The sequence below is a fragment of the Carassius auratus genome, chromosome 48, assembly GCF_003368295.1.
Source record: "Carassius auratus strain Wakin chromosome 48, ASM336829v1, whole genome shotgun sequence".
Lineage (NCBI taxonomy): Eukaryota > Metazoa > Chordata > Actinopteri > Cypriniformes > Cyprinidae > Carassius > Carassius auratus.
Window position 1 is genome coordinate 783,104 of NC_039290.1, and position 144,179 is coordinate 927,282.

The following is a 144,179-nucleotide window of genomic DNA, read 5'->3' on the forward strand; positions in this document are numbered from 1 at the left end:
ATAACCGCGACGTTTCCAGACAGGGCCATAACTCCGCACTACATGATAACTGTAGCCGCTGTCAGTAAAAATATTCACATAAATGGAGCTATTTTCGCTTGCAGTTAATTTAAGTGTAAAATTTAAAGCAGCTTTCAAAGCATGCAGTTCAGCGATCTGGGCACTTCCTCCCCGTAGCGACCCTTCAGCCAAGACTTCGCCCATCCTCCCCTCTACTACCGCCCAACCTGTGTAGCGTGTTTCCCCCTCATAAAAGCTGCTGCCATCCACGAACATGTCCATGACATTTGCAAATGTCTAATTTCTGACGAAATGTCCTCTGTCACAAATAACCACCACAGCACAGTCATGTGCACTCCCTTCGTTCTCCATCAGGGAGGCAGGGTTCGTCCGGTTATCTGCAACAACAGTAAGCTGAGGACTCATTAGAGCAATTTCCCACTTAACATGTCGCTGATTTGAGACCGATTTCTCCTTTGTTTCTGGTAAAATAGTCTGGTTGTAGCCAACGATGTGCTCAGTGAACTTCAGTGCTCACTCTGCACAGTCCAACGCCATCAAGCATGGCATCTGTCCTTTCATAGAAGAAGGAATCACAATTGAATAATATCCAACAGTTCCAAAACTTTTGTCACCTTTATGCTGTCCCAGCACGCAGTTGTAAGCATTCGGGCCTACATGTGTCCAAATGTGGAGCGGTTTTGTTCATGTAACGCAGGAGAAGAGGCTAGTGCGGATTTGAGAAGAGTGAAAGGCTCAGCCATGTCTGCTGTCCACTCTAGAGGGGAAGCACCCGGAAGGCCTCCCTTAAGAGCCTCGGTTAGAGGTTCTGCCAAATCAGAAAAATCAGGAATATAAACCCGATTAAAATTAAATAGCCCCATTAATGATCTTAAACCAGTGACTGTGGTTGGCTTCTTTAATTTAGTAATTGTTATGACCCGATCTGGAAGAGGTCTTTCTCCCTCACGACCAACACTCTGACCTAAAAATGTAATAATGGTTGAAACAGCTGTACTTCCCGTTTGTTCAGAAGGAAGCCAGCCTCTTGAAGTGCTCTCAACAAGAGAGTGAGTACACTCAGATGCTGCACCTTATTTGGAGATGCAAAAAGAATGTCATAATTATAACGGACGGCGCGCACAATTCTTTTAAAATGGTTGAATGATTGGCAACAATGGGGTTGCTTTGGTGGTCACAGCATTCAATGCGGTGTAATTTATAGTAAGCCTATAGCTCTCGTCTGGCTTTCTTACAGGCCACATGTGAATCACATTGAGAGGCACATCTTACCACAATCCCTGTCTCGAGCTGGGTCACAATTGCCTGTGCCGCTCTCTCTTTCTCTCCGAAGAGGATACTGGAATACTGGAGGAGGTGCAGGACCTGAAACATTTAGAGGTTTAATTCTGCAAAGACCAACATCAAGTTTAGAAGTTGACCACAAATCTGAAAATTTCTCAGAAAAGTATTGTATCATTGGAGAGTCAGTAGACTCTTTCTCATTTGCTGTAACAGCTCCAATGTTACATTTAGGAGTTCAATTTTTCTGACGACTGGAATGGGAACTGGCAAAAATTGACTAACTATTTGATTTAGTTAATAAAATATCTGCTTCCAATTTCTCCAATATATCCATTCCCACTACAGTGCCAACTTGACTTTCTCCAACCCAGAATTGCACCCGAAAGGGTTTGCTTAAGTGGATAAATTATTAAGGGAATTAATTGAGACTGTGAAAAGACTGCCATCAGATAATCCTCGAAGAGTCATGTGTTTATTTGTAAAATGTAAATTAGAGTAGCTAAATAAATATGTAGCTATCCTGATCTCAAGTGCTTTGGTCAGCCTGTGGCATCAGCAGCTTAAGCTGTGCCTGCATGTCGACTTCCTTTTCTCTGCATCACCTCTATTTTCAGAGCGAAGCCGAAGGGGGGGGGGCTACTTTGGTAGCCGTCGCTGTTGCTGAAAAGAGGAACCTTTTTAAACATTTTTAAAACCCTCGCTCTCCATCTCGCTCAGGGCACCTATTTACGTAGTGGCCTGTTTCCTGACAATTATAACAGGTAATTACAGAGACAGAGGGCGATCCAATCGCATCATCTGCTCTTTTCGTTTGGTCAACAATATCTTGAGCTCTGGTTCCCCACGTGTGCAGTGTGTAACAGTATATGAGATTTCAAATCAACAGCTTCTTTCGTAGCAACAAACTCTTTCAAAGCTCATGTGAAATGCTCAGTATATTTAACAAAGAGCTTGTTAGTGCCCTGTCTGATCAATGTTACATTAGTGAAAATTTGGATTCCCGATCCAATCACATGCTGTACTTCAATACGCAATTCGTTAAATTAAGTAGCAAAATCATTTGCGGTTGTAATTAGTACAGTTAGATTTCATAATTGGCAGCGTGTTTACAATGCTAGGTAAATCACGCACACCAATAGTTCGATAGACCCCCACTTGGCCACCTGCTTATAGCATGGTAACCTTGAATATAATTTCACATATTTGCCCCACTCAGCCTCAGCTCTTCCAAACTGCCAGGAGAAATAACAAACTATATTCACAATTCTCAGAAATCTGTTACATTTCTGCCAGTTATAAATGTCATCAATCTTAGGAGCTTTGCCTACATCGGCTCTCGGCTCCTGTGTTACAAGATTTTTAATAAATCCCACATATCTTATAGCCTCTCTAGCTGCTTGCGCTAAATTATAAACCTGTACAATTCTACCATTTCTGTCTGTCAAAAGCCCTTTGACTTTCCTTATCCATAAACAACATAAAACACGTGCCTATTCCTTCTGTTCTTTGTGATCAGTAATTTCCTTCAACCTGTTAACTGTCACCCCGTCCCGAATACGGGACGCCTGCGCCGACTACACCACACCACAATCAAATCAAATCCAATCCTGACAAACTATATACCATTGGAAAAGTCCAAGACTCTCAAACATATATTTTACCAATATTCTTGTTAAAAGACTATGTAGGAAAAGTAATAAAATTAATTTATGACAAGAGTACACCCTCAGAAGTCTACATTACAAAAGAAGACTTCCTCATTGCCTTTTCTCTATCACATTTTATAAATCATCAGAAGTCATATATCACTCGAAAACATAAAATAATCAAAATTCATCCTTTAAATCCCATTTTAAAATCAGACATTGCATTACCATGTAAATTCAAGTCTATCTTCAGAAACCTGAGTGACAGTTGAGGGGTCAAAACCCATTCACTCGTGGACCCGAAATCTCTCTAAATCCAACTTTAACCATTTTCTGTCTTATTTCTTCTACATTACACATTCATTTGGAGTTTCTTTTATTTGAACAAGTGCCATTATCTCATGTGCTGACAAATCCAACAAGGAAAAGGTTTATTCAATTCAGATACACTTAATTAAAATTAATTCTTTATTTATCTTACCTTATTTTTACTTATCTTTACTTATTTTATTTATCTTTACTTATTTTACTTAATTCCTTTACTTATTTTACTTAATTTCTACTTATTTTTACTTAATTCCTACTTATTTTTACTTAATGCACCGTCTGACAATTTATTGATCTAAATTTAGTCGCAAGGTGGGGTTCTGTTTGTGTCGTAAACTGCCAAGTCTAATCCCAGAGACTATATCCATAAACAAGAGACGGCATTCAGACCCGACCAGCACGCTGTAAGTAAACCCTCACAGCGCGTGTCTCAAAATACTGTTGCCCTTTCGGTTTAACCCAAAAGTGCTCGCAATACACCCCCGGTAACCCCGCAGGATGTAAAGCGCAGATATTTATCCACACTACCAGTAACCCTCAATAGTGAACAACACATTTAATGCCGCGGATCGCCGTCTCGTCCCCCAGCGCGCGCTGATTTTTCAAATACGGTTAAACCACCGTCTACGGTTAAACCACCGGCTATGACCCAGGCTCGTTCTCTTGCTGCAGTCAAGAATATGAACGAGGTGGGTCTGCGGATATATCTCCTAGACCCGGCAGGCAACACCACAGAAGCCCATAAAGAGAAAAAGATGAGCTACTCACCTATCTTTATTTTGTCTTGCGTTGCATCAAAACTTAATGAAATGAAAACTTCAACGATCTCCAGCGGGTGCCTCCAAAAACTGATGCAAAAAATTAGAGACTTCAATCCTGGTCAGACGGTGGGGTGGTATTTTAGTATGCAAATTTATTCAAAGAATATAGGAAATGAGAATACAACTCATAACTGGCAAACAGATTAGTAAGTATTAAAATCAGCTCCAAATATAGAAAATACAAATCCCAAAATTAATATAGTTTTAAAAGCAATCCATGTATGATGGATGTTGCCCAATTAAAAGTAATACAAAATGCATTATAATATTCAAAAGTAATCAAGATGTTAAAAATAATAATAATACAAAGTATACAACAAGCATATAAAATACCTGCATTTCAAAATAGCAACAATAAAGACAATGTATCTGATATGAATAAAAACCTGTAAGATGATCAAAGAGTTCAAGTGAGCCCCGGAATATAGGAAGAAAAAAGGTGAGAAAAGACTAAGTCCAGCTAGAAGGGTCTAGGCTGAACTCAGTCTGAGTGAAAGAGAGATGGAGGAGGAGAAGAAGAAGAAGAATAGAGAGGAGAGGTGAGTTCTCCTCTTATAGCCTGCAAGTCTGTACCAAACTAATGGCACATCTATGCAGTCACGTCTCAGACAGCTATTAAAACATTCGTCATCTTCTCCGAAAATACATTAAGCTCTTGCAAGGTAATTTCGGTTCCCTATTTCCGCAGATCAGCAGCTTGATTGTCCAAAGTCTAACTACCTTACCCAAAAGGTCAACCGTCTCGTTCTTCTCTGATTAGAAACCCACAAAAGGAGTTAATAGCTTCAAATAGCAGGCGAGATAAGATATAATCACCTCTGCGTCATGCAGTTTTGAAAATACAATCCCTTCATAGAAATCGCTAATTCTAGCTTCTCTTGTTTCCATATATGTATAACAGTCTTCTAAGTCTAAAGTTCAGCTGAGGTCTTCAGCACAGGTTGTCCTGTACTTTTAAGCACGTAGCAAATGTAAGTCAAAATTTGGGTTACATCACATCTTGATGGATTTGTTCCTTACAAAAATTATCTTCTGGCTTCACAAGACATTAACTGATGGACTGGAGTTCTGTATATTATTGTGATGTTTTTATCAGCTTTTTGGGCTCTCATTCTGACGGCACCCATTCACTGCAGAGCATCCGTTTATGAGACACTGATGCAATGCTAAATTTTTTCCAAATCTGATGAAGAAACAAACTCGAATCACCTGAGAGTGAGGACATTTTCAGCAAATATTTGGAGCTCGTAGCATGAATCATTTGAATCAGTTCGGGAGTTCGGAGCGGGATCGCGAATCATTTGAGTCAGTTTGTGGATCGCGAATCATTTGATTCAGATCGGGAGTTCGGAGCGAGTTCGTGAATCGTTTGAGTCAGTTTGGGGATCGCGAATCATTTGAATCAGTTCGCTGATCGCGAATCATTTGAGTCAGATCGGGAGTTCGGAGCGAGTTCGTGAATCGTTTGAGTCAGTTTGTGGATCGCGAATCATTTGAATCAGTTCGCTGATCGCGAATCATTTGAGTCAGATCGGGAGTTCGGAGCGGGTTCGCGAATCGTTTGAGTCAGTTTGTGGATCGCGAATCATTTGAATCAGTTCGCTGATCGCGAATCATTTGAGTCAGATCGGGAGTTCGGAGCGAGTTCGTGAATCGTTTGAGTCAGTTTGGGGATCGCAAATCATTTGAGTCAGATCTGGAGTTTGGAGTGGGTTCGCGAATCATTTGAGTAAGTTTGGGGATCGCAAATCATTTGAGTCAGTTCGGGAGTTCGGAGCTGGTTCGCGAATCGTTTGAGTAAGTTTGGGGATCGCGAATCATTTGAGTCAGTTCGGGAGTTCGGAGCTGGTTCGCGAATCATTTGAGTAAGTTTGGGGATCGCAAATCATTTGAGTCAGTTCGGGAGTTCCGAGCGGGTTCGCGAATCGCAAATGGACTTGTTCACCTAGGAGATTGAAAATGTTTCTTTTTTGATACCCCGGAAGCCCAAATTCAGTCCCAGAACAATAAAGCCCACATAAGAGGTTGGAGTTTAAAGGCGGAATCTATATATTACCAAACTGCAGGGAGAGGAAGAGTAGATATAAGTCATGATTTGCAAGATTAAACAATCTGATGTGATCCGGCCACCTCAGAGAAAACCAGTGTTGAGCTGCTGCAAGAGCATTTGAAGTGAGAGAGTGATCTGTTCTTTTACTGCATGAGACTGTAAACTGTACTGATCAAAAGAGTCAAAGCTTGTAACAGATCTACAATAAATCTAAATGTTGACCATCAACAGCATTTAAATGAACACTAAACCAACCATTTGAGTCAGTTTGCGGATCGAGAATCATTTGAATCAGTTCGGGAGTTCGGAGTGGGTTCGTGAATCGCAAATATAGACTCGTTCACCTAGGAGATTGAAAATGTTTATGTTTTTATACCCCAGCATCAGTTTGAGGATCGCGAATGATTCGAGTCAGTTCGAGAGTTCGCAGCATGAATCATTTGAATCAGTTTGGGAGTTCGGAGCGTGAATCATTTGAGTCTTTGCTTACTGAAAACTGCATTGTGTATACTGTACGTTTCCTACTATTTTGTAGAAATACTGTTCAGTAAGTTTTAGTTTAGTTTAGTAAGCAAACTAAACTGAAAATGATCCTAAAACTAAAATTATTAATTACAAACGCACAAAGTTACTAAACACAGAATATATATATATATATATATATATATATATATATATATATATATATATGATTTAAACTAATAAACCTTATAACTCAATCAATAACAGCATCTTATCAGAAGTCAATACAATCAATCACAAGCGGTGAATTTGAGTCAGTTCGGGAGTTCGGAGCGGGTTTCGCGGATCTTTTGAGTCAGTTCGGGAGTTCGGAGCGGATGCGCGAATCATTTGAGTCAGTTTGGGGATCGCGAATCATTTGAGTCAGTTCGGGAGTTCGGAGCGGGTTTCGCGGACCTTTTGAGTCAGTTCGGGAGTTCGGAGCGGGTGCGCGAATCATTTGAGTCAGTTTGGGGATCGCGAATCATTTGAGTCAGTTCGGGAGTTCGGAGCGGGTTTCGCGGATCTTTTGAGTCAGTTCGGGAGTTCGGAGCGGGTGCGCGAATCATTTGAGTCAGTTTGGGGATCGCGAATCATTTGAGTCAGTTCGGGAGTTCGGAGCGGGTGCGCGAATCATTTGAGTCAGTTTGGGGATCGCGAATCATTTCAATCAGTTCGAAAGTTCGGAGCTGGTTCGCGAATCGCACATATAGACCCGTTCAACTAGGAGATTGAAAAGGTTTCTTTTATGAGACCCCAGAATCAGTTTGAGGATCGCGAATGATTCGAGTCAGTTCGAGAGTTCGCAGCATGAATAATTTGAATCAGTTTGGGAGTTCGGAGCGTGAACCATTTGAGTCTTTGCTTACTGAAAACTGCATTGTGTATACTGTATGTTTCCTTAGATTTTGTAGAAATACTGTTCAGTAAGTTTTAGTTTAGTAAGCAAACTAAACTGAAAATTATCCTAAAACTAAAATGATTACAAACACACAAAGTTACTAAACACAGAAAAAAAAAAAATATATATATATATATATATATAGGCATTATATATATATAACTATAATAGTACATCAATGATATCAAAATAACACCTGTTCCAAAAACGTCAGGTAGGTTTATCCACTGCAAATGCAAGGAATGATTTAAACTAATAAACCTTATAACTCAATCAATAACAGCATCTTGTCAGAAGTCAATACAATCAATCACAAGCAGTTTTATGAAGTCAAAAGGTTTATTTATGCTGACAGAACAATCTCTGACTGACAGGTGATAATCTAAAAATATTGAAATATCAAATCACAAATATCATCCCTTCCTCTGAAACAATGAATCAGTGCTCGTAAACAATCTTCAACTTCAAACCTTTAACTAAAAGCCATAATTCGAGTCGATTTAAACTGACTTTAGATCAAAATCTGATTTTATTTGCACTTAATTTTAAAAGTAAAGTACACACACGTCCACCGTGCCTTTGGCCACTTTTTAAAGTGGTTTATAAAGTAAACAGGAAAACCAATAATGCAAAAAAAGAAGCCCTATTAAAATATTGCTATTGTACAACCAGATAAACATGAATAAACACTCACCACAGCTCTTGATCCTGTCAGAAGAATTGTCCCAGACAACCCTCACATACACAATAAAACATAAACTACCTAACAATTATCATACAAACATCACACACACATGCACATTTACAATAAACGCATCTGTCTCGGACCAAAAAGACAAAAACACACATCCAACTAAAGACAAAACCCTGTCAATTCTACACACAGAAGGGCAATTTGCATTAAATTATACATTTTATATTATAAAGAGCTTTTCAAACAGTGTCCTTAAACTTCAGAGCCCTTCATAATCAAACGTCCCTTATCAAATGCATTTAAAAATCCCACTACAATGGCATTACATCATTACAATCCTTTCATGAGACTATATATACTCTGTCCTGTAGCTAATCACACAGTTTAAACACACAGAAGCTAGAAATACATCACGATTCAAACTCCAGGAAAAGAAATATAGAAATACAAGACATTATTTCTATCCCTGGACTCATTGAAGAGAATCCTAGAAAGGGCTGAAGGAATAAACGAATCAAAAATACATAGTGCTTTTTTTAAATATCAAGATTAATATTTAAGATGAGGCTGGAAATTATATGAATATTTACAAACATGCACAGAAAGAAAACAAAGACAAGTGAATTTATTGGGGATATTATATATATATATATATATATATATATATGATAACTGGGCATTTACTGTACCAGGATCAGATATTAATTATAATAAATACAGAACATCTCCTGTAACAGTGATTAAAAAAAGCACAAACCTACACACACACACACACACACACAGCTTTAAAAAACGCAGAGCTTCGTGAATGCGAGAGAATCGGTGACATGATGAACATTTGCATGGACCGTGTGAATATAACATTGATTCGAAAATAATTATGACTGCAAGTTCATTTTCTGTAAATCCTCTCCTTCACCATACGAGCGACGATGGATTGATTATCGTGCAGCATGCATAACCAACTTATGCAACATAACCAGAGCCTAAACACATACGTTATCACTCACCTGAAATACTCTACGATTCTCCTGAGAAATATAATCCAGAAAACCTGTCAGTTTATATTCAAACGATTACGACATCCTAAAACCTTCACGGTGACATTAGATTTACAATAAATTCGAATAAAAACAAAAAAAATTGATTTAAGAAACTTCACCAAAAATAAACATTTGGTGAAAATGTGCTCACCCTCAGGTCACCAGAGTTTGTTTCTTTATCAGATTTGGAGAAATGTTGCATTGCATCAGTGTCTCATAAACGGATGCTCTGCAGTGAATGGGTGCCGTCAGAATGAGAGTCCAAACAGCTGATAAATACATCACAATAATCCACAACACTCCAGTCCATCGGTAAATGTCTTGTGAAGCATTAAGATGTTTTTAACTTCAGACTGTTGCTTCCAGCTGAAATAGGAGTTCATAATCCATAAAAACACTTCCTCCATTGAAAAATTGTTCTGGTCTGAATCAGGAGAGAAATCTGCACAGATTTAAAAGAGTTAAACAAATATGTGGCTGGATTTTAAAGTGAGAGGCAACAGGAGATGCACTTTTATCACTAGAGAAAGCCAATTATAGAGAATTACGGAATATTTTTAGCTGGATGCAAAGATTTGATATTAAAAACATGTTAATGATGGATTCGTATATTACAAACACAGCTTCTCAACATTAACTGATGGACTGGAGTGCTGTGGATTATTGTGATGTATTTATCAGCTGTTTGGGCTCTCATTCTGACGGCACCCATTCACTGCAGAGCATCCGTTTATGAGACACTGATGCAATGCTGCATTTCTCCAAATCTGATGAAGAAACAAACACGAATCACCTGAGGGTGAGGACATTTTCAGCAAACACTCATTTCTAGTAAACGATTCCTTTAAAGGTGACTTGTTTCTATTAATAAATTAAATGGCGGTGCTCAGAGACCTCCGAGCGAATCTGAATTCAAAAGCGAAGTGGAATCAGTTTCCTGTTCAGACTGAGAAACCGATGCTGGGATCCGTCTGTCAGAACTCCAGAGGGCCGAGGTCGCTGAAGTCACAGTCGAACAGCTCGCTGACGCCCTCGTGATCCTCCAGACCGAAGTGATAATCCTGGTTGTGTGGCGGAGACAGACAGATGAAACCGTCCAGCGGGAGACCGATGGCGTCCCCCGCCCCGCTGCGCTCCAGGAGGAAGTCCGACGAGTCCAAAGGAGACAAATCGAAATCTGGCATCGCACAAATGCCAGAAAATGGGTCCGAGTCCAAAAATGACTCTGAAACACAGAAGATTTGATTCATTTGTTCTACTTCAGAAATGGGAAATTCAAATTATGCGGGAAAGGTGAAAAGACGATTACAAAGTGAAAGCACATTTTTATATTTTAATAAAAATTGCACGGCTGGTTTATTTATAATGTTATAATAATAAAAACAGTAAATGTTATTAAAGATACAAGTAAATCTTAGGCACAAATAAAGCGTTTGTGATTTACATTAAGATTTAATATCTTGATAGCTGTAATATTTGCAGTTCGCAGATAATAATAATTTTGCGTAAATGTTCTAAACGTTAAATCCGAATGTACATGACAGATCTTGTCTTTTGGATTTAACATTTATGCCCAAGACTAACGTTTAAGATTAAATCACATTTATTATTATTTTTTAATTATATTAAATTATAATTTTTTTATCAAAATACCTGTAATATTTGTATTTTCAATTTTATTTTATTTCACAAAATGCAAATCAATATTTGGATTACAATTTTTGGCTAAAGATTTAATTTTATCACATTTATATTTAATAATTCAAGATAAAATGTATATTTGGAAATTACATTAAAAAATATTAAAATTAAATATAAATGTTAAATCAATATTTGGACTTAATATTTATGCCCACAATTTACTTTTAATATTGAATCATATTTGAAAATTACATTTAAAGTAATTTCCAATAAAATTATGTAAAACAAATATTGTATTAGGAAATAGCATAACTATTTAAAACTTGTGTTTAATATTTTTATACTTATAGTTTTCAAATTATTTAATTTGTATCTCTTTTTACATGTACAACTAACTTTTATATTTATAAACGTGCATTATATTTAATGTAACAATTTCTTTATAAGATTTACATTAAACACCGTTCCCTTAATATTCATAAATGGTTTGAAAAATTACATTTGGAAATTGTAATACTTACTGAAATACGGTTAAACAGACCTAAAGTGAGTTTTAATTGAGATAAATTAAAATGCAATCACGTGCTAACCTGAGTCAGCACCCAGAGGCAAAGGGGAGGAGCTAGGGAGAGTAGACGGTGTTGATGATGTCACTTCCTGCGAGACGAGATCGGACGATTTCTCCGGACTACAATCAGTGACGGGACTACAGACCCCAGAACTGTCCTCTGGACACAGAAACACGTCGATCGGGCCTCTGGAGCTCTTTAGTGAGATCTGGTAACCCTAAAACACAGACAACTCCACCTTCATAAATATACAAATACAGATGAATAACAATAAGTGTGTGTTTTCTCACCTCAGTGGGTTCAGACACCTGCATCTGCGTCTCCGGCGGAGCACGAATCACCATGATGATCTGATCCGCCGGGTTCACCGTGTTACGCAGGTCCTGACATCTGACGTACCCCAGCGTTACTTTCCGTTAAAGATCACAATAGCCACTAATTGAACTTGTCAGTCATTCTCAGATCCTACTCTTCTGGTTTTAGAAATAATATCAGCTCCAACCCACTCAAATCTACACCAAAACCGTAAAGAAAGAGTAAATAAAACGGCTAAAGGACATTGAGAAGAATACACTCTCTTCTATTCACATGTACACATTGAGATATATCGTAAGACATTTTGAGAAGCTCAGGCTCACACACACACACACACACTGAGATGAAGGATATTTCTTGTTGTGCGTGTCTTCTGTGAGGAGTCGTAGCTGTAAGCTGCATTTGTTAATGAGCTCGTCGAGTTTCTCCTCGGCCTCCGTCAGTTCGGAAACCTCCCTCTGTAGCGTCTGAAACCTGGCCACGGACGCCCCGTCGATACGGTTCCCCCTGAACACACCACAGATCAACATCTACACACTCCCAGTCATTTCTGAGTAAAGCTGACACATGTGAGGAACGCACAGCCACTGAATGTTGTTCTTGGACTTCTTGGAGATCAGGTGGATGCCCTCCAGGACGTTGGTGATGTCGTAGATGCGCCGTTTCTGGACGTCCAGCACCTGAGACGCCCAGTTCAGGTCGACCACGCCGTCTGGAGACTGAGCCAGGAGATCCAGGAAGCGTTTGGTGGTCAGATTCAGAGACGTGTCGTAGCGGGACTTCTCCGTAGCCACCTTCAGCACTAAAATGAGTGTGGAATTAATGCTTAAATTCAAACAAGCACGCATTAAACTGATCAAACGTGACGCTAAAGGCATTTAGAATGTTACAAAAGCATTCCAAATAAATGCTGTTCTTTTGAATTTTAAATGTATCAACTGAAATAATCCAGAAGTATTTCCAAACAATTACTGATGATAATTGGAAATGTTTCTTGAGCAGCAAATCAGCACATTAGAATGGTTTCTGAAGAGCATGTGACTCTGCTGAAAAAAATACAGCTTTGCATCACAGAAATAAATTACACCGTAACACATATTTATGTAGACAAGAGTAATTTTACATTTTAATAATATTTCACAATTTTACAGTATTTTTGATCGAATAAAAAAAGACTTGGTGAGCTTTAAAAATAAAATAAAAAATCTTACCGACACCGAACTTTTGAACACTATTCATATTCGCCATTTGATGGATATTTCCATTTCTATTTTCCATACTATTTTAACAAATGTTTTACCTCTGGGAGGCGCGGGTGTGGCTGGAGGTTCTGGTCCATGTGAAGCAGGTCGGGATGTGCAAATGTACTGATGATCGCTGTCCAAATCCAACTTCCTCTTCACCTGAAATCAAAAAGCAAACGGAAAGCAGAGGTTATGACCTTGTATAGCGATGATTTCAGTTTAACACACCAATGCATGCATCATAAAACATTTACAATAACATAAAACATTTAATCGCAGTGTAATTAAAATAATGCACGCATCATAAAGCAATAATGCGGCTTCGACAAACATCTAATTGCATGCTGATAATCTATCGGTTATTGAGAAATCTGAATGGTGACCTTAAGCATAAGTTACTCAAGTACTGTGGTGATCATAAACCACTCCTTAAGGATTTTGAACCTACAGGATTTGGGTTACAAGCTCACATCCACTAAGAGCTATTAAGCCACACTGTGGAAAGGTGAATGGGTAAAGTTCACATGCATGGGATAAAACACATGCACTGGTGTCCGAAGAGGTTGAAGTCGTACCGGAGGCCGTCCCAAAGTGGGTCTCCGGTGGTCCGGCAGGGTCGTAGTGGAAGTGGTGGTGTGATGAGGGGTGGCAAACAGCAAGATATCGCCGTTTGCATTGCTGGCCGAGGCGGTGCCAGGTGTGGAGATGATGACAATTTGATGATCTTCACTGAGATCGATGCTGCCACTGTTCAGGAGAGACTCAAAATCCACCAGCAGGTCCTCCGAGGTCTGGCCCGATATAAAACTCTCAGACATATCGGGCTAAAACAGCAGGGGTCACTCAGTCTCTGGGTTTATTTGCAATCCTAATGGCTTTCAATGCATGGAAACCGACTGCCTTTCAATAAGCCATGGGTGGGACAGAGGAGAGCTGGATAAGCCACGTTCTGACATTCAACAACATGTTAAAAACAGGCCTAGACTGAATACAAGGGTGAGACTCCCAAACCACAACAAGGCCTGAATGTAGGTCAACTTCAGTTTACAGAACAAAAAAACAAATTTAAATTAATAAAGCTTAAGAATGAGAACTTGCATGCTGTTTAGAAACATAGCTATAGTTTACATGCATTTTCAGTTTATAGTTATTTTAAGGAAGTGCTTTGAAAACGGCTAAAAAGCATAACACACACAGTGCATAATAAATAAAGATAATCATATACAAATAGCAATGCAATTTCAATCTCTAAAGTGCATGGAACATGAAACAATTCAATATTAATCCTCAAATTACTGACGATGTAAGTAAAATAGTTTGTTTTTACATAAGCACTGGTAAACAAATTAGAAGCGTTTAAATATACTGGTAAACAAAGTAAATATAATGATATTACCCGAGCTGGATGCGGAACAAAGACCAAGTACAGTTTCTGTTCGAATCTGACACTTTAATCCAAAATATCCTCCGCTTTTGTCCTTTTTGATGACTCCATCCAGGAAGTATAGTCATTCACTCCGAATAACATCCAGATTCTCGCTCATTTAACGCATAAATCCATCGAAGCAGGAGAAAGGCGCGGTCCGCTCCCGGAATCGCTTCTGTTGTTGTTGTGTTGTTGTTTTTTTTAGTTCCAGCTGATCGGAACCTACTCAGAAGTTTACGCGCCAAATCTTTTTTGCCGCGAAACTGGCACGTGTCAGCGTGCCGCGCGCTGATTGGCTGATCACCCGCGTCGTCGCGCTATGCGTCAGAGTTCCCAGGCCGCTGGTTGGCTGAAGCATCTGTCACTCAAAGACGACACGTTTACTTTCTTTTGTGTTTTTTTTTTGAAGATAAGAGTTGTTTGAACGTCGCACGTCTTTGGATTTATTTAAGATTTTTTTATTGAATAATGGATGTAGACTTTGTAGTGAAAATAACGTAGATCAGTTGGACATGACATTATTTGATATAAATAATTAATAAAAAAAAAAGCTGTAAGCTTGTGTTTAATCGTCTAGAAAAGTTGTTTCTAATAACATCTTAATTATTTTGTTGACCTTTGGTGTCCATCATCTTTAATTTAATATAAAAATTTAATTATCGCTTCTATGCAAAAATTATATCTCTACATCCTATTATTATGACACAATTTAGACGTATTACATCTATATTAATATTAATTATTCTGTATTTTATTTCATTAAAGGATTATTACAACTTTAATTTAACAGAAAATGCAAAATTGCTTTATGCATAAAAATATCCATTCACATGTTATGTTTCATATCAATGCAAAAAAAATAAAATATATTTACATAAAAAATACAAATTAGTGCACGGATTTGAATGCATATATAAAACCATATGTGAAATGCTAGTGAAATAACTAGTTATATAGACTAATAATGACAAACTTTGTTCAATGTAATGATTGTAATAAGCCCCACCCACAGCTGGCGTTATGCACAGGAGCTACAAGATGGCGCAGGCAATATTTGAGGTTCTGGAAGGTAATAATGCACTTTATTTAAAACCCTCCAGCATAATTACAAGCTGTAATACAGTATTTTATGTTTACAGTGAGAATGCACGCGCGCTCGAGACGAACAAGCCAAAGAAACACATTTCACACAGTTGTTTCGGTTCGTGTAAATGTCAGTGTGTCTCAATAGTAAAATAAATACATTTTTAAAAACATGTAAATAATAATAGCGCATGATCGCGGTCAATATGATTCATTACTTGAATGTACCTGAGAAGAGATTGCTGTAGAGGAGGGAGGAAGAGCGATTGGAATAACAGCCTCGTGCCGCGGATCATGGCGGAGGGAGAGAGACACATCACTGGAAAAGCCACGAAACGGCATCCATCTAATAAATACATGTTTTATTATTATTATTTTATTGTGCTACTTTACACTATACACAATCCAGTGTCCAATATGAAGAAATAGTAATTGTTATTTTAAATATAAAATAATTGGTATATTTATGTGACACGCTTCCTTCCCTAAACTAATAGCGCTTGGATTTATGATCGAAAGAGATGGTGTGTGTGTGTATAAATCGCAATATTTGAATTACCTTACATTATATAACTTAAATATAATGCTACTTGAATATGGAAATCATATCTATTTGACAATCGTATATATATATATATATATATATATATATATATATATATATATATATATATATATGTATGTATATATATATATATATATGTGTGTGTGTGTGTGTGTGTGTGTGTGTGTGTGTGTGTGTGTGTGTGTGTGTGTGTGTTCTTAAATAAATAAATATATTGGTGTTACCTTTTAAAAAAAAATAATAATTATACGTAATATGTGCAAAGAAAGGGAGTGAGAAACTAGCACAGATATTTAGGAGACCAGTTTAAAATATAGTTTTAGTCGATGCTTATAGTTTTTAAGTTTAACTAAATATTTGCATAATGCTGTGTTTGACCAATCCTAATCAAATATTGATGAGAATAATAATAATTAACAATACTACTGTGTGTTTATACATATATACACACACACACACACACACACTTACACTCCATATTTGTCCCGTTGAAGGCATGGACAATCAGACGGTGCTCAATGTCCAGTCACTGTTGGACGGTCAGGGGGGTGTTCTGGATCCGGGAACACAGAACGTCTCAGGAACAAACATCCAGCCGATGGGTGAGACTCCTTCACACATTTATCTGATTAAATACACAGAATGCATGATCTGCCAGTTAAAGGTAAAGTGTGCGTTTGTCTATTTTGTGTACTATTATAATATTCATGCATATTTTGAAAGAGATTTTTTACTTTCATTTTTAATTTATTTTAGTTTTAAGTTTGTCATGTGCTTTTGTCTTTTTTTTCTTCTTTTTTTTTTAGATTTAATTTATTTAGATTTCAGATTTAGCTTCTTTTTTTTTTTTTTTAGTATTGCAACAATTCTAATTTTCGCTTAAGTGAGTTTTTTTATCCAAATTTTTTTTTCATTTCAGCTTTATTTCAATTATCTAAAATCATTATTAATAGTTGTATTTATTTTTTGTTATATACATAGTATTATTTTTAGATTTTCAGTTTTCGTTTTAATTTTAGTTTAAGTTTGAGTAAATTTGTTATGTGCTTATGTCATTTTTATTAGTGTTTGTTTTTTATTTTAGCTGTAATTCATTTTATTTCAATTTTAGTTTAAGTCATTTTAGCACTTCAAACTTTATTTTTCAGTCAGCTGCCATTTAAAAAATATATCTCTTATATTTTCAGCTTTCATTTTAATTTTAGTTTTTTACATTTTAATAAAAAACATTTTTTTTTTTTTTTTTTACTATTTTTATTTATCTGTAATTTAGTTTTACTTAATTTATATGGTAATTTGAATACTTATATTTTTTTAACTTTAATTTTATTTTATTTCAGCTTCATTCCAGTTACTTTACTAAAATGATCAATAATTTTATAATTAATAACAACACTGTATCAATAACAATATCAATAACTGATTTGATACATCTGTTAAACCGGTTTCATTCCGTTTTTAGTCTTAACCCTTTGATGTCACATGATCTCTGCAGACGATGATGATGTGTTTCTGTGTGGGAAATGTAAGAAGCAGTTCAACTCTTTGCCGGCGTTCATGACTCACAAGCGTGAACAGTGTCAGTCCAACACGCCGTCACTGGCCACCGTCTCTCTGGCCTCTAACAACGCTTACACCTCCGTCCCGTCCATCAGCGCCGGACCCCAGCTGACCGCTAACAGACAGGTACAGCACACCTGCTAAAACACCCCATGAGACGCCATATCACTGAGATTCACTCTGTGTATGTAATCCTCCAGGTATCAACGTACATCACTGTGCCGCAGTCACCGCTCACACACACGCTCGTCCAGGGAAATGTGTTGGTCAGCGACGAGGTTCTGATGTCGGCCATATCAGCGTTCAGCTCTCTGGATCAGCCGATGGCAGCCATGCAGGGACTGGCACAGGTGAACACTAGATAATACTTAAAGGAATAGAAGAAAATTTGCTGAAAATGTGCTCACCCTCATGATATCGGAGATTATGATGAGTTTGTTTCTTCATCGTTTTGGAGAAATGTAGCATTGCATCAGTGTCTCATAAACGGATGCTCTGCAGTGAATGGGTGCCGTCAGAATGAGAGTCCAAACAGCTGATAAATACATCACAATAGGACTCCAGTCCATCAGTTAATGTCTAGAGAACCCAGAAGATGCGTGTTTGTAAGAAACAAATCCATTGTTAAAGCGTTTTAACTTCAAAAATGTTGCTTCCAGCTAAAATATGAGTCTATAATCCATAATAAATGCTTCCTCCAGTGATAAAAGTGCATCTCCTGTTGTCTCTGACATTAAAATCCAGCCACACATTTGTTTAGAGCTGTTTAAACAGTGCTTGATCTGTGCAGATTTCTCTCCTGATTCAGACCAGAACACTTTTATCACTGAAGGAAGTGTTATTATGGATTATGAACTCATATTTTAGCTGGAAGCAACAGTTTGAAGTTAAAACACTTTAACGATGGATTTGTTGTGTATTACTGTGATGTTTTTATCAGATGTTTGGACTCTCATTCTGACGGCACCCATTCACTGCAGTGCATCCGTTTATAAGACACTGATGCAATGCTAAATTTCTCCAAATCTGTTGAAGAAACAAACTCATCCTTATCTTGTATGACCTGAGGGTGAACACATTTTCAGCTAATTTTAATTTCTGGGTGAAATACTCCTTTAAGGATCACAAATAAGCTTGTAACCTCTGACATTGCTTGTGTTTTTCAGAGTAATCTCAGCATGCACGCGGGAACCTCGTACCTCCAGCACCATCAGCAACCTCCACAGCCCCTCCCCCAGACACAGGCCACGCCCCTGTCCTCACAGGTGCCCTCCAGCAACAGTAATTCAGTGGTGCAGGTGTACAGCACACTGCCCCCTATGGCCGGAGGCGGCACTGCAGAAGTGTCTGCTCTGGGGCTTCAGTCCTTTCAGTCCATTCAGGTACAGCACTGTTTTTAATTCACATGATCACAAACATAACGCTCATATTTCACCAGAATTAAACTCTGCAATACACTCAAAATTAAACTAGATTGTACATATAGACAGAGATGGTAAATACTGTTATTTAAAAGACTTCAAAATAGACCTACATTTTATAACATATATATTATTATAGTAATTATTAATATTTTGAATATGCTATTTTTTTTTAGTAAGCAATGCTATTTAGTATTATTTGAATACTATTATAGTATTTATTAATATTTTGAATGATTTTTCTTTTTTGTTTGTGTAAGGTTTAGTAATTTTATGTGCTTTTGTTATTTTTATTAGTGTTTTTTTTAATGTAATTTATTTTATTTTAGTTTTAGTAATTTAAGTATTTAAACATGCACGTTTTTTATTTAAATTTGTTGCCAAGGAAATATTTATAGTTTTCATTTTATGTTTTTTATCTAATATTTATATTTTATTATATTTCAGCTCTGTTTTAAATAATATATATATTTTTTTTTATTATTTTTTTTTCTATTAAGCTTTATTTTTATTTTACTTTTAGTCTTGGTAATTTTAGTTCTTTAAAATTAATCTTTTTTTCTTTTAAGTTTTCCAGGTTTTTCTTCTAATATTTGTTTTATTTTATTCCAGTTATATATGAGTTACACCCGAAAATGTATTCATAGTTTTAGTAAACAATAACAACATTGGCTGAAAATAAAGATAAGCATTTATAAGTCAATTTTAAGTATATATATATATATATATATATATATATATATATATATATATATATATATATATATATATATATTTTACCTCTAAAGGACTTCGTAAACGGTTTTTAGAAGGTCCCACTGATAAATAATATTGAACTATTATTAAATCAAGGCCATTTCTGATTAAATTAAGTGTGTGTGTGTGTGCAGGTTCCCAGTCAGTGTGTGGAGGGCCAGGTGTTCAGCGCTGCTCCGGTTTACAGTCCAGGAAACAGAGCAACAAAACCAAGACCTGCACCATCAGCACAAACCTCTCCGAGCTCGGCGAATATGACAAGGTTATCATCCCTAAGAGAGCCAGAACCTCCAAGAAAACACAGGATGGTACCTCACAGCGTCAAAACATGATCTACACCAACCAGTCTGCTCATATATTTGAATAAACAAGTGCTACTTTTTAAAGTTTGGGGTCTGTAAGATTTTTTTGGGAAAGAAATGAATACTTTTATTCAGCAAGGAAGCATTAAATTGATCCGATGTGACAGGAAAGACATTTACAATGTGACAAAATAATTATGTTTCAAATAAATGTTGGTATTTTTATTCATCAAGGATCATGAAAATAATTTTAGTTTAACATTGATAATAATCAGAAATGTTTCTTGAGGCAGCAGATTAGAATGATTTCTGAAGATCATGTGACTCTGAAGACTGGAGTAATGATGCTGAAAATACAACTTTGATCACAGAAATAAATTATATTTTAACATATATCCACAGAGAAAACAGCTGTTTTAAATTGCAAAAATAATTCAAAATTTAACTGTATTTTTATTAAATGAATGCAGCCTTTCAAAAACGTGAAAAAATCTTACAAGCCCCAAACATATAAACAATATTACATATTAAGTAACTGACGATTGCAAGTATATCCAGTCTCTTATTTTGTTCCAGCAGGGCAAGCTAAAGGAAAGGCCCAGAAGCTCAAGTGCAATTACTGTGACAAAGTGTTTACCAAGAACTTTGACCTCCAGCAGCATATTCGAAGGTAAAAGAGAAGATTCATACGAGATGTTTTTTGTGCAGGGGTCACAAAATCATGCACGGAATTCAAACTGTAATTTGCATTGCATCTGCAGTCACACGGGTGAAAAGCCCTTTCAGTGCATCGTGTGCGGCCGTGCCTTCGCTCAGAAGTCCAACGTGAAGAAACACATGCAGACGCACAAGGTCTGGCCCGCTGGAGTTCACAGCACTGCATCCAGGATGCCCATCACCGTACGCGTGCTTCCTCTAAACAGTGACGAAAACTCACAGCAGATGGAGGAAGAAGAGCGAGAGCAAGGTGAGACCAAAAAATGTAAACTTGCTGAAAATGTGCTCACTCTCAGCTCATCCGAGAGTTTGTTTTCTTCGTCAGATTTGGAGAAATGTAGGATTGCATCACTTGCTCAGCAATGAATGTGAATGGGTGCCGTCAGAATGAGAGTCCAAACAGCTGATAAATACATCACAAGTACCCAAACCACTCAGTTAACATCTGGAGAAGACAAAAGCTGAAACAAATCCATCCTTAACCCCCTAACTGTCACCGTCCCACCTGTGGGACGCTTGGCACTCTTTTTTGTTGTTGTCTTTTTCTCTATAAAATCTTTTAGTAATAATCATAAATCAAATATCATTTGAAACCTTAGAAGCCCAAGATTCATCCTGTGAAAACCATTTTGAAATTGGACATTGCTTTACCATGGAAATGGTACTTTTAAAATCTAATGGCGGTCACCTCCCTCTTAGTGGGCGGGGCCAAGTGTCATAAAACATAATGCATTACGGTCTTCTAGAACCAAAACTTTTTATAATTTTGGCAACAAACCTATCATCGGAAAGGTCTGAGTCTCAGGATTTCATATTTGGTGGTTATTTTGAGATAAAATTCACAGAGAAATCCAGAGAAAAATTCATTATGCAAAATTCTAAATATTTTTGATGACTCCCAGTGGCTGTGTGTGGTATGACGCCCTAAATAAAATCTCACAGGAACCTCAATTTTTTTCATATCAACTTCAAATTTAAAACATAACTTATTTAGACACAAGGCTTTAATTTATACCAATTTTAGAGTAAAACCTATTGTGTAAAATATTTAAAATATATAAAATAAAATAAAATGAATATAGCGCATATTATTTATAGTACATTTAAACTTCTATAACTTTTTGATACTTAATTATTTTTGTAAATATTCCACTTTTGACAAAATCTGCTAATTGTCTTCTTTAAAAAGAGACCAACCTTATGTTTATATTCCAAAGTGTTCATAAATTCCAGCAATTTTAGTTTGGATAGTGCACTTTAATGCCTATTTAAAAAATGGGGGGTGACAGTTTTAAGAGGTTTTAAACTTCATTCTACGATTAAAATACGAGTCCTCTATCCATATTGACGCTTCCTCCAGTGAAAAAGTGTTTTGGTCTGAATCAGGAGAGAAATTTGCACGGATCAAGTTCAGTTTAAACCGCTCTAAACAAATGTGTTTCTGGATTTTGGTGTGAGGCACAACAGGAGATGCACTTTTATCACTAAAGGAAGCGTTATTATGGATTATGAACTCATGTTTGAGCAACAATCAGTGATTTGAAGTTAAAAACATCTTAATGATTGATTTGTTTCTTACAAACATGCAGCTTTTCTCTTCTCAAGACATTAACTGCTGGACTGGAGTGTTGTGGATTATTGTGATGTTTTTATCAGCTGTTTGGACTCTCATTCTGACGGCACCCATTCACTAAAGAGGATCCGTTTATGAGACACTGATGCAATGCAACATTTCTCCAAACCTGATGAAGAAACAAACTCCTCCTGATCACGGATGACCTGAAGGTGAACCATTCCTTTAATCCTGATGATGTTTCATACCAACCTAAAGATCATTTGTGTGGCTTGGTCTCCAGCCGTCGAGGAGCAGGACGCTGAGGTCCAGGAGACACAGGGTTCGGCCGAGGGCAAACAGAACAAGCAGATCATCCTCATCGACAGCTCGTATCAGTGCCAGTTCTGCTCGGCCAAATTCAGCACCTACTTCCAGCTGAAGTCTCACATGACACAGCACAAGAACGAACAGGTACTGCACACACATGAACAGAGCCAGGATACAGTCAAATGAAGTGTGGTCAGTAATTTTACCTCCTCTGTCAGTGTGCGATGTTTAAACGAGACTGACTCTATGAGTTCCTGTCAGGTGTACCGCTGTGTGGTGAAGAGCTGCTCTCAGACGTTTCAGAAGCTGGATCAGTTTCTGGAGCACATTCCACACACACCAGGAGCAGCTGACGTACCGCTGTCACCAGTGCAGTAAAGTCTTCCCGTCACTCTTCGACCTCGGCCTTCACCAGTATTCACACAGCTTCTGTCCACAGCCGAGCCAGCGCAAAGAGACCAGCTACTACAGGTCACACACACACACACACACACACACACACACACACACAATAACTGACTAGCTACTACAGGTCACACACAGTCACTGACCAGCTACTACAGGTCACACACACACACACACAATAACTGACTAGCTACTACAGGTCACACACACACACACACCACAATAACTGACTAGCTACTACAGGTCACACACACACACACAATAACTGACTAGCTACTACAGGTCACACACACACACACACACACACAATAACTGACTAGCTACTACAGGTCACACACACACACACAATAACTGACTAGCTACTACAGGTCACACACACACACACACACACAATAACTGACTAGCTACTACAGGTTACACACACACACACAATAACTGACTAGCTACTACAGGTCACACACAACACACACACAATAACTGACTAGCTACTACAGGTCACACACAGTCACTGACCAGCTACTACAGGTCACACACACACACACACACACACACACAATAACTGACTAGCTACTACAGGTCACACACACACACACACAATAACTGACTAGCTACTACAGGTCACACACACACACACACACACACACACACAATAACTGACTAGCTACTACAGGTCACACACAGTCACTGACCAGCTACTACAGGTCACACAAACACACACACACACACACACATAACTGACTAGCTACTACAGGTCACACACACACACAATAACTGACTAGCTACTACAGGTCACACACACACACACATAACTGACTAGCTACTACAGGTCACACACACACACAATAACTGACTAGCTACTACAGGTCACACACACACACACACACACACAATAACTGACTAGCCTACTACAGGTTACACACACACACACAATAACTGACTAGCTACTACAGGTCACACACACACACACACACACACACACACACACACAATAACTGACTAGCTACTACAGGTCACACCACAGTCACTGACCAGCTACTACAGGTCACACACACACACACACACACACAATAACTGACTAGCTACTACAGGTCACACACACACACACAATAACTGACTAGCTACTACAGGTCACACACACACACACACACACACACACAATAACTGACTAGCTACTACAGGTCACACACACACACACACAATAACTGACTAGCTACTACAGGTCACACACACACACACACACAATAACTGACTAGCTACTACAGGTCACACACACACACACAATAACTGACTAGCTACTACAGGTCACACACACACACACACACACACAATAACTGACTAGCTACTACAGGTCACACACACACACACACACACACAATAACTGACTAGCTACTACAGGTTACACACACACACACAATAACTGACTAGCTACTACAGGTCACACACACACACACACACAATAACTGACTAGCTACTACAGGTCACACACAGTCACTGACCAGCTACTACAGGTCACACACACACACACAATAACTGACTAGCTACTACAGGTCACACACACACACACAATAACTGACTAGCTACTACAGGTCACACACACACACACACACACACACACACACACACAATAACTGACTAGCTACTACAGGTCACACACAGTCACTGACCAGCTACTACAGGTCACACAAACACACACACACACACACACACACACAATAACTGACTAGCTACTACAGGTCACACACACACACAATAACTGACTAGCTACTACAGGTCACACACACACACACAATAACTGACTAGCTACTACAGGTCACACACACACACAATAACTGACTAGCTACTACAGGTCACACACACACACACAAACACACAATAACTGACTAGCTACTACAGGTTACACACACACACACAATAACTGACTAGCTACTACAGGTCACACACACACACACACACACACACACACAATAACTGACTAGCTACTACAGGTCACACACAGTCACTGACCAGCTACTACAGGTCACACACACACACACACACACACACAATAACTGACTAGCTACTACAGGTCACACACACACACACAATAACTGACTAGCTACTACAGGTCACACACACACACACACACACACACACAATAACTGACTAGCTACTACAGGTCACACACACACAGACACACACACACACACAATAACTGACTAGCTACTACAGGTCACACACACAGACACACACACACACACAATAACTGACTAGCTACTACAGGTCACACACGCACACACACACACACACACACACACACACAGTCACTGACCAGCTACTACAGGTCACACACACACACACACACACACACACAAACACACACACACACACAGTCACTGACCACCTACTACAGGTCACACACACACACAAACACACACACACACACACAGTCACTGTCCAGCTACTACAGGTCACACACACACACAGTCATTGACCAGCTACTACAGGTCACAGTGATGAGACTAAGAGGTTTAAATCTACTCAGATGTGAATGTGTGGTTGTTGTTGTTTCTGTGTTCAGATGTATGAAGTGTCAGAGTAAATATTCCACACAGGAAGCTCTAGAACAACATCTGCTGAACGCCACTCACAACTACCCCTGTCCACACTGCCAGAAGGTCAGCAATATTTCACTATTATTTACATAATATTATAGTATTTCTTAATAATTTGAATAGCTTTTATATTTTCATATTCATTTTAGTTTAAGTTTCAGTGATTTTGTTTGCCATTTTATCAGTTTTTTTAATATATATATATATATTTATGTATTTTTTATTTATACCTCAGTTTTAGTAATTGTATTACTTCAGTTTGCTGCCAAGGAAAATACAATTACATTTTATTACAGCTTTATTTCAAATAAATATTTTTCTATATTTCTATTGAACATATTATAACATATTATTTAAAAAAATTTTAATACTTTAAGTTTTAGTATTATTCATATACTATTATTGTATCTAATACTTTAAATGAACTTTTATTTCTATTCTATTTTTAATGTTTAGTAATTATATGTGCTTTTGTAATTTTTTGTGTTTTTTTAGTAAGTCAGCTTTAATTTTGTTAAATTCTTTACATTTTTTATTTCAGTTAGTTGTCAAGAAAACATTAAGTTTAACTTTTAATATTACTTACATAACATTTAATATTCATATTTTTTTTAACTTAATTTCAATTGATGAAAACGATTTTTAATGTTTCTCATTTTCATTTGAGTTTAAGCTTTTTGTTGTGCTTTAATCATTTTTATTAGTTTTTGTTTTTTATTATTTAACTTTGTTTAAATTTGACTATAGGTCTAGTTTCAGCTTAAAATTTCAATCTACTATTAAAATTATTTTTTTAGATTTAGTTTAAATAGATTTAGGAGGAGTAAGCGCCTGAACATTTCTTTTCAAAGAATCAGCGGTGAATGTGTTTGTATTCCTCAGGTGTTTCCGTGTGAGAGGTATTTCCGCAGGCATCTCTCCACTCACGGCGTTGGCGGCAAATTCAAATGTCAGATCTGTAAAAAGTTCTTCAAAACAGAGCACTACCTCAAACTACACACAAAGATCCACTCAGGTAATGCACACTTTATGTCCTTTCCTCTCAAATACAGTTTTAGCCTTATATAATTGAGTTTATGAAGGCTCTAGAACAGTGTTGTTTTTGGCGCCCTGTTTTAATTTTAGTTTTAGTTTAGTCTTTGTGTGAATTGTCATTTTAGTTTTTAATTAGCTTTAGTCACGTTCATACTCTTTTTAGTCTAGTCGAGTGTCATTCAACTAAAAGTCTGAGCATTTTAGTCAGAATTATCCATGACTATTTTCGTTTAGTTTTAGTCTACGAAAACTGATGACATTTAGTCTAGTTCTAGTCAAAGAAAGTTGTATTTTAGTCTATTTTTAGTAATGCAATTCTATTTAATCCAGCCAATATAGTATAAGTACCTAGTTGTATAGATTAAACCAAAATGTTCTTCTAGCCAAACCCATTTCAAACCAGGTTATCTTATTATATTATTGTTACCTTTTAGACTCAAGAATGCATCTATTCCACACACGGAAGACGCTCTGATTTGAATTTACAACATTTATTTTACCAACCAAACACGTTAGAAGTAGTGGTCGACCGATATATCGCCAAGGCCGATATATCGGCAATGGCGATATATCGGCCGATATTTGACATTTTTCAAATATCGGCATTAGCCGATAAGTTTTTCTGGAGGTCGATGTGTTTGAAGCAGGACTTTTATTTTGACAGCACTGAGTGCTCAAATACTCTCTCTTGTTTACTGTAGTCATCAGTAATAGTTCTGTCTAATGCGGATAGAAGTTTGTCTAATAATCAGATAGAACGGTTAAACAAAGGAATTCATGTATGCAGAAAGTATTATAAGGATTTATTTTATATTAGGCCTATTAGTAATAGAAAGGTAAACATTATAATACTTTCTTGTTTGCCGTCAGCAAATACGCATTTTTGTTAATTAAACAAATCTTTGAACATTTAATTTCACAAACCTTGCAAACTTTTTTTTTTTTTTTTGTCCCTGTGAATTGAATGCTTTAAACTTTATTAAACTCGTGATTTCAAATTTTTCTGCACTTTATGCATTCGCCCACTTTATTAGAAAAATATGATTCCCAGTGCACACAAAAACTTCTGAGTGCCATGTTGGTTACAGTGTTTACTTATTTTTATATTATAATTGTATTTAATATTTATTTATTAGTGAAAAATACTGTCATCTAAAGTCAAGTATGTTTCTTTTACACATTTATTTTTCAATCCATTGTCAAATGATTTCAAATTTCGTAAATATTAATAATAATAAAAAAATATCGGCTTTATATCGGCTATCGGCCCCCATGCTTTCCAAGATATCGGCACCACTAGTTAGAAGTACACAAATCGTTCCCTTTCTCTGTGTCTGTTAACTTTCTTTGTTGACGTCTTCTAAATAATACAGAAACAGAAATACTGCAAAATAAAAATAATATCGCGACTATACGAGACGAAATAACGTTATGACATTTTGTTACCGTCAAGGAAAATGAAGAGACATTTTAGCTTACTTTTTACTTTGTAAACCACATATTGTCTTGTTTTTATTAGTCAACAATATTTCATTATACGTTTAATTATAGTCATCATCACATGACCAGCATTTACGTTGCGCCTCATCTCGTTTTCGTCAAGGTTCGTTGACGACGATATTTAGTCATCATTTTCATTGCCGAAAGCAACACTACTCTAGAAAGTCCCAAAAAACAGACGAGTTAATGTACGAAGTAGTTTTGATTGAGTAATAAACTGAATTATAAAATGAGTCGGATGTGTTACAGGGACGTAAAGTCAGATTTTGTTGTTTCGCAGGAGAGAAGCCGTATAAATGCTCCGTCTGTGAGGCCACGTTCAACAGGAAGGACAAAGTAAAGAGACACATGCTGATTCACGAACCCTTCAAGAAGTACAAGTGTCCCTTCAGGTGAGTGACGACGTCGAGGCGGCAGAGAGACATCCGTGTGATCTGAATGTGTTTGATGATTTGATTTCTGTGGCAGGACTCATGTGGGCTGCACCAAAGAGTTCAACAGACCCGACAAACTCAAAGCTCATATTCTCTCACATTCAGGTGAGGATGATGAAGTCTGAACTTTAGTACTTCAGTTTTTCATATAATATTCAGCCTCATTTTAAAAAACGTAACTGATTTTAATAGTTTGTTTTAGTATTATTCATATACAATTATAGTCTTAATTAATAATGCTAGTATTATTAAAATACTATTAGTATACTATATTATAGTTTTAGTCATTTTAGTTTACATTTTAGAAATTTTGTTATGTGCTTTTGCCATTTTTATTATTTATTATTTTATTTGAAGTCATTTTAGTTCTAAAACTATTGTCTAATTATTAATAAAAAATTTCAAGCATTTTTCATGTAGTTTTATTTTATTTTAACTTTTGTAATAAAAGACTTTTTTTTAATAGATTTAGTTTACAATATATTGTAGTATACTATACTATCTTGCCTTTTTTATATAGTAATATTCATATTTTATTTTCATTTCAATTAACTAAAATAGTTTTTAATAGTTTTAGTGAATGTTATTTCACAATCATTGAGACACTAATTGTTTTTATTAATATTTTGAATTGGATTTCATTTTTATATTTTCCATTTTCTTTTTCATTTTAGGAATTTTGTTGCGTTTCTGTCATTTCTATTAGTTTTAATAATTTTAATAGCTCTTTTATTTCAATTAAAATTTGTTTTTGTGGTTAATTCAGTACATCAAGTTAAATTCATAAAAAACGTATCATTTAGAAAAGTTTACAAATCCCTTTTGATAAAAATCTGCCGATATTATATATAAATATAAATCTATATTGTCTGTCTAATCTATTGTGTACTTTTTTTTATTAAAAACTATATGTAATGTAATATAATAAACACATATAAATGACACATTTATTTTTAAGCATATACTGTATATATTCTAAATTATTATTCTATTCTATTATTCTACATTTGAGCATTTACCTTAAAAAATACTTCAATTATAATCAGAAAACATTTTATAAGCAAAAGACCTTAATATCTTAGTAATAGTTTTGCTTGTCAGGTGAATTCATCTTTTTTTTTATGCACATTTCAATACTGTTACTGCAAAACAAGGCAAAGATGCTCTAATAAATGTTTCTGTTGTTGTTGTTGAGTAATGTGGAACTGTATAATAACGTATGTAGTGAATGTCTTTCTCTTTCCTGCAGGTATAAAGCCGTATAAGTGTCAGTTCTGTCAGAAATCGTTCAGTCGTCGCGCTCACATGCTGGAGCATCAGCGCTCACACACCAATAACTATCGCTTCCGCTGCGCCGCTTGCAACAAGGGCTTCACCCGCCAGAAATACTACAGCGATCACAAGTGTCCACTCGGGGGGGCCACACAGGGTGCAGACGGGACGCCGGGACGGGACAACAGCGGCCAGGGTAAACATACACACACACGTTAAACGGAGAGTTCACCCAAAATTTAAAATGTTCTGTTTATTTACTCATCCTCTGGTCATCCAAGATGACTTTTGTTCTTCAGTAGAACAGTTAAAAAGATTTTTGGATGAACCCTTGGTCCTTGGTGGTTTATAAATTTCAAATAAACAGCTACTGGCACTTTGAGAGTTAAAATAGCATATACAGGCAACACAAAATGAATCCCTGTTGCTCCTCATTAGTGGTCGACCGATGTTGTTTCTTTTGTTTTGTTTTTTGCCGATACCGATATCTTGGATAACCGATATAAAGCTGATTTTTTTTTTTTTTTTTTTTACTTTTTTTTTAATTTATATTTTAAGAAATTTGAAATCAAAAAAATAAATGTATACACAATTTAGATGACAAAGTATTTTTCACAAATAAATAAATATTTAATAAAAGGTAAACACTGTAACCAACAGGGCACTCCGTATTCTGGGAAGTTTATGTGCACTGGGAATCATAGTTTGTAAATAAAGCCAGGCTACCACTCATTTTACATACAGCACACATGAATATGACAGTGGGCACTCAGGCACTGCGTCAAAATAAAAGTCCCGCCTCCAACACATCGGTCAAGCAGAAAAACGTATAGGCTGATGCCGATATTTGCAAAATGCCAAATATCGGCCGATATATCGGTCGAGAACTAATCCTGATGATAAATTAAGGTCTTATGAAACAAAATGATCAATCTGTGCAAGAAACTGAATATTTTTTACAACGCAATCCAGAGTCTCCAAACTAGGAAAATTTGATTTAAAACAGTTCATTTTAATGAACTGGTGCAATTCACTAGTTCATAATCATGCAAGGATGTAAAGTATATGCAATTATATTATTAAAGCACCATATATGTTAATTTTTTTCTTTCCGCAGACACAGGAGACGGATCTCCTGCAGCTGAGAATGATGAACGTGGAGAAACCGAAGAGGAGGGCGAAGATAATGACGGCGAGACGCAGCAGGATGAAGAACGTGAGCAGATGAGACGAGACGAGGAAGAGAGGAACGAGACGAGACTGGATCACATGCAGGAGGACGACAGCGCCGTGAGATTGCTGTCTGAACCCATGTGCTTCCAAACGGGCGACTGATGAACAGCTTACAAACATGCATCACTATGTTTACAAACAGTGTCAGCTTCTGGTCATTTTTAAAAAATATAAATGATGGGCTCAGATCCCTGTTGCTTATCTTTAATATTTTATTTGTTTTATATTAAAACATTATTACAAGCTGATTTTCTTTTTTTCTTGCATTTGTTGAGATTAACTTAATTGATTCGGTTTCAAATAAATATGAATCAGCTCAGAATATGATTTCTGCACAGTTGCAGAACAATTACATATTGTCCATAAATATGTATGTTATATATTTATAATGCTTGTCCATAAATCATGCAGTTTGTGAACACTTTAAAACAATGTTGTAATTGTTAACAAAAAGTAAAACTAAGAATAATTTTATGTAAAAATAAAAAATATTAAAGTATTAGATGAAAAACTTCAAGATATTATATTTCATTTATTTGCCAAGGCAACATTTCTAATGTAATATTTACTAAAATTACTACAAAACAAAAACTGAAATTAAAATAAAGCTAAAAAGAAAAAAAAATTACAGATAAATTAAAAAGATTACGAAATATTATTAGATTAAATATTATTAGATGCAAAACTTTAGACATTTTATTGCCCTTAGATGGCAAAGCATTAAAATTTTTTATAAGTACTTAAATTACTAACTTAAACTTAAATAATTAAGCTTAAAAAAAAATTAATAATTATTTTCAGTAAAAAAAAATTATATATATAAATATTAGATGAAAACATTCACTTTAAGCTTATTTCAGTTGCCAAAGCAACATTTCTAATTTTATATATTTTTTAATATTTTTAATTACAAAATCTAAAATAAAAAGAAATATGAAAGTTATTATATATATATATATATATATATATATATATATATATATATATATATATATATATATATATTTATATATATATATATATATATATATATATATAGACACACACACACACACACACACACACACACACACACACATATACAAATTAAAACAAACATTAAACATTTTAGTTTTTTTTTTGTCCATTAAAATGCAACTGTTTGAGAGGATTTATGCCAGGATTTAGGATTTTTTTTAAGATGTCATATCAAGTTAAAAGCAGTTTAACTTTTGCAATAAAATGTCTGGAAACATTAGTTTGTTCAGTTGCTTTATCCCATATGGATTTAATGTTAATGCTAAATATTTTGCATTACAAACAGCATCCAGGTCTCAAAAACAAAACGCAATACATTTTCCCACAGAGTTATTTATTCAGCTGCTGAACATCTTTTCACATTTGACTTTACATACAAATCAATGCTAGTAAATAAACTCAGAGACGACCCTGAAAGAGGCCGGTTCTACTCAATGCTAGTTTATGCTAAAATCATCAGATTAATCTGAAGAGAGAGGAGAGTATTCACACCATGTACAGGATTCAGTTCATATTCAGAGTCAGAATGGTTTGGTTTACATGGATCAGTCAGAGAAAAACTAAAAATTAAGTCAAAATCAAAGCAGGATCACATTCCGAAGGTTAAAATCTCATTCAAACAGGGTAAATTGAATAAAAAAATAGCTGGTTAAATAAATATTTGATGTAGATTTATTTTCTGAAAATCAAAATGATCCTCCCTGAAACCCTAAAACAGTCATCCATATGAGTTTTCATATTATTACCCATAATGCAATGCACTGAACCACAGCTATATGCTTTATAGCAGAGGTTTTGGGCTCCTCCAGTGGTTTAGACTAGAATCACTTCAGATAATTGATGAAACATGAAACACCTACGATCTGATCAGAAAAACAGCTTCCAGAACACTTAAAAAGGTGCAGTTAAAGCAGGCGCTCTATAGAACTAGAGCGGTACCTGTGATAAATACTGTACTCTCCCAAATTTAGGCCCAACTAAACTCACATTATCGCTTCAGGCCAGCGCCACGTCTGAAAGCGACACACAATTTCAGTTCATCTCAGAGAAATCACTTAGTAATGTGAATCTGTGCTCGAGAACCAGAGCGTGAAATCACACACACTGAGGACAAGAGCAAGAATCTCCTGAAATTTTTTAGCATTTTAGAAATGTCAAAGCCATGTTTCACCTCAAAATATACACACACACACACTATACATACATATACACACCCACACACACTATACACATACACTATACATGCATACATACACACACTATACATACATACATACACACACACACACTATACACATACACACAAACTCGCACACACACACACACACACACACTATACATACATACATACATACACACACACACACTATACATACATATACACTCCCACACACACACACACTATACACATACACTATACATGCATACATACACACACTATACATACATACATACACACACACACACTATACACATACACACAAACTCGCACACACACACACACACACACTATACATACATACATACATACATACACACACACACACACACACACACACACACTATACATTCATACATACACACACACACACACACACACACAATACATTCATACATACACATACATACACACACACACACACACTATACATACACACACACACACACACACACACACACACACACACACTATACATTCATACAAACATACACACACACACACACACACTATACATTCATACAAACATACACACACACACACACACACACACACTATACATTTTAGGAATATATTACTTTTTAAATTATGTGTGTGTGTGTGTGTGTGTATATATATATATATTTGTAAAATGTTAATAAACTTTATTTTTAATATATATATATTCAATAGTTGTTTTATATGTAACTCATATCTACAGTTTATATGCATAGATATGAATGTATGAAAATAAAAATGTACTGTGCATAAAGACCATTACGTAAAAATATTTTGCATTGCAACAGTATTTTCATGAAAATCAATCAGATTACAAATTTACACAAGCATAATGTGGAAAAACTTTGAAAAAAATTGATGTAGTTGAATTAATAAATGTATTAGTTTGATTTAAGTTTTCTTTTTCTTTAGAACAGCAGAAATTCACTACAAGACAATTAAAAGTATATATACACACACACACTGTATTTTTCACTGAACAGTTACAAGATCAAGTAGAAAACACATTTTTTAAATGACAATTTGAAAAAAATGTGTTTAATCGTCATGAATATGATTTAATTTTAAAGTCACAATGCTAATTGCCTCAATTGTCTTTATATTTTAGCAAAATATAATTTCTAAATGATTTTGGGGTGAAACTGGCCAGTTCTTGACAGTTTGACTGAATATTTTAGGCTAGTTGTGCAATAAGCCATCAGAGATGTCACCTGAAGATCCTGCTGTTGTCGAGCGCTACACTTTAATAACTGCGTTTGTTTGGATGACAGTGAGGAAAAAAGGCACAAGGAGACCCATCGTAGGGTTTGTGAACATAAAAACACACATTCACAGCGCTCCGGTGAATCAATCCGATCGTCCTGGGACTCTTCAGAGAGTCTGCTCTTTCCTCTGGAGTCGTAGAGAACATTAATCACATGTAGAAACGTCAGGGTTACGTATCTGACACGCTTGCATAAAGCCTCCTCAACTCAGAGGGATACAGAACTGAATACCAAGTGACAGGTGAGCGCAGAAACCCCGTGTGTCAGATCATCATCTGTCTTCTCAGTAAAACTAGTGTGCATAAGATCTGGATGTCCTCTGTTTGTGTGTGTGTGTGTGTGTGTGTGTGTGTGAGTGTGTGTGTGAGTGTGTGTGTGTGAGTGAGAGAGAGCGTCTCACTCCTGTCCGAAACCTTCCGTCTCCTCAATCGCAAACATCAGCTTCTCCTTCATCTGCTCGTAACTGCGGTACGGCGGAAGATCCAGACGATTAAAACTGGAACAGGAAGAAAAACAAGAGCAGTTACAGGTCTAATATCCACATTCGTACTCAACGACTACTATATATGCACTGACTGCTGCATTACAGAAGAATATTAATGATTTTAAGATGATTATTATAGGCCGTGTAAAAAAAAAAAAAAATTTGAAAGGTATATAAAGAGTCACATAAAAACAATGAAGGAATTATTTGTCAAATTATGACTTTTGAAACTAAATATTTAAATAAATGAGTTAAATTATTAAATATTTAATTATTTATTAATATTGAAAATATAAAAAATATACTATAAAACTAAAAATATATATTATAGATGGTTATTATATGGTGTACAAAGTATAAATACATAGTGCAAATGTGAAAAAAAATTACAGTAGTAGGAAGCACTACGAGTGTCACTTAAAAACAATGTAAATAAATAGCTTTTAACATTATATATATATATATATATATATATATATATATATATATATATATATATATATATATATATATATAAGAATTCTAGATTTAAAAAAATCATCAAATGATTCAATTTATTAAAAAAAGTTAATAATATTAACAATAATAAAGTAGTAATTAATAATAATAACAACAACAATTATTATAATATATTGTTAATTATTGTTGGTATTAAATAAATATACATACTAATTATTATTTATATTATTATCATCATCAAAAAAAATATTATTATTATATATTTTTTTAAGTAATTGCCTATTAACTTATTTGCCAAATCATTAAAATATATGTTTTTAGAGAGATGACAAAGATGCAACGATTGTTTTACTATTTTAAGATATGCCTCAAATGACACAAGTCAGTTCAAGCTTAAATAAACAGAAATAAATACCAAAAAAAGTTTCATAACAGATAATCTCAAGAGAAATGTGACCAGATCTTTAGAGATGAATATAATTTCTGTATTAAGTGAGATATGTACCATGTGTGGCTGCGAGGAAGCCAGTTCTCCTTCCCAACCTTCTCGATGCAAAACTTCTGCGGTCCATTACTCCCTGAAACAAACACATGGCAAACGTCACCCTCTTCCAACATGATTTCTGCACTGAAATATATCTGTAAAGAGATCTTGTTTAGAGTAAACGATCTGGACCAAGAGGAGCATTCTGTGTCTACGGCAAAATCTCGTAAAGACACAGAACTGTACCTAGAGACAACATGAGACTGATGTGATTTACATTCTCCATAAAGGTTTTTCATCATAATCAAGCCTTTGAAACAACTTTTTTTCTCTACTGACATAACCATGTTAGTAGTATAAGATATCCTTGATCCATATATAACTTGATACATATATAAAGGCGCTCCAGATTATAGTGCGGAAAATACGGTATCTTTTACTGTTACTTTCATACGTTCTGCCCAATTTCACAGGTATTTGGCGAAAACAATCTTTTTACAGACTCGTTAAAAGAAAACATCTAAAATACACTTTTAAGTGTTTATTTTATAACACTTTATCTATTTGGGTCTGTAAATTTCAATTACAATTCATTACTTTAAAAGTTTTTTCCTCACTTCAGCAACACTTACAAACACCAAACTTAGCAGTTTTATTCCCAAATATATTCTGAAGGTTTTTACTGTTCAGTTTGTTGATATATCATTCACACTGATTTCTATAACATGGTAATTTTTTCCTTTACTATCTTTTACTGTTACCTTCATACGTTCTGCCAAATTTCATAGGTATTTTGTGAAAACAGAATCTTTTTTACAGACTAGTGAAAAGAAAAAATCTAAAAATACACTTTAAAGTGTTTATTAAAATTATTTATATAACTATTTATTAATACTATTTATATAACACTTTTTGCGTCTCTAAATTTCAATTACAATTCATATCTTTAAGAGTTTTATCTCCACTTCAGTAGCACTTACAGACACCAAACTTTGCAGTTTTATTCCTCTCTATATTCTGAAGATTTTTACTGTTCAGTTTGTTGATATATCATTCACACTGATTTCTTTAACATTTTAGTCCTAAAATATGATGGAAATTTATTTTTTTCTGGCTGTTGGTAAATGGTAACTTGTTTCTCTATTATCTTTTACTGTTACTTTCCTACTGTCTGCAAAATTTATGTGAAAAGAAACTAGTGAAAAGAAAACATTTAAAGTATATTTACTTTATAACGCTTTATCTATTGTGGTCTGTACATTTCAGTTACATTCATTTCTTTAAGAGTTTTATTTCCACTCCAACAGCACTTACAAACACCAAACTTAGCAGTTTTATTCCTCTCTATATTCTGAAGGTTTTTACTGTTCAGTTTGTTGATATATCATTCACACTGATTTCTATATTTCCAAAAAACAAAAAATAGGTAACTTGTTTCTCTATTTTCTTTTACTGTTAATTTCCTACTTTCTGCAAAACTCATAGGTATTTTGGGAAAAACAATCTTTTTACAGACTTTTTACAAATATATTTTATAACATTTTATCTATTTTTGTCTGTACATTTCAATTACAGTTCATTTCTTTAAGACTTTCATCTCCATTTCAGAAACACTTACAAACACCAAACTTGGCAGTTTTATTCCTCTCTATATTCTGAAGGTTTTTACTGTTCAGTTTGTTGATATATCATTCACACTGATTTATATAACATTTCATTCCTAAAAAAATATGAAAATGTTTTTTTTTCTGCATGTTGACAGTATTTTCTGATTTGTGGACTGATATAAAGAGATATCAAAAATCCCCTCTATAAAAACCTTTAACTCTAATATGTCAACAAAATCAGACAAGCATTTTGAATCCGACTTTATCCAGTGTTCAGATTTATCTTCTGAAACGGTTTAATTAGATAACACTTCGTTTGCACATTTAAACAAAACACCTCAGAAAACTTGTTATAAACAACAACTGTCTTAATGTACTGTGACTAATCAACTGGGAAAGTATGGTGATATTTATTAGTTAAATATTTTTACCCTATTCACTTGTAGTGTCTTGTCTTAATGCCATAATATGTCACACTATGGTAGTTAAATGCATAGTGCATGCTGTTTCATGTTATGCAAATAAAAAACAATCTGAACCCAAAATAAATTTCACGTGACCTTCACATTAACTCACCCATCAGGTCTGCAAATCCTCCTACAGGTAGACGGCAGGTACCACTGACGAACTGCAACAGCCTCATGCGCTTCTCATTGTCCATCTCTTTAATAAACTACAGAGAAAAGTGAAAGTGTCTTATAACTTTGTGCAATTGGAACCATTATTAATTTAAAATGGTTTAGTGCTGAGATTAATGCGTTGTTACCTGCCAGAACCACAGGATCTGTTTACTGGTGGAGGTGTAATGTCTGTAAATGGTGTTTCTCTGCCAGTCATTCAGATCGATTTCTTGCATTCCACACAACATCACCTAGAACACACAAAAACATGGTTAATTACAGAATAGATGCAACAGTATTTAAATAAGATCAAGTTTAATTCTGGAAGCTTAGTAATTTACAAAGAGCGTTTGTTAAAGCATTTGCAAATATATCTGGATATCAGTGCATTTTTTATGCAATGCAATGCCATTCAGATATGCTTAAGTGGGATTCAAACGCACACATTTATTTTGAGGCAGCTCTGTACGTGGGACTTAAGGGATTTTATATCAGCGTCTCTCACCTCCAGCTCTTTGGCATCGAAATACTGCAGGTACTGCTGTGGAAGAACCTCATTAAATCCTTCAAAAAAGGCTTGAGTCTGTTCCTCGACACCACGAGACAGACGCCACTCAGCCACCAGCCTGAACACACACACACACACAAAAGGATATTTACAACCAAAGCTCCCTGAACACCTGAGGAGGCATTTTAAGGCATAATCTCTAAGTGCCTCACTGTCTACCTTCTGAGACGTCACCTTACCAATACAGAACTTGGTTTGAAATGCATTTTATGGGCAGATAACATTTCAGTCTTGATTTACAAGTATTTTGTTAACCTTTTACTTCAATTTAGCATATAATCTTGTTACAACATTTTTAACAATGAAATAACATATTTCAAAAAATAAAAACCAAGTTGTTTCAAGACTGAAAAAATTAATAATTTTTAGTAAAATGTATTAAAATAATTACATAACATAAGTTAATTCAACTTTTTTCTATACATTATATATAAATATATATAAAATTAAACGTATTAATATTTATAATTTTATATGTGACCCTGGACCACAAAACCAGTCATAAGGGTAAATACTTTCCAACTGAGATATGAAAGCTGAATAAATAAGCTTTCTATTGATGGGACGATATTTGGCTGAGATACAACTATTTTAAAATCTTGAATCTGAAGGTGCAAAAAAAAAAAAAAATCGTATTACTGAGAAAATCGCCTAAAGTTGTCTAAATGAAGTTCTTAGCAATGCATATTACTAAACAAAAATTAGGTTTTGATATACTTACAGTTAGAAATGTACTAAATATCTTAATGAAACGTGAACTTTACTCAATATCCTAATGATTTTTGGCATTAGAAAAAAAAAAAAAAGAGATAATTTTGACCCATAAAATGTTTTTTTGGCTATTGCTGAAAATATACCCCAGAGACCTACAACTGGTTTTCTGGTCCAGGGTCACATATACGAGGGAAATGGAAAACCTGACTGAACCCCATCTTCATAATACATCACTGGACTTTAACATGTAAAATGAATATAATCCGATGTGATAATAACATCACCAGTGCTAAAGGATCTAGAGGGCTTTATGTTTGTCAGCGTGGGGTCTGGCTTTATTTAGCATCAAGAATATTTCATAATGAGACTGTGAGATGCTGAGAGCGGCACCTGATGTACTCCTCCTTGTTCTCCTCTGTAACCTGGATGTTCCCGCCGTCCGGCTTCAGCTCGTGAGTTGACACCTCACCCAGGATCTCCTTATCCACCGAGAAAAACATCTCCAGCCCGCACTCCTCGATGTTATTATCCCTGACACAACACACACAGACGGTTAGAGAGTCATTCACGACTGAAATCAATCAAACATGATGTATATAATATTTTTTTAAATGACTAAAATGAAAAAAATATATATTCTGTGAGGCAGAATATATATGTTTTTAGAGATTAAGATGCTCAAGTTCACAATGAACTACAAGACAGAAAGCACACCCTGTTTGCTTTCTTTATTTTACAAAAGCACAATTTTTTTGTTTTGAGTGCACAGAAATAAAATGAAACCTATTACAGATGCTAAAGATGTATTACTCTGTATGAGCAAAAATGAGGGAGTATTTTATGTTAATATTATGCTATATGCTATATTATGCTATATTCAGCTTCAAGCGGCCATCTAATGTTGCTGCTACTTAAATGTTTCAGAAGATAGGTCATATTTGAGGTTGATAAATGAAATCGTTTGGATGTCTGATGTACTGTATAGACCAGCTGTTAATGATCTGTCCACTACGTGAATTTGCCACTTCCTGTGGACTTTTATTTTTCTATGACTAATAAAACTGATCGACTAAGCCTCTTCTCATCAACAAACAGTTAGTCGATTATTAGGGGGCAGCCCTACGCCCCACACACACACACACACACACACACTCAAAACACACTGAGTAATTCACAGTAGCTTAAAACACTTACAGAAAGTATTGTTATAAAATAATTGGTGATCATATACAAAAAAAAGTTTTTTTTCATATTTTACATTTTAAAAAATAATACTGAATTCTTACCTCCATTTAAAGCATATCTGAATCACTATTATTTCTTATAATAATTGTAATTAATAATTAACTAATAGTTTTACACAACAGTGATTTCATATAATACTAATAATTTATATAATAATTTGTATTTTAATTTATATATATATATATATATATATATATATATATATATATATACACATAATATACACTGCAATAAATAATTAATAAAATAATTGCATAAAGAAATTTAAAGTGGACTTTATTTACATCTTTATTAATAATAATAATAATAATAATAAATTTGTATTTCTTTATTTTTGTAAAGACAAACATATTAAATAGTAAATACAAATTATAAAAAAACTAATTATTAAAAGTATTTTTTTTTGGTTCTGTTTTGTTGTTTGTTTTTTATTGTTAAAACAAGTACCCAAATGGTATATATTGTGGTACCATGGCATGTACTGCTTAACACTTAATCGTAATGAATATTCATGAGCTCAGTAAAGCAGGTAAACTGACTTGATCCAGATGAGCGAGTTGTAAAACTCTGGGTCGATGGACTCCAGGTCTTTCAGAGTCAAGGGCTTGTTCAGGATGCGCTTGTAGAACGGCAGTGAGAAGCCCGTATCGATGAATTTCGAATGAAACAAGGCCTGCAAAAAGCACAAAGAATAAATGCTAGATTTTTGCCACTTTAATGTTCATCAATGTCCAAATCCAGTTAAGAAACAGGGGCAGCTGTTTAATATCACAACATCTGGAATGCAATCTGACATTGACCAAATATGGCAAGACAGCATTACCATGGCGATGAAGCGTCCAATGAACCGGAAGTATTTGAGGTGGTCGGGGTTGATGTAGGAGGCGGGGTTTATCTGGAGGCAGTAGTTGTCTTTGCCAGCGTATTCAAACAGACAGTACATGGGGTTCAACACCTCGTGAGACAACAGGAAGAACCACTCCCTGCACAAAACACACAACACACTTCATTTCACAGCATCACATGAGGTTTACTGTACACTGGATGCAAGCCATGCAATGTGATGCATCAAAACTGAATCTCTCCTAAATAACTTGAAAACACTGCATCAGAGCGCGAGAGGCATGAATAATTTGGGAAAACCTTTTTCTTCCCTTTGCATGTTCACATTTGTGTTTACTCTTTATAGGAACGGACTCGCTTTTATTCATATTGTAAATCAGTTTTTATGTTGCTTTCAATTAAAATTTGCTTTCAATTTTAAATTATTTTGTTGCATTTTTGTAATTTATATTATATTTGTTTATATATATATATATGTGTGTGTGTGTGTGTAGTTTTTATTTTATTTATTTTCAAGTTAAACTAAATTAAAATGAGACATGATTACTTGGCAACTAGCTGAAAAAAAAACAATTTGATGTTTTTATTTTGCATGCTTATGTTTTTGTTTTATTTTATTTTAGTTAACGTGCATTTCAAGTAATGAAAATGTTTTAATTTATGGTTTTAATTTTAGTTTCAGTTATCAATAATAATAATAATAATAATAATAATAGGGCCCATTCCTGCTGTTTCTGACCAATTCTATTAAAATCTCACTACAATATAATAAATACAGTTATAATTGAGATTTGATTGTGATATTATTAAATAATATATCATACTAAAACAATAAATATATTATAACTGTAGAAATATAAAAAAAGTATCAAGTATTTAATAACAAAATATTTTATAGTACAATGAAAAATGACTTATTACTAATACTATGTCTTTTATAAATTTTTTTCAACGTTAAACAAATTATCTTGTATGTGTACGGGTTTGCATGTGTTGATGGTATCACAACACACATATTTAATTAATTAAATTCCTGTCTGTGCAATTTGATAATCGCAGATTTTGATATATCATGCAGCCGTCCTCTAGAAAGCTTTGATCTGATCTTTATTCTCCAGAAAGAGTGAAATCTGAAGCTTGCCTGGCCACGCCTCCATAGTCAAGCCCCTCCTCCCCGGGGAAGATGATCCACAGCCTGCGCCGGAGATCCTGAGCGTTGAAACTCATGATCTGCAGGGAGACACCAGAACAACGTCATTTCACATCTCAGAGACTCCAGACCGTGAGGATGTCTGACGTGTTTAAAGACATTCACAGGCTCCATGCGAAGTCTCTGATCTGTTTTTAAACGCTGGAGCTGCTAGCAGAAAAACACCATGGTGAAACAATAATCATGGGTTATTTTGAAGTTAGTACCTGCTGGAAGGAGTCTTCAAACAGCGTTTTGCGGGTGACGGTGATTTTTATGTGCTGTGGCATCGATAATTGCTATAATGAAAAATTAAAACCAAATATTAATTGTTAAGGAAATCATTTTAATACAACTTAAGAAGTTACAACATCCATATTGAGAATTTACTTCACCCTCAGGTCATCAGAGATGTAGATGAGTTTGTTTCTTCATCAAATCTGGAGAAATGTAGCATTGCATCAGTGTCTCAGCTGTGGATGCTCTTCAGTGAATGGGTGCCGTCAGAATGAGAGCCCAAACAGCTGATAAATACATCACAATAATCCACAACACTCCAGTCCATCAGTTAACATCTGGAGAAGTCAAACACGGTGTGTTTGTAAGAAACAAATCCATCAAAGATGTATTTAACTGTAATAACACGCTTCCTCCAGTGATAAAGTCTATCTCCTGTTATCGCTCTAAATCCAGCCACATATTTGTCTACAGGTGTTTTGGACTGTAAACCTTGTTTTATCCGTGCAGATTTCACTGGAAAAACAATATTATGGATAAAGGGCTTGTATTTTAGCCAGAAGTGATGGTTTGAAGTTAAAAATGATTGATTTGTTTCTTACAAACATGCAGCTTTTCTCTTCTCAAGACATTAACTGATGGACTGAAGTGCTACTGTGATGTTTTTATCAGCTGTTTGGACTCTCATTCTGACGGCACCCATTCACTGCACAGCATCCGTTTATGAGACACTGATGCAATGCTACATTTCTCTAAATCTGATGAAGAAGAAAAACTCTTCGATGACACGAGTGTGAGGACATTTTCAGCAAATGTTAATTTTTTGTATGAGCTATTCCTTCATAACTCATCTGCCCAACTTCAGATATTTGCTCATGAATATTTCCGGATTTAGCGATCCATAAAAACACAACTGGACCCTGAACACACAACTGAAGGAGATCCTCACCTGACACCAGAATCTGAAGTACTGAACTTTGGCTTTGAAGTCTCGTACGTATGTGATCTGAGGGCCGTTCTCACTGAAGGGAGGAGAAGAGCGAAAAGTCATTATACAAGCTGATCAAAATCTAAAAGCACCACAGCAAAACATCATCTTGATTTAATGTCTAAACATGAAAATCACTCAAGTTAAATTGCTTTGCATGCAAACCCTGTCTGGTTACTTCATAAACATGCTCAAACTGAACACTCATGTGATGTGAAACATCTTTATTAAAGACTTATCTAGATGCCCTAAACTTTTAATCTGACGCTTGTGACGGTGTTTGTTTGATAGGAATATTGTGACATCAGCAGCTCGTCTGACGTAGAGGATAGCTTTGTGCCTTCATGTGGATCAATACACACATTCAGAGAGAGGTGTGTTTGCGTTCTCTGAGCGGAGTCATAACAGAAGATTATCATCGAATGTGTTTCACACAAACCCGATTTTCCTGTTATACATGTAATGTCTGATAAACAAACACCGTCACCCGAAAGAGCTTGGAGGCCAGTCTCAAGGACGTAAATTACATTTAAAATCCGATTTATACCTAATGATTACAAAAGCATGTTCTCAGTAAAAAGATCGTTGCAGATCGTAATGCAACAGTGAACGCTGCACTCCTGCTGACATCATCACGCGACCGTGAACAGTTCTGCACTGTTTGCACTCACAGAGAGGATTTCCCAGTCCGAGGGTCGATGTAAGTGGTGGTTCTCCGGGTGTGATCTACGAAGTAAGGGATCCCATCGACCGTAAACCTCATCTCCCAACCTTCAGGCAGTGGCTTATCGTTTAGCAAACTGCACAACACAGAAACAGAGCCATGAGCACACTTTAATAAGCATCACGTAAGACCTAGTGACTCAATGATCGGGGCAGTAATTACTTATTTAAATTCAAAATGCATTGCTCTTCACTTTTGAATTTAAAACATTTTGTAATTTTAAACAGCTGAAAGACGGGTGCATTGAAGGACATAAATGTCCAAAGTGCGTTATTGTTTCTCCATGTAGACATTTTAGAGGAAATAGAGAGCGGATCTGACCCTTGTGTGCGCGGATCCTCCCACTGCGTCGTTCTGGTGGAGTGATGAACGAAGTAAACTCTGCCATTAGAGTCCGTTCTCTTCTCTGAGAGAGACACAGATGGAGACACAAGGAGAAAAGTTAGAAAGAATGGAGACGAGATGTGCTTAAGACTTTCAAAACTTTTACTCAGAGTCAGTTGGGACACTGAAAGCTGCTTCAAAGGTGCAGATAATAAGATTACAAGAACAATAAAAAGTGCAAGCTAGTCCAGCATATTACAGAAGAGCGTGCAGTTTTAGTATGTCGCTCTCTCTCTCTCACCCCATCCGTGTGGAAGAGGTCCCAGTGGGTCAAACTCTTTATTCTGGGTGGCTGAAACCTGATCCTGAAGTTACAGAAAAGCACAAAGGAGAACATTATGGCTCACTGTGTATATATGTTAAAATCTGAGCAGAAATGCATGCATTTAGTTTCCTCACCCCGATGATGAATCTTTGGTTGAACTGCTGCATGGCTCCCTGCAGCTGACTGCGCTGGTGCTGCCACTGCTCGTAGTTTCTCACCGTCTCCATCGTGGGCCGCTGCCACGTGGTGGTTCTGCTAATGTGGTCCACAAAATACACCCGGCCCATCGGGTCCACACGCCGCTCCCAGCTGCAAGAGAGAAGTGAATGTGAGGCAAAAATATTCATGCATTAAGATTTTCATCAACGTTTCTAACAATATTGTGTTGTATTTAAGAACTGTCAGAATAAAAAAAAATAAAAATGTAATTGCAACTTTTTCTGAAAATCTGTTGAACTGCTAGATATAAACTCACGATTGCAAGAAAAACGTCAGAATTGTGATATAATCAAACTTGCATTTGCACAAAAATTTAAATACAAGGTACAAGACATAAACTCAGAATTAAGAAATCGAAACTTGTGATTACAAGAAAAATAAATAAATAAAATCAGAACTGCGAGATAAAATGTTGCAACTACCGGTTTTATCTTTTATTCAATAGCAGAAATATGCTTCGACAGAAACTAGATTAATTACAAATCTGAAGTATTTCAGTATTAGTAAACATCCCTAATCACAGCGCAGAAAAGAAGATCCTTAAAAAATAACATGCATTTCTTAAACAAAATATAGTTTTTCTTGTTCTTGGTTTTGTAAAAGACCACTTGGCAGTTATTTTATATAATATAATGACCAGAAAAGTGAATATGAAACAGCGTCTCCCTGATAAATGAGATGCGTTTAAACATCAAACCTTCATTATCAGTCCAGACCATGAACTATTAAGCTGAAATATCCAAACTCCACCATACATGCACTGCACTGACTCGGAGTTACAGTTGTAATCTGGTTAAAGTATGTGTCCACTTTGTGTATGGCGTAATTCAGTGAACGAGGACGGTTTCTTACCTAGGGGTGTAAGAAAATATCCATACACGTGAGTATCGCGATATTTTATTTGGCGATACTGTAACGTTTCTAAAAAACTGAAAATAGATTCATGGCACTTGTTTTGCTTTGTGTTTATTTCCCGACCGCTAGATGGCAGTCTTCATCTCTGAACAAATCCTGAGTAACAGGAAATACTAGCATTAGAACGCGCCACTAATGTTAGCGTTAATATAGTTCGCTGCTAGTAATGGAGGGTTAAAAGGAAATTGTCCCGGTTCATGTTTCGGTGTACAAAGCTGAAGGGATTACGTCATTTGGGCTTTTGTGGTAACGTGCTCGCGTCGCGGTTTCGGCGATTCCACACACAACAAAAATACAAACGACAAAATACGAAAAACCTGTGAAATCCAAGTGGAAATGTTCAACATCTGTATTTAATTTATTGTTTTATAACAAGTTTCGTTTTCTTTAGGAATCCTCTAAGCACTTTATTTTTTGTCGATATTAAGCCGCTGCAATTACTTTATTCAGATCAAAATATTGTACGTTACAATTGTATCTTTTTATAAAACACATTTTTTATATATTATACATTTAACTAAAGGATCCTGCAAGCACTTTAATTTCCCCCCTTTTGTCTCGTACTGCACAAAACGTTTTTCAATAACATTTAATGTTACAGGTACTGATTATTGCAAATGCATATCCGACTGTGTTCTGGTTAAACAATTTTTATCTATTTATTTATTGCTAACGTTTGCATATTTGCCTTTGGTGGTGTGTTCTTAATGACAGCTATTCCTAAAATAAGAAATATCCCAATATATCGGATTGCTTACAGTATCGCAATATATCGTATCACAACCCCAGTATCGTGATATGTATCGTATCGCCAGATTCTTAGCGACACACAGCCTTATTCTTACCCCACCGGCAGAGTCTCTGGTCTCTCCCACGTCGTCTTCTTTGCTACATGGTCAACATAATATAAACGGCCGTTCTGATCGACACGCTGCTCCCAGCTACACACACACACACAACAACGATATGGGCACTGGTATCAACAGATGGCTGATAACATTAGCCTAATATTTACTCAAAATTAACCAACACATTTTCAAAAATAGAAAGGTGATTTGTAAACTCGGGAAGTGACGTACTGGGGAGGCAGAGGTCCAGTGTTGGCTACGCTGGGAATCCTGCTGGGGGCGGGGACTATACTGAGGGACGTCCTTCCAGGCTGCTCCACTGTGGGGGCGGGGTTTGACTCCGAGGCTCCGCCTCCAGTGGGATTCCGAACCGGAGTGTCTGATCTGGACGAATCGCTGCTGTCAGGAAATGAGCCGGTAGAGGAAGCTGCAAAGAGAGGGAAAAACACCACCACCACTTCTTCATTGCAGTACGATTTTTTTCAACAACTAATAAAAATGCATACCTTTTTTGTTTCAGAAATTAGTTTAGGCTGCATTAAATTGATCAAAACCGATACTTATAATGTTAATAAAAATTATATTTCACATAAAAACACTGTCTATTCTTCTGTGAATCCTGAAAAATAAAATGTATCACTGTTTTGACAAAACTATGAAGCAGCACAACTGTTTTCAACATTGATAATAATCAGAAATGTTTCTTGATTAGCAAATCAGTATATTAGAATGATTTCTGAAAGATCATGTGAGTAATGCTGCTGAAAATTCAGCTGTGCATCACAGAAATAAATTACATTTTAACATATATTCACATATAACAGTTATTTTGATTTGGGAAAAAAAAAGTCTTTACTGTATTTTTGATCAAATAAATGCATCCCTGGTGAGAATTCTTTTAGAAACAGAAGTGTGTTTACACGATACACTGTAATACAACTTCAACAAAAATCTACCAAAAAAAAACTTATTTTTGACTTCATCTGACATATTTAATCATAAAACAGCAGAGCATGAAACATCTAAATTCTATAACCGAATATGTCCGTGTGTCTGGTCTCACCTGGGGAAGACGTGGGTCTGTGTGGGGTCGGCGGGGGAGGTCGTGAGGGTCGCGGGGGTCTCAGGGGTCGCGACCCTCTGGATGACACCGAAGGAGAGTCCATTCCGTTCACACGGCCGTTCGGAGCCAACGACTGATCCTGAGCGTCTGAGACTGATGGAGATGGATCTCTGCTTCTCCAGAAAAACACAAGACATCAGATTCAGATGCTTAGTTGGAAATCACGCATGTAAAATGATTAGAGACATGTGACATTCCTCAACCAATCACAGATTCGCTTCATCTTTCAGCCAAATTACAACTAAAAGGGGTCATATGATGCAATTTACATTTTTCATTTCTCTTTGGAGTGTTACAAGTTCTTGGTGCACAAATAAGATCTGTGAAGTTTCAAAGATTAAAGTCTCAAATCCAAAGAGATATTCTTTATCAAAGTTAAGATCTGCCACGCCCCCCTAAAACGCCTCGTTTGAACACGCCCCCACACGTCTACATCACTATGTGGAAAGAAGGCGTGGTTTCAGTAACACAGTTAGTGTTGAAGCAGTCATGTCAGGGAGATGTGTGTATCTAGGAGAAAACAAAAGCATTTTATTTGCTCTTCTGAAAGTAGATGCATTTAGGAATCTTTAAGATTAATTAAAACAGAACAGCAATGCATTTTATGGACAACCGTTTGGCAATCTGGCGCTTCTGAATCAGCTACTTTAAGCATGTTTTGTTATTAGCTATTAAATGTTTAAATGCAGAGTTTTGCGTGTCAAAAAAAAACTCATATGACCCCTTTAAGAAACTGTGTGTGCTAAAATATCTTCATTTACACTTGCACTTTCTGGAGATACCTTCTGCTTAAGTCTTCATGAATGTCAGATTCCCCGTTTAAAGTATCTGTAAAACAATAACATCAGTTATTTGTGGTCTTTTTGTGTCAAATATCAAGTGTTCTTCTAACAAACAGAGAGACTGACTCTTGTTGTTGGCCTCGGCCGACTGGAACGCTTCGGGATCCACCGTCAGACCGTCCAAACACACGGACAGATCCCCGATGTGGTCCGACTGATCTCTGTCTGTGTACAGCTTCAGCATCTGCACCACCTCACAGACTGAAAGAGACACAACCGAAGAGAGACGCGGATGAAGTCCCTCCATTGAAACTGTGTGTACGGTATACTGGTATACTCAATAGTTTGTTTGTTATCTGGCTCGGCTCGGTGTTCATCTACAGTTCTCTCTTCACAGCAGTTCAGTCAGTGTACTGTTTGAGTAAATGAATTACTCCGGGATATTGGTTTGTTTGAACTCAGAGGGACTGTCGCCACATTAAACAAGTTAACAGCTTAAGTCATTTGTGGATTAATGCGTATTGGAGACGCGAACCGTTTAAAAAGATTCAGTTCAATTTGGTGAACTGGTTTAAAAAGATCCGGTTACATCGAATGATTCGTTCGCGAACCGGATATCACAAACTGCTTTGTTTTGAACTCTCTCACAACAGACAAGGAAGAGAAGACAATGCTGAATAAAGTTGTAGTTTTTGCTATTTTTGGACCAAAATTTTATTTTCGATGCTTCAAAATATTCTAACTCACCCTCTGATGTCACATGGACTACTTTTATGATGTTTTTCTTACCTTTCTGGACATGGACAGTATACCCTACACACAGCTTCAATGGAGGGACTGAGAGCTCTCGGACTAAATCTAAAATATCTTAAACTGTGTTCTGAAAATAAACGGAGGTCTCACGGGTTTGGAACGACTTGAGGGAAAGTTATTAATGACATAATTTTCATTTTTTGATGAACTAACCCTTTAATGTGGTTGCTGTGGTTAAAGCAGCAGAGCAGAAACACAGAAACACAGAAACACTCACTCTTCATGTCGTGTGTTTTGAGCGTCTGGCTGATGTCGAGGGTGGCCACACCCAGGAGAATATCAGACTTCAGCGTCTGGTGACTCCAAACACGGAAGATCAGCTTGCTGAACGGAGTCACGATCCTGATGGACAAACACACACACACACACTCAGCAAACACACCCGAAATACAGTCTATAATCAGTTCTGATGTCATCCCCGCTGATTGTTTAACAATCACTTCACGTCAGGAAGATGAAAGCACTTTAGTAGAGAAACAAGCTGCATGACAATGAGCAACAGGAACTGGTCGAGCCTGTGCAAAATCACACAAATACAGGCCTGAAATCAAGGCAAACTCACACAGTGAGCGGCTGCTTCCATTTGGGCGAGTGTGTGTTGCTGCATTTCTCTGTCTTTTTGGACTGGCCGTCCACACACACCTCCACGTACGGACTCGGGCCAAACCAATTCTTCTTGTTGTCCTTGAGTTTGGCCGAGATCACTGGAAACAGGAAGAAATGGTCAAAACAATGCGGTGCATCCATGCTGACTTCTGATCTTTCACTAAACATTACCACAGAAAAGAGTTGTGTTGAAAAGGAAGTTAAGGTTCATTTTAAAAAGTTTGTTTTTGTTTATAATGTGCATTAAATATGCAAAAATTTGCATATTTAAAAAAATGTGATGTAGATTGTACAGAACATTTTTTTTTTTATTGCTTTAATGTGTTACTAATTATCAAGCTTTTTATCAAAAGTTTTTTTTAAATTACAAATTCCTTTAAAAATGTGTAAAAGTATCTTAAATAATTTTTTTTATTAAAATAGCGCTGAGATAAAATAAAATTAGATAAAAAAACTTTGCAATTAACTGAAATAAGTTTAAGAACTAAATAAAATAAAATTAAACCAGTGAAATAAATTAATCCTAAAACAAAAATGTATTAAATAAATTTAAAAGCACATAACTTACCAAAAACATTCAACTAAAATTGAAAAGAAAATGGAAAATATTAAACTAAAGCTAATTTAAGATATTAATAAAAATGTTAATATTATATAAATAATTAAATAAAATAACACAGGTCTTTAGCTATTGAGAAACATGAAATATTACGTTCATCATATGAGTAAAATATAACTTCAAGACAAATTCTGTTAATGCTAACCGAAACTATTAAGATTAAATAAAATATTTATATTTACTTTGCATGACTTCTGCTCCACACTGCACAATATTGTTGTTCAGTAGTTTAGTGTTTCCTATGTCTGTGATATTCTTTTAGATTTTTTTTACCTTTAATTCTATTTTATTTGCAATAATAGAGAAAAATATTAGTGTTTATTAATGTGACAGAACATCAAAGTCCAGCGATCAGATGCTCGTGGATGAGGAAGAAAGTCCCATCAGATAAGATCCCAGGTGGAAACATATGCAAACATACCCACGATCTGCAGCTGCGCTTTCATAGGGAAGCCATTAGCAGAGCCTGCTTTAGCAACACTGCAGGCCATGACAGGACAACACTCAGACCTGCGGCACAAAAAACACACAACACATTAACATCCAGCTGCTATTAATGATGCACACTGTCATTCTCACAACATTAGAGCTGCATGCCACAAGCAACATGCAGCTCTGCTTACTGACATCCAAAATAAATCTGAAGATATAGATCTGATGACACGAATCTCACAACAAAGATAATAATAATAATAATAGCAACTACTTCAGTAGACTTCCTGCTTCCTGACTAAGTTTATAGCAGCGTGGGAACTTGTAAACCTACTTTTTCTACAGTAGACCTATATATATAAACATTTTATTACGCAAAATCAGAATTTGCATTTTTTTTTTCATCACATGTATTTTTCTAAGCAATGTGCATAGATTAACAGCCCTGAAAAGTAACTTCAAAGACATCTTTATATCTCTTAATTTCCAGGAAAATATACATTGCCAATTAACGGTTTGATGTCTGTAAGACTTTTAATGTGTTTGAAAGAAGTCTCTTGTGCTCACCATTTATTTGATTAAAATTACAGTAAAATTATTAATATTGTGAAATATTTTTACAATTTCAAAAGAACTGTTCTCTGTGTGAAACTATGTTAAATTATCATTTATTTCTGTGATGCTCCGCTGTATTTTCAGCATCATTCCTCCAGTCTTCAGTGTCACATGATCTTCAGAAATCATGAAAATATGATGATTTACTGCTCAAGAAACATTTCTGATTATTATTAATGTTGAAAACAGTTGTCCTCCACAATATTTTTGTGGAAACTGTGATGCATGGTGTTTTAGGGTATTTTGATGAATAAAAAATGTTCAGAAGAACAACATTTATTTGAAATAGAAATCTTTTGTAACATTATAAATGTCTTTACTGATCAATTTTAAGTTGTTTTTGCTGGAATTATTTATTTATTTATTTATTATAATATTTAAAAGTATTAAATATTGGCCAGCCGCCATTTTTTATATATAATATTAAATATATTTTTAGATTTATAAAAAAATTTAAAATACTGTTGCCAAGCATTCAAAATATTTAATGCACAAAGTTAAAAAACAACAGTAAAAATCTAGTTGAAAGGTTTCCAGTTAAACTAGGTCAGATTGGATGACAATGACAAGACATTAAAATATTACGCAATTTTTCCAAGAAATGCATGAGTTATTCAGCATGACAGAGGAACCGAAACTCAGGGAAACAAACCAAGCTCACCATACTCCAAAGCTGCAAACCACAGTTAATGATGAAACTAGACAATCCACACAGTGTTCGATATCTTTTAAACAGGAGAACAAAATGAGATTGTCTTTCTCTGTTTCCTGTTGTAAAGAGATCCCGGGCTCGGTAACTTCTCCTCCAGTTACATCACAATCAAACCGAGATCTGAATAAACTTTCACTCGAGCTGATCTTTGGGTTAATTATTCATCATCGCTGATCGTGTGTCGCTCCACAATAACAGCTCAGAAGAACGAGAAAAAACAGCAGCTAAAGCTATTTAAATGCCACTGTTACGCTTCCAGGTTAGAGATGATAACAGATGTGTTCTCTCATTATCTAAATATCACTCATCCAGCCAGAGAATTGGCACAGGAAAACCAAAGACTTCTGCTATTTCCTCCCGATCAGCTCTTTCTGCTGTCAGTTTAATGAGCAGTGACTTCCAGTTAACCACTGAAGAGTCAAACACCCTTTCCAAACGTCAGTCTGTTTGTTTGAGATGTGTAACATAACAACAACTCACTCGACCAATGGCGTGAGTTTGGGGGCGGGGCTATATGTCAGAGGGAGGGCGTGCCTGTGGTGATAAAATAAACAAAAGATCCTGCATTAAAACCAAAACAAAACATTTAGTGACTGGTACAGTGGAATGAGAAAGTTTGGGCACCACTCAGAACACCCTAGCAATGCTTATAATCTAATAACTTTTAAAAACAAAAGAGTACTGCTGAAGTACAGTGATTGGTAATATCACGTCGCTGTCTGGAATATTTGATTGTGATGGCATTTTATAACCAAAACTATTAACGATTATGTTCTAATCGATTAATCTGTTGGTTATTTACTTGACTAATCAGGTAAGATTGGTAAACATTACTTCTATTTATAAAGTCTCTGTCTTCAAATACACCTAACTTGTGTTTTGTCCATAGAAATGTATTCTTCACTATTACAATATTGCATTGCGCCATAAATAGTAAACAATTGGGTTACTTAGTTGTGGAAAGTAATGCATTACGTTACTTTTTAACACATAATATGACTTATATCTTCAACGCAAAACAGTTCCAGAGGGGATCAACACAAAACAGATTTAGAAAATTAGCATAGTAATAGTTTCCTCCAAAATACTGGTTACTAAAGCCATTGCTAGTATTGTAAACTCATGCAATGTACCTCCTTAAAACACTGAAGCTGCTTCCAGGCTTTAATGAAATAATAACATAGTGAAACCACTGTATAGTGAAGTAAAAAGTGGTTTTGTAATGACTGGGTATTTTTTTCAACACCGCCGTATTTGCATGATATTACAATATAATTTAAATAATACCACAAGGTAACCATGATAGGCCTTTACTATGGTACTTTTGTCTCCCTACACTTATAAAAATGAATTTTATATCAGTGCTAATCACATGCAAAATACTAAAAGTTTGTGTTTATATAATATATGCATTTGTACTTTGCAGCATACATGTATATATTTTACAAGTGCATTTATATTCATATAGAATTTATATTATATATAAATATACATATTTTATCTATATACAAAACATTTGTCTTGATTATATACATGCATGTGCGTGTATTTAAATATATACATAATAAATATTAAAAGTACAAACACATTATGTAAACAAAAACGTATTTACAGTACTTAATCTAGATGCGATTAATCGTTTGATTGTGCTATTTAATATGTACCATAGGTGTTCAATACCATAGTATTCTTGGAAATACCATGTCCATTTTAATACCATGGTATAATAGCAATATATCATAGTATTAATATTCTGTTTTCGATGATAGTTTACCAGGCTAAATGTTGATGGAGATCATTCGAGCAGTTTCAGGACAAACCTGTTTAGCTAGGAAATATTTAAATCATCAAATCAGCTGAAAACAAAACCAACAACAAACTCAATACGAATATGACAGTTTTAACACGCCACATGTGTTCGTAAGTCAAAAAGTAGACGATAAACGCTCAGAAACATCTTTAAACACATGTTGATCGATTCCCACTGACAAAACTGTTATATTTATATAAGATTGAAATAATCAAAGTGATTGGTCGAGCTGTCAACACGCCTCAGTGTCGCTATAACGCAATGCACAGAAATAAGCGTTAAACTACAGCGCGCGGTCTCGAACAGCCGTTCATCTCTTACCCGAATCTATCGGTGGGTCAGATGTGAGACTTGAAGCCAAACCGAATCCGTCTTCAGGTAGTTTATTAGACAATCCTCACCGAGCGACTCCGGCTCAGATCAGGAGTGAACTTCCGCCATCTTCAACGGCAACACGTCATCAAAGACGCCGGTCTGAAACTAGCGCGTGCACTAGAGCCGAAGAGCGTTTGGCGCGCGTCGCGTTCAGTTGTTACTCCAGCAGAGGGCGCTTTGTGGCCCAGAGATTTAAATCTTAGGAAAACATATAGATTTTTTTATTTGGTTTAAAAATATTAAACTTATTTGATTGAAGTGTCCTCTATGAATAATATTTTAAATGGCTCATTCACTAATAATAATCGACTGTGATTGGTCCATCTTGACCTGAGGAAAAACCACGTGATCAACATTGTAGCTCTGCTAGAAGGAGTACCGCAAAAAACGGAACTGACAATAAAATAATTTTCTACCTATTAAATTTTGTTTTACTGACGTTTACACCTACCCCAATTCTAAACCTACCCCTTACAACAGTGCAAAAATAGTAATTGTTGTTATAGGGTATGAGAAAATGTTGTTTAGTGACAAGTTTTTGTTTTATGCCATCTGAATAGCTATTGCATTTAAAGCACACAGTGAATAATTTTAAAGGCAAACACGGTAGGGTGCATAGACATATAAATACCTAGACGCCTCATTGGCCACTCGACCGCACGTCAACGTCGCCGCCATATTGGAGCGGCCAACTCTCATAACTCTAACGTACATCAGGACAGAAGAAAACATACCTGACTCATCGACAGATTGGACATCTACAAACCGTCACACGATAATAAAAACAGGCTCCGAAGTCCCGCTCTGAATCAACCGAGTCGCGAACAGACTCCGAAGTGCCGATCTGAATAAACCGAGTAGCGAACATGCTCCGAAGTCCCGCTCTGAATCAACAGAGTCGCGAACAGGCTCCGAAGTGCCGATCTGAATCAACCGAGTCGCGAACAGGCTCCGAAGTGCCGATCTGAATCAACCGAGTCGCGAACAGGCTCCGAAGTGCCGATCTGAATCAACCGAGTCGCGAACAGACTCCGAAGTGCCGATCTGAATCAACCGAGTCGCGAACAGGCTCCGAAGTGCCGATCTGAATCAACCGAGTCGCGAACAGACTCCGAAGTGCCGATCTGAATCAACCGAGTCGCGAACAGACTCCGAAGTGCCGATCTGAATCAACCGAGTCGCGAACAGGCTCCGAAGTGCCGATCTGAATCAACCGAGTCGCGAACAGACTCCGAAGTGCCGATCTGAATCAACAGAGTCGCGAACAGGCTCCGAAGTGCCGATCTGAATCAACCGAGTCGCGAACAGGCTCCGAAGTGCCGATCTGAATCAACCGAGTCGCGAACAGACTCCGAAGTGCCGATCTGAATCAACCGAGTCGCGAACAGGCTCCGAAGTGCCGATCTGAATCAACCGAGTCGCGAACAGGCTCCGAAGTGCCGATCTGAATCAACAGAGTCGCGAACAGGCTCCGAAGTCCCGATCTGAATAAACCGAGTCACAAACAGGCTCCAAAGTGCCGCCCAACATACATGGAAAAACAAAGCACTGTTTCAAAATGTGTGTTTTCTGCATGAGTGTGTTTAATGTGCATTATAGAACAAAATGGCAAGCATCGTCAAGTATTTTACATTATTTGACTCATTAATTGAATAAAATATAAAATCTTGAGGGAAGCGGCGGGGAATTCATGTTTATTAGTCAGGTTTTGTGTTCACAAATAAACCACTCTATTCCCAGAGAAAGGCAGAACTGAAAACTTAAATAAAATGTGTTTCTTGAGCTGAGATTGATTCAGAGGATTTTCTATTATATATATATGTGTGTGTGTGTGTGTGTGTGTGTGTGAGTACATGTATATACTATTATACATAGAATTTAATAAATCTATTATATCTCATATGTTATTGTACCGTTGTACTCACTTTTCATATTATTCACTTTACTTTAAGTTGTACTACATATACTTTTTAATATAACATATCACTTTTACTATATTTCTACTGTGCACTGTATCAGTGGATATTTTCATTTTCACTGGATCCATAGCCTCATCAGTTACATGTGTTATTATTTGTTGTATTCTTAGGCTAAAGTGCTATCAAAATGAAAAGCAGACTTCAAGTGTGTGATTTGTATTTACTTGTTTTATTAAATTTTCTCAACGATAGTAAATTATTAGTGTTTAAAGATGTATTATTTAGGTTTCATCCCAGTGCTTCAAAGGGAATGGGTTGTGTTCCGACCACTGATCTATATATATAACAGATCAGTGATTCTGACCTGAGACACAAGAAAGAGAGATAAAAAGAAAGAAAAATGTTGCAATTGAACACAGAGAAAGCAATAAAACAACTACATATCATGTAATTTACATTCAAATTACATTACATGAATATGTCACAGACAGTTATACTAAATTAGCAGATTTGTAAACCGAAAAAATCAACGAAATCATCAAGTGAGACAAATGTGAGCTTTCAATTAATAATTTTCCAAACCTTACTAAACAACTGGAGGCAAAGTTTTTTTAACTGTTTTTTAACCTCTGAAATTGGTTGGTAAGTGAGAACGTTAATATGGTGTTTTTATTCAGTAAAAACCGCAGCTCCCCCGTTTCCTTTCATTTGTTTTAAGGCAGTCTTGCCCTCACTAACATGGCGGACGCACTGACGTATCGCGGCAATGGCTCAAAGCGGCCAATGAGGCGTCTAGGTATTTATATGTCTATGGTAGGGTGCGTCACAAATCACGTACTTACCGTATGCACTTTTCTATAACGTTTTGTAATGTAAAGAATGCAAGAGTTGTGCGTTCACACTGAAAATTCCAAAAAGAGAAGAGCACTTCCATACCCGGATGATGCACTTAAATAACCGTGATAAAAAATTGTGAGTGTGAAAGGTTTTTTTTTATGCAGTCATATGCACTGAACTGTTGCAACTTTTATTATGTATCGAAGGGGGGTTGAGGCTATTATAAATGACAAAATATGCATATATATAATTCATAGACTCAATTGTTGAGTCAGCCTATAAGCGCATGCGTCATTTGGGACGCAGCTGGTGATACGTTAATGCTACCAGCTAATGCATTTACAGTATATTAAAGTTTAGCCAAAACGAAAACTTTAATACATTATCAACAATAATAATAACAGTCAAACAAACGAAAAATCAATACATTCATAGATATTGTTGCATGCACTTGCAAAGGAATATACACATTTACTCTAGTTAACTTACATTATTTTACTTTTATCTCCACAGCAATAAATAAAGAATTCTGCAACCAAAAGGTGCTTCAGTCACAGTGTGAACGCACTTCACAAACCAATGTCATAGATAACACCCTGCAAACTCTTGTGTACGTCACAATCACACAGAAGAAACAGCTCTTCTCTGAGATGAGCAGAACCTCAGATGTTCAACCAGAAATAATACAGCGGCGATTCCCACCAGACCAGACAGAACCAGACGAACCAGAGCCTCAGAGATGCCACAGTGATCCACACAATCTGAAAGAGACGAGACGTGTTCAGAAACATCTTCTGTGCCATTTAATGTCTTTGTGAAAACGCTGTACAGAGGTTATTGTGGCAGGAAGAGAGATCTAAAGGTAGTATTTCTCATACCTTCCTGTGGTGAGCAGATCTCTTTCTTGTGAAGACGGACGCTCTTATTGCTCACTGGATTCACAGCCGTGCATCTGTAGGTCTCTGGATCATTATAATGAAGATCTAATGATAAACTGAGGTTGATGCTGAGATCAGGATTGCTGTTCTGATTCACTATTTCACCTCCTTTATACCACGAGATAGACACGTCTCGATCATTCTTCACCGAGCAGAACACAGAGCAGAAATCCTCCGTTTCTTCTGGCTGCTTTAAACAACCTGATAGAGATTTGTTTAGTATGTTACATTTCAGTGTTAAAGTTCAGACAACCTTTATTTTTTTGCTTTACTGACTCAAAAACAAGCTTCAAGTTTAGAAGAACTCTACAGGACAAGACAGCAACGAGTGAAGGGACTCAAAAGACTCACCTGTGGACCGGTGCACAATCACAGGTACAGACACAGGTGCTTTAGGACAAGACAAATAGTTTGTTTAATAGCCACATTTTGCAGAAACCACCCAATCATACATCTCATCTACATCATTATGCTATTTGAATATTAATTATGAATATAAGAGAAAATCCACAACTATTCTCAGAAAACAAAATCTGTACAAAATCTGTCCTGTACCTTTTCAAAAGGCATACTTTTGTATCTTTTAGGTACTAATATGTACATTTAGATACTAGTATGTATCTTTAAGGTACTAACAAGGACTCGGAGAAAGCTTTTTACCTTTTTTTTTTATGAGACACTGATGCAATGCTACATTTCTCCAAATCTGAAGAATCAAACTCGAATCACCTGAGGGTGAGGACATTTCCAGCAAATATTCGGAGCGGATTTGCGAATCATTTGAGTCAGTTTGGGAGCTCGGAGCAGGAATCATTTGAATCATTTGAGTCAGTTTGGGGATCACGAATCATTTGAGTCAGTTCGGGAGTTCGGAGCGGGTCCGCGAATCATTTGAGTCAGTTCGGGAGTTCGGAGCGGGTCCGCGAATCATTTGAGTAAGTTTGGGGATCGCGAATCATTTGAGTCAGTTCGGGAGTTCGGAGCAGGTCCGCGAATCATTTGAGTCAGTATGGGGATCGCGAATCATTTGAGTCAGTTCGGGAGTTCGGAGCCGGTTTGCGAATCATTTGAGTCAGTTTGGGTGTCCGAAGCCGGTTCGCGAATCATTTGAGTCAGTTTGGGGATCGCGAATCATTTGAGTCACTTCCAGGGTTCGGAGCGGGTTCGCGGATCATTTGAGTCAGTTTGTGGATCGCGAATCATTTGAGTCACTTCCAGGGTTCGGAGCGGGTTCGCGGATCATTTGAGTCAGTTTGGGAGTTCGGAGCGGGTTCGCGAATCATTTGAGTCAGTTTGTGGATCGCGAATCATTTGAGTCACTTCCAGGGTTCGGAGTGGGTTCGCGGACCATTTGAGTCAGTTTGTGGATCGCGAATCATTTGAGTCACTTCCAGGGTTCGGAGCGGGTTCGCGAATTATTTGAGAATGATAATCTCTCTTATACCTTGATCTTTTGCCATTCAGCGGACAATATTAATGCATTATTTATTGTTTGTATGGGCAGCAGATGTAACTTACCATACACATCAACTCTGATCTTCCTCTCAGAGATGTCTAACCCGTTGGTGAGAGATACTTCATAAACTCCAGAATCACTTCTAGTGATATTCCTGATGGTCAATGATCCGCTCTCTTGATCCAGATGCAATCTTCCAGCAAGTTTATTTTCATAATCTGTAAAACCGTTCTCCTTATTCATCTGTGCTATACGTGTAGCAAGACTGTCACTTTTGTAAAACCATAAAGTCTCAGTGTTTTTATGTAGTTGAGTAGCTCCTGTGTGTAGAGTGAGAACATCTCCTTCCATCACGGTCTTCACCTCATCCCATCCAGCGCTCACTAGAGCTGAAACAATATTAAATGCATTAAATATGTTTGTGTGTGTGTTTGTAATGCTTGCCTTCTTTTCTTCTGAGCTCCAGAATGAAGCATACAGTAATCGTTTGAGCTGAAGGTTAAGTGAAACCTCTCACACTTCTGTTTATTTAATGCCTTCATTTCATTTGTACGTATTTCCTCTTCCTATTCTAAAGACTTCATCCTCAACACAAGTTGTTACTCAAAGTCAGAACAATCCTTAAGTCTCATGTTTCGGTCAGAGTCCAGATGTGAGTCCTAGAGCTGGGACACAGTTTTCTTCTTCTAATAAACTGACTGAATCATCAGTATTGAGTACAACATTGACTCTTCTTCCTGTAAAGAGATGTATTCAAGTTCACTCACCTTAAACACTTCAAGAGAGCGAAGTGAAAGGCTCATTTCCTGATCACTGATTTGTGGTTAAAATAATAAAGTGTGCATCATTAATATCTGTTTAGTTCTTTGTGTTCATGAGTTTATCACAGAATTGAACATTTAATTGTGTTCGACTTGTCTTAGTTTGATTGTTTGGATGCAGGTTTGAAACCTAAAGGACTTGCAGATGTGTGACTTCCTCCAGCTCTGAACCACAAAGAAAATGTCCATAACTCTTACCAGTTATTATCAGATCATAACCTTTCTGTTAAAGTGACGCATGCATAGATTTTTTGTTTGTTTTATGATATGTGTATAATACATCAACCAGAGATGATCTTACATCTTTTTCAGAGACAAAGACTTGACCAATTACTTTCAATTACTTACTAATTACTTCAAACTACATTTGTATAAAATGATTAGAAACATAGTAACATACTCACAACATCCGTCTACTCTTATGATATTTATTGCATCAAAGATACTGAACAAAGTATGTAAACCTGCCTTTTCACACTAAAACTCAAGGTTAAGTGAGAGAGCATTTCTAGATTGACTCTACGAGACCGTCGAACGGTGATGGTTCATTATTAAAGTTTTATTAAACACGTTTACTTTAACATTACTAGTGGCATATTTTAAGAAAAGTTCACTGACTAGTATCTACTGAACCAGTTTCATTAGGTTAACCAACAAGAGAAAAATGAATTAACATCGATATTAAAAAAAATATATGTATGAAATTATATCTTACCTTTAAGATTGATGAAAATCAGAATGAAAAGCCACATGCTGATGAATATTTACAGGTATCTTGAGGTTTACTGTCTGTGTTTCATGTCCACTGTCTCTTTACATCTTTGTTTCACCTAGTTTCCTGCTTCCTGTCTCTTCTGTGCTCTTTCTGTAGTTATTCTGCCTCCGCTCATTACTCAGATTGTGTAGGTGTGTCTCGTTATTACTCTGTTCATTTTAATCAAGTCTTGTATTTTGTGGATGTCGTCGGTGTCCTCAGTTCTGCTCTTGTGATTCCTAGTTCCAGTTATGTTCTTGAGATTGCTTGGTTCCTCTTTCTTGTTTTTTTTTTAATTATTGCGAGTTACGCTCGCTTGCAGCTAAATAATCTTTCAGTTTATTAATTTGTTCACATTCTCTTTAAACTATGTTTGAAATCATGACATTATGCTTTTAATTTACTAAAGTCACATTTAAGAGAGTTTCCACTCATGTGAGAAATATATTTTCACTTTCCCAAATATTAGTGTTTATTGCTAAGAACTAATATTTTAGAATTGATTGATTAATGAAGAGTGATTAATTCACTCTTGCTGTAGGTTCTATATTTCACCACTAGATGGAGATCAGTGACTGTCTGTAGTGTGTTGAGAGACCTGAGCCCTGTCTGTAAACCTAAAACGTCAAAGAGTACAGATACTGGAAGGACAGGGGCTGCATTCAATGTTCCAGAGTTTGAGGCGAGGAAGGCTGGAACGATAACAGATGGTGAATCACTATATACACCTGATATAATAGCTATTTTAATGGCACTAGAGTAGGAGTATGAAGTTAGACCTGATAAAGTAATGATATATTCTGATTCATTCATTTCAATCATTGGAAACAAATATAACTAACATTTGAACTGAAATCAAGATTAGGTTACAGTTTACAACAGATGAGAATAATAATTCAATGTATGTGGGTACCAGCACACGTGGGAATTCAAGGTAACGAGGAAGTAGACAAAATTGCCAAAGAAATCAATTAAAATGAAAGAAACCAAATATAAACATTGCACTCAGGAAATCAGAAGGAGAACATTTTAGAAGCATGCAGACAGTTTGGGACTCATGTCATACAGGTTGACACTATTACAAGGTTCAAAAAACCATAAAGAAAAGCCAAATATTGCACAAGTTAAGTAAGACAGAACAAGATATTTTCACACATTTACAAACAGGACATTCAAATCAAAATCATACGTTACACATGCTAAACATGGCCAAAGTAAAAAAAATAAATAATTGGGACTGTGCTGTGGATTTAATGATGTAGATGATGGTGGAACTCCTTATATGAGCATGTCTCTTGAAAAAGTGCGCCCACGCACACGCCGACCAGAGTAGTTTGTTCATTTTTACTCCAATTTTGAGTTTTCTGCTATAATAATAATTTTCCTAGGGAGATTTGACATATTAGTGTAATATATGTATAAGAAGATTGCTCAAAAAAGGACATAATGACATAAATTAAAAGCAAATAACATTTTGAATTTGAATTATTAATGTTAGTTTAAAATATTAAGGTTATGATAACTTCAGCCTTAACAGTTTTAACCCAAACTGAAATAAAACTCGAGAGTTAAAGTGATTTACTTAAAAATATAGTGTGCTTGGGTCACACAAAGGTTTAACCAATGGTTCAACTGAAGAACAACTGTCACTCAAGACTGTCACTAAGGGAACGGTGACCATTCCACACCCATCCCCCTTTGTTTTGCACAAGGTGAGGGCAGACAGATTTTAACACCTCAGGACAATGAGCACTAGAAAAAGGAGTGATGTTTGGTCTCATTTTGTGGCAACTACAGCCACTGAAGCAAAATGCAACATTATGCAAAAAAGGTTTTTCAACTAAAGGAGGAAGCACTTCTAATTTGAGAAGGCACCTTAAATCTGCACATCCTACGGTTCTGTTATCACAAGTTAGAACAGAGACTGAAGATGATAGCCCTGCTGCAGCTGGAGCGGTTTCTACCACCAGCACTTTTTCTGCTGGACCTTTGACGGCTTATGCTGGCACGCTGACCACATCTACAGCATCCAGTACACCAGCAGCAGCCACCATCATCCAAGGAGGCCACAACAACAAACTTCAATGAGCAGTTTTGTAACAAGAACAATGGATCCATTAAAACAAAGCAAACTTGATGAGGCTCTGGTGAGAATGATTGCTAGTGACTTTCAGCCATTTTCTATAGTGGAGGACAAGGGCTTTAAGGATTATTCACATCTTCTGGACCCGTCATACAGTCTACCTAGCAGAAAAACATTATGTAACTGTAATGCCTAGGCTTTATGACAAATTAAGAAGTGATATAATGGACAAAATCAAGACTGCCTCTGCTGTTTGTCTCACAACAGACTGCTGGACCTCTTTGACTACAACAAGTTACATGACTGTGACATGTCATTTCATAGAGGACTTTCAGATGACCTCCTGTCTCCTGGACTGCTTTGTTGAGGTTAAAACAGGATGTGGCCACAAGGTGGAATTCAACATATTACATGTTGAAAAGATTCACTGAAATCAAAGATCCGATCATCTCCACCCTGGCACTAACTAATGCATCTCTGCCAACCTTGTCACCAGAGGAATGGAACATTTCCAGAGAAATCTTGGACATTATTAGGCCATTTGAGGAGGTCACTAGGTCACCACAGAAGTGAGTGCAGAAAAGTAAGTAGTTTTAGGACATTTTTTAATTATTATTATTCAACTTAAAACCACATTTTTTAACGTCTCTTGATGCAGCCTTTTTTCTGTAGTCTTATTTATTTTACAAAAAAATATATGCAGTACTGATTTTTATTTTGTTATAATTAATTTATAAACAATTTGTATTTTTCATAGGTTTGTGACTGCATCCAAAGTCATTTTGATGACAAGAGGTCTTCAGAGGATTGTTGCCCGATATCAAAGTAATCCCTCCAGCTTTGACCCTGTTAAAAAACTAGTGGATGCCCTGATGTCAGAAATGACTAAGAGGTTTGGCAGAGTGGAACACATTGAAAAGCTTGCAGATGCTACTTGCCTGGACCCAAGGTTCAAAAAGCAAGCTTTTGTCAATCACCAGGCGGCAGAAGAGACAAGTAAAGAGGATTATTGCAGCTGCAGCAGCTATTAACCCAGCTCAGAGTGAGGAGGATACTTCAGATCCTGGTGCACTGCCAGTGCAGGGGCCATGTTTTGGGAAGATTTTGATGAGAGGGTAGCAAACTTGAGGCCTTCTGCTACCTCTTCTAAGACCTCAGATGCGATGATGGAGATGCGGGCCTACCTTGCAGAGCCACTCTTACCTATGCCTTAAAGCAATGTTTGCAAAAATATAGCCACAGTGTCTTATTTATTTTAAAGCTTATTTATTTTTATTTATTTTTAAAAAGACTAGCGGCCTTGTTGTGCAATATTTAGTTTTTCTTTTTTTTATATATGGTACTTTTAAAGTTCATTTGTTAAGGTTATTAGACCCTGTGGCTTTATTATCTTTTAATTTAAAATTTTCTCTTTGTTACAAAGCTTTTCTGGCACATAAATAAACAATAAACAACAATTAAAAAGTATGTACACAGTGTTTTTTAATGTTTATAAAGTGTCATATGTTACAAAAGTATTGTTTACACAGACAACCTGATTTAATAACGGCACAATTAAACAAAAACAAACAAACAAACAGAGAGAGAAAAAAGATCAACATTTTAAGCATAACCAACTCTTTATTTCCACATTCAGTGTTATGGAAAAGTACCATCATGACAGAAATTAAAAGCAACAATTTGAAACCAGAAATGCATCACGTAACTGTAAGAGTAAATAATAACAATAATAATAATAATAATAAGTACTACGCATCCATTTGTAAGGAAAGTAGTAAATAAACAAATTTCTAGCCAATGTTGTCACTTCACGGGACAAAAGAACGACCAACCCGAAGAACCGAAAGATGAACTAATCAATTCTCTTTCCGGCTCAATACTGCATTATTTTACTGTCTATGGTTTTAGCGTATGGGTCTGTCCCGTGATTAAGGAATGACTCGACCCGAAAACTCATGAGATGAACTAATCAATTCTTTTTCCGGCTCATACTGCATTGGTTTTAGCCATAGACAGTAAAAGAAATGGACACAGCGACCCCATTGGAACTCAATTGAGACAAATGAAGCCCAGTTTTAGCGTTTTTTAGCACTTCTGTTTCTGACGCGCAGACTCAAACGAAGCTTGACGACGTCAGCAACCTGTCTGACAGATGTAAATCTTCTAGTAGCTGTGCGTGCAAACTGCCATCGTTAATCTTGCAGAGACGGCGAGCTTGAGCGGGGAGTTTTTGTCGTGAGTGAGCAGGAGTAAGTATTCTGATCAATTATTTTGTATAGTATTTTAAAATGTAACGCCAGTACGCCATGTTAAGTTAATTGCCTGCGAGCTTCTCCTCCTGTCTGTACGGTAATGTGACAGAGAGTCGAGTGGTTATGACGCAATCGTTAGCCTATTTTTTACAAAAACTGTTTATACGGGGCCATAATGTAACATAGAAGGTAATGGAGCCCTTTATACATTGTCGTGTATCTTTATAAATAAATAATGGACAAACAGAGTCTTTAAACGCCTCAGATGTAAAGTTATTTGCTGTCAAAGTGACGCCAAAATGAATGGGAGTCAATGGGATGCTAACTCAAGTGAAGTTCTGCTAAAAGATGGCAGCCCCCACCCGACTTCAACTTCCGGTCGACTTCCTTGCCGCCTGGTTTTAGCGTATTGGGTTGTCACGTGATTAAGGAACGAGAAAACCAAATGGAAAAGAAACAATTGTTTTTTTACACAAGCACATTGAAAACGTATTTTTGTCAGTTTTTTAATTGTAATTTCATAAATATAGTAGCCTAATGTGTTTGATGGTCTTTGAGTGACCTCTGCTGGCAGGATGTAGATATGACACCAATTGTATTAGCTGTTATTTTCCTATTTTTCCTCCAGTAAAAACAATAAATATCATACACAAGCTGTATGTTATTTATTTATTTTTCATATACAGTCATGGCCCAAAATATGGACACCCTTGGTAAACATGATCAAAGAAGCCTGTGAAAATTAATCTGCATTGTTAATCATTTTGATCTTTTATTTGAAAAATTCACAAAAATCTTACCTTTCTTTGGATAATAATAATTTAAAATGGGGGAAATATCATTATGATATAAATGTTTTTCTCCAATACACATTGGCCACAATTAAGAACACCCTTAGAAATTCTTATGAGTAAAATAATTCTAAAGTATATTCCCATTCATATTCACAAATTTGAGCACTCCAGAGTGATTATGAACATGAAATTATCCAGCCATTGCTTCCTGTTTCACAGAAATATAAAGAAGAGGGAAAACAAACTTCAAATGGGACTGGCTTCAATGGTCAGATGAAACTAAAAAATGAGCTTTTTAGCAGCAAACACTCAAGATGGGTTTGGTGAACACAGATATAAAAAGTAAACCATATGTACAATGAAATATACTGCTCTATTTTTGATGTTGTGGATCTATATTTCTGCTGGAGGTCCTGGACATCTTGTTTAGATACATGGCATCTTTGATTATATCAAATACCAATATATAAAAAATCAGTTAAGTGACGGACTCTGTTAGAAATCTTATAATGACCATGTTTGGATCACAATCAAACACAAACCTCAAAAACAACACAAGAATGGGTCACTGAGCACAAAACTAAGCTTCTGCTATAGCCTTTTTCAGTCCTCTGACCTGAGCCCTACCAAAAATGAGAGGAGTGAACTGAAGAGGAGAAGCTGGGAATCTGAAGGCTCTGGAGTGATTCTGGATGAAGGAATGGTCTCTGATCTCTAGTCAGGTGTTCTCTTACCTCATCAGGCATTATAGGAGAAAATGTAGAGCTGTTAAACTGGCAAATGGAGGTTTAAAGAATAATTCAATAAAAGGGTGTCCTTAATTTTGGCCAATGTGCATTAGAGAAAAATATTTATTTTATAATAATATTCCCCCCCATTTTAAATTATTATTATTCAATGAAAGGTTAGAATTTTTTTAATTTTTTAGATAAAAGATCAAAAGGATTCACAATGCAGATTAATTTTCACAGCCTTCTTTATCATCATATATACCAAAGCTGTCCATATTTTTGGGCATGACTGTAGCACTGGTGCTGCAGACACTGAATGTTTTTACATTAATATTCTGTACAGGGCTCCCAAAATCTGGGACGATTCGTGGAGTGCAATTACTGTGAAGACAGGACTAGAGTTGGGTCCGAGTCCACCTTTGTCGAGTACGAGTCAAGACCAAGTCCACAAACATCGAGTCCAAGTCCGAGTCCGAGTCCAAAAGGGGCCGAGTTGTATGTCAACAGAACTAGTTTCCTATCAAAAAAGGTTTCAAAGGTTTTATTGTATTACAAGTGCATGAAAATACAAATGAACCTGTTTTATTATTGTATCACTGTCACAGCCACACCTTCTACACTCCCGGAATCGGACACTTACGCCACACCCACTCGTCCCCAATCACCCGAATTCTGAACTCCTGTGCATCATCACCAGAACCACATATAAAGCCATCAGTCACCATCACTCATCGTCTGGTCTTGCACCGATCTCCTCACTTGCCTGAACGCCATTATTAAACCTACCTGAACTCTTGAACCCTCTTCATCCTCGTCAGTCTTCCTGTCCCCATCGTCTTCATCTGAGCACCATCTGGATCACCGTTCACCATAAGGGAAGTTGTGTTGTCACCGTTCTATCCACGTGTCAAGATTCACCTGTGTCTGAAACCTCTGATTCACATTAAACTACCTTATCACTGAATCCTCTGTGTCCTCGTCTGTGTCTGACAATCACACTATATTGTCCTCCAGTTATATTTATATTTATTATAAATATAATATATTTATTTGTTAACCCTCCATCCTAGAACATCTCACTCAATCCTGTTCCAGTATCATGTATAGCACAATTGTTTATACATAGGGGTGTGCCGGTTTCAGAATTGGTGATGACGATTATGACGTGAGTCAAATGTGACGGTTCATAACATAACCGTCGGGGGGGGGGGGGGGGGGGGGATAGCGTGTTTCATTTTGTTTCATATTGTCTCGCCACCATGCTAGTGGATCTGCCGTAGAGTCAATTGGTTGATCTTGGAGATAGCGGGTTAACTCAGTGTCAGCGCGCGCTCTGATCGGTAAAGGGGCAGAGATTTCAGACCTCCGTTTATTAAGGAGATCTGTCACAAAACTCATCATCCGTGCCAAAGTTTTTTGAGCAAATTTCAAAGCCGCACCCGCCCGCCATCCGCTGATTGTTTTGCGGTCTATGCTTTGCTGATGCGAGCCGCAAAAAAAAAAAAAAAAAAAAAGCCATTGTCTGTTCTAGAAAGGATGCAGCAAAGATATTTAATGCTAATGTATGAAGCATAGGCCTACGCTGAGTTTCATTTACGATGAGATGCGCTCTACTTCACAGTGCAGTGCAAGTGAACGCGACGCGCTGGTGCTTCCATGTCACGGTTATCATTGTCTGCTATATTTGCTTTTTATTTATTAAAATACATGCAATTGGTTGATGAAACATCTATTAAAATTAAGATGAAATTTGTTCAAAACGAAATTCGTTTTTAAGAAAGGTTTTCTACAAAGCAAAATTTAATGAAGTGGTAAATATCATGTCTGACGATTTACAAAACTTCATTAAGTGGTAAAAACCATGTCTCCCGATATATTGCGCATCTGATGATCCTATCTAAAAAATGAAAATAATTTTTGATAAAAAATGTTTGTAAAAAATATTTTAGTGACACGGTTTTGGCGGTTATAAAGTTCTAATGACGGTGTTCAACTATAACCGCCGGTCTCACGGTTATATACTAACCGTCACACCCCTATTTATACACTTATTTATTTGCTAATTTGTAAATCTCTATTTTTTTTTTTTTGTCTGTGTGTTGTTGTCTCTGTGTACTGGAAGCTTATGTCACTAAAACAAATTCCTTGTATGCGTAAGCATACTTGCCAATAAAGCTCTTTCTGATTCTGAGTTAAAGCTGACATTTCAGTTATTCACTGCCTCTCCCCCACATTTGACAGAGGTGAAGTGCAGCCAATGAGGAGATCCTTAAAGGGGGGGTGAAATGCTCGTTTTCACTCAATATCCTGTTAATCTTGAGTACCTATAGAGTAGTACTGCATCCTTCATAACTCCAAAAAGTCTTTAGTTTTATTATATTCATAAGAGAAAGATAGTCTGTACCGATTTTCCCGGAAAAACACGAGCGCCTGGAGGCGTGACGTGTTGGCGGAGCTAAAGAATCACGAGCGCCAGTAGGCTTTTGCATTGAGAGCATGTGGAAGCTGTGACACAGATCCAGAGGCTGAAATTTAACAAGAGCAGCATCAGCAAAGGCTTCTCTATGTGGTATGTACTGAAACTGTATATATTTGCTTAGCGGTTTTGGAAAATGACTAAGTTTCACTTTGTCGTCTTTTTTTTTTTTTTTAAGCTGTACATGTGGAAAGTGCAGTTTGATAACAACATCGCATGTTGTTTACTTGATGTGCTTACACGCCGATAGCTAAGTTAACAACACCGAGATATTTGAAGCAGTTTTACTCACCGCATGCGGTTCCAACACACGATCGTGACCCTTTTTCGTTGGGATTGCATCATCCTTAAGAAATAAACGATGTGCAAATCCAGCTTCAACCTGGGCCTTGTTTGTAAAACTAGCATCTTCGAAATGCAGGGGAACAAACAAAAACACTTGCACAACTCCGTTGATGCTCTGTAAAAATAAACTCCATCCACTGGTCCCTTAATGCTGTTTCTCTTTTGGTAATCTGTGCAGGGTTGTCTTGCCCTGGCAACCAAAAACACACATTTTGTGACATTTCGCGACGCTCTCGCTCTGATCAGTGTTTGTCTGTGCACAGCCTCTCTCTGCTCTGCTATACGGGAGCGCGCGCTCTTCCGGCAGACGCGCCCATATAAGGAAATTCCGCTCCATCTAACGTCACACAGAGCCATACTCGAAAAAAACTTTCCGAAACTTGTGACAAACCGGAAGGAGTATTTTTGGAACAGAAATACTCCTTCAAACGTACAACTTAATTTTTGAAACTTTGTCCATGTTTAGCATGGGAATCCAACTCTTTAACAGTGTAAAAAAACTCAGTATGCATGAAATAGCATTTCACCCCCCCTTTAATGATGGTATTATGAATTTCTTGTTGTCTTGGAGAACTTGCATCATAAAGTAGCACTGCTTGTTTGGCCAATTCTAGTCTTGCAAATCCTGCAATGCTGAGCTGTGCAGCATCTGTTGGTTGCTGCTGCTGTCTTGGTACTTCAGAATTTAATATTCTTTAATATTCATATACACTAGTCCATATCGATATTTCATTCATTTTACAGCCCTAATATAGATGTATTCATTAAAAAATAACCAAAAATCCCGTGATGTTCTACTTTATACAGCACACTCTATTTTTGACTGGATTCCGCAATTCAATCGTTTCGCAAACACAGACGAGGTGAATTTATGAATGAAAGTGTAAAAGTTCTTACACAAAACTAAGTTGTTACGTGTCCACATGCTTTTTAAAGTGGGTTTATGTTCGACACTAGGCTAACGTTAAATAGTTTTGCTTCAGGTAGATTAATAAGGCCTATTATATATGCATGCCACTTTCTGAAACAACCTTACAGTTTTGATAACGTTAATAATGAACACGATGTTAATATAGCCTGCCTGTAATGAAATGCCGGCTGCACACACACACATGCTTAGTCTTGGGATTCCACAACTTCCCTTGATCATCCTCACAACTTTTTGCTTGTAGCCTGTTTGTAATCCTTTCCGGCTCAGTGTGTTTATTAGGAAGGATGTAGAATTTAAATTCATAATTTGTTAGTTTATTGGAGGTACAGAAAACGACACAGCAACTCTTCGCCGTGATTCTCCCGTTTATTTCAATTGTCGCCAAGGCAATGTTTTCCCCCACTGGCTAAATTTACATCACGTGACGGGGCGTTCCCGGGGTCGTTCCCAGACCAACCGTCTGTATCTATCCTCCACTTCAGGTGAAAGAGGGGGAGAAAAGTCCTCTACTTCAAATGAACGCTCTGTTTGCAAAGCTACTTGCGTCATACAATCATTCTTCATTTTAGTGACTCTGACAGCAGCTGTCAATCAATCCGTCACTGCGGGGCTCAGGTTCACGCCCACCCGCTCAGCCCCGCCCTCGATTCGTCTCCTCTATCTCCGCTGTGGTCTTGCCATCTATGGTCTTGCCAGAGGCTCTGCACACTATGACAAGTAGGTAACTATGACAGTGGGTGGAGTCAAGCTCAGACCAGGGTTTTCTTTAACAGGAAAAACAACGAATGCACGCATGCGCTGACCGTGCTACGACAGACAGTAGACATCCCGCCCACGAATCGCTGCAATGGAGGTTGCGTAACTGCTGCAGTCGCAAGTAAGTAAAGAGTTTACCATCCGAGAATATTGAATCTGTTCGCTACTTCAGCATACGGAATACATATTTACACCAATAAGAAAATGTGATAGGTTAATAATACAAATATGACGTAGATTTTAAAAAAAATTCGACGTCTGAAAGTGAACAAGGTCTTCTCGGGTCTAGGCTCCGCCCTCTGAGCAGTCTTTGCTTTCCCTTACACGAGCTGTGAATTTTGTTTGTTTGTGAAGTATATTATATTTATAGTGGTTAGGATTTTGTTTCTATCTGATAAGTATAATTTATTCGCTCAATGTTTGTCCGTGAGTGGTGAAAATAGAACGGTGAGTGTCCTTCCATCCAAACGAACGTCGATTTAAAGCAACACCCCAGTTCCACCATGTGGTTGATGAGCGCAATTTTCAGTTTTTGAGCCTTTTAGATCGTTTCCTTTCAAGCCTGTGCTATACTTTACGCATGTGCGATTCAAATGGGCTGGTGCACGGCATTTTGATGGGCTCGTGCACAGGATGTTTTTTTTTTTCTTGAGCGTGTCATCGGTTTACTAGTGCCAAAAGCTGGTTTGCCATCCGCCGTATGAGTAGAAGTAGAAGAAGAAGAGCAGCTGCTCATCCATCATCTTACTCGGTGATAGTGAATGTTTTATCGAGACGGAGGAGAAGAATCTTCACTTTTTCTTCGTCGTCTTCGACGGATCGTCTTTTCCTGAAGACTCGATGTTGATAAAGTAGTAGATTTTAGTGTTTTAAACTAATCTTGGAGATTTCGCAGTGCTGAATTAAGATGAAATTCCTCTTCGTATTGGTGTTCTCAGTCTCAGGTGGGTAACAAGAGTTGAGGTTAATAGAAGGATGGGTTTGTTTTTGGTCTTTTCCCCATCTGCGTTTTTGGGCTTATAGTTTGGACAGGTAATTTAATGTTATTTAGTGTGTGTGTGTTTGTGTGTGTGTGCAGCTACGTAACTCTCCGAGTCCTCATAGAACAGTTTTTACACACTTACACGCAGTTATTATCTGGCTCGGCTCGGTGTTCATCTTCAGTTCTCTCTTCACAGCAGTTTAGTCAGTGTACTGTTTGAGTAAATGAATTACTCCGGGATATTGGTTAATTTCGACTCCGAAAGAGTGTCAGCCACGTTAAAAAAGTGAATAACTGAAGTAATTTGTGGATTAATGCTTACTGGAGACGTGAACCGGTTCAAATGATTCAGTCTGATTTGGTGAACTGATTCAATCGCTTCACTAAGATCCGGTTAAATTGAAAGATTTGTTCATGAATCGGATACCACAAGTAACCACAAGGGGAAGTGACATTGTGTAACCTTGAACTTAATGACAATATTAATCTGTACCTCACATTGAACTAGGGAAAAGCTTCAGAACAGTTGGAATATTTGCACAAAAACAGTTTGGTCATTTTTAATGTTTGTGCATTTTGTGGAGCTCAACAACACCAAATAGTATAAGCACACCACAGTATCAGATTTGGATCGGTCTTGTCTGATCAATACCCTATCCACAGAGATCCAGAGTATCGGATCGATATCGCATACCTTGTTTGTTACATGATCAGGGAACTACCACTAAACTTTTCACTGGGGGCACTTGCGTGACTAACTTTTTCAGTTACTTGCGCAAAACATGATTTGGTGTCACAAATTTTTTATAGTAAGCCGCTCTGGATAATAATGAAACTGTATTGCATTCAGATGTGCTTTTTATTTTACTTGCCATATTTTAAACGACATGCCGCCTTGTTTTATTTCTTACAGTACACACAGTAGGGCTGTCAAAATTGCTCAAAAATGACGTTCGAATATTCCCTCTAAAAAATAAACGAATATTCGAACTATTCGAACATCTGGTTGCGCATGTTGTCAGTGACGCGTCAAAACAATTGTCAGCTAAATGATTAAATGTAAATTAATACATATGAGGTTAAATGGAGGTCTTTTTAAAGGTATAGTTGGTATAACATCTTACCTTTAGATGTATGAGGTTTGTATCCGTTATGACTGGAGGAAAGCCTGAAATACATCAGAGATTGAGACTTTAGTTTAACTAAAATAACTTTTATTTTATTAAAATTTGAGCTATTTATATACAGATTTTTTTTTCCCTGACTATGGTTATAACATTTTACATTATAACTGGATTGGATTTCATTATGAAGTTATAACACAAGACATCATGTTGATGTATTTATAGGGCTTATAGGAGTATGATATTCTCAGATCAAAATAGGTTGCTGTTTTCTGCATTCTGCAAAGAAGGCATTGTTTGCTTTTTTTTTTTTTTTTTTTTTCTTCAAATCTGCAAAACCTCACATTATCTGTGTAGAGCAGCAGCAGTCGCTATCATAGACTCAAACACCAAATATAGTACCTCTGTGTTACTGATGAAAACTTGAGAAACACTGTTCACTAAACCATAATTAATAAATTCTTTCTGTCCCAAACAGTCACTCTGTGTGATGCTGAGCTGAAGTTGGAGGCAACTGTTGGAGAAAATGTCACTATATCCTTCAAAACTGCTGAACTGGAGAGAGTCGATCAAGTGAGGACAACTTTTAAAGGAGAAAATGGTAAAAAGTTGGTTGCACGCTACTGTCGCTGTGCTGATTGTGGACACTGTATTCCTGTGGGAACACCTGGAGTCTCACTGAGAATTGAAGAAGGAACCGCGTCCTTGATTCTTCTGGACGTCAGCTCCAGTAACTCAGGTCTCTATGAAGCACAAGTGTTCAACGGAAACAATGTGTCTGAGATACAAGCTACACTTGTTGTCAAAGGTATGTCAAGATCTACAGTATCTGTTTACCTGTATCAGGATTATGAGAAGAATAATGTAGATGTTCATGTGAGGAATCAGATGTGACACATTGATTCACAGAATGAACTCCTCAAGAGAAGAAACGGTTTCTTTCACAACTCTTTAGATGATTGGTGTAAAAACCTGAGTAAACCTGCAGATCCTTCACTGACATTGATTCAAAAAGAGTAAAAGCTTGTGATTATCTTTGATTTGGCAGATGGTAGCAGTGGATTGGTCAGTTAGGTCTGTCAGGATCGCTGTTTCTGGTTTGTGTTTCTACATGATGATAATAATGTAAGTGTGCACCATTTGTTGTGTGTGACAGAACCAGTATTGTCCTCCACCAAAGAGTCACCACAGACCTCCTCCCCAAAACCTCCTGACTCCTCTGGACACCTGTGGCTGTGGCTGTGTGCTTTACTGATTCTTCCAGTGTTGACTGTGATCGGTTTCCTCTTGTTTAAGAAACGCAGGAGGGCAAGTATTGCTTATGTTTATTCTCTTATGGATGGAAATGATCTGGGACTGCATTCACCAAAAATGATGAAGCTAAAAGTTGCTACTAATTAGGGTTGGGCAATGTCTTAAAATTTGGCATCATACGATGTCTACATTGAAACATCGTGATGGACGATGACATCGGCGGGGGGATTGGGGGAGGTGTGCCTGAAGCGTGAATCCTTATAAAGGGAAAACAACTAACAATTCCTAACACCATGTCTACACTGGATGCGAGCGGTGCGGCGTGACAAAATACTATAGAACCACTGATCTATAATACCGTATTTTCCAGACTATAAGTAGCACTTTTTTTTCATAGTTTGGCTGTTCCTGCGACTTATAGTCAGGTGCGACTTATTTATCAAAATGAATTTGACATGAACCAAGAGAAAACATTACCGTCTCCAGCCACGAGAGGGCGCTCTATACTCCTCATTGCTCCTGTAGTCTACACTGAAGACATAGAGCGCCCTCTCACTGCTGTAGACGGTAATGTTTTCTCTTGGTTCTTGGTTCTAAATAAAAGCGACTTTTAGTCCAGTGCAACTTATGTTTTTTTCCTCATAATGACGTATTTTTCTATCAGCCATTGGCGATGGATGATTGCAGGGTCTATTGGCTTAGTACTAGTACTTGTATATTTTATATCTAAGAATGATTCCCCGAGAGACAAAGTATATTTTTCTAATTCTAAAGAATTACTGTGGCTAGGAGAAATTATAGCGTAAATCAAGTGAATGATGGCTAATCCAAGTTAACTGTAAAACTCAAACCAAGAGCAGGATGATTTTGTTTTTATACTAGTTTAAGAATAATGTGGTACATCTAAAAAAATATAATTGGTAAATTATTTGCTTTCTTTAAGATAACGTTAAAAGTGTGTTTTGAATGTATACACCTGAAATGTATACACTAATATTTTTCTTTAGTACCTTTTTATCTTATTTGATTTGCATCTTGTAATTGTTTTATGTGTTGACTGTCAGGATCATGTGGCACTACCTTATACTGAAGAAACCTCTGCTGTCTCCAGGTATGAAGCTCCTGAGTTTCCTTGGGTCTTTATCACATCACTTTTTCATAAAGAATATTTGTCATGTTGGGCTTCACTAAAGTCAGTTTTCTGTTGTTTTCTTTACAGCGCAGCATCTTCAAAAAAATACATGGAAAGAAATTGCACTGATTGTGTAGCGGTCTCCTTCAAGACTTGTAGAGAAGAGACTGAAGATCAGCTCCTGACTTGATTCTGAGTGTCTCGAACACAAGCGATGTCTCACACTTCCTCCTGAACTTAACCTAAAAACCACATTAAGTTTCTTTTAAACCAAATTTTAAAATGTAACACTTTGTTTCGTATAACAAGAAAGAAAGCAGTTTGTGATTATCGAATGGGAGGTGTGTTACAAATAATGTTAGGTGAAGGGAAAATCATGGACCTGGCAACCCTTGCTTGAACTTTATAAATATTGCAATAATTTCTACACGACACATGACTGGAGAGACAGAGTCGACCGATCATCAGCGGTTTCTAAACTAAGATAAATGCTTTTATTTACCAAAGCCTGTTACTGTCCGTTACATACTAAACATCATCCAGACCCTTCAGCATTAATCACACTCTCGGTCTAAATCTGATTCTTGTGCGTTTGTCTGATTGGAGTCCAGTCGTATTTAGTAAAACTGTGAACACCAGACACAAGCGTGGTCACACACACACACACACACACACTTCTAGAAGCAGTTTACTCTCGAAAACTCAACATCACTGACACAGAAACCAACGCAGATATTCCAGAAAATAAAAGACAATCATTAAGATACGACTCCAGTCAGATGCACAAATACTCCGAGCTGGACTGAGAGATAATGAGGAAAAGTGCTGGTAAAATCACTCTGGATCCTCACACCCAGCACTCTCTGTCTTTGACCTGTTGACCTCTGGCCGGCGCTGCAGAGCACTGAGCCCCAAAACAAGAACAGACACAGGAACAGCTTTTCCCCGCTGCATATCCCACCTGAACAACACCGAACACAGCTCAGTCTATCAGATGCACTTATTTATTCTCCATCAGAAGATCCCATAATATTATCAGGGAATTTTTAGTTTCTGGTCAGATTGCTGAAACTGATGCAGACTGTAGCTTTAGATTCACAAGTGCTTTCCAGTTTTGTGTGCAATATAAATCAAATGGCATATAAAAATTATAAAATGTTTTCAGTTAAAAGCCATTGCTACGTGTACTGTGTTAAGCTAACTGAGACTTATAGCACTAATATATATCATTGATCTTTTTTTGTTTTTGATTGCTTCTATTGTTCTCATTTGTAAGTCCCTTTGGGATAAAAGCATCTGCTAAATTAATAAAAGTGAAAAGTAAGATTTCTGTATTTCTTTGTGTACACATCTTTCTCAACTTTGACTGGTCATTTAGTGTTTTCTGATTGGTTAATGTAAAAAAAAAAAATAATAAAATCAAATTTATTTCACTCTGCCATAGTATCATAAATGTTAAATAATAAAAATTCATTTAAAAGTTTGTAAAGTTTAGATGAAAGATACATGACACTCAGCTTGTATTAATTGTGAAGAACAGTGCCTACAAAATTAGAAAGAAAAGTAAGTTAATGCATTTTTATGTTGGTATTTCTTTCTTCACAGAACACCTTAACAGTAACATCTCATTACCTTCACTGAATACTGAAGAACATTATTATTATCTATCCTCAGGTTACAGCAGACAAATATAAAAACACATGGTTTTATAATAGTTTAGAGACAGACAACAGCACAACCATTACACAAATTAATAATCGATAATTAATGTGAGGGGGAAAATCATTATATAATCATAATGCAACAACATGTTCAGTATTAGGATTTTACTATGAAGTTGTAATCAGGTAATGTTTATTGTAATAATCATGTTCTTATCAAGTGGTTTCTATTCATTAAACATGAGAAGAGAGCCCTCTGACATCACCAGAACACACGCAGACCGGATGTTACAACTACTTCTTACCAACAACTGTATATTGTACAACTGTAAATATTATTCAACTTTAACACATGAACTATTAACGAGAAAATTACCTGGGGGAAAAAAAAAAAAACAATAGGCCATTTTCAAGAGTGGTAATATTGAAATGTATTGCACAGATGAGCCACTCACAGGAGGATTTGAAGAGATCACTCTGTGAAAATCTTCTAATAAAACATTCTAAGTAATCAAAAGCTTATTTGTAAATATATATATATATATATATATATATATATATATATATATAATAAATGCAAGCATTCTTATTTAACTTTTGATTAGCATTATACATTTTAAATTTTCCTATAGCATGGCAAATTTTACATGAATAAAAAAAAGTTTGAGTCTTTAAGTGATTTTACATGTTCCTATTTTATACACACTAAAAAACACACGTTTATGTATGTATGTATATATATGTATGGACTTTGCATCCCTCCAAGCACAAGCTATCAGGCTTTTGGCTTCTTGAAAAACTTATTAACAACATATTCTTTAACCCACTAGACAATATATCTAATACACTGATCCATGTTTCTTCTGTTCACTTAAAGCTGCGGTAGGGAACTTTTGACGCTCTAGCGGAACTGCTTGCGTCTTTGCGGAAGAACATCGTAGCCGGAACTACTTCTCTCTGTTTATGTCTATGAAGAATCACAACGGTACTGGGTTACTCCGCCGCGGTATCCCCAAACCAATCTAAAATAGTCCGAATATAAACACTTATTATAGGTGCACCCTAGTGATTCAGGACAAGCCAAAAACACGGTTTGGAAAATGGATTCATGGTGTACTCGCTTATTATATACATTTTTCTACATTTTGAACACAAACAAAGTTACGGACCGCAGCTCTGATTGGTTGTTTCTTACCGGGAGCGTGTCAATAATGAAGCAGTCCTGTATTGTTTGCAAACTGTATTGTTGTTCTGTCCTCCTCAGGAGGATGACTCAAGATATTTCACTGACAACAGTAAAGGTCACTTCCTGAGAATGCTGATACAAATGCTGTTAAACCCATAGACAGTAAAAAACCACTTACTTCACTTCCAGAATTAAAACTTCCTGTTGAGTAGAATAATCACGTCTAGACCTGCAAATGTGAAAAAAGGATATAATTAAGAAAATTAGGAGTTGGGTCACCTCCAAAATCAAAGGGAATACCTTTTAAAGAGATCATTATCATCAAATGTTTGTAAAATGTTTAAGTTCAGAGGCAGATCGCCAGCAACAGACATTTAAGGATAGTTTGTGGTTTGATCTTAGTGACTTAAAAGTCCTTTTCACTACAGATTTAGGAGCTAGTTTTAGTGCTTAAACACTGTGTTAAATACTCTTAGAGTAAAAATGTAGGAGTCCTAAATTTAGGACTGGCACACCCAAGATATTCTCCTAAATCCGCAAGTTAAGAGCTACTTAAGATGTTTCATGAATACAGCCCCTGTGGACGTATGAATAAAGCCTCTCAGAGTAAAATAAGTGTGTCAAAATTCTAATAATTACATCATTTTACTTTTATTCCATAACTTAGGTCTCAGCTCCTATATTATTTAAGAGAGATTTTTTTTTTTACTCACAAGGTAAGAAATTTAATAACCTCTTCCACTCAACAAGTCGATGCTATCATTGCAGAAATATAGTTATTTATTTTTAATTTTTATTTTTGGCTAGAATATTGGAAAAATGCAGCAATGCACCGGTGATGACACAGTAAGCAGTGTGTTATATATTGTGTATATATTGTGGCACTAACCCAAGTAAAAACACAACAGTGGCCAAAAGTAATGTGTGGATTTTAATGACAGCTGCATTTCACTAAAACCATTAAAATACAAAAACACTGAGCAGTGTTGCAAACTCCTTTCAATTGAAAGTAGGTAAATCTGGTCAGTTAATGTTGCTAAATGACTTCATAACGATTTATATACAGATTAGTGAACTCGTCTTTATGGCGTAGTGGGAGAGTCTTTGAATGTACATAAAGTTTGTCAGAGAAATTGGTTTTATTGCTAGTCTTTTGGAAAAAAGTATCTTAAGGGATGAGGAAGTCATTAAATCTTGTGACAAAACTCATACTCAGTACAACATATGTTATTTACATTTAATTTGTCCTCTTGTTTTTGCATGTGTTCATTATCTCTTTATATGATAGAATGGCCCAAAAAAAAATTATGCACAATTTGGCTGTATTCATTACATTATTATAACAAATTAAACAACTCACCAAGCAACTATGCAATATGTTGCGTATATCATTAAAAAATTTTTTTTTTTATCAGTGTGTTTATTGTAGAAAGAATGGTCACATGTGGCTGATTTCTTCCAGGAATAATGGGGGGCTAATTGAGCATGTTCAGTATGAATATCATCACTATAGCTCTTTCTTAACTGAAGAAATTAGCAATGTTGCAACCATCGTCTGTTTTTACTGCTTTTGTAAGGAGTCTCTTATGCTCACTTATTTTGCTTTTAAAAATAAGTGGTTTTGGTTTTAATAAATAAAACGTTTTATTTCTTGTTTAAAATGCTTCCCAAATGCATTCCTCAAGTCCAGATTGGTTATCACAGCATCTGCCAAATAAAGGAAAACATTTTATTTATTTTTTTTACTTTAAACTAATTGTAACAGGAAGTCATTTTCCTTTGCTTGGATGCTTAAAACAAAGACAAGTTCATTTCACGTGTGTACTTTTCCCCCCACATCAATCTACCCTCCATACACCATACAGATCATGCAAAAACAAATTTGACAACTTCGCAAAAAGCAAAAGGCGGGAGCTGGTAACATGTGGAGTCTATGGGATTGCAGCCCAAAATGCCCAACTTTACAGCAGAAAAATAATTTACAGCATTTAATTTTTTTTTTTTTTTTTTTGGTCTATACAGTTGATTTTGCCCTTCATGAGAACTGTGAGGGGTGAATTTTTTTAAATAGCTTATCCGTTTAAATTATTTTAAGCCTCAAAGTTCTGCATAATTAAGGGCGTGGCCACTATAGTGACAGGTGGATTGCCGCTGCTGTCACCACAGTCGAGCTAGGTGGGCGTGGCTTCAGCAACCAGCTCCCGCCTTTTTGCCCATTTTCGATGTAAACACGTAACGTACAAATGCTCAAACATTTACTTCATTAAATTTTACAGTTATTCCTCTGAACACATGCGTGCTGAACCGTGACCTTGACACTGATCACTGTCAACAAAACCTGAAGTGTCACGGTTTCTAAACATGATAACAAATAATACAGATAAATAATGAACACATATCAAAAAGGGAACACAGATACTTACAAGACCAAGTAGAAATTTCCTTTATTGTTTGCCTGCTGCTATCAACAAAACTCAAAACATGACTCTCTAACTGTCATGTCTCAGTAAGACTAATATTGCCATCTAGCGGTTGGGAATTGTAATGGCAATCTTTGGCAGTCCAAAAAAAGAATCTGCAAATAAAAACATTATAGAAGACTCTAGCCAAATAAATGAGGAAGTTTAACTCTTTTACTCTGACTTGTATAGCTGACATTTCCACAAAGAGGACTGTGAATCCTTTTTAACTCTTATTAAGAACAATATTAAAAGGATTGGGGAGAATTACAAAAAAAGGCAAAATACATTAGCAAGAAATAGAAAATGCCCTGAAAAAAATAAAAAATGGGAAGTCACGTGTAATTGAAGGGTTGAACTCTTAATTTATTTTTTTGAGAAGATATCAAATAATTGTTATCGAATGTATACAAGAAGGATGTCTTTCTCCAACCATCAAAACTGGTATAATAACTCTACTCCTCAAAACAAAAAAAGATATAACAAATTTAGACAATTGGAGGCCTATTACTCTGCAACGATTATAAATTATTAGCGTTAATTAATATATGCAGAGAGATTGAAAACGTCAGTAGGACTAATATTGCCATCTAGCGGTTGGGAATTGTAATGGCATTCTTTTGTTATTTTATATAATATCAATAACATAGTATAATGTGTATGAATATAACATTTCAACAGCTTGTGTGATGCATGACATCATATTATCAAATGCAAGTAAACTTTAAATTTAAACACTTAAATTAGCATCATTTTTGGCATAATAAATAATGCTATATTTAAATAATGTTGTAAAATAATTTAATAAAATATCAGATAATGCTAATTTAAATGTTTCAAAGAAATTCAAAAAATAACATTTTACTTGCATTTGATAAAAAGCTGCATGAGCGTTAGGGCTATAGCCAAGCTGAAAAGCCATTAAAACTGCATGCAAGTATATGTTATATGAGTTACAACTGTCCTGTTACAACTTTCCCTGGTCTCCCCTACATTTAAGAACATGTCTCGGAAATGCAGTGGTTTTCCAAACTGTCCCGGAGCAGCAGAACTTCCCTCATCTAACACACCAGAATCAGCTCCTCACTTCATCATAGGGACTTCCAGATCTGAAGAGGGTCAGAAAAGGTGAAGAGCAACTTAATAACAAGCTCCACCCATCGGCTGGTGCTGGACTTCTGTAGAGACTGCTAATGAGTGTACAACCTGAATTGAAATGTTCATTTAGAAATCAGAAACAAAACACACCTTTAGAAGTTGAAATAGAAGACTTTATTGATTTTAAAATAATTTATAACTTTGAATGTCATTCTTGTTCAGAACAGCTGGAGTATCTTCCTCTAGGGGGCAGTAATACTGGAGACTCAATGGAAGGCTGCACAAGCGATTTTTGAAAGTCAATAGCATGACTTCTCCATCGCGTTTGACAATGAAAACTACTGTACAATATTCTGTAAGAAATATGTAACAAGACACAGTCTTTGTAGCGGAGATAGAAGACTGTATTTATTTGAAACTAAATTATGTATTGGTTTAATTTTCAATAGTATGAGTCCTATTATAGTTCTGTGGCTAAAACCACCATCAAAATGTTCTTCTAGGAACCAGTAACAAGACACACCCTTTAGATTTGAGAAAGAACACTGCATGCATTTTAAAGGAATTTATTAACAGATCTAAATGTAGTTCAATAGCATGTAATGTGATTTTTTAAAGTCAATAGTGTGACTTCTGCATCACTTTTGACAATGAAAACTACTGCAAAATGTATTGTATGTAATGTAATGTATTATAGTTCTGTGGCTAAAACCACCATCAAAATGTTCTTCTAGGAACCAGTAACAAGACACTCCCTTTGAAGTTTAGATGGAATACTGTATGTTTTAAAAATGAGTGTGTTAATGGGTTCAAATTTAATTCAATAGTATGCATCCCAATTTACATGTGATAGTAAAAAACGGCTGTAAATATTGTTCTTTGAACAAATAACAAGACACACCCATTTCAATTTACATATCAAACTGTATGCATTCTAAATGAATTTATTTAAACTTCTGAATGTCAGAATGGTCGAGACAAGTGCAATATGTTCCTCTAGGTGGCGCTAAACTGCACAATCTTTGTCATGCTTTGCAAGCATTTTCTCAGTCTGTACATTTCAATAACTTTTGTTGTGCTACAGTTATGTGAATGAAACCAACAGCTAAATGTTATTTTATGAACACATAAGACACATCCCTTTGATTTGAGATTTATTATTCATACATTTCACAAGTGAAGCATTTAGATGGAATTTTCCTCTTCGTTTTGCACTTTGCAGATAGTCCCTTGCCTGCACTTTTACATAGGTCTATCAGTTAAAATTCCTTAAGGCAGATTAAAACCATTAAAACACAATTTGTGTTCTCTTCTACATTTGAAAACAATTACAACATAGGAAGTTTGTTGTCATTGTGCTAAATCGTTAAATAATTATTGAAGATCTCCGAGGCTGAATCTCTGACAAAATGTCAAACGTCGAACCAACTTTATTATATCGGTGTTTTAACTATGCCTCACTCTTATGGAACACGTTAACAATTAAATTAAAAGTTTGAATTCATCGTTAAAATATTAGTGGAATTACATACATATTTTACGTAACGTTATTCACAATACCTGCTTATGGTCTTCAGTGTCCATAATCTGCAGCGTAGATCCTAGATATGTATTACAGAAATATTTAGCGCAAAAGGGTAAGACACCTTAAAGACGTAATTTATCTGTGCCGCTAATGCGGTCTTCACGTTCTCTCGGAATAATCGTAAATATGAGTTTTGAAGGTAAAAATTGCACATGAATGTCCTCCCATTTTCAAACTTGAATGCAATGAGCTTGTAATCATGATTTAACTACGTCAAGATTAAAACATCAAGCGCCAAGATACTGTACTTTTTCACAACTTGTAATACGTTGCACAAGTCTAAAAACTGTTTAACAAACTTTACCCCTTCAAACTCATCTTTCTTGACGCTGGAAAGCCTATGAAAGTTGACATCGTGGGGGAATGCGCACTTTCAGAGCGTGCACTAACCCCATGACATTAAATAAACCATGACATTAAATAAACCAATCAAAAGACTCTGGCGGTTTGTACAGCCCACTTGGAGCTGAAGTCCCAACCACCATGCTACATTGCTACGACAGACACAGTAGACATCCCGCCCACGAATAGCCGCAATGGAGCCATAACTGCTGCATTCGAAAGTAAGTAAATGGTTTACCATCCGAGAATATTGAATCTGTTCGCTACTTCAGCATACGGAATACATATTTACACCAATAAGAAAATGAGATTTATGAGGTTAATAATACAAATATGACGTAGATGAAAAAAAGTCGACATCTGAAAGTGAACAAGGTCTTCTCGGTCTAGGCTCCGCCCTCTGAGCAGTCTTTGCTTTCCCTTACACGAGCTGTGAATTTTGTTTGTTTGTGAAGTATATTATATTTATAGTGGTTAGGATTTTGTTTCTATCTGATAAGTATAATTTATTCGCTCAATGTTTGTCCGTGAGTGGTGAATATAGAACGGTGAGTCTAGGTTATTTAGGTGGCGATAACAGGAAAGTAATAGATTTTAGCGACCGTGTTTAATCATGTCACCTGATTGGCCCAGGTCATAATGACGGGTAGGTTTAGCGCGTAAACACTTCCCTTCCCCCTCCATCCACACCAACGTCGATTTAAAGCAACACACAGGTTCCACCATGTGGTTGATGAGCGTAATTGTCTGTCACCAGTGTCGAAATACTGTTTAAACGTGCCCGTGAATTTGAATAGATCAAATCCCTTATTGGTTGTTTTTGCTGGTTATACTATGGCGTTGGTTTTGAGATTTGCATATTAGATCGTTTTTTTTCCATTTTTTTTTTTTTAATTTTATTATGAACAATGCACAGGACAATAGGTACAGAGAGCACTACAAATACTGTGCAACCTGCACAACAAAAAAAGAAATGTACAGACCAGAGGATAATAACATATTAATTTATAGAAGGGGAAAATTTAAATATATTCAGTTCCTTCAGCAGATGAAATGTTCTTGTAGCCTTCATATTTTGCATGTTTTCTATTGTTTTGTAATATGTTTTAAAGTCCAGATGAAAAACATTAAAGCTAGGTTGTGAATTAGACCATTACCATTTACATTTGTGAATATGGTATTTTCCGAAGATAATAAACAGTTGAATAACAAAAATAAAATTTTTGGACAAACCACATAAATAAAAGTACAACATGACATCAAAAATATTAGATCGTTTCCTTTCAAGCCTGTGTTATACTTTACGCATGAGCGATTCAGATGGGTTTTGTGTGACGTCATCGGAGAGTGTACGCGGACAAACTAAACCAAATGCGCGTGCACAGGCTGTGCACTTTTTTCTTGAGCGTGTCATCTGCTTACTAGTGCTTCACACTCCAGTCATGTTGGTGGGGGTAAATGCACCAAAAGTTGCTTTGCCATCCGTCGTAGAAGAAAAGCAGTAGCTCAGACGGTCCACCATCTTTCATAGTGTAAGTTAGTGTTGTTTTATCGAGACGGAAGAGAAGAATCTTCACTTTTTCTGCTTCATCTTCGACGGATCGTCTTTTCCTGAAGACTCGATGTTGATAAAGTAGTAGATGTTAAGTGTTTTAAAACTAATCTTGGAGATTTCGCAGTGCTGAAATGCTGAAAATCCTCTTCGTATTCTCAGTGACAGGTGGGTAACTTTAGAGTTGATGTTAATAGAAGGATGGGTTTGTTTTTGGAAAAATGGGATTGTTTTTTTGTCATTTGCATATTTGGGCTTATAGTTAGGACCGTTAATTTAATGTTATTTAGTGTGTGTGTGTGTGTGTGTGTGTGTGTGTCACAGTGTGCAGCTGCGCAGCTCTCCGAGTCCTCATAGAACAGTTTTTACACACTTACACGCAGGGCCGGATTGGGACTCCTTTTCAGCCCTGGAGTTTCATGCCTTAGACCGGCCCACTTTAGTTCACAACTGACTATATTAAAATAATTTAATTAAAACCACAGAATATAATTCCCTAAAGCCTTGTCTTCATACAATTCATTGCATTTAAAAAAAAAAACATCATTTCCAATTCAGTATAAAAACAATAGCCTAAGTTTTGCTTCAAAGTGAAGATTTATTAGAACAGTAAACAACAGGACAGTGTAAGAATCTTTTCTTTAAGATTTAGTATTCATAAATATCCAAACATTGAAATAAAGGAAAAAAAAATCTAATAAAAACAAAATATAAAATAAAGATTAAAATTAAATGTATTGCACTTTCTAATTTTCATTAATGTATTGCTGAATCATCAGGTATCATTAATTATCTCAGGGCATTTTTCATTGGGCAGGGCTCTTCATTACTATTATTTCTTCTGAATGACAACCCTCCTGCCCATTCTGGTGTGTTGGGCTCATGACTGGAGCTTGGTAACGTTACTGGGCCTTGCTCTTCACTGTTAGCAGCAAACTGGACTAGAGGCGACTGCTGCTGAAGAGCTACAAGAAAAATTTTGATACATGAGCGGTGGTTTGCAAACAACGTTGTTTTGCAATGTCGCTAGCATCTTGAACAACTTCTCCTAACTACCTTAACGTTAGCTTACTTACCAGCCTCGTCGTCTCCGATTGTTTTTTTTGAGGAAGAATGTGCTCAGTTTAGAAAATTTGGCTGCGTCAGTTTCCAAAGCTTTCTTCTTATTTATTCTGGACTTTTCAGTGCTGCATTTGCGCTTTCTGTTATCCATTTTTATCTCACTTTTTTTTATTTTGAGCAACTTGCAAGGTGACGTGTTGGGGGCGGGGCCAGGGAGTCAACAGATAACACGTCATCGTTTTCTTGCAGGCTGCACTCTGCGAGAAAATATTATATAAAAAAAATAGTGGGACAATGGTAAAATAATAAATAAAAAGAGTGGGGCTGCGGTAAAATAATAATAATTCTATAATATATATTATTTCAACCCAGTGCCATGACAACAACGACCCTCGCAGTCAAAAAAACATACCGGCCCACCGGGAATTTTCCCGGCGCTCCTGATTAGCCAATCCGGGCCTGCTTACACGCAGTTATTATCTGGCTCGGCTCGGTGTTCATCTTCAGTTCTCTCTTCACAGCAATTCAGTCAGTGTACTGTTTGAGTAAATGAATTACTCCGGGATATTGGTTAATTTCGACCTGACTCGAGAGAGTGTCAGCCACGTTAAAAATGTGAATAACTGAAGTAATTTGTGGATTTATGCGTGAATATGTATGTTCAATTTACTATTTTCTCACTTTAAAAAGCCTATGCATTGTGCACAGAGTGGTCGGTGTCTCTCATAGGGTTTCTCTTGTGTGTAGAATGCGCTATCATTAGCCGCATTTCCACTGTCGGGCCAGTGTTAGCCAAGGCTTAAAACGGCCGGGCGGGACTAATAGCTTCGGGCCAGTAGCACCAAAGCCAGAATAGCTAGGGTTTCCACAGTCGGGCCTGAAGCTCCGCTGCACGTCACTAAAACCTGCACTTTACACACCTCTCAGAACAACGTCATGCAACCTCATCATTTCACCAACAAAGAGAAGTTATCTGAAAACTAAAAAGTCACTGGAACATGCGCGATCACAAAACGAACATGATAAAAGCGGCCGTTTTTTTGCATGCTTTGTTATATATTCAAATTCAAAAGCATCGATTATTTAAGTGATACATTCAAGATTCAAGATTTTTATTCGTCACATACAAAATTATATATAGCATATATAACCAGCAGTGAAATGTGAGTCATGTCCGCTCCATGGACAGTGCAATCATTAAAGAAAACAACACAGATGAAAATATACATAAATATAGCTATGTAAGAATGAAATAAAAGTAAACTATACAAATATAAGAATAAAATATAAGAAAGATGTATATTGTAGAATTAAATATAGAACGCAAAATAATGTGAATGAGTGTAAACTGTATTCTTAAATATTAAGATGTACAGGGATCTACAAGAAGCAAATGTGCAAACATGGTGACACTGTCAGTGTGTCTATGTGAGGTAGTGAATAAAGTGAAAAAGATGAAGTGAACATTAAGTGGAGACATGAGGATGTTAAGAAGCTGGTTTAGAGTTTCCCCTGAGTCTCACGGTTTTTGCCATCAGGCTACGGAAGCGCTTACCAGATGGCAGCAAAGTGAAAATATGATTACTGGGGTGGGTGTAGTCTTTGATGATTTTTGCAGCTCAACTTCTGCAGCGTTTGAGGTAGATGTCCTGCAGAGAGGGGAGAGCAGACCCTGAAATGCGCTCAGCTAAGCACACAACTCTCTGCAGGGCTTTGCAGTCTTGACTGGAGCTGTTCCCATACAACACTGAGATACACTGAGTCAATACGCTTTCTATAGCCCCAGAATAGTTTTCAGGATTGCTGGTGAGACCCTGAATTTCCTCAGCTGTCGCAGATGGTACAGTCTTTGCCTGGCTTTATTAACCTGTGTTTGAATGCGAGTAGTTCAAGTGAGGTCCTCGGAGATGTTTACACCAAGGTACTTGAAGCTGCTCACCCTCTCCACAGGTGTCCTGCTGATCATAAGAGGAGTATAGGGCTGCTGCTGTCTCTTACAGAAGTCGACAATAAGCTCTTTCAGTTTTGCTCACATTCAGAGAGAGAGTTGTTCTGGCACCATGATGTTAATTTCTCTACTTCATCCAAGTATGCAGTCTCATTATTGTTGTGAATGAGGCCCAGAACTAGGGATGCACCGGTTGACCGGCCATAAATCGGAACCGGACGGTTTTTGCTTAAAATACACAATCGGCAATCAGCCAGTTTTTGGTATTTTTTTGGCGATTTTCCGTTAGTGCGCTCACTTGCACAGACTACATTGTAATCGTTCGCTATGTCATTTGTGTGGAAGTAATTCGAAATCTGTGCGCAGGACACAGGCAGCCCATCAGGACTGTAAATCCAGAGCTTCATGTCTGAGGCACAGATAGCAGGAAGCGATCAGCCGTTGGTGTACTGACGCACAAATAAGAGTCCCTTTTCTGTGCACTGAAGCTGCGCCCTGCGCCCGCGCCCTGAACATGAATAGACCGTGAAGAGATGTTCAGCTCAACTTCTCACGTGTTGGATGAGAAACGAAACGGACTAAACTGAACTTTCTTTTTTTTTTTTTTTTTTTTTTTTTTTAGAACTTGCATACACGTTTAAAAAACCAGAAGTAAACGTCAGTTCTGCATTAGTATGATTATTTTTATTTTACCTTAAAATTACATAGACTTAATTTAAAAATCACCTGCTGTAGCACACTGAATAAAAGTGTTTCATTCATCCAATTAAAACATTTTAGGGTAATGATTCACATCTATTTATTTTTTTATTTACTTGAGACAATAAGTTATTTCTTTTTCATTGGCTCAAGTAAAAAATATAGATGTGAATCATTACCCTATTTTTTTTTTTTATTGGATGAATGAAACCCTTTGCATCTTTGTTTTTTTCGCACCAACATTATTTGATTTTAACTTGAGGATTCATCAGAACTGTGGTGAAAATGAGATTGTTAATCCTCCTCCTAGTTTCAGGTAGGTGAGTTGGGGGTTAATGGAGACTCCTAAAGTTAAACTGTCATCTTTTTTTTTTTTCAAGACAAGCCATGGTCAGAATACTAGATATTGCATCCTTAATATACAGATACAATTAGTTCCGGGAAAAATCTATTGATGTAAAAATCTTTGAAAAGTTATTTGTGATTTTTTCTTCCAACTTGTTACTTTGCACTTTTTGTTCGAAAATGTTTTTACTATATACGTTATCTATTATATAATATTTTGATACTTATTTTCCATTATCTAAATAAGAATGAAAAGTATGTTGTCATATGAAAGTGTGTTGGCCTTATTGCATTACTTTGATGTTATATTAGGATTATATATTCAGTGGCATTAAGGGCTGGGTAATATGACGATATATATCGGATGGACGAAATTAAAACTCCATCGTTTCATATTATGCTCTATCGTTTATTTCGTGGTGCCGCAAAAAAAAAAATGTTCACGGCGATACTTTTTTGCACGGGGAGGGAGGGTTCAATCTTAAACTGGCTGCCATCATCTGGTCACATGACCTTCCAGTGGCGGCTCTTGCCAGCCAGTTGAGGATTGACCCCTACTGGTGAGATGCAGTATAAAACAACTGATTTTAGGCTGTTGAAACACAAACCACAGAGCCACATGCGCGCGCTGTGTCTGTTTCTGTGTGAGAACTGGTCGCGCTTCAGCTGTTAATGGAGCTCGTGAGCATTTTGCGCTTTGAACGACAACATACACTCTTATATGCGTCTAAATGCCCGGCTTTGCAACTCTCCTCATAAACACAGTCATTTTATCTTAAGGGAATGTAAACAGTTGCGAGAGAAATCGCATATGAAAGCCCATATGCAAGTAGCAATATATTGGATCCAGAAATCCGTCTTAAAGGGCAAGCTGTCCAATATTAGTCATGTCTCCCATTCATGAAAATCTCTTACTGCTATCGACTAAATCACTTTTATAACTAGAATAATCAAATAAATGAATAATGATAATGCTAATAATTATAATATGGATGAAACTTAGTGAATAGTAACTCATTTACAAAATGTATTTCTTATGCAGTGTAATGCTTTGTCCTATTGTTTGTAATTAGTTTCTTATTTCATTTCTGACTGTTTATTGATTTTTTTTTTTTCCTTTCTCTTATATTAGTTTGATATCGACACTGGTGACAAGGATTATGAAAATTCTATGGTTTCAAAGATCTTAATATCATAAAAAAACCTTATTAAAAGAAAAAAATAACTAAACCACTCCTCGCTTTCGAATGATGGTTTACCTGTTGAGATAATCAAGAGCAACAATTTCCTTGTTGACATAGCAGAGTACTTTACCTTGGTAGGGCTGCACCAGTCATTAGTGAGTTCTTACTTGAATTAAAACGTTAATCAACCCCACACAACCCTTTCATAAACTCAATACAGAAGCATTCATGCCTTCAAGCAGATTCCTGAGGACTGGGGATAAGAACTCATTCACACGCTGGACTGATCTGAACCACTCACACACATCCCAACCTATTTCTAGAATATAATCTTGGAAATAGGGTGCTCTTTTAATTTTATTGTTATTAATATTATTATTATTATTTTATCTTTACAACTAAACAAGGTACATCTTATTCATCCTCGGTTGAGCATAGCCAAAAATAGAACAACAGCAACCACAAAAAAATAAATAACGCGTCAAAATAAACTAAACTGAACCTGAAAGAAAATAAAAGGACAATAAGTACAGAAGAATGTATACATGTCACGTTTAGTCTATAAACACTTCCACAAAGTTTACACCAGAGTATTGGAGATGTGTATGACTCATGATTGTACAAACACAGGTCAGAATTCAGATGCCGACTCTATTGAGAGAGAGAAAGAGAAGAGTGGAGTTGAGTGTTGTTTGCGGGCTGTTTTGCTTGTCTGGGGTTGACTGTGTTATGTTGTGAAATCCCAGCAATCTGACAGAGTTCTCCCTGGAGATTCAGTCACTGGGGAAGGAAGCACATTGGCTGACTGCAGCTGATGAGTGTATATATTGGTACAACAGTAGATGCACGTTTTCTAGTTATACAGCAGAACGCAGACGAGGCTAACTGTAGGATTTTCTAGAACTAGTGAAAATGAGATTCCTCATCGTCACAGGAATCCTCATAGTTTCAGGTGAGTGAGTTGGGGGTTAATTCATACTGTCTTTGTTTTTTTCGAGACAAGCCATGACCTGATTTAACGCTTTTAACCGGTTTTATGGATCAATTGGGGATCGTGTAACTTTGGGAGGTTTGCGTGCTGTTGAGCTATTTGACTTGTTGCCTTAATACCTGTGTTAATGTATTAGTTTGGACGAATGCAGACAAAATGATTCTTGAGCATAAACTGATCTCCAAGGCAGTTCTTCAGTTCTTGCATGATACAGGACTGTATGTAAGAATTTAATTTAGTTTTAATTTTGACCTGTGGAGGGCAGTAATACGCTCAGCATCTACACTGCCGGAATTCTACAAGAAGAAGAAGAAGAAGCAGGAAGAAGTTAGCTAGCTTTCCTTTCGGCAAAAACAAACTGGCTGTGCGTTTTGTCTTTGCTGTTAAGCAGTTCGCACAACTGTATAAAGATGGTTAGGTTTATGACTGCTGTGGTTTTTGGAGGTAATATGCCTTCTTATTCTTCTCCTGTGTTATTTATTTATTTAAAGGGTGTTCTTAAGCGATGTCTTTTGCTGAAATGTGTCTGAACATGCGTAAGACATTCCGTGCATGACAAATAACACATTAAACTTATATGTTGCCTTAACAATGTACATGATTTAAGTGGCGCTTTAATTATGCGTTATGATGTTAAAAATAAGTTGGTCTTGACTGGCAATGTTCCGATTAGGTTCGCGCGCTGCTAGTCGGAGCCTAAAGCTTTTGATCAGAGAGACTCGAGAACGGTCAGTTTCTTCTGTAATCGGTTGCTGTAGTTTTGTCTTTGTCTGATGGTTTTGTTTTATCACCATAAAAAGTTGTGGTGACAAATCAGTTCTAACTCAAAATCATGTATGAATAAAGACCCAAAAATTAACCCATTGACTAAAACTACTTTTAGTAGGTACTCTCTGCATTTCTAAAGTGCTTTATACAATAGATACTATCACAGCAGTTTCACAGAGATTAACAGGAAATCAATTATTGAATTAACTTCAGATTCTGCTGTAAAGTAGCTCTGAAAGACAATAGGGCATTATTTAGCTCAAGTCAGTGCAAATGAAATCAACAAATCAGAAAACACAACAACAGATTTGTTTATTTGTTTTACAGGGCTGATGTTCATCTTGACTGGTGGTGAGATGGTCAGTGAGGGAAAAATCTGCTCCAAGAAGATCTTGGAGCGGTCTGACCTGAAAGCGGATGATCAGCTGATGGTGGTGAGATGTGGCACAGATGAGGTGGTCGCACAGCTCTTCTGTGAAAACTGGAACTGCAGGGACCACCCAGATACAGAGGGATGGTTCAATCAAACAGAAGATTTGGTCCTGATCCTGCCGAACTGCAGCAGCGTGGATCGCTTAGATATATTGCTGAATGGAAATCGGATTGTACTTAACTTCACTTTTGAAGGTGAGAATCTTTAAAATCTAATTGATTTGAATGAAAAACAAAAGTTTGATATCAGGGCAAAAAGTACTATGCTTTTTAAATGCACTCCTTTAAAAATGTACTTAAAAGAAATACATGAACAAATTAAAACAATTGCATGAAGGCAGCATACAGATTCTCAAATAATTATTCCAGTAAACATTGACTCTATCAGTAGCAATAAAAAGTAAGAAATTGGGGGTGGGGAAATCACAAGTTATCTGTACTTTTATATTTTAGTATTTACAAAATTTTATATGAAGTAGAGTTGTCACGGTACCAAAACTTCAGTATTCGGTACCGATACCAGTGAAAATCCACAGTTCTTTGTACCAATTTCGGTACCAAAGCAAAACATAAAAATATTCTAAAAAAAAAAAAAAAAAAAAAACTTTTATAACTAAAAATAAAATGAATGCCATTCTTTACCCTTATTTACAATTGTGTTAAAAGTTTTTCTGCAAGTAATATAATTATGAAAAACATTTAATTAGTCTTTTAATTAATGAAATCTAAACATTTTTTGGTAAGTAAAGGGGATTTGCTATTAAAATAAAAAAATGGAAGAAATATTGTGTGATTTTATTTCTTAAAAAAAAAAGTTTAATAATTTTTTTTTTCAACAGTAGCAGTATCACATACATTCTACTAAATAATAGTAATATTTCTAGCACAGTGCCTTTAATGTAAATATAAACTTATTTTGACGGGCTACTTTTATTTTGACACTGGTTTACTCAAATGAAATGGTAAAATGATAGTGAAGTGACTCAGAACAGTTCTGGTGATGTTGTTGATGTATTTATGTCCTCATTGAGACGGCAGATGCGTCACGCGCTTCAGTCTATGTAGTAAACGAACCATTCATTCATTCACACAGAGACGCGCAGAACATGCAGGATTCAGATTTCAAACAACTTTTGTGGCTTAACATTTACAGATACTGGTCCATATGGAGATTTGATTTGATTAATTTATGCTAACTTGGACAAATTTCGTGACTTTACATATTAAAATGTAAGTTTCATTTTCATGACTGGATTTTGAGATTCCGTCTGCGTTTTCTGCTTCGCGGAAATCATAGCGCTGTATGCGTCAAGAGCCGGGTTGACCGGGTCCTCGGTACCACCGGTACTTAAACCTGGTACCGTCACATTTTCATTTTTTTAGTACCGACTTGTTACCGAAGTACCGGGTCTTTTGACAACACTAATATCAAGATATATATCATTATTGCCAGATAAAATTTCTCATATCGTGAGATAAGGTTTTGATCATATCGCCCACCCCTAGCAGATGATAGCAGTGGATTGGTCAGTTAGGTCTGTCAGGATCACTGTTTCTGGTTTGTTTGTCTACATGATGATAATAATGTAAGTGTGCACCATTTGTTGTGTGTGACAGAACCAGTATTGTCCTCCACCAAAGATCCACCACAGACCTCCTCCCCAAAACCTCCTGACTCCTCTGAACACCTGTGGCTGTGGCTGTGTGCTTTACTGATTCTTCCAGTGTTGGCTGTGTTCGGTTTCCTCTTGTTGAAGAAACTCAGGAGGGCAAGTATTGCTTATGTTTATTCTCTTATGGCTGGAAATGATCTGGGACTGCATTCACCAAAAAATTATGAGGTTAAAAGTTGCTGCTAATGTGGAAATGTTGTTCTTAATTGTAGTACTCATATTTTATATTTAAGAGAGATTTCCCCAATTATTAAAAAACACAGTCTAAGACAAAGTATATTTTTCAAATTCTAAAGAATTTCTGTGGCTAGGAGAAATTAATTTGCCGTTTATTCATAATTCAGTGTTTGATTATGATGTTCATGTTTGGAGAAAGTAGATGAAAGTTAATCCAAGTTTATTGTAAAACTCAAACCAGGAGCAGAATGATTGTCTGTTTAAGAATAATGTGATACATCTAATGATAATAGTAAATTATTTGCTGGTTTTGTTTCAAATAATGTTAAAAGAGTCTGGTTTAAATGTATATGCCTGAAATGTATTCATTAAGCTTTGTCTTCAGCACTTTTATACAGTATCTGATTTGTTTTGCATCTTGTAACTGTGTTTTGTGTGTTGACTGTCAGGATCGTGAAGCATTACCTGATGCTGAAGAAGCTTGAGAAACCCCTGATGTCTCCAGGTATGAAGCTCCTGAATTTCCTCTGGTCTTTTATGTATCACATCACTTTTTCATAAAGAATATTCTATTTTGTCATGTTGGGCTTTACTAAAGTCAGTTTTCTGTTGTTTTCTTTACAGCACAGCATCGTCAAATTGCACAGATTATGTAGCTCTCTCCGTTAAGAATGGTAGTGAAAACACTGACGATTAGCTTGTGGACACCTGACTTGATGCTGAGTGTTGTAAAACACTAAATACTAGGGATGCATTGATGCCCAATGTAGCATTTGGACCAATCAGAAACACAACTATTTGTTACATTTTAACAAATAATATCTAACGTCTCCTCATCTAGCCAAGGGATCTATAAACCCTTCCCCCAAAATGCAACTAATCCCTCAAAATGGACAGAACAGGCTTCAGTTTCCCTAGCAACCAAAGGTAAACTATCTGATAACACTAGATTTATGACAATAGTTAAGGGTCCCATTACTTGAAAATTTCACTTTCTCAGGTTCCCCTGGCCTGTCTATGGTCCCTCAGTGGCTAGAAATTCCAATAGGTGTAAAAAATGAGAGCTCAGACTGCCGATCTGGTATCTTAAGGTTACCTCCCCTCTGCTTTGCCCACCTGGAGAATTTGGAGAAAATAGATTTTTATACATTTTTGGGTGAAGTATGCCTTTAAGTTCTGCATGGCCAAAACCTGTTACTAGCCAATACATATACAAAATATCATTCCAAGCTTTAATCAGACTCTTCGCACGGTGTGTTTCATGTTACGACTCAGTTACTCACCAGCCACTAAAGATGCAACATGGTGCTAAAACCTGAAATTGGTTACCTCAAGCTCGTATTCCTTCATCTTTCACCACTCCCACTTTTTTAGCACACATAACACACATTTCTAAAATTTCAAATCAGGAAACCCAGGTGTCTTGCTAATGACCTTTTGTCTTTATGCTGTCCCTGACACAGATGTGCCTTTGTCTCTATGATAATGTGAAGCTATCACCGATACTGTCATGCACCTCTGTATTTGACACCGTTATGCTAATAGGATCAAAGATGGGAAAATGTGCAGTATCAGTGTTACATCCTAAGATGTATGTTATTGTTGCTGTTAATACTGTGTGTTAACTCTATGTAACTGTGCTTCATTGATGCTTGACATCCTGTTGGGAGTTGTAGTTTCTGTTGGTTTTCCTCTGTTCCTCCCTGTCCTCTCACAGAAGACCTAATGATGTCACCTGTTCCTCGTCAGAGCTGTGGAGAGGAGCTTGTATTTAAACAGAGGGAACGGACACAACACCAGAGAGAGTTTGGCTTGTCTGTTTTTCCCAGTTGGTGGTTTAAGCAGTGGTGCTGCTTTAAGAAAGCCTGTTGTATTTGATTACTATTGTGTGATCAGGGCCTGTAGTGTATCTTCAAGACAGCTTGTTGTACTGGCTGTAGTGATTAGAAATTGTTTTCTTTTTATTCTTTTGCCTGCAGACGCAGTAAGGAGGTGGGTGCCATTTTTATTTTATCAACTTATGCTTTTCTCCTGGTTTTGTGGAACAGTGAGGAAGTCAGGGAAGAGACATGTTGTTGATTTTGATGTTTTGTTTGCTAGGTAAGTTAGATTACTTTGTTTTCAGTTAGCATCCCCTTTTTGTTTGTTATTTTGGCCTTAACCCCCTCCTGAAGCTACAAGCGTCTTATTCTTTCTTTTTGAATTACCCATATTGTTAAACCTCTAATTTTCCCTTCCCCTTTAATGCTGTACAAAGACTTTTCATTTTAAATAAAATCTTGAAGAGTTTCCATGAGTTTGAGTGCTGGGATTACGGAGAGTCAACTCTCTCTCACTATTTTTTGTTTGCAAGTTCACCGACATAATTGTTAACTTTTCATAAATAGCATATGTTACTCCCCTTGTCACCCCTAGACAAAGAGGGGGACGTAACAATCAGGCTGATCCTTTATTTAGGATCAGCCATATGGAGTGAGATATATGCCAAAACCTCACACACACACAAAATGTGTTTTACTCACACCCAACGATTCACAAACAAACTCAGTGTGGTTTGCAAATACAAAACATCACTCACAAACTAATGCATTTTGTTCTGCAAATAAAAAACGTAGCTATCAAACAAATACAGTACGTTTTACATATACAAAGAAACATATGTCTTCAATGACAAAAATATCTTCCAAGTACAAACTAAAATCTTCCAAGTACAAAACAAAATCCTTCAAATACAAAACAAAATCCTTCAAGTACGAAACAAAATCCTTCAAGTACGAAAAACTGTCACGTGACTTTTGGCACAAATTTTCCGCCTTGCTGATCCACACGCAAATGCCTTCAGATCCACACACATGCTAGTAAACTGTCATGTAATTCGCACTCGCTTGGCGCCGCCACCGACATGGAAACAGGAGAGAACAAGAAACGCTAGCGTGAGGGACTTTGAACACGATGAGCGGCCAACAGGTGAGTTTCCAGTCATTGCTGGTGAAAAATCAGCCCGAAGGGGTTGTTATTTGCTATAACAACCGCCTCGCTATACATGATCCCACTTATTACATTGCTACCTACAAAATAAATAAATAATTTGACAAAATTTATTGATTTTAAAAACGATTGTATTGCTTCCGCTAAAGAAAATAGTCCGTTCCACGTCCATATCAACGGTCTGTTTATCATGGCAAGGGTGTTTAGACCTCCAAATCAACCCTGGTCTTCTCCTTCTAGTGTCTAATAGAATATAGAGGCTTTATTCCATGTCAAATCAGTCAGAATCCAGGAAAGTGGTTGCAGCAACATCTCAGATGAAGAGTTTTTCTATATTATATTTGGGTCACAAAACCAAGGCCTGTAAAAATATTCATATTTTTTGTCAGTCCTTGAGATTGTCATTTTTATAGCATCAAAAACACTATCAGAGAACCATGTTTGGGCATTAATATCTTAAAGTGTTATTCATAGCCTCACCGAACTTTGCAGGATGGAAGACAAACATGTTCTTAGTACAACTGAACCAAAGTTTGTACTGCATGTCTATTGAGATTCTACAAGACCCTAGACTGGGGTAAATGGCTAAACCCCTGATACTGAGGGTATTATAAACTCATTTTCTGCATCCATATGATATCAATCATTACATTTTCTTAATCGTAATCATAATCATGTGTCATTATTTGAGGTCTCCATCACTAATGATATGCAATAATTGATAGCCTGATTGCACTGTAAGTCGCTTTGGATAAAAGTGTCTGCTAAATGCATGAATTTAATTTAAATTAAATTTAAATTAAAATTTAATTTAATGGTCATGAAGATATTAAGAATGAACCAAAGTGTATTTTTTGGTCATTTTACTGGTCATGTTCAGTTACACCAGTGTTTTTGACCTCATCCATTTTTCCTCTTTTTCCCTCTCTAGGAACTGCTTGCACAAACAATGTTAGAGAGAATCCACACACGGCTCCAGCATATTGTCTGTCAGCAACCCCTTGACCTGGATTACCTTGAATTTGTGTGTTTTCAGGAGGCTGTTCTATTTAGTGCTTCCTCTAACCAGGTTCTCATCCCAAAAGGCATTTTAGATGCACTCACAGAGCTGCACAAGTTGGTTAAAGGCGCGGACACACTAGACTTTAAACGTATGAAAATATTTCGGACACCGCTGCGAATATGGGCGGGAGCAATTAAACGTCTTTCCTCAATTATCACAACATGGATTAATATGTGCTTGTACTGTGTCTTTTGCGACGGCGTCGAAAGCGTCTTATTATATTGTACTCTCTGTATCTCTCTCTATATAAATATATACACCCTAAGCAATAAAACTGATAAAACATCCACATTCAAATGTATCATCTGTTCCTGTTGACACTACAAACCATGCAGATACTTTATTTTATTTTTTATAATCTTTAAATCTGTATTATATAAAATAGGACGCTGCGCTACAACTAAAGTTATATAGCGCTTCCTTCATTTTTGAATTTCTGTACAGAGAGGTCACGCAGTGACGTATCGATCTTCTACTGGTCCCACATCTTCACGTGATGCGAATTCGCAGGTCAGAGTTCACCAAACTTGAACTTTGGAACGCAGCAAAATGCGGAATTTTTTGCATAAGCTTGCGTTTCCGGTCTGACGCATTCGCATGCGTATGAATGGAAGTCAATGGAGAGAAAAGTGCAGTGTGACCGCCCTATAAGAAAGAGAAAACCAGGTCCCCATAGTAATAAAAAAAAAAGTTTTTTTTTTTTTTTTTTTGGTTTTTCCAACCCCCCAGATGTTTTAAGATTGTATTCACACTACAATAAAAAAAATACAATCTACATGTGTTTGGTTTGAACATTCATTACAACATTAAGAGAGCTGAAAGTCTTAAAGTCTGTTGCTAGCACTGCTTGAGGAAAGCTATTCTTCCTGCTGCCGCTGGCAGTCCTAACATGGGGCATGTCTGCTGGTCTGATTTGATTAAACAGAGAAAAATCAAACATTAGACCACCTCACTGATTCAGAAATATTTATTTGTGTAACTGTAACATCTTACAAACCAGTTATTAGCAGGGGCACTGTTCTGTAAATAAGTGTTCTTTTTGTATTTGTGCTGCATTATCATTGAATCAGGTCCTTTGCGGAGTACATTTTACGGTAAGCCTAGTAAGTGCTGGACATACTCCACAGTAAGTAAGTAGATGTCTGAGCCATGTGATTGGGAGTGTCCCAGGGGATTTCTGGCTGCCCTTAGTGCTGCCATTTGTTCATCACTCAGTACATCGCCCATCTCAGGAACAGTCACATCAGGCAGGCCACTGTCCTCCCAGTCCAAATGTGGTAGGTACAATACCTAAAAAAAGACATGTAAAGTGTTTATATGGTTCTCAAACATTTTTACATCAAGGACCCGGACCACATTTGATAACATTTTGTAACAAACTCCAGAAATACACAATATTAATTCTGAGACTGAATAACATTACTTTCTTTGTCAATGTATGTTCAAATTAATGTCAATGGGATGCATTTTTTGGTAAAATTTATAAAGAAGTTTGTGGAAAAATAGTCTATTTCTAGAAAAAGTCAGAATTAAAAAGTTGTGTGTATTTATATATACCCCTCCTTGAACCTCCCTCAAGGACCAGTGCCAAACCCATTGCCAAGTTTATTCTTACTGATTGAATATACTTTAATTCAAATAAAATCTTTGCACCTACTTCATACGTATAGTTCTTTTTAGCAAGGGTTAAGGGTTATTAACAAGCAGGTTATGTCCTAATTTTCAGCTTTAAAAAAATGCAGCACCCATGTATGCTGACAGCCTGCTGGTATGATATGGATGCAGAAAATGAGTTTATAATACCCTCAGTATCAGGGGTTTAGCCATTTACCCCAGTCTAGGGTCTTGTAGAATCTCAATAGACATGCAGTACAAACTTTGGTTCAGTTGTACTAAGAACATGTTTGTCTTCCATCCTGCAAAGTTCGGTGAGGCTATGAATAACACTTTAAGATATTAATGCCCAAACATGGTTCTCTGATAGTGTTTTTGATGCTATAAAAATGACAATCTCAAGGACTGACAAAAAATATGAATATTTTTACAGGCCTTGGTTTTGTGACCCAAATATAATATAGAAAAACTCTTCATCTGAGATGTTGCTGCAACCACTTTCCTGGATTCTGACTGATTTGACATGGAATAAAGCCTCTATATTCTATTAGACACTAGAAGGAGAAGACCAGGGTTGATTTGGAGGTCTAAACACCCTTGCCATGATAAACAGACCGTTGATATGGACGTGGAACGGACTATTTTCTTTAGCGGAAGCAATACAATCGTTTTTAAAAATCAATAAATTTTGTCAAATTATTTATTTATTTTGTAGGTAGCAATGTAATAAGTGGGATCATGTATAGCGAGGCGGTTGTTATAGCAAATAACAACCCCTTCGGGCTGATTTTTCACCAGCAATGACTGGAAACTCACCTGTTGGCCGCTCATCGTGTTCAAAGTCCCTCACGCTAGCGTTTCTTGTTCTCTCCTGTTTCCATGTCGGTGGCGGCGCCAAGCGAGTGCGAATTACATGACAGTTTACTAGCATGTGTGTGGATCTGAAGGCATTTGCATGCGGATCAGCAAGGCGGAAATTCATAAGACAAGGATTACTCTGCACATGCAGTTTGTAATGATTTTACCTGTATTTAAATGTACTAAAATGTTTTTACTGTTATTATTATTTGTTTTAACTAAATTATTGCAGCTTATAAAGAAACAATTGCGAAAAGTGATGAATAAATCACAACACTGAATTCCTCACATATCCAAAAAAGCAGCAGGGGTTCACATAAAAAATCGGCAGCTGGCAGCAGGAAGTGGCTGCCATTGACAGCCGGAAGGCAGTAACTGTCAGCCGGATGGCAGGCGGGACCTGCCATTCGGTGGGAGCCAATCAGTATCGACCAACCTGGGCGCAACCAATCAGATATAACTGCACCCAAACGCATCAGTAATGGTTGCGATTGATCAAACGGTAAGTTCAGAAATTGGTCATCGGAGTAATTAATGTTTTTTTGCGTTGTAAGTTTGGTAGACTTGGTGCCTATTTTGGTTTAATTGTTCATTGAAATCTAATTAGTGTTAGCAACGTTGTTTGTGTACCTTGTTAGGGGCCTACCATTAACTTCAAATTACGTTGTGTGATGCTACATTACTAAGTCCGTCTTTGGTTTGTTCCAAATTCAGAAGTCTGCTGTACTGTATACAGACTCCTTTCGAAAGAGGGCACAATCCAGCTGGCTTGACTGAGTATCTTCTTTTACATATTTGATTAGAGGTTTAAAAAGGTGCCATAACATTACATTTCTCAGTTGCCATGTCTGAATGTTTATCTTTGTAATAATGCTGTTTTCATGCTCCTCATCTCAATATACAGGTGGAACAAAATGGAGAACAAGTCTAAGCCATGTCAGGAATTCAACAATGTACGCCCTGCAGACACTGTGACGAGTTTACAACAACTGCTTACCAGGTGTGCAAATTATGCATGAAAATGTAATCACTGCTCTGTACATGATGACAAGATGCAATGGGAATAATCATTAATATGGCTGTGCATGCATGTCTACTGTTAATAAAGCAATTTAGGTATTAAAGTCACCATTTTCTTATGAATAATAAAATGCAGCAGCTAGAGTTCTTCCTAGAATCAGGAAGTATGACCGGATTAGCCCAGTTCTGTAAACCCTGTACTGGCTCCCTATCAAACATCGTATAGATATTAACATCTTCAATTTATATTAATCTGTTTCTTTCTTATTCGGAGGTCACTGCAGTCACGCGGATCCAGTACGTATCCAGACCAGATGGTGGATCGCACCTAGAAAGGACCTCTACATCCATGAAAGACAGCGGAGACCAGGACAACTAGAGCCCAGATACAGATCCCCTGTAAAGACCTTGTTTTTTTTTCTCCATTTTGTTTGTGGAGTTTTGGTTCCTTGTCGCCTCTGGCTTGCTTCGTTGTGGTCACTTCATTTACAGCGATATCCCTGACATTATTGCAAATGATTCCACAGATACTATTTAAACTGAACCGAGCTGAAGGATGACATCACTGAATTGAATGATAAACTGCCTTTTAAACTGACCACAAACTGAGTTTACTAATGTCCTTCTGCATTATTGACTGACACACTATTTTCCTATTTAATACTGTAAAGTTGCTTTGCTTTGATCTGTATTATTAAAAGCACTATATAAATAAACTATGCTTGACTTGACCATGTTGCAAGAGGAAAATGAGGGGAGATGCACATCCACCCTGGGTTTTACAGTGATTGGTGCAAGATGCTGGAGAAGTAACTCTGTACACCTCATCAGTTCTGATCTAAGAGTCTTGAAAATACCTCCGGATTGTTGTTAGTGATTCTGATTGATATTTTAGTCTGCGTGCTTACTGGATATATTTTATACGGTTTACATTGTAAAGCACTGACTTTGACAATTTACTAACCCAGTTACAAATTTAACAGCTACTTTATACTATGTAGTTGTTTCTTGAAATACTACAAATATAACCGCAAATTATGATTTTAAATAAAGGTCTCTGAGACTTCTCTCTTTTCAGTCATTTGTGTATTTAGCCTATAATAAATATACAACATACACCCAGTAAGTGCCACTCTCGTATATAAATTGTTTTATTTCACACAAACAATGATACATGCATAAACATTCAGCTGGAAATTAACGTTTAGCAAAATGATCTTATTTCTTTGTTTATATTTGATCAATATTTTAAATCAAATAATATACAATACTGACCTTTATACTTATTTAAAAAAGTATTAAACATAATCATAAGTGTATATAATTATTTCTTTGTCTTGTTGCCGCCAGCAGCCTCCTCCAATTTCCGGGTATTAGCGACAGCTGCCATCCGGTTTTATTGGCAGCCACTTCCTGCTGCCAGTGACAGCCACTTCCTGCTGACAGCTGCCGATTTTTCGCTGAACCCCCTCTCCAAAAAAGGTGAATAAATGCATGTTTTTACATGTTAATGTTTATCGCAATAATTTGCTGCTATTTTATGCTGGTGTTTATGCTAACATTATAATCAGTTACTAAGATTAATAATAATAAAAAATGTATCTTCAGTTTTTGGTAAAAATTTACAATAAGCTTTCATCTGATTACATTTCTTACAGCTGGCTAATTAATGATTTGAATTGATTAATCTTAGGTAATGATAATTTCAACATTTAGCCCACTAATTTAGAAAAAACATTCAAATTAAAGTACTTTTATATATACAGTAGAGACCAAAAGTTTGGACACACCATCTCATTCAAAGAGTTTTCTTAATTTTTATGACTATGAAAATTGTAGAGTCACACTGAAGGTATCGAGGGCTATTTGAGCAAGAAGGAGAGTGATGGGGTGCTGTGCCAGATGACCTGGCCTCGACAGTCACCGGACCTGAACCCAATCGAGATGGTTTAGGGGTGAGCTGGACCGCAGACAGAAGGCAAAAGGTCCAACAAGTGCTAAGCATCTCTCGGGGAACTCCTTCAAGACTGTTGAAGACCATTTCAGGTGACTACCTCTTCAAGCTCATCAAGAGAAAGCCAAGAGTGTGCAAAGAAGTAATCAAAGCAATAGGTGGCTACTTTGAAGAACCAACAATATGACATATTTTCAGTTGTTTCACACATTTTTGTTATGTATATAATTCCATATATAATTCCACATGTGTTAATTCATAGTTTTGATGCCTTCAGTGTGAATCTACAATTTTCATAGTCATGAAAATAAAGAAAACTCTTTGAATGAGAAGGTGTGTCCAAACTTTTAGTCTGTACTGTATATATAAACATTTTATTAATTTACCTGCAGGATTTTAGCTCAAATTGGTTCAGCTGACAAGAAAGCTTCATTAAAAATAAAAATTCAACATATTTCAAAATAAATACTTGTCATAATTATTGTAATATGTCATATATTTGTTATATTTGTGTAACCAGTATTACAACATCAGTATTGAAATAAACAGCATTTCACCATAAAATAAATACTTTAAGACTTGGAATATACAAACCAGATTCCAAAAAAGTTGGGACACTGTACAAATTGTGAGTAAAAATGGAATGGAATAATTTACAAATCTCATAAACTTATTTTTTATGCACAATAGAAAATAGATATATCAAATATTGAAAGTGAGACATTTTGAAATGTCAGGCAAAATATTGGCTCATTTTGTTTTTCATGAGAGGTACACATTCCAAAAAGTTGGGACAGGTAGCAATAAGAGGCCGGAAAAGTTATATATACATATAAGGAAGAGCTGGAGGACCAATTTCAAAATTATTAGGTCAATTGGCAACATGATTGGGTATAAAAAGAGCCTCTCAGAGTGACAGTGTGTCTCAAGATGGGCAGAGGATCACCAACTCCCCCAATGCTGTGGTGAGAAATAGTGGAGCAATATCAGAAATAGACATGTGCCTATTGTAATGCGATATATCATGGTAATGAATATGCATGGTATTGTTATCATGGGCACTTCTAAATCTCCAGAATAATAAAAAAAAATGTTGTGAACTGATGTAAACAAGCACGCATGAGAAGCACACGGGAGAACATGTGAGAGACATGCTGAATGAAAGCACATTCACTCTCTGACAGCAGATGGCGCTAAACTTCAGAAAATGGAACCCCCATAAATAAAGCAGCTGCACTACTTTCTAAAACATGTTAAAATAATTTGAATTAGCCATTCAGGTCTGTGTATTCAATATGATGTTCTGTGCCAAATACCTAAGAAGCCCATTTAGATTATTTATTTTCAAACTTTGTTTTTTTTTTCCATTTTAATCTGGACTACAACATGCCCAAGATATTGTTTGAAAGTGTTTTGATTCTTTATTGTTAATTCACACTTTACAATAGGGCTTCTTTAGTTATCATAAGTTAATTCATTAGTCAACAAACTAAAAAAGATAGTTAAAAAAAAAAATATATTTATCCTGAACATTAATTGGTATTCCAATATTTAATAATATTTTGTTAAACTCTAAAGTTGCAAGTGTATTGTTTAATGAGCTAACATGAACTAAGACCTTTTTTTTTAACAAAGATTAAAAAACTTATGTAGCAAATGTAGCTATTGCTTATTGTGAAAGTTAATGGTTAACTAATTAGGTCTTATTGTAAAGTTAATCTGTGTAAAACCTAAAACAGGGGGATTGGGGGAGGTGTGCCCTTATAAGGGAAAACCATTATATATCGATCAGTCAATAGAACTCAGTATAATCTGTGATGCTGTCTACACTGGATGCTGCGTGGCTTTACGCCAAAAATCGCTGACAGTAAACTACTGCCGCATTCTGTTTATGACGTGCGGTCACATAATTAGACAGACTTGGGCGCCACGCGACAACTTTCGTGTTCCACTTTGTAAAAGTGGTCGCACACTGAAAAAGCACTACGCCGCTTCTAGGACATCTCGAGGTATCACACACTGGATGTGCACAATTTATACGCACAAGCTCAATTTCCAGCGTATTTAATAAAAAACTATGCAGATGGTGCTCTGTGGCGCGGCAGGAATTTGAACAGCGTCCTGAGTTCCAGCTGGGTGCCATGGACAGACGCAGAATCTCGCTGCCAGTGTGCATACACTCGTAGAAAAAATGTGTTTGAATTTTAAAGACGTGGTACATGCTGGCGCAACATCATGATGTCTATAAGCCATCGGCAATGGGCGATAACATCGTCTATCAGCCCAAGCCTACCTGTTATACTGTATTATGAACATTTTACATTTCAATTAGTTATCGACGGCCAATTTTTGAGGGTTTTACATGTATTGGCATCTGCTGCCTTTGCGGATTGTTTTTTTTGGCATTATTTACAGACAGGCATCCACAGGCAGCTCTGTGTTGCTGGAGATGCTGCAGTTCACACTGCCTCTCCCCCAACAACAGAGTGCTGGAAGCCTGCTCTGGTAAGTTTTAAGTAAGTGTGTTCCATTTTGTGGGTCAAAATGGAAAACAAGAATGCCTCGTCTATAAAACTTCTTGCCATTATATTTAGGGAACTGCAAATAAGTTGTAGGCTATCCGTATGCATATGGCAGCTGTTACGAACACTGGTCATAGGATTGAATAATGCAGAGTGGCCGATGTTGTTCGGTGATTCCGCAGTATTTGTAGGAGTTTTATTCAGCGACCACCTGGCTGAGGTTTGGACGCATGCTCATAAAAGAAGGGATGCGGTTGTGAGGCGCTCGTTTGTCTGGGCCGAGCGCTCTCTCTCGTGAAGCCAACAACTTTACAATACTTGAGTGACCTGTGATTTGCCACTGCTGACACTGCCGTTGCGCTGCTAGGTGGGCGTGGCTTTAGCAACTAGGTGCCGGGAGAGTCGCACGGTGACACGCTGCCAAGATGGCGACAGCCCGCTTTGCACCAGGGGGGCAGGGTTTCATATTTTATTGAAGAAGCCCTGGGCGCCGCCATTGGCTAGCGGACCCCCTCCTGCTGTTAGCATTCCATTGACTCCCATTCATTTTGGCGTCACTTTGACAGCGAATAACCTTACACCTGAGGCGTTTAAAGACTCCATTTTTTTCATTATTTCTAAAGAAACAAAAAAATTTTTTCTAAAAGGCTATATTACCTTGTATCTTACGTTATGGTCCCGTAAAAGCAGTTTAAAAAAAAAAAATAGGCTAACGATTGCATCATAACCTGCGACTCTTTGTCACACAGTAGAGAAATTACCGTATGGACAGGAGGAGAAGCTCGCAGGGAATCTTTTACTGTCTATGAGGCAATCGGGGGGACGTGGAGGCATAAAGTCAAGAGAGATAATCATAATACTTACCAAAATTTGCTCCTGTTCACGCTCGCCTTCTCTGCATGATTCAGATTTCTCTTGACACAGCAATTAGAAGAATTACAGGTTGCTCATGTGACATCTATGTCATCAAGCTCAGTTTGAGTCTGCACAATACGCTCAACCCCGGGAAGTGCGTGCTTCTAAACATTTGTCTCTGTTTAATCCAGTGGGATCACTGTGACTTTCTCTTTTACTGTCTATGGTGCGGAGTGGACACGCCTGGAAAAAAAGAGGGCGTTGCACAGCGTGCGGATCGCTTCCATTAAGAGCGCGCATACCGCACACCTTCATCTGTAATAACGAACTTGCACGCACAAAAGACACAATATGTGAATGGCCCCTTAGACGCGATATTTGAACGGCCTCTAATTCATAATAAACTGAGAATCTATTTTATACAAAATCGTTTTGGTTTTGTTTAAAATGTATATCAGGACTATATATATATCAGACAACTACACAGAATAACATGTTCCAGTCTATTAAAAAAATAAGCTACTCATTTGAATCATTAATTCAAACACGTTTAAAATTAATTCAGTCTCATTCATAAATTCCTGTTCCCTCTCAACATGGCGTTAACGCCTTGGGGACTTCCTTCCTTCCTAACCTACCTGAAATCCTATTGCACAACGCTAGTGAAGTTGTAACTCTTGCTGGCCAATGCCAGCCAAGACGGCAAATGAGGGCGGGCCTCGCCACTATATATTGTGGGACCTATCGAGGCCCCGGACAACCACGAGTTTTGCATCCGTTGCCCTGGGTCTCGCCCATGTGGAGGCAGCACTCACCGGGTCAGGCTGCCCACACTGCAAAGAATTCTCAGTGCGGGTGCTTAGGGCCTGGAAGAATATCGCCCTCAGTGATTTCTCTCGGCAATGTCCCACCGCCACCAGCGAGCCACTGGTGGGACGACAGCCGCACACCACCTCCCCCCCACTCTCGAATGTGCTTGGAGGAGAATCTTCAACCTGCTGCTGGAGCATCGGAGATTATATCATTCGGTGCGGCGGGGGACAACGATTTCGACGAGGCGCTGTCCCTAACGACGTATGAGAAGGACTGGGCCCGCTCCCCGGAGGAGCGCTCTGATGTGGAGGGACACGCTGCATTCCAGGATGAACTCGTCCGGATTCTCACTAAGGCCGTGAGTGGTCTAGGCTTAGAGTGGGAATCCCCCGACGAACCAGCTAGGAGCAAGCTGGATTCTTGGTTCCTTAACTCTGGCTGCCGAGCTGCTGCTCTGAGGAACCAAGCCCCATTCATCTCAGACCTGCACGAAGAGGCCGCTAAGGCGTGGGCTGCGCCCTAATGCTGGTGGGTCGGAAATTTTCACAAGAGTCGACGGAGCAGAAGCCTGTGGATATACGTACGTGGCCTCGGGAGAAGAAATTTCTGCTCTGTACACGATAGCAGTGCTCCAAGTTTTTCAGGCACAGCTTCTGAAATCCCTGGACGAGGGCAGGGCGGATCCAGAGGCGTTTAAAGATCTTGCTCTCCACATCTCACACACACACGCACGTGCGTGTCATCCAATCATTCAACGCTGATCGGCGAAGCACGACCCTCCCTAACACACAGTGCGCGAAACGCACAATAGAAATGGTCTCGCCGAGCGAGAGAGAGAGCGGGTTTTACAGCCGCAACTTTGCCGTTCCCAAGAAAGGTGGTGGTCTCTGTCCAATATTAGACCTGAGACCCATCAACCATGCGTTGTACAAACGCACTTTCAAAATGACAACGCTAAAGCAGATACTGGCATAGATTCGACCCGGAGATTGGTTTGTTGCGGTGGACCTGAAAGATGCATATTTTCATATCCAGATCGCCCCTCATCACAGGCGCTTTCTGAGATTTGCGTTCGAAGGCATAGTGTATCAGTTCATGGTGATGCCGTTCGGGCTAGGACTTGCACCTCTTACATTTACGAAATGTGTGGATGCACCACTTTCCCCTCTGAGAGCGAGCAGAATGTGCATACTGAACTATTTGGATGATTGGCTGATCTTGGCATAATTCAGAGGATGTGCTCAACAGCCACAAACGTGCTTTGTTATGTCACCTGGAGAGTTTGGGTCTGTGTGTGAACGTGTGTTACGCCCCAGCCAAACAATCATGTATCTAGGGGTGCAGTTGGACTCGATAACAATGAGGGCGCGTCTGAGCCAGGAGCGCGTACAAGATTTAATGTCCGCTCTGAAAGTATTCAGACTGGACCGTCCCCGTAGCACTGAAGGAATATGAGAGGCTCTTGGGGCGGATGGCGGCAGCCGCGACGGTCTGTCACCTCGGTCTACTCTATATGCGCCCACTCCAGTTATGGCTGAAAACTCAAGTACCGAGAAGGGCGTGGAAATTGGGCTGTGCCCGCATTGTGGTCACTCGCAGGTGATTAAGCATGCTGAAACATGGCAGAATCAATCAATCAATCAATCACCTTTATTTATATAGTGCTTTAAACAAAATACATTGCGCCAAAGCACTGAACAACATTCATTTGGAAAACAGTGTCTCAATAATGCAAAATGATAGTTAAAGGCAGTTCATCATTGAATTCAGTGATGTCATCTCTGTTCAGTTGAAATAGTGTCTGTTTTAATTTGCAATCAAGTCAACGATATCGCTGTAGATGAAGTGACCCCAACTAAGCAAGCCAGAGGCGACAGCGGCAAGGAACCGAAACTCCATCGGTGACAGAATGGAGAAAAAAACCTTGGGAGAAACCAGGCTCAGTTGGGGGGCCAGTTCTCCTCTGACCAGACGAAACCAGTAGTTCAATTCCAGGCTGCAGCACTCCGACTTGTACCAGTGCGGCGTCCAGATGGCTTTGCTCATGCGGCGGAAAGTGGTCACGATGGACGCACGTCTGTAAATGGACAATCTTTGAGAAATGGTGTGAATCGAATGGTCGGGACCCGGGAAGCTGCCCCATGTCTGACATTCTGGATTTTCTGCAACTACGAATGGACAGCGACAGTATGCCCTCCACGCTTAAGGTTTACGTTGCAGCTATCTCAGCTTTTCACACTGCTGTTGACGGGCACTCAGTTGGGAAACACGATCTAGTGATCAGATTTTTGAGAGGCGCGAGAAGACTAAAACCCTCCCGCCCCACTACAATGCCATTCTGGGATCTGGCTCTGGTGCTGGGAACGCTAGCCCTCACATCATTCAAGCCACTTCAGTCTGTCGGCTTGAAGGAGCTCACGATTAAAACTGTCCTGCTGCTCGCGCCTTGCTTCGTGCAAGCATGTGGGGGATTTGCAAGCGCTCTCTGTGAATGCGGACTGCATGCAGTTTGGACCAGGTGATTGTAACGTTACGTTCAAGGCAAAATTTGGCTATGTGCCTAAATCGCTTTCGACACCATTTAGAGCGCATGTGGTGGCTCTTTCTGCCTTTTCTCCAGAATCGGAGACTTCATTGGACGACACCCAGAGTCAGGTGTTGTGTCCAGTAAGGGCTTTATGGCTCTATATCAACCTCACGGCTGCGTTTCGGCAATCCGAGCAGCTGTTTGTATTCTTCGGAGGCAGCGCCAGAGGACAGCCTGTCTCTAAACAACGGCTGTCACATTGGGTGGTCGACGCTATTACCTTGGCATATTCTAGCCGTGGTAAGGAATTCCCTTATTGGTGTTCAAGCCCATTCGACGAGGGCTGTCGCCTCCTCGTGGGCATGGACTAAGTGAGTTTCTATCAAAGATATTTGTATGGCAACTGGATGGTCTTCACAGAATACCTTCGCCAGATTCTACAACTTGGACGTGCAGTCATTAGCCTTAAAGGTCCTGTCGGTGAGTACGACCCATGGTTCTTCCTGCAACCACTAGCCGTTTGACGGCACTGGTGGTTTCGACCAGATCCTGTAGGGAGAGGTTCAGACTGTAACGCCTCATACGGTCGTTCCCTATGTGCCCGGCATTTCCTTTCTAATGGTTTTTGCACTGTTTTGCTATACGCTTGTATGTGATTTGACAGGACTGTGTCACATTTGTATAGCAATGGGGCTGCGTCTCTCTCAGACATCTGTCGTCAGACATGATTTTTAAAGGGGGGAAATGCTATTTCATGCATACTGAGTTTTTTACACTGTTAAAGAGTTGGATTCCCATGCTAAACATGGACAAAGTTAAAAAAATTAAGTTGAACATTTGAAGAATGGAACAAAAATACTTCTTCCGGTTTGTCACTAGTTTCGGAAAGTTTTTTTGAGTATGGGTCTGTGTGACGTTAGATGGAGCGGAATTTCCTTATATTGGTCCTAAGGGCACTTCTCCCGGAAGAGGGTCACAATCGTGTGTTGGAACCGCAGGCGGTGAGTAAAACTGCTTCAAATATCTCTGTGTTGTTAACTTAGCTATCGGTGCGTAAGCACATCAAGTAAACAACATGCGATGTTGTTATCAAACTGCACTTTCCACATGTACAGCTTACTGTCATAACCTCGGTTCCCTGAGAGACGGGAACGAGACATGGCGTAGGCCGCCGTGTTCACTGCTCGGATCTGCTGTACTGTCAACTCAGTCGGAAGATTCTGAGGTTATGCCCCCAACATGGCACAATATATAGTGGCGAGGCCCCGCCCTCATTTGCCATCCCATCTCTCAGGGAACCGAGGTTACCACAGTAACCGGAGACGTTTGATTAATGGATTGATTCACAGTTTTTTTTGATTCACAGGAGTCTTTTTGAATAAATGATTAAATTCAAAATAAAAATAACAGACAACTTTTACCACCTACTGGAGTAACGTAATCAACACAACCTTTATTTGAAGAGAATCCTTTCACTTTAGCCATTTTATTGGTTATTCTTTAAAACTGGCAAGAATAAAAAGGAAGAAATATTTATTCCCCCCCAAAATATTTATCATTAAAATAAATAAATAACATGGTAGTCTTAAATTACATTATTTTTATGATGTAAATTGAGTGGGAAAAAGATGTATCGGCTCCAAATATCGGCTCAAGAAAATTGGCAGCCCGTATCGGTCATCGGCTAAGGCTGATGGAAAAAAAAATCCATATCGGTTGATCCCTACTTGCTACATAAAGTATACTTAAAAATATACTTGAACATTACTTAAGTATACTTAGTAAAATAAAGTTGAAGTATACTACTTTTCGTGAGGGTTTCTTATTTTTTTTTGAAGGAGGGGGCACAACAATAGTATTCTGCTTAGGGCACCTATTTGGCCAACAGCGGCCAGACATGATGTAAATAAGATATTATTTGCAGTTCAGAGAGCTTCGCTGATTATAAAAGAACATCATGAGATTGCCTTAAATTGAAGTGAATGACAGCTTTTTAGTGATTATATGGAAGTTTCTGTTTCACGTGCTGCTAATAGGAAAAAACAGGCCCATACCCTAACTTACATGCAGCAAAGTTTCAGGAGGGCCTGAAAAATCCGAACAGATGAGATTGAGGAAAGTCCATACTGCACTGTTTTAGGCAATGAGGTTGAATATAAACTTGGACGAGGGATATCATCTAGCCTACTGTTCCTCTAAAGACAAGGCATTTGGCTGCAAACAAAGAACTCATTTTTATTCCAGATAAATTTCATTTCATTTTATTTCTTTATATAATATAAAGTTGAAATATCTTCAGAATCATTCGTACATATGAAAATGAGCTGAGAATTGAATAAATAGTTGTAATCTGACTCAGATAAAGACAGGAATCGTGCCTTTTTGTCAATTTTTCGGCTGATTAAGGGAGAATACAAGACTAAATCCTAGTTGTTGCTGCAAATGGTTGTTAAAATCAAATGCATATACAAGTGTGATATGTTTGAGCAAAACAGCTGCTACTTTTGTAATCAGCAGCCTGAAATTAGTAAAAAAACTATGCACTGGATTTCATTCAGCTAATATGATGCAGGGCAGTGTTATCATTGGCATTTACTTCCCGTAAGCTCACTTCAATGTCAAAGCAAATGCATTTTGTGACATTCATGAAAGTATCTTCACACAGAAGCAGCAGCTCTTCTCTGAGATGAGCAGAATATCAGATGTTCAATAAGAAATCCAACAGCAGCAATTCCCACCAGACCAGACAGAACCAGACGAACCAGAGCCTCAGAGACACCACAGTGATCCAGACAATCTGAAAGAGATTATATTTATGGTCTCTGCACACTTGGTAGTCTACAAAATTTTCATATGCGTTTTTTCGTATTCGAAATCCTAAAAATTTGGCATGCACAGAAACCTTGGCACAAAACGGCACTAAATCGAGTCTTCAAGCACCTCTCAAAAATGCTTGCTCCAAATCTGAAAAACTGAAACCAATCTGAATTTTTTATGATGGACGAATATTTCGGAGGCAGTGTGTAAACGTGATTTACATAACATGAGGTCGTATTTATTTTATTTGGGATTACATTTTTGGACCGGAAATTTTTGCAATGAACTTTATTCATAAACACCATGTCTCAGTTAGAGGGATTATATAATGTTGCTAAAAAGAACATTATTTTGTGTATTTGGTGTAATGTAGAGTGTTTATGTGGTTTATGGTTCAAAAAACACATTATTTTCCACATTATGAACAGTTTTTCTTCTATGCCCAGGCTTCTGAAAGAGTAAATTTTTACAAAACTCATCGCTCTGAAAAGTGAGGTGTGCTCTGATTGGCCAGCTATCCAGTGCATTGTGATTTGGCTGAATACCTCAAGCGTGTGACATAAATGTTACGCCCCTTAACATACTGTGATGCCATGCCCCGAGACAAAACCAGTAAAATCCATTACAAACAAGGCATTTATTGCATGCAGGTACATATTTACTGATCATAATGACTTTTACTGTGTTTTACACGTTGCGTATCATGCCACGTAAACATAAAACCACGTGTGCATTTGTGATCAGAGAAATGACAAACAACAAGCCCTACTCAACACTGCTTAAAAACCCAGTTTGTATCGTCATTGGCAAATTTTTTAAATAAAAAAAATTTACTAGACATTTCAGGGGGATGTGGACAAGTCTTACATTTTATAAAGAATATCTATTTGGGTTTGAGACTTTAGTCTTTGTAACTTCACAGATCTTCTTTATGCACCAAGAGATTGTAACACTCCAAAGAGAAAGGAAAACTTGAAACGCATCATACGACCCCTTTATTGTTTTAGAGACAGAAGCTGCACAGAGGTTATTGTGGCAGGAAGCTATTTCCGGTGTTACCTTTTATATATATATATATAGATATGTACCTTTGTTGGTTGGATGGGTGCAGCTGGTGTTGCTTGCATGTGATGTACCTGGTAGAAAGTTCAAAGGAAAAGCAACTTATGGCCTCAAATCGGTAAATGTATCTGTCTGTTTATCAGTTTGCAAGGCTTCCGTCTATCTATTCAATAGCAATGTGCTATGAGTCTCCAGATGGTTTTGATGGACTGGAGACAGCAGGACCACTAAATGTATCTGTACTAGGGCTGGGATAAACTATTATTTTTTAAACGATTAATCTAGCGATTATTTTTTTGATGCATCGATAAATCTAACGATTAATTTTTTCAGACCGATTCGATTTCGATTATCTCCCAATTAATGGACTACTAACAATTCATGTTGATTTATATATCTGAATGAAAAAAACATGAATTCCTTAACATTGCAATATATGTTTATTGCTCTTAAAATTACAAAATAAAAGACTGACTAAGAATGCATTACTTTGCACTTGTAAAGAGATAGCATTCAATAAAACCTTGAAACCTTGAAAACATATAGCTTACTGAAACAAGCTTACTGAACACATAGGGCCTAGCTTACTGAAAAAAAAGTTCTTCTTTCAGATGAAAATAACAACAACTTGATGTCTAGCATTCAATAAAAAAAGGTTACCCAAAATACTTGTTTAGAGCAATTGAAATAATACAGTAACCAATGTAAACTTGAGGGCTTTAATCTAATACAGAGAGTGCTTTTCCAAAAAAATAAAATAAAATAAATAACAGTGGGAGCCAGCAGCCTGCCATGGAGAAAAAAGAAAATCTCTGAATGTGAAACTTGGCGTGAAACTTTGGCGTTCCGCCCTTTTTCTATTGAGATTGAGGAGTCACGTGCCGATTTGGGTTGATTTGGGAGGGGTCTGAGCCGGTCGGCCCTGATGGAAGGATACGCTATCGGTTGCCATAGGCAATGCCTTCAGAACTTCACAGAGGCGCGACTAAACATTTCAGAGCGCTTTCATTTTTGCGCATTTATTTTGTCGGCGGCACAGAGACCTGAACAATTTACCTCAGTGCACACATATGGACATTGGGAATTATATTGTTTACGATGTAAGTCACTTTGCATTCACGCCGTTAATGGCTTTAATCTAACCCGGACATTTACATCTCGCAATCACACATTTAACTACCCTAGCTAACCCAGAACTGGTTTGTCCACTTTGCAGCCCCAACACAAAAACCTGGTACAGTATGTGTCATTGGGTTAAAATCAAATTCTAACTAAACATACACAGCTTTAGCCTACATCAAAACATGTTGGAAACTTTCGTATACATTGAACATCTCGTTACACTCTAGTGTTCAGTCACAGTTAATTCTAAATGCAATGTAATTACAATACACTAAAACGCATGTGAATAAACTTACTTTGGCCAGTACAACACTGTTGTCTCTCTCTCGTACGCGCCCTGTCAGGCGCAGCAGTCATTCTATTCTAAATAAGGCTTTGACAGCCACCAAAAAAAAATATCAATGCAGAAAACCCCTGGATAGGTTATATAACGTTGGACAGAATGTTGATCCGGCCATCGCGTATATTCAGCACACATAAGGTAAACGTTTTGCAAACGTTTTTTAGAGCAATAAAAACAGGTCGACGAATCGATGCGCTTATTTTGCGTCGACGTATTTTTTGCGTCGACGTCATCGATGACCTCGACGCGTTGTCCCAGCCCTAATCTGTACCCCTCTCATCCTGGTCTGAAACATTAGCTAATAATCTATATTTATGAGGTCAGTGAATAATGAAATGCTCACCTGTAGACTGTTGCACAGTGACCGATGAGACCGCTGATAGAGGATAAAAGGAAACACATATTTTATAGGCCAATGTTGCCTAATACTTTTTACATATATTAGTATTCATTACAGCTGAAACTTACCATATACATCAACGCTGAACTTTTGTTTCGAGATCTGTCTGTTAATAACAAGTAATGCTTCAAACGGTCCAGATTCATTGGTCCTGATGTTTGAGATGGTTAGCACTCCAGTCTTTTGGTCCAGCTGTACTCTGCCACTGAATTTCTGATCATAATGGGTATAAAGTTTCCCTTGATATTTCTGAGCGATACGATGGCTAAGATTGCCACGCTCATAAGACCACAGTATTTGAACATCTTCCTTCAGTTCAGGAACTCCTGGATGTAAACGCAGGACATCTCCCTCCATCACTCGAACACTTTTAGGTGCATCAGCCTGTCCACACACTGAAAACAGGTTTGATTTGGGTTAAAAAAATTTGACAACTACAGCCAGGGCGCTGTGTTCGGTGTGGAGAGAGAGAGTCGCGTATCACGGACAGCGACACTGAACCGAGCTATCTTCTGCGAAGTTCTCCTCGAAGTCTGAACAAACAAAAAGATGTGAAAGAGCCCAATTCAGTACTCGCTGTGTTCTGGGCTCATGCAGAGAAAGGCGTCTCAAAACAATTGAACACCGAATTTGCTTATTTTTGCTCTTGTGCCGACAAATACATGCTAAATATGTCAAAATATCCACCTTGAAAATTATGCTCGAAAAAACTGTCAGTTATTTCTTAAGTGAAAGTAAACCGTTGAAGAAAATAATGGGATGTGTATTATATTGGATGCGTTCTTCGTCTCTTAAAGTGACCGCGCCTAATTTAGCGACTGGCTGCTGTAATGTTAATCCAAGAAAATGAAAATGAAAATCACTCACTGCTCTTGACTGAATTACTTTGTAATTTTAACGGTCAAACCAAAAATGATTCAGACTTATATGAATATATTTATTCATTACATGGTATTTGGTCAACAAAGTATTGATACTTGTATAAATATTGTCATAACAGTTGTCTGTAGTTTTGGTTGATTGTATTCCATTACATACATTTCTATCAAAGTTATGACATTATAAAGTTTGACACAGTTTAACTCTAAGTTCTTGTCATATTTTATAACCATTTTACAAGCGATAGCAAATAAACTGTAATGTGAGAAATGTTGAAGGTGTCTGAATAAATGTAGGTTTGATTGTATATTTCACTTTTACATTGAAGACTATCCTTTGCTATTTTACATTTAATTATTCGGTTTGTGTACCTTGACACCTACAAACTTAAAAAAAAGCTTAAACATTGTGTAAATAGCACAAATAAATAAAAATAAACGAACATACAAATTAAACCATTTCAAACAGGGCCCACTGTACACCCTTCACCAGGGCCTCGCAAAGCCCAGCTACGGCCCTGACTACAGCTATAGAAAAAGAAAGAAGCATTTTCATCTGCTTATTTACTTAAAAATATACAGACATTTGAAACATTCTTTACCCTCTTCAATGTCGCAAATTTCACATTTGTGTTTACAATAAATTGTTCCGAGATGTTGGTAACAATTTCATGTTAGACAAATTTATCGCAGTTTAAAAATCCTTCACTGTGTTTGTACAGCTCATGATAGTTGAGCATTTCTCAGTTTTACATGGTGACCACACTCACTAAAAGAACTGAACAAAAAATACTACATCTGAAACGTCTTACCTTTCACACTAGTGAAAAACAGGATGAAAATCCACGTGTTGATGGCCATTTAGAACAGGTATCAGATATTAACATAAGTGATGTTGTTTATCTCGATGAAGCACCTGGAGCTCAAGCTCATTTGATCATCATTCGCTGAAGATCTTTTGTTCTATGAGTTTCATCAGGAAGTGACAACAATACCCAGCTGCAGACCTGCAACCCTACACGTTTCAGAACACCATCCAGACACTGTTGCCAAATCTCATGAGACAAATAAGCACCCGAAGCTTCAAAAACAACTATTTATTATCAATAAATGAGCCTGCAACATATTAAACTGAAACTACTCTTTTATCTAAAAAGTAAAAACAGAAGTAAATTTACTAAAATCAAAGTGGAAACAATAGGCTACTCATCTCCAATCACATGTGAGCAGAATCGGATTAGACAAATGCAAAAGGAATTAAGGAGATGGAAAAGATGATGAAAAGCCTTATCAAATATATTCAAACCAACTATATATATATATATATATATATATATATATATATATATATATATATATATATATATATATATATATATATATATATAAAAGACTAACTGTTTTTGTTTCAGGTTCAATAGCAGCACAGAATGCTTCAACAGTCTCAGACACAACAGTTTGATTGCTGATTATCTTTGGGACATGTGGCTTGGGATCTTCCAAAAACCACATGAGAGCCCCATCTCTCACTTCAATAAGTGTTGACTCTGGCAAAGGTCTCTCCTAAGGCTAGCCTCTAATGCCCTCAATAGTCTCGAATTGCCATACTTGCGTTTGCCATTGCCTTTGTTGATTGTTTCTGAATAGAGTTCAGAATCTGTGACAGTGCATGGGAGTAGGCAGGAATATTCCTTCCCTTCTATTCGTTTACAGCTATAGAAGGTTTTCAATAGCTGAGATACATTGCGCTTTTCTCTGAAAGCTGCTCTCAGATATTCAAAAATGTCACATGGGTGTTTTGGATCATTCCCCATTCGCGATCTAACCTCCTCTAAAGCTGCCCCCTTTAGAAGTGAGGGGCATAGTATAGTCTGATCACGTCTTTCCATTGACTTTGTATGTAATCTACTCTCGCAAATCGTTGAACTCGCGTTTGCTATGTATGCTAAATTTTTGTGTTTGAATGACTAAAGTTTTATGTAGGTGCAGTGTTATTGCATTTGGTTATTTGCTGCTTTATTTACACTGCCTTATTTCACCGGACACGTTAAACCATGTAAATAAATAAAGTTTTTATTTACAGAAATATAAATCAATCATTATTGCAAATGATATTGGTAAATTCAAAATAACATTTATTATTATTGATTTGAACACTTGAAACCGTGCTGTGTTTTCACACCATCGACAAATATTCTAACATCTGACTAAACATTTCGTTGTAAACATTCCATTATTCGGGTCTAATTCAATATAATAATATTATGACATCAAACACAACATTTATAAAACTTTAACTCATCCGTTAAATCCATGACTTATCTTTCCGTCTGATTGATGGTTGTCAGCGGTTGGGTAGAAGACAACAAATCCCATCATTCCACGCTCCCCCTTTAACGTCATCACGCCACGCGATTGTTATTGTTTAGGTAGTGCGCCCTCTCGTGGCAGGTAATACAACCTGTACCTTTAAGCAAAGGAGCATTTCTAGATTGGACTCTACTTTGCTCCTGCTTCCCGTCTCTTCTGTGGTCTTTTTGAAGTTATTTAACCTCCTCTCATTACTCAGATTGTGTAGGTGTGTCTCGTTATTACAAGGTGTTCATATGTTTCCTGTTTTTAGTCAAGTCTCGTATCAGTGTTCTCAGTTATGTTCTGGAGATTCCTTGGTTTATCTTCCTTTTCTTTTTAAATTATAGAATGGAGCCAAAAGAACTACAGAAGAAACAGGAAACTGGACTAAACAAAAGTGCAAACAGACAGAGAACATGTAATAGTTTCACCGGGAAGTGACCATGAAATCAGTTACACTTGCAGCTAAAGAATTTTTGTTTATTAATTTGTTCACATTCTTTAATCAATATTTGAAATCATGACATTATGCTTTTAATTTATATACATTTTTAGAATGTATTTTTTATTTAATAAGTCACATTTAAAGCTTAAACATAGAGTTTCCGCACATTTGAGAAATTGATTTCCACTTTCGCAAATATTAGGCTATTATTGTTTAGATATAATAAATAATATTTTAAAACTAATATTTTCGAACTTAATAAAAAGATTAATACACCGTTGCTCTAGGTTTTTTTACCACTAGATGTCGACCTATGAGTGTATTTAGTGTGTGTTGAGAGAGACCCTGCCTTTAAAGAAACTTGCTCTAAAGTGAAAGCATCAAACGCCTCTTTGATGCAAGTCACACAACCCCAGCATTTAACTCGCGAGGGAAAATTTATGAAAACTATATCGTAAAAACTAACTTAACAGAAACGACCTTTGTTTCTAACATAAATACTTCAGACTCCATCATAGATATTTCATATAAAAAATATTTCACAGATTTATTAATTAGTTTGAGCGTGCCAAATCAAATTATTTATCATAATTTCAGATTAAAAGAGAACACATAAATTATCATTTAGTTTTGGTTGTATTATTGTGCCCGCAATAGACTTTAAAATTTTTAACAGATGACCATTTTTTTCTAGCTTGTCCTTTGACTTTACAACAAAGTCTCTTGAAGACGTATTTGTTTACAACGGAGTCTTTCTCGTTTTTTTTTTTTTTCATTTTACTGAAAGTCATGAAATCACTTTTGTGGAGTCTTTATTTTGCTATTTGAGCAAATGGGAATGCAAAAATCTCTATATATTTCCACTCACGGCTCTTCAAGTTTGTTTGTCAAGATTGTTAATGTATGATTTTCTGCTCTTGTGTACTTGTTTATTTGATTATTTAGTCAACTTGGTATTCGTTAACGTTACATTTTTTATTTAAGAAAAACGATGACGGAACGGAGGTAAAGGGGGTTTCATGCCACATGTGATCGAATATTAAGGCTATTAACCCATAGTCTACCCTGAACCTAAAAAAGAAAAATATCATACGTTTAAACGGGTTTAAACACGAAACAACAAAATTCACTAGTGCGCCACGCACTGCATCCGGGTGCTACACACATCTTTCCCTACCAACAGTCAAATCATGCTGTGAGTGTGAGCAGCGAATCAAAACGCGCCTGCAACCAACTCAAGACCGGTTACAACCGGATTGTCACCAGGCAGTGACTCAGATCTTCCTTCAGTTGCTTCCTCTACGTTTGTCTCCGTTTGGTAACTTTGCAGTTTAAGGTAAGTTTAAACTTTTACCATCTGAGATATTGGATCTGTGTCAGCTACTTTAGTATACAAAATAAATATTGATTGATAATAAAAATATCAGCTAGGTTAATAATAAAAATAAGACGCAGGCCAAGATTAAACTATTTTTTTTTCATACAAAGAACAAAAAATTGGCATTATGTTAGAAGACCAGCACTTAAAGGGATAAAATCTTGAGAATTAATAAATCTTTGGTTGTTTAGGGTTGATTCTGTTAAAACAGTGAGTCAGTGTAAGCGGGAAAAATATTTTTATGATCGTTTTGACAATTTTTTTTGTCTTCCCTAAGAATCTCTGAGTAACTTTATGTATTTATTTATTTAAAAAGGATTTAGAAACAGTATACAATATAGAATATATGTTTGATAAGTTATGAAACTGCTCACAGGAATATCATAACCAGGAAAGCCTGATAAACAGTACAATTATTTTTGTATATTTCTAACACAAACTGCTCAAAGACAGAAGTCGGTTGGTGTGAGCAATTCCGCAATAAAGGCATTTCCGTCTTCTACAAGAGTCTGGCATCAGAAATATACAGACTGTGGTTTTGCTTTAACTCGCACGTACTGCGCATGCGCTGGAAATACTATAAAATAAAATTTAGTAAGACAAATGTCATGCGACCATACAATCACTTTACACTCATAAAAAAGTTGTGTTTCTACGGATATTTTTAAAGCTTTTTTTATTGTAGGATACTGTGAAGTGGTGAGTGAAGGAAAGGTAAATCAGAAGTGAATATTTTACAATAAGGTTTAAAGTTAAGGCGTAATGCGTTTGTGTATATGTGAGGTTTTCCCATCATACAAATAAAGACCAGGGCATCCTCTAAGCTATTGCCAGAAACAACCGAATGAAAGAAAACCTTAACTACAGAAATGTTACATAGACGAAAGAATACAATCAAGATACTGAAATTTGAATCCAGAATTATTTAGTATAAGGACAGAAATAGAATAGAAATTTGAGAGAGATTCTTCCTCTTCTTGGCAAAAAGAGCAGAATGGAGAAATATTTTGGATTAATTTACTTAAATTCTTGTTGCGTGGACAATAATGATGAATTATTTAAAAAATGAATTTGATCACATTTTTATTATTTTTATCTTGACAAGAATTTGTTTGCACTGTCCATACCTTCTGAAAATTAACATTTGGGTAAAGTGAAACACTTTCCAGAAGCTTTATGGAAAGACAGTGTTGCCAGGTCCTCCGTTTTGTCCAGATTTAGGCTACTTTATACACTGTTGGAGCGGGTTATTTTTCATGTCCGCCGGTTGAAACGATCCCAATAACGAGATATTTCGTCCCTGGAAAACGCATTTTACCGGGGAAACCCCGCGTATTTTACCCATAGGCTGTATTAAAACAGATTTTACCCCAGGAACCCGGTTAGTCTAGTTTGGAGAAGCAATTGTGTGTTTTGTTGGCGAAACCTGGCGACCCTCCTAAAGGGGATGGCTTGATAACAGAACTTACATTTACGTTACCTCCTGTAACTCCAGGTCAGTCAGACTTAACAGTTACCTCGGCTGCTCGGTTTTCTGCTTCTGAGTTAATATTGTTACAGTAGTAAAGTTATATATTGTAGGTTTTCTATATAGTTATACAGTGTAGCAGAACGCGAACAAGATGAGGTTCTTATTGCTCCTCTTAGTGTCAGCGGTGTCAGGTAAGTGAGTGTTTTCTCATGAAGTGGCGCATCCCGAACGGCAAACTGTGCTCGTTTTTCACGACAAGCAATGATCATAATTAATTAATAAAGATAATGTAAACACTGACAGCATGTTAAAACAGTTCCGGTTAGAAGAAATCTCTATCCTTCTAACCGGAACTGTTTTTACGTGCTGCCAGTGCTTACATTATCTTTTTAAACACGCAGATACTTTTCAGCACCGCGAGAATGCAGCAGTCACTGAACGTGTGTTGATTATGATACATGGCGTTAATGATTACTGTGATGATTCCACAGCCTGACACGAGGGTCATTGATGCTCGTACAGTCGTATGGAACAATGTCGAGTGTATTTTAGGGATGCACCGGTTGACCGGCCATAAATCGGAACCGGACGGTTTTTGCTTAAAATACGCGATCGGCAATCGGCCGGTTTTCTTTTTCCGGCCGATTTTTCCAGAAGTTCGCTCGCGTGCACAGACTACATTGTAATCGTTCGCTATGTCATTTGTGTGGAAGAGTGTTTCGAGATCTATGCGCAGGACACAGGCAGCCCATCAGGACTGGAAATGCAGAGCTACATGTCTGAGGCACAGATAGCAGCAGGAAGTGATCAATTGTTGTACTGACGCATAAAAGCCTTTCCTGCGCACTGAGTAGACCGTGAAGAGATGTTCAGCTCAACTTCTCGCGTTTTGGATGAGAAACGAAACGGACTAAACTGTGACAAAACTGAAATGTTTTTTATTTATTTATTAGAACTTGCATACACGTTTGAAAAGCCAGAAATAAACGTCAGTTCTGCATTAGGATGATTATTTTTATTTTACCTTAAAAATCACCTGCTGTAGCTCTATGAGAAAAAGTGTTTCATTCATCCAATTAAAACATTTTAGGGTAATGATTCACATCTATATATTTTTTTACTTCAGACAATAAGTTATTTATTTTTCATTGGCTCAAGTAAAAAATATAGATGTGAATCAGTACCCTAATTTTATTTTATTTTTATTGGAATGTATGAAACACTTTGCATCTTTGTTTTATTAGCACCAACATTATTTGATTTTAACATTTTGGAAAATGTATTTATATAGCATTCTTTATTTAGTCTCACTGGTAAAGACCTTTTTTTTTTTTTTAAACCAAATTTAAAAACTAAAATACTGAATGCTGATTAAGAAACATCTTATTGAATGTGTGTTGTTTGGACTGTAGAACTATGCAGTTATTGCCTTTAATTTCACATGGTTACAGTTTATCTTTAAATTTAAGGCCAGTTCTCTGTAGTTTCAACCCAATTCAGAAACAGAAGCTAAATGCTGATGTCTGTACCATCTGTGTTTGTATTGAATACTTACTGTGCAGTTACTGCTGTTAATTTCAGATGGTTACAGTTATTGTTTTCAATAGCCAAAAGCAAGTTTGGCCTATTAAATACCAAATATCTTGTTTATGCACACTTTCCTTCTTTCTTGTTTGTTGCTTAAAAGATTAAAAAAAAAAAAAAATCTGTATCGGAATCGGCCAGTTTGCTTGTAAAAAATCGGTATCTGAATCGGCCATGAAAAATCATGATCGGTGCATCCCTAGTGTATTTGAATTCTTTTACATGCTGTGCTGTCATTCTTTTGAGTATTTTCATGTCAAACAAACAGTAATCCTTACACCCTCAATTTGAAGGCTATGTATGTAATAACCATAGTAACTAGATTAGTAGCTAAAAAGTGCTCTTAAAATATATATTTCTCCTAGTATTTTTAATTAAATAGTAATATCAAAAATGTAAACCTCAAACTTGTAAATGTAAAAAAACACACAATGGTTTATATAAATTAGTTTGCGAGATAGACTCATTTTTATAAAAAGTGCATTGTGTAAAGTCAAACAGATAACATTACTTTTGAGAACAATGTGGATTGAACAACTAAAATACACCATGTAAGATATTTAATTAGACTACTCTAAAATCTGTACCTTACTATAACTAAAATGCAGAAAGGTAATTCCGGACCACAGTTGCACACACATCCTGTATTTCCTGTTTTCTCTTCAAGCTATCTGTACCAGAATGCAGAAGTGGAAAGAGTACTAAGACATGTTCTTAAGGAAAAGTATTGCTATTTAAGGAATAATTTACTTGAGTACAAGTAAAAGTACTGAAAAATAAAATTACTCAAGTAAGTGTGGAAAAACTACTCAAAGTTACTGCATTGCAAAGTAGTTTGTATTATTGTTCTATTTTTACCCAAAATGCGATGATGTGACCTTTATGGAGCAGGATCTAACCCTAACACTCGTGTACTGTAATGTTTGTTTCACAAGTGAGACGCAGGAAGTCCCTTATATGAACAAATGCATCAGATTTCACTACAGCTGAAAAAATGCAGACAGAGACGCTTTGACTGATGAAACTCGGAAGACAATAAAAACACAGTTACAATACAACACTAACTGACATAGCATCACTATAAAAATTATAAAAAATAATATTTTCTGTCTCACGGTGATTAGAAGCAACACAAAACCACAGAAGCGAACGGTTTCAGACACGACTGATGTTAATGTAGTGATATTGATATTAGTCATCATGTTTGGGGTGGTGTTAGCGCAGTGGATAAGACACATGCCTTTGGTGTGAGAGACCCGGGTTCGAATCCACTGTGAGACAATAATGTGTCCCTGAGCAAGACACTTAACCCCTAGTTGCTCCAGAGGCGTGCGACCTCTGACATATATAGCAATTGTAAGTCACTTTGGATAAAAGCGTCAGCTAAATGAATAAATGTAAATGTAGTCATGCTATGTTAAGCAAAAATATTACTTATCCCTGTTGCATGGAGCAAGCGTTTTATGATTACAGTCACATAAGATTATGTGGTTGTTTATAAGAGGAGCAAAAACAAAGAAGAGTAAGTAAAGTTTTAGTTTTAAAAGGGTTTAAAACAGTAAGAATAGAAAGGTGGCAGTAAAAATAATGTGGGGTATGTGTAAGGTTCGGCATCATTTAAACTTTAATGATTCTGATTCTTGTTGATTCCTAATTTTGATTCCAGTAAGGTTAAAAAAGAATAATAATACATAATACAAAAATCTTAGATATCATCTTATCAAGTCAAAATATATTTTGAAAGCTCAATGGGTGTTGGGTTGTCCACAGAGATGGCTGCACACCTGGCTTTCTTTTGGGCAGGATAGAATGGGTGGATTGAGGCAGTGGTTACTCTTGTCCTCGTTCAATTTCAAATACTCCCACAGAGATTGTCTTCACTACCAGAACTGAATCATGACTTTCACTCATGGGTGATTCATACTGTGAACTGTATCGCCAAGTGTTCAAAAAATAATAATATTGAGAATCGAAAGCCAATCCACCGAACTAATAATCTACAATTCTGGTCCTGCCCTACATTAAATATTACAGAATAAGGATATGTTTTAATTATGAATCAATCATTATACATGATCTGCGCTGAGGAAGCTAAGAACTGATGCTGGAAAACTATCTTCAAGCTAATAAAATGTGTGCAAACTCCTTTTTTTTTTCTTCCTTATAGCTGAATTGATAAAGTGATAATTGTTATGTGCTTTACTGGGCATTTGATACTGTTGTGATATTTGTTGTATTTTAGGAGACAAAACCATAATAAAAAATTTTTTTCTGTACCAAACAGTCGTTTTTTGTGTTGCTGAGCTGAAGTTGGAGGCAACTGCTGGAGATAATGTCACTATATCCTTCAAAAACTGCTGAACTGGAAGGAGCCGATAAAGTGAGGATAATTTTTACAAGAGACGATCAGAAAAAGTTGATTGCGCACTACTTCTGTTTCCATCACGGAGACTGTCGTGTCGAGGAAAGACCAGGGGTCTCACTGAGAATTGAAGAAGGGGTCTTTACTCTTCTTAATGTCAGCTCTGAAAGCTCAGGTCTCTATGAAGCACAAGTGTTCAACGGAAAGGATGTTCCTAAGAAGACGGTTACTCTTGTCGTCAGTAAGTGTCTTACTGTAATGTGTCTGTTTGTCGGTCAAGATCCAGAATCAGGATTGAGAAACAATGATAAAAAATGAAGTTGATGTTCTTCCTACTTGAGCCGTAATGACTTGTTCAGACCTGCTCTGCTTTTACGATCTGTCACTCTAAACTACTCAAATCCAGACGCCTCTGTCCACGCGCAGTATTCAGAACAAGCAACAGAAAAAGATGAACAGTTCAACCAATCTTAGCGTTTTTGTTGCTGTTTGTTTGTTTTACTTTGAAATAATTTCTGTCTTTTATTTCTCCTAGTAGCCTATAGTTTATCGTTTCAGACTGAACTCAATCAGATTTCTTTTTTTTTTTCTTTTTTAGTTTAGTAACTTTAACTTCTGCTTTAAAAATATATTTTCTGCTTTTAGATTGCAATGATACAATGTAATATGATTTGAACCCTTTTTTGCACATAATATATGTCTACATACATTCACTTTATTTGTTTAATCCAAATACATAATAACAAGATATATATACCACAAATCAGCCCAAAAATACAGAGATATGAGTTTTTGCTCCAATTGCCCAGGCCTATACAGAAGTGTCCTGGAGTTATAATGATAGTGTTCTGTTTTTTTTTTTTTTTTTAATAGCATAAAAAAAACTAAATGGCAAAAATGAACTAAACCGTATAAAACAGTAAAAAGTAAAACTGTAAACGGTTTACCCCCACTTCACGCTGATGGCACTGAACAGTATTTCCAAGGTTGGCAGGTCTCCTTGCGGCATTGCAAAGCTTTTTATCTGCGGTCTACAAAATGAATATTAATATAAAATACAGTGTTGTGAATGTTGTGAAGACAAATGGTTTGTGCAAAATCCTCAGTTGAAAAGAATTGAGTGATAACATGTCTGTGATCTTCATGTAAAGACTGTTTGATCCAGAAATGTTTTAAGCTGCTTAGTGAAGGTCTGCTGATTTCTGGTTTATACTCCTCTAAATATTTATCTTGTTGTATCTCACAGAACCACGAATATCCTCCAGTAGATCCCCACCACAAACCTCCACCTCACAACCTCCACAAACCTCCACCTCACAACCTCCACAAACCTCCATCTCTGAACGCAGAAGGATATATGTGTTAATCGCTCCTGTTCTCTTCTTGGGGGTCTTGGGGTTTTTGGGAGTTTGGTTCTTCTGTAAATACACGAGGGTAATTATTAATTACATTTCTCCTGACATTGATAAATGAGTTGTCTAATGTTTTAATGTTCGGGGGCATATAAGCCCAAAATCTTAAGGCTAAGAGTTGCTCCTGATGCAGAAAAATGAGGGGCTTTTAACCAAGAGTAAAGTCAAAGATCTTCATTTCTATAGACAGGGTTTGTTTTGTTCGATGTGTTCAGTTCTGAAGTATTTCTCTAGAAATGAACATGACTCTGATCAGATCAGCTGAAACAAATCTGAACAGTTTGGGTCAAAGCGCAAATCACTGTTCAGCTCAACATTTAGATTTTCATTTGATCAGAACTGAAACGTTTAGCTTTAATTCATCTTTTCTGAAAAGTTGAAAATCAAGAAATATATAAATTTTTTGGAGAAAGTTGATGAAAGTTAATCCAAGTTTATCATAAAAAGCTTCTCACTGATCTGTGAATTTCCTCTGGTCTTTTCATAAAAGATATTTGTCATGTTAGGCTTCACTAAAGTCAGTTTTCTGTTGATTTCTTTACAGACTCTGCATCTGCAAAAACCGAATGTGAAAGAAATCGTAGTGCCTGTGTAGCAGCGTCCTTCAAGACTTGAAGAGAAGAGACTGAAGATCATCTCGTGACTTGATTCTGAGTGTCTCGAACACAAGCGATGTCTCACACTTCCTCCTGAACTGAACCAGAAAACTAGAAAACCACATTTAGTTTTTTGATCTTGGAGAATAGACAAGTCAAAAGATGAGACTTTTTTTCATATCAGAAGTAAGAAAGAACCTGGCAACCCTTGCTTGAACTTTATAAATTATTGTATGTTTTGTTTATTATTAGTGTTTTTATTTCCTTAAATTAGATGCATGTCTGTTCTGGAAGCTCCTGACATCAAGATTAATTCCTTGTGTGTGTAAACACTTACCAATGAAGCTCTTTCTGATTCTGAGAGTGAGAATGAAGCCTTCGAGGACAAACTATCAGATGCACTTATTTATTCTTCATCAGAAGATCCCATAATATTATCAGGGTATGATTTAGTTTCTGGTCAGATTGCTGAAACTGATGCAGACTGTAGCTTTAGATTCACAAGTGCTTTCCAGTTTTGTGTGCAATATAAATCAGATGGCATATACAAATTATACTATTTATTCACTCAAAAGAAAAAAGTAAGATTTATCTGTATTCCCTTGTGCACATATTTATTTTTATAAATGTATTGTAATTTTTTAGTATCTTGTCAATGTGGATTTGTTGTCAAAGTCTATCTCTGCATTATAATGTTGTCTTTGTGTGCCACATCTTTCTTACAACTTTAACTGGTGTTTTTTCATCTGTTTTGTTAAATAATAATAAACTAATTTCACTCTGCCATATTATCATAAATATTAAATAATAAACATTAATTTAAAAGTCTGTACAGTTTAGATGAAAGCTACTGATTGACAATACAGATCATTTCATGAAAATAACTTTCATAGATTCATCTCAAGTTATAATCATTAATAGATAGTTATAATTTATAATAATTTAAATGTACTTAAATATTTTTAGAATTAAAAAATAGTCATAAATACCTCTAATTTAGTGCAGCTTTAAAGAATTAAAAAACAACTTGTGACACTGAACCTGAACTGAGTGTGAAGAACAGTGCTCAAACATTACATTAAACAGTATTTTTAAAGTTTGTTAGACCTGTTTCCTGTTTGATAATGAGAATATCACTATAATGTTGAAACACCTCACGATCATGAACCTGTTCCTCATTCTAAGATCACACTCAACAAAACTGAGTAATTGTGAATTCATATATTATTAGCGGAAATTAGCATTTTTTGCTATAACCTGGCACATGACATCTCTTCTTTTTTAGATTAATGTTTTTTCTGTGCATTGTCCCTGATCAAATAAAATAAATTCTAATTCAAATAGTGATAAGCATCTTAAAGAGATAACGTACCAAAATGTGTCATATCTTTGTGTTAACATATTTTAGTAGCCTTTTTGTTTTGTATCTTTCATGCATTGATCATCATCATATTATGCAAACAGAAACTAACAATGTGACACTGCACAAATTTAACGGAGTCACTTTATTGTTCCATATAAAACACGAGTCAGTAACATTTTTAGAGCTTTATAAATGAAAACCATCTTTAAGGTCACTATTGTGGAATTAAACTGGTTAAGGCTGTTCGTCTACTGTATACCCCGAACATTAAAAACAGAAAACCAAACGCAAGATCAAATGTTTTAACGCGGAACAACAAAACCGCTGAAAACAACACATAAGAAATGCTCGACTTGAAGGTCGATGAAGGACATCGAAGTATCGCGAGAGCGAATCGAAAGCATTACAGGGTCGTCTGCCCTCTAGAACTCTCGCGGTATTTTGAAGTCGAATTTAATCTGCTTTCAGTCTAACAACCCACGCATAGCCATTTTTGCCTGTTTATGATGGTAGACTTCACTACAACAGCAAACAACAAAAAAGTAAGGAAATAATTTTACCATATGAGAGCGTTGAATCTGTGGCTACTTTAGTATACGCAATACATATTTACATCTATAATAGCAGTTAGATTAGCACAAATATGACGTAGATAAAGACTGTACATTGGTAATCGCATGATTAAGAAATAGTAGTATACAATATGGCATAGAGCTAACATCGGCAGTCTAAATGAAGTAGGCTAAATATTATTTTCTTCTTTTGAGTATCAGTTTGGTTAGCCATGAAACAGTCCCCATAACACACACAGGACTGTCTGATAATAGAAAAGGTCTCATATTCCTAACTAACATCCAACTCTTCAGTACAAAAGCAGATCGGTGAGCTCAAATTCGCATAAAGTGAAGTTTCTCTTCATCTTCAGCTCTGCACTGCTGCGGGCTCTGCCTTTTCTTATCCTCGAACAGGATTACAGAGGGGTAACGATCTGGGAACGTAGATCTAAAACACACCGGTTCCACCATGAGGCTGATAAGCGCAATTGTTTTACCAGTGTCGAAAATACTGTATAAACTTGCCCGTGAATTTGTAGACTAAGCGGAATAGATCAGATCGCTTTTTGGTTGTCTTTGCTTGTTTGCATATTAGTTTCCTTTCAAGAACTGTGTTAACGCATGAGCGATTCAGCAGCGCGAATTGTCATAGGAGGTGCGGCATAGGAGGTCATGGGATGGGAGGCACAAAAACCAACTGCGCGTGCACGTGTGTGGATTATAATATTGGGATGGACCTCATACGAGCGCCGATCATCTCCGCCGTCACTTTCAAGTAGTCCGTGTCCAAATTAGTTAGCGATAGGATAAGAATTTTCACTTTTTCTGCGTCTTCTTCGAGTGATCTTCTGTTCCTGAGACTCGACGTTGATAAAGTAGTGGATTTTGTTTTAAACTAATCTTGGAGATATCGCAGTGCTGTAGCTCCTGAAGATGAGAGTCGTTTTCCTCTTCGTCTTGGTCTTCTCAGGTGGGTTGAGTTGAGCTTAATAGAAGGATGGGTTTGTTTTTGGATTTGGATTTGCGTATTGGGACCGGTAATGTATCGCTATTTTGCGTGTGTGTGTGTGTGTCACAGTGTTCAGGCTGCGCTGCTGAGCCCACATAGAACAGTTATTACACACAAGCTGCTCTGCTCGATTTCATCTTCAGTTTTCTCTTCAAAGGGAAGAGATATTGTTATTTAGTGTGTGAAATCTGTGCGTTTATGTAAACTTGAATTTAATGACTTCAGTATTAATCTTTACCTCACATTGAACAGCTTCAGAACAGTTGAAATATGTGCACAGAAAAGTTTTGGTGCTTTTTTTTAATGGAGTACATTACATTTGATTCCTGCATGTTTGTCATTAACAGACTGTGTTTGATGTGTGTTAGTATATTGCTTGCTCTCTGTCAGAGAGTTTGTCAGTTTGTCTGTCAGCCGGGTTTCCATCCAAAGCTGCGAATTTAACTTGTGCGCAAAATTGGAAAATCACACAAAATATTTGCGAACAAACACCTTTCAATCCACCGAGTCAAAGAGAACAAAATCATCACTTCCTGATAAACTGTCACTATGCAATGACTAATGAAGTAGGAGAAGATATCGAATATAATAATTTTCCTATATTATAAATTACTTGCACTTCAGAATGAGCAGACGAGTCATAATGAATACAGTTATTGCTTTCGGAGCTGGATGCTGCTGTTTGGGAACCCAGTCGTTCAGAAATACTTTGATAGAATTTGGAATGAAAAAAAAAAGTCAAAAAAGTTTGAGAAAAAAAAAACACCTCAAACTAGTGTAAAAACTTTTTTTTTGTGAATTTAAGGGCGTTTTTATTCTAAATCCAGCGTCTTCATCTCTCGAGTCTGATGCGATGTTTCAAAATGTGAATAAAATCAGGGTGATCGAAACCTGTCTAGAGTTACCCTCCTTCCCTATTTTCTTCCTCCCTGTTCTCTCTCTCTCTAATTCTCTTTTCTCTTAGCTACCTCTCTCTCGGGGGAAATAGATGATTTGCTGAGATCCTTTCACCCGTTCTCAAAGGGAAGTTTTGTGACTGCAATAGATGATAGTCCATAAGACACTGAGCCATGAGATGTTCAGTTTGAAGTTTAATTCAGTTTTCTTTTTATTTCATTTATCTTGAGATGTTTTAAGATTAATTTTCAGCTCAGTGAAACACTTTAACGCCTTTTCAGTAAGTAACCTTTTCTGTAGAATTGTGCTTCAAATAAAGAACTTTGTTGACCAGATTGTTAGTTAATCAGTTAGGCTACAAGTCAATATTGCCTGTATGGACAGTGATTTAAATAAATAAATAAATGAACTTGTAAAAATGGAGTGTTAAATGCGATGTGGTCCAAAGTTAGGCACACACTATAGTGCAACCAGTGCAGGAAGTTGATAGAGCCCTGCTGTGTAGAAGCAGAAGCAGTCGCTATTGAAGGGGAATTTACAGTTACAACCCAAGGACCAGATATGTCACAATGAACCAGGAGTCAGAGATGAGTTTAATTAATAATAATAATTTTACTTGAAGAAAATAGTTTGCAATTTCATCAGCAGAAGTCAGCTTCAATACTCTCGATGGAGTTCCAAAACCTAGATAAACTCTCCAAAGACGTATATCTGATACGCTGGACACTGGCAGTTGAACGTTTGTCCTGGGACTGTCCGAGCTTCTCCCTGTACAGACAGATACTAACACACATACACAGAGAACTTATCTCAAATTCAAGGCTTTCTAGCACTGGCGAGTGCCTTATTACGGTTGGATACACCACATCATATGTGGACATTAATCTTGAGGAAAAGAAATACAGGGTAGAACAGGATTCTTTAATATCTCATAAGCGCACATAAGGTTAAACATTTCACTCTTGCAATAACTTGATTAATAGTCAAATAAGAAATCATGTAATAATATAATTAATATCAGTATGAAGGATATGGCAACTCGGCATCCACTCCTTCAGTCTTCACTATCACAGACTCAAACAGCAAATATATTACCTCTGTGTTACTGATGAGACTGTTGAAATACATAAGATCAAAACTTGAGAAACACTGTTCAAATCTAAACCATAATGTTTTCTTTCTGTCCCAAACAGTCGCTGTGTGTGATACTGAGCTGAAGTTGGAGGCAACTGATGGAGAAAATGTCACTATACCCTTTAAAACTGCTGAACTGGAGAGAGCCGATCGAGTGAGGATAACTTTTGAAAGAGATGGTCAGAAAAAGTTGGTTGCTCAGTACTGTCGCTGTGCTGATTGTGGATACTGTCGTGTCGTGGAAACACCTGGAGTCTTACTGAGAATTGAAGAAGGAACCGCGTCCTTGATTCTTCTGGACGTCAGCTCCAGTAACTCAGGTCTCTATGAAGCACAAGTGTTCAACGGAAACAATGTGTCTGAGATACAAGCTACACTTGTTGTCAAAGGTATGTCAAGATCTACAGTATCTGTTTACCTGTATCAGGATTATGAGAAGAATAATGTAGATGTTCATGTAAGGTATCAGATGTGACGCATTGTTTGATTCACAGAATGAACTCCTCAAGAGAAGAAACGGTTTCTTTCACAACTCTTTAGATGATTGGTGTAAAAACCTGAGTAAACCTGCAGATCCTTCACTGACATTGATTCAAAAAGAGTAAAAGCTTGTGATTATCTTTGATTTGGCAGATGATAGCAGTGGATTGGTCAGTTAGGTCTGTCAGGATCGCTGTTTCTGGTTAGTTTGTCTTCATGATGATAATAATGTAAGTGTGCACCATTTGTTGTGTGTGACAGAACCAGTATTGTCCTCCACCAAAGAGACACCACAGACCTCCTCCCCAAAACCTCCTGACTCCTCTGGACACCTGTGGCTGTGGCTGTGTGCTTTACTGATTCTTCCAGTGTTGACTGTGATCGGTTTCCTCTTGTTTAAGAAACGCAGGAGGGCAAGTATTGCTTATGTTTAATCTCTTACGGATGGAAATGATCTGGGACTGCATTCACCAAAAATGATGAAGCTAAAAGTTGCTACTAATTAGGGTTGGGCGATGTCTTAAAATTTGGCATCATACGATGTCTACATTGAAACATCGTGATGGACGATGACACCGGCGGGGGGATTGGGGGAGGTGTGCCTGAAGCGTGAATCCTTATAAAGGGAAAACAAATAACAATTCCTAACACCATGTCTACACTGGATGCGAGCGGTGCGGCGTGACAAAATACTATAGAACCACTGATCTATAATACCATATTTTCCGGACTATAAGTAGCACTTTTTTTTCATAGTTTGGCTGTTCCTGCGACTTATAGTCAGGTGAGACTTATTTATCAAAATGAATTTGACATGAACCAAGAGAAATGAACCAAGAGAAAACATTACAGTCTACATCCGGTTAACACCGGATGTGGCGAGGCATGACGCCACAAATCGCAGACAGACAACTGCTGCCGTGTTCTGTTTATGAAGAGCTGACACACAATTAGACAGACTTTAGCTCATGCGGCTCTGTGCCAGACCACAACTTCCGCATCCAGTTTAGACACCGTGTAAAAGGCAGCCGTACACCTGCCGGTGTGTGTACACTCATAGAAAACAATGTTTTCGAATTTTAAAGACGTGGCACTGTGCAATGAGAGATGACCGAGAACGATGGGGAATAATGCCGGTGCAACGTCGTGATTTCTATCAGCCATTTGCGATTGGATGATTGCTGGGTCTATTGGCTTAGTACTAGTACTTGTATATTTTATATCTAAGAATGATTCCCCGAGAGACAAAGTATATTTTTCTAATTCTAAAGAATTACTGTGGCTAGGAGAAATTATAGCGTAAATCAAGTGAATGATGGCTAATCCAAGTTAACTGTCAAACTCAAACCAAGAGCAGAATGATTTTGTTTTTATACTGGTTTAAGAATGTGGTACATCTAAAAAAATATAATTGGTAAATTATTTGCTTTCTTTAAGATAACGTTAAAAGTGTGTTTTGAATGTATACACCTGAAATGTATACACTAATATGTTTCTTTATTACTTTTTTATCTTATTTGATTTGCATCTTGTAATTGTTTTATGTGTTGACTGTCAGGATCATGTGGCACTACCTTATACTGGAGAAACCAGAGAAACCTCCGATGTCTCCAGGTATGAAGCTCCTGAGTTTCCTTGGGGCTTTATCACATCACTTTTTCATAAAGAATATTTGTCATGTTGGGCCTCACTAAAGTCAGCTTTCTGTTGTTTTCTTTACAGCGCAGCATCTGCAAAAAAATACATGGGAAAAAAATTGCACTGGTTGTGTAGCGGTCTCCTTCAAGACTTGTAGAGAAGAGACTGAAGATCATCTCGTGCCTTGATTCTGAGTGTCTCGAACACAAGCGATGTCTCACGATGTTCTCACTCGAATGGGAGGTGTGTTACAAATAATGTTAGGTGAAGGGAAAATCATGGACCTGACAACCCTTGCTTGAACTTTTATAAATATTGCAATAATTTCTACACGACACATGACTGGAGAGACAGAGTCGACCGATCATCAGCGGTTTCTAAACTAAGATAAATGCTTTTATTTACCAAAGCCTGTTACTGTCCGTTACATACTAAACATCATCCAGACCCTTCAGCATTAATCAAACTCTCGGTCTAAATCTGATTCTTGTGCGTTTGTCTGATTGGAGTCCAGTCGTATTTAGTAAAACTGTGAACACCAGACACAAGCGTGGTCACACACACACACACACACACACATCTAGAAGCAGTTTACTCTCGACAACTCAACATCACTGACACAGAAACCAACGCAGATATTCCAGAAAATAAAAGACAATCATTAAGATACGACTCCAGTCAGATGCACAAATACTCAGAGCTGGACTGAGAGATAATGAGGAAAAGTGCTGGTAGAATCGCTCTGAGCCCCAAAACAAGAACACAAACACAAACAGCTTTTCCCCGCTCAATATCCCACCTGAACAACATCTAACACAGCTCAGTCTATTAGATGCACTTATTTATTCTTCATCAGAAGATCCCATAATATTATCAGGGTATGATTTAGTTTCTGGTCAGATGCAGACTGTAGCTTTAGATTTACAAGTGCTTTCCAGTTTTGCGTGCAATATAAATCAGATGGCATATAAAAATTATCAAATGTGTTCAGTTAAAAGCCCTTGCTACGTGTACTGTGTTAAGCTAACTGAGACTTGTTATAGCACTAATATAGATCATTGATCTTTTTTGTTTTTGATTGCTTATATTGTACTCATTTGTAAGTCCCTTTGGGATAAAAGCATCTGCTAAATGAATAAATATAAAAGTGAAAAGTAAGATTTCTGTATTTCTTTGTGTACACATATTTGTATGAATGTTTTTCGTTTTTTAGTATCGGTTCAATGTTGATTTGTTGTCAAAGTCTATCTCTATATTATAAAGTTATATTTGTGTGCCACATCTTTCTCACAACTTTGAGTGGTCATTTAGTGTTTTCTGATTGGTTAAATAATGTAAAAAAATAATAATAAAATCAAATTTATTTCACTCTGACATAGGATCATAAATGTTAAATAATAAAAATTCATTTAAAAGTTTGTAAAGTTTAGATGAAAGATACATGACACAGCTTGTATTAAGTGTGAAGAACAGTGCCTACAAAATTAGAAAGAAAAGTTAATGCATTTTTATGTTGGTATTTCTTTCTTCACAGAACACCTTAACAGTAACATCTCATTACCTTCACTGAATACTGAAGAACATTATTATTATCTATCCTCAGGTTACAGCAGACAAATATAAAAACACATGGTTTTATAATAGTTTAGAGACAGACAACAGCACAACCATTACACAAATTAATAATCGATAATTAATGTGAGGGGGAAAATCATTATATAATCATAATGCAACAACATGTTCGGTATTAGGATTTTACTATGAAGTTGTAATCAGGTAATGTTTATTGTAATAATCATGTTCTTATTAAGTGGTTTCTATTCATTAAACATGAGAAGAGAGCCCTCTGACATCACCAGAACACACGCAGACCGGATGTTACAACTACTTCTTACCAACAACTGTATATTGTACAACTGTAAATATTATTCAACTTTAACACATGAACTATTAACGAGAAAATTACCTGGAAAAAAAAAAAAAAAAAATAGGCCATTTTCAAGAGTGGTAATATTGAAATGTATTGCACAGATGAGCCACTCACAGGAGGATTTGAAGAGATCACTCTGTGAAAATCTTCTAATAAAACATTCTAAGTAATCAAAAGCTTATTTGTAAGTAAATATATATATATATATATATATATATATATATATATATATATATATATATAAACGTGTGTTTTTTAGTGTGTATAAAATGGGAACATGTAAAATCACTTAAAGACTCAAACTTTTTTTTATTCATGTAAAATTTGCCATGCTAGTGGAAAATTTAAAATGTATAATGCTAATCAAAAGTTAAAGAATGCTTGCTTTCATTATATATATATATATATGTATGTATGGACTTTGCATCCCTCCAAGCACAAGCTATCAGGCTTTTGGCTTCTTGAAAAACTTATTAACAACATATTCTTTAACCCACTAGACAATATATCTAATACACTGATCCATGTTTCTTCTGTTCACTTAAAGCTGCGGTAGGTAACTTTTGACGCTCTTGCGGTTAATAAACAGAACTGCTTGCGTCTTGCGGAAGAACATCGTAGCCGGAACTACTTCTCTCTGTTTATGTCTATGAAGAATCACAAAGGTACTGGGTTACTCCGCCGCGGTATCCCCGAAGCAATCTAAAATAGTCGGAATATAAACACTTATTATAGGTGCACTCTAGTGATTCAGGACAAGCCAAAAACAAAATGGATTCATGGTGTACTTGCTTATTATATACATTTTTCTACATTTTGAACACAAACAAAGTTACGGACCGCAGCTCTGATTGGTTGTTTCTTACCGGGAGCGTGTCAATAATGAAGCAGTCCTGTGAAACGGTATTGTTGTTCTGTCCTCCTCAGGAGGATGACTCACTGACAACAGTAAAGGTCACTTCCTGAGAATGCTGATACAAATGCTGTTAAACCCATTAGACAGTAAAAAACCACTTCCTTCACTTCCACTTCACTTCTCTGTGAAAACCCTTTAGAGTGAAAATGTAGGACCCAGTGCCAGTTCTCCTAAATCCGCAAGTTAAGAGCTACTTTTAGCCTTACGAGGTTTCATGAATACAGCCCCTGTGGACGTATGAATAAAGCCTCTCAGAGTAAAATAAGTGTGTCAAAATTCTAATGATTACATCATTTTACTTTTATTCCTAAACTTAGGTCTCAGCTCCTATATTATTTAAGAGAGATTTTTTATTTTTTTTTACTCACAAGGTAAGAAATTTAATAACCTCTTCCACTCAACAAATCGATGCTATCATTGCAGAAATATAGTAATTTATTTTTTATTTTTGGCTGGAATATTGGAAAAATGAATAAAATGCACCGGTGATTACACATGTGCTGACACAGTAAGCAGGGTGTTATATATTGTGGCACTAACCCCAGTAAAAACACAACAGTGGCCAAAAGCACTTGTAAGGCAGTTTCAGAAGAATGGTCTTCATACTGGAAGCAACATTCAACTCCTCCATATAGGTGATCTGTTCCATTGCATTGCAACAACCTCTCATGAATAATGAAAAAGCTTGCAATGCTTTCACATCCTCTGGCTTGATCGCTGGCCAGGCAAATGCTTTGTCCATGTATGCTGTGGCAATCTTATGTTCATTACCAAAATGTTCTTTAAGCAGATCTTTTGCTCTTTTATAGCCCTCAGCTGAAGGCAAATGTTGACAGCTGTGGACTAAATCTTTTGGATACCCTCTGGTGTATTGCTCTAGAATATGCAGACAGTCACTCTAGTCATCTGTCTTTCTTTCCACTCCTCTCTCAAATGCCCTGATGAAAACTCCATATTGCAATGGATCACCATCATAAACAGGAATGTCTCTTGGTGGTAAAGTAGAAGAGAGATTTTGTTGAGTGAGAAGAGCTGTGATGCCACTTTGCCTTTGAATTATGTGATATAGATCACCTTGATTATCATCATTACATACAGGTTGTTGTGTTAGAGGAGTCTTATCCTGAGCTCTAGCAGATGGTCCATCGGCTCTTTCCTTTGGTCAAACAACCGGTTGCTCGGAAGAAGATTCAGTTCCCATCCACACATTCTGTCTTTGTTGCTCTTGATTAGGTAAATAGGTCTTTGCATGTAGATTTAATTTGACTGACGTTTTCTTTTGAGCGGTTCCTTTTCTCAAATAATAATAATAATAATAATACATTTTATTTAAAGGCGCCTTTCATGGCACTCAAGGACACCTTACACAATTCATTAAAAAAAAGACATTACTCAATCAAACCAGTACAACAACAAACATTAAATCACATAAAAGCCTGCCTAAACAGATATGTTTTAAGACGAGATTTAAAAACTGAGAGACTAGAACTGTTGCGAACTTCTACAGGAAGAGAGTTCCATAAATGGGGAGCAGCAAAGCCAAAAGCTCGTGACCCCAGAGAAGTTGTCCGAGTGCGTGGCTGAACAAGTGTAAGTGCAGAAGCAGATCTTAGAGTGCGGGAAGGAGTGTGTATATGAAGAAGATCATGGAGATATGAAGGAGCCAAATTGTTAAGTGCTTTGTAAGTTAAAAGTAAAATTTTAAAATTCACACGAAATTTAACCGGGAGCCAATGCAGCTTCTGTAAAACAGGAGAAATGTGTTCAAAAGTGGAAGTTTTGGTAATGACTCGAGCTGCAGCATTCTGTACTAACTGTAATTTATGAAGAGATTTGGAAGGAAGCCCATAAAACAAAGCATTACAATAGTCGATTCTTGATGTTACAAGAGCATGCACAAGCGTAGCAGTACTCCTGAGTGAAAGGACAGGGCGCAGACGACTTATATTGCGAATATGGAAAAATGCAGAACGGGTAACACTATTTATGTGAGATTCAAAAGACAAAGTTGTGTCAAAAATGACACCTAAACTTTTGACCTGATTCGATAGAGGAACAGAACAGTTATTTATTTCCAGAGAAGAAATATTTGACTTACTTATTGTATTTTTTGAACCAACAAGAAGAATTTCTGTTTTACTGCTGTTCAATTGTAGAAAATTACTTGAAAACCAATCTTTTAATTCACTTAGGCACTCACCAAGAGCAGAAGAGGGAAACTTAGAAGAAGGTTTAGAAGACAGGTAAAGTTGGGTGTCGTCAGCATAACAATGAAAGTGGATATCATATTTCCTAAAAATGCTGCCAATAGGTAAAAGATAAATAATAAACAGAAGAGGTCCTAAAACAGAGCCCTGGGGAACACCAGTGACAACATAAGTGGGTTTTGATTTAAACTGTTTAAGTTGTACAAATTGAATGCGATCTGTAAGATAAGAACCAAACCAGCTTAGAGCCATACCAGTAATTCCAATAGATTCCAGCCTGCTCAAAAGTATTGGATGTGAAATGGTGTCAAATGCTGCACTAAGGTCAAGAAGTATAAGTATTGATAGAAGACCAGCATCAGCCGCTAGTAATAGATCATTAGAAATCTTTACAAGTGCAGTTTCAACACTGTGAAAAGCACGAAACCCTGATTGTAACTGCTCATATAAATTATTGCAAGAGAGATGTTCACGGAGCTGATGAGCAACAATTTTTTCCAGGATTTTTGACAGAAACGGAAGATTTGAAAAAGGTCGAAAATTAGCAAAATTCTTTGTGTCTGTCCCAGGTTTCTTAAGAATAGGCGTTATAACAGCAGTTTTAAGTGCAGTAGGGACAGTGCCAGTAAGAAGTGATGCATGCATAATATCAGTGATTAAAGAGGAAAGAAATGATAAACCAGCTTTAACCAAGTGAGTCGGTAATGGATCCAATTGACAGGTGACAGATTTAGATTTTTGTACAATGGAACAAATGTCCTCAACTGTTGGAATTTTAAAAACAGAAAATGAAAATAAGGGAGATGGCGCAAAGCTAGAATGAGTTTTGTTCCGATCAGGGTTTGGTGAAACCAATTGCTGATGGATGTGTTCAATTTTCTTATTAAAAAAGAGCATAAATGCTTCACACAATTCTGTAGAGTTTATATCCCCGTTAGAACACTCAGGTGGCTTTAAAATAGTGTTAATCACAGAGAATAAAGATTTTTGGTTTCCTACACCAGATCCAATTAAACCTGCATAATAATCTGATTTCGCTGTGGAAAGAGCAGTCTTATAAACTTGCATGTGATCAGCATACAAATCTTTATGAACTACAAGTCCAGTCTTGGAGTACAAGCGTTCTAATCGACGCCCTTTGACTTTTAGCAGACGAAGATCCGATGTAAACCAGGGTGCAGAGTTGACAAACGAAACATTCCTGGTTTTCAATGGAGCACAAGTGTCGAGGATCATTTGAAGATTGTCATTATAATGCTGGATTAATTCTTCAGGATTACCTGAAAGGTCTTTGTGGGGAAGTGTGGACAAACATTCCCCAAGGATTGAGGGATCAATGTTCTTAATATTACGAAATGTGATTGTACGACTCAAATTAGGCTTGAACACAGATAAAGAAACATTAAAAGACACCAGCAAGTGGTCTGACAGTGATAAGTCAGAAGTAGTGC

General features: G+C 36.8%; 6 protein-coding genes and 1 long non-coding RNA gene across 12 annotated transcripts; 3 read left to right on the forward strand and 4 right to left on the reverse strand.

The window, feature by feature from the left end:
- Positions 1-10,005: 10,005 nt before the first annotated feature.
- LOC113065425 (transcription factor E2F1) lies at positions 10,006-15,912 on the reverse strand. 2 transcript variants are annotated; one of them, XM_026236652.1, is made up of 8 exons: positions 14,454-14,744; positions 13,633-13,953; positions 13,114-13,216; positions 12,396-12,615; positions 12,168-12,320; positions 11,789-11,903; positions 11,520-11,715; positions 10,007-10,513 (listed from the first exon to the last, which is right to left on the reverse strand). In XM_026236652.1, the coding sequence occupies exons 2-8, from the start codon at positions 13,873-13,875 to the stop codon at positions 10,263-10,265; spliced, it is 1,281 nt and encodes a 426-aa protein (XP_026092437.1). In that variant the 5' UTR covers positions 13,876-13,953; positions 14,454-14,744; the 3' UTR covers positions 10,007-10,262. The 2 variants fall into 2 exon arrangements, with proteins under 2 accessions (XP_026092439.1, XP_026092437.1); XM_026236654.1 differs by lacking the exons at positions 13,633-13,953; positions 14,454-14,744 and adding an exon at positions 15,795-15,912 and having other exon boundaries at positions 10,006-10,513.
- Positions 15,412-31,483, forward strand: LOC113065424 (zinc finger protein 341-like). The gene is given in 18 exon segments (XM_026236651.1): positions 15,412-15,552; positions 16,626-16,733; positions 17,627-17,817; positions 17,892-18,041; positions 18,858-19,073; positions 20,003-20,057; positions 20,060-20,176; positions 20,750-20,840; positions 20,932-21,137; positions 22,744-22,913; positions 23,031-23,099; positions 23,101-23,240; positions 25,732-25,828; positions 26,648-26,780; positions 28,581-28,692; positions 28,769-28,839; positions 29,984-30,202; positions 31,124-31,483. Coding segments are annotated over 18 exon segments (2,412 nt in total). The 5' UTR covers positions 15,412-15,503; the 3' UTR covers positions 31,342-31,483.
- Positions 31,484-34,682: 3,199 nt separating this feature from the next.
- Positions 34,683-55,517, reverse strand: LOC113065426 (E3 ubiquitin-protein ligase Itchy-like). 4 transcript variants are annotated; one of them, XM_026236658.1, is made up of 24 exons: positions 55,364-55,517; positions 51,895-51,983; positions 50,811-50,952; positions 50,466-50,590; positions 49,562-49,696; positions 49,436-49,481; positions 48,594-48,763; positions 47,762-47,957; positions 47,528-47,623; positions 45,683-45,857; positions 45,525-45,588; positions 45,221-45,305; positions 44,847-44,975; positions 44,137-44,209; positions 43,178-43,249; positions 42,903-42,991; positions 41,742-41,901; positions 41,458-41,591; positions 40,064-40,204; positions 38,897-39,017; positions 38,538-38,642; positions 38,348-38,444; positions 36,186-36,258; positions 34,683-35,233 (listed from the first exon to the last, which is right to left on the reverse strand). In XM_026236658.1, the coding sequence occupies exons 2-24, from the start codon at positions 51,962-51,964 to the stop codon at positions 35,134-35,136; spliced, it is 2,598 nt and encodes an 865-aa protein (XP_026092443.1). In that variant the 5' UTR covers positions 51,965-51,983; positions 55,364-55,517; the 3' UTR covers positions 34,683-35,133. The 4 variants fall into 4 exon arrangements, with proteins under 4 accessions (XP_026092443.1, XP_026092442.1, XP_026092440.1 ...); XM_026236657.1 differs by having other exon boundaries at positions 48,594-48,766; XM_026236655.1 differs by having other exon boundaries at positions 48,594-48,769.
- A 3,011-nt stretch (positions 55,518-58,528) lies between these two features.
- LOC113065427 (SLAM family member 5-like) lies at positions 58,529-62,543 on the reverse strand. Its single transcript, XM_026236660.1, has 5 exons — positions 62,104-62,543; positions 60,630-60,956; positions 59,463-59,501; positions 59,052-59,312; positions 58,529-58,934 (listed from the first exon to the last, which is right to left on the reverse strand). The coding sequence occupies exons 1-5, from the start codon at positions 62,138-62,140 to the stop codon at positions 58,795-58,797; spliced, it is 804 nt and encodes a 267-aa protein (XP_026092445.1). The 5' UTR covers positions 62,141-62,543; the 3' UTR covers positions 58,529-58,794.
- Positions 62,544-73,155: 10,612 nt separating this feature from the next.
- Positions 73,156-77,975, forward strand: LOC113065428 (uncharacterized). The gene is made up of 5 exons (XM_026236661.1): positions 73,156-73,454; positions 75,095-75,424; positions 75,773-75,924; positions 76,935-76,981; positions 77,090-77,975. The coding sequence occupies exons 1-5, from the start codon at positions 73,418-73,420 to the stop codon at positions 77,190-77,192; spliced, it is 669 nt and encodes a 222-aa protein (XP_026092446.1). The 5' UTR covers positions 73,156-73,417; the 3' UTR covers positions 77,193-77,975.
- A 3,814-nt stretch (positions 77,976-81,789) lies between these two features.
- Positions 81,790-85,392, reverse strand: LOC113065430 (uncharacterized). The gene is made up of 3 exons (XR_003279021.1): positions 85,296-85,392; positions 84,967-85,007; positions 81,790-83,417 (listed from the first exon to the last, which is right to left on the reverse strand). It is a non-coding gene; the product is annotated as an uncharacterized LOC113065430 (long non-coding RNA).
- A 47,841-nt stretch (positions 85,393-133,233) lies between these two features.
- LOC113065431 (uncharacterized) lies at positions 133,234-138,001 on the forward strand. Of its 2 annotated transcripts, none has more exons than XM_026236664.1 (5): positions 133,234-133,487; positions 135,617-135,946; positions 136,299-136,450; positions 137,596-137,651; positions 137,765-138,001. In XM_026236664.1, the coding sequence occupies exons 1-5, from the start codon at positions 133,451-133,453 to the stop codon at positions 137,808-137,810; spliced, it is 621 nt and encodes a 206-aa protein (XP_026092449.1). In that variant the 5' UTR covers positions 133,234-133,450; the 3' UTR covers positions 137,811-138,001. The 2 variants fall into 2 exon arrangements, with proteins under 2 accessions (XP_026092449.1, XP_026092447.1); XM_026236662.1 differs by having other exon boundaries at positions 133,237-133,487; positions 137,760-138,001.
- Positions 138,002-144,179: the final 6,178 nt, after the last annotated feature.

Coding starts and splice junctions, on each gene's coding strand:
- LOC113065425 (XM_026236652.1), bottom strand. CDS start 13,875: ATGTCTGAGAGTTTTATATCGGGCCAGACCTCGGAGGACCTGCTGGTG. Junction 12,616..13,113: donor CACACCCGCGCCTCCCAGAG/GTAAAACATTTG, acceptor CACTCATTTTAG/TGCTGAAGGTGGCTACGGAG. Junction 10,514..11,519: donor GCCTCTGGGTGCTGACTCAG/GTTAGCACGTGA, acceptor TCTGTGTTTCAG/AGTCATTTTTGGACTCGGAC.
- LOC113065426 (XM_026236655.1), bottom strand. CDS start 51,964: ATGGCCTGCAGTGTTGCTAAAGCAGGCTCTGCTAATGGCTTCCCTATG. Junction 50,953..51,894: donor AGCGCAGCTGCAGATCGTGG/GTATGTTTGCAT, acceptor TCCTGTTTCCAG/TGATCTCGGCCAAACTCAAG. Junction 50,591..50,810: donor TGGAAGCAGCCGCTCACTGT/GTGAGTTTGCCT, acceptor TTTGTCCATCAG/GATCGTGACTCCGTTCAGCA.
- LOC113065427 (XM_026236660.1), bottom strand. CDS start 62,140: ATGTGGCTTTTCATTCTGATTTTCATCAATCTTAAAG. Junction 59,502..60,629: donor GATCAGAGTTGATGTGTATG/GTAAGTTACATC, acceptor CTTGTCCTAAAG/CACCTGTGTCTGTACCTGTG. Junction 59,313..59,462: donor GATTGTGCACCGGTCCACAG/GTGAGTCTTTTG, acceptor AATCTCTATCAG/GTTGTTTAAAGCAGCCAGAA.
- LOC113065428 (XM_026236661.1), top strand. CDS start 73,418: ATGAAATTCCTCTTCGTATTGGTGTTCTCAGTCTCAG. Junction 75,425..75,772: donor AGCTACACTTGTTGTCAAAG/GTATGTCAAGAT, acceptor TGTGTGTGACAG/AACCAGTATTGTCCTCCACC. Junction 75,925..76,934: donor TGTTTAAGAAACGCAGGAGG/GCAAGTATTGCT, acceptor GTTGACTGTCAG/GATCATGTGGCACTACCTTA.
- LOC113065431 (XM_026236662.1), top strand. CDS start 133,451: ATGAGAGTCGTTTTCCTCTTCGTCTTGGTCTTCTCAG. Junction 133,488..135,616: donor CTTCGTCTTGGTCTTCTCAG/GTGGGTTGAGTT, acceptor TGTCCCAAACAG/TCGCTGTGTGTGATACTGAG. Junction 136,451..137,595: donor TGTTTAAGAAACGCAGGAGG/GCAAGTATTGCT, acceptor GTTGACTGTCAG/GATCATGTGGCACTACCTTA.